Consider the following 137,387-nt stretch of genomic DNA (forward strand, 5'->3'; position numbering starts at 1 on the left):
CGGAGGCACATGCAGGCCCAGGCCAGGGTGGGGCAGGCTCTGCCCTGCCGTCTCCGAGGCGCCAAGGGCGACTCTCCACCTCTCTCTGAGCCCTCAACAGGCTGGTCTGGAGGGAGGGGTCTGGTGGGGCCTTTGCTCAGTGCTGTCAGGTGGATGCAGGTCCAGGGGAGGCAGGGATTCCGGCCTCAGCCTCCCACCTGCCCAGAGACCTCACCCCCAGCTTAGGGCAGAGCCTGGTTGATGCCCAGGACAGAACCCAGGGGGCTCTCAATGACCCTCATGGGGGAATGGGATGGGGGAGGCCCTCTGGTTCAGAGAAAGCTTCCTGGAGGGGGTGACTTTTCAGCTGGGCCTAGAAGACAGGTGGCACGGCCAGCAGGCAGCTTCTGGCATTCTCCAGGGGTCTTGAGAGTCCCTTCAGAGGGTTGCTGCGCAGGTGTGTGCACTGTCTCTGACCCGTCTGTCTGTCCATTTAACCTTAGCTCGGCGTGCAGAAGGCCGGCTGAGGTCTTGGCAGGTCGCAGGGGTCAGCACCTGCACGGCCTCCTTGCCCCGGCTGTGAGGAGCCAGGTGACCAGGGCTTTGGGGGTTATGTTGACTCTCCACCAGATCTGACTTTGGGAAGGGTTGGATTTTAGCGAACTGGAGGCCTGTGAGGCCAGTTTGCAAGAGGCTATCTAAGAGCTTATGAAGCTGGAGTTGGGCCTGTACACCAGGAATGTAGATTTAGAGGATGGTGAACACGTGAAGGTCTGTCTCCTCAGTTTCTCCTTCCATGCATCCATTCATACATGCATTCATCATCCATGCATCCACTATCCATCCATCATCTATCCTTCTATCCATTCATTATCCATCATCCTTCCATCCATCCATCCATGCATCCACTATCCATCATCCATCATCCATCCATCCATCAACTCATTCATCCAGTCATCTATTCATTCACCCATCCATCTATTCATTCACCCATCCATCCACTCACCCACTCATCTGTCCATCTCTCCATCCATCATCCACCTCTCCCTTCTCTCCCTCCTTCTTTACATCCATGGATCTATCTATGCATTGATCTATTTTCCATCTATCTATCCATTAAATATCACCCGTTTTACTGAGCCAATGGACATGAGTTAAAACACAACTTACTTCTCATTAGATTGTGAACTCTGGGGGCAGAGTCCACACGTCTGTAGAAGCCCTAAGAGGCACAGGACAGAGCAGAGTCCCAGGAAACCTTTGCTGGATGAATGAGAGCATTCAAAAGCAATTGCACTCTTGTATTAATCCAGCTGCTTTCAAAAGAGCTGTTTTTCACCTTCCCAGAGGACTGGCTAGTTCGGGGTTGTAGGTCAGCTGCGACGCCACGTTTGTTTTGCACACGGGTGGTCCCTGTCCACTGTGTGGGTCCTTCTCGTGCGTGACCAAGGCCAGGGGACAGGCAGGCTCTGGGCACTCGAGGGACGGGTGGTCAGATGTGTGGGGAGGATGGAAGAAGGGGGGCGTGCAGGAGGCCATCAGGAGTGGGGGAGGGATGCAGGGGACAGACCCCCAGGTCAGACACTCCCCAGCCAGGCACCAGGGCAGGTGATAGGCGGGGTGGGGGCTGCCTCGGGGGTGAGGGATGTGGGCGTCTCAGAGGAGCCCCTCCCACCAGACCTGGAGGGTCAAAGGACTGGGGGCTCTGGGCCTTGGGGTGGCTGGGACTGGAGTCACCCCCAGCTTGCCGGCCGGCGCGGGAGTGGTTGGAGGAGTGGAGAGCTGGACCCAGCTGGCCGCACAGCCCAGGGAGCAGCCCAGGGTGCAGAAATGGCCCAGTGGCCTGTCGGCCCCCGGCCAGGACGTGCTGCCCGATGGCCCACCTCAGCCCAGGCAACAGCCTCCCCTGTGGGAGTTCCTGCTGCTGCCCAGGGGCCCGGGGGCCAGTCTCCTCACTGGAGGTGGTGATGGCCACCAGGGCACCCCGCTGGCCGGGGGCTCTACCCGGAGGCTCCAGTCTTAGGAGGGCCCGGGCTGAGGAGGGAAGGGGGCCCTGACTTGGCGATCCTGAGTGTGGGGTGCAGAGACCCCCCCCGCCCCAGGCATCCACCCGTGCCTTCCTCGGCCCATCCTCGACAATCCCCATGGCCTCCCCTCGCACGAAAACTGGGTGGACGTTGGGAAGGGAGCGTGGTCAGCGAGGGCCCATGGGGACAAGGGCCACCTGCAGGAAGGGCCAGATGTTCCAGGCAGGGGGTGTGCAAGGCCCTCGGGGTCTGCCTGGGCCTCGTTACTCTGGGCTCTGCCAACTGCCCCGGCCCTCCCGCCATCTCACCCCGGCTCCTGCAGGCCTGCGAGTGAGGTGGAAGATCTGAGCTCCTGCAAGGTCTCCCCTCACTCCCAGGTGGGAGCCCCCGGGGTGGGGCTGTGTCCCATCCCTCCAGGCCTGAGTGGCAACTGCCTGCAGGCGCTGGCTGTGCAGGCCCTGAGGGTCAGGCTGCCCCGGGCCGACAGGCTGGGCTGAGGCGGCCAGGTCCTGCCTCCCAGTGTGGCCAGGGTTCTGGGCTGGATGTGTCTGTGGGGACAGTTCTGGGTCAGCCCTGGATATCCAGGAGGGGGCCCTGCAGGCGCGGGTGACTCTGGGACTGGCAGGGCCCAGCACTGGATGCAGGGGGGATGCTGGTCCCCTGGGACGGCGTGGGGCTGGGGAGGCGAGAGGTTCAGGACCAGGACGGCTTTGCCCTCTGCCCACCCAGGGCTGGATGGCGTGGGGCTGGGGAGGCGACAGGCTCAGGACCAGGCTGGCTTTGCCCTCTGCCCACCCAGGGCTGGATGGCGCGGGGCTGGGGAGGCGAGAGGCTCAGGACCAGGCTGGCTTTGCCCTCTGCCCACCCAGGGCTGGATGGCGTGGGGCTGGGGAGGCGACAGGCTCAGGACCAGGATGGCTTTGCCCTCTGCCCACCCAGGGCTGGATGGCGTGGGGCTGGGCTGAGAACAGACACACGACAGGCCCAGTCCCCAGGTCCGTGAAGCAGGGGTCACCTTCCCCCCGGGGCTGTTGTAAAGAGGGGTGCACCTTCTATCGGGGAGGTATCTCTGGGGAGGGCCTCTCCTTGTTCCCAGATTTAGATGGCTTGAGCCCACGCCCCTGGCCCTGGGCGCCCCCAGGAAGTACCACCTGCCAGTCCTCTGGGCCCCCACGGAAGCACCTTGGGCTCAAAGCTGCCTCGAAGGACAGCACGGGCTGTTTCCCCCAGATATGCACACCGTGAGCAATTATGGGGCCCCACTGTCCCCGGAACTTGGCTTTGCCCTGGGAGAAAGGAGAGCTGAGGAGGGGTTGTGCGTATCCCTGAGAGTGTGGGGTGCAGTGATGGGGACACCGTGCTGGGGGGTGGGAACAGGTGGGGGGCATGAGGGTGGCCCGGCCACATTGGTCCTCTGAAACGGGCACTGTCGCCTGAGGCGGGCGGGAAACCTGCTGAGTGGCCCCAGGGGAGCTGGCGCCCCGGCCTGTGTCACCCCAGTGTTGGTGCCTGGTGAGCAGGGGACCTTGGACACTAGCCCACTCCCCGACACTGTACCTGCCCCTCCCTTGCAGGCTGAGCCCTCCATGCTCCCCTCCACGTGAATGAAGGGCCAGTGCGTGTGTGTGCATGGGCACGTGTGTGTGTGTGCACGCAGGTGTGTGTGTTGGTTGGGGGCCCCGTGTCCTCAGGCTTGGCCCCCGTCATCCTCGTGGTGACAGTGAGATGCAGAGCTTTGAGGTGGGACTGGGGAGGGGTTTGGGGGACCCCCACATGTGGGAGTCCCGGGAGGGCTCTCAGGCCCCGGGTGCCCTGCCTGCCCCTGGGGACATGAGCGACCCTGCTCTGCCTGGCGCGGGAGGGGGCTCTGGGCAGGCGGCCTTGCCTGGGCCCCATGCCTCCCCGACCAGGCCCTGCTCTCCCCTCCCCAGCGCCTGTTGACCTCTGACCGCCCCCGTCCTTCTCCCAGTCACCCAGGAAGCCAAAGCCTCCTTCCTCGGATCTCTGGGCCACACCAGCTCCAAAAATGGGGCCAGGTCTCCACCGTGTGGCCACCTGACCACACTGCAGGGCGGTCCCCGTGGTCCTGTCTGCAGCCCTGGTCACTCCCTCCCTGATTGTGTGTGTGTGTGTGTGTGTGACAGACAGAGACAGGGAGATTGAGGTGGCCACGCAGCCACATTCCTGCTCCCTCCTACAGACAGAAAGCCTCCTATCCAGAGTGAGTGGCCCACTGCCATCCCCAGGCTTCCAGGTGGGGACAGTGGTGGTGAATGGACCCCAAGCTGGCTGGGCTGTAGCAGCAGGGCACAGACGGCCCACCCTCTGCCGGCCCCGCCCAGCCCCCAGACCAGCACCCAGCCCGGCCCAGCCCCTGCCCCATGTGGGCAGGGTGGGCACACGCCCCCTGTGGCCTTACCCACCTGGATGTGAGGATGGACGCCACTGCCCAACAGAAGCAGGACACCCCCTCCCCAAGGTGGCAGAGGAAGCCTGGTCCAGTGGGGTCCGAAAGCCTGCACCCCACGCTCACTCACTGCCCCTCTGGAACCCCGTTTTCTCACCTGTCAAGTGGGGGTGATGACAGCAGAGCCCCCAGCTGGTGGAGACCCACAGATGACCGTGGAGTTGCCCGGAGGGCCTGCCTTTGGTCGGGTCAGGAACAGTCGCTGCTTGCCTGGTGAGGCTGTGGGCAGGTCCCTGGGCGGGAGCCAGGGCGGGGGCTCCCCAGGCCACTGTTCATGCCAGGTCAGAGGTCTGTGCCTGGTTCCTCACACCTTCCCGGGCATCTGGGGCTGGTATGGACGCCTCTGACATTCTGACCTGTGCTGCTGACCCCGTCCTGGAAAACACCACCCACGGACCACCAATGTCGGGGGGTCGGGGGCCCCGGAAGGACTGCAAACCCTGCCTCCAGGCCTGGGATCTGGGAACTGGGGACCGTGGGCTCCGCCCACAGTTCAGCCCAAAGCCTGCAGCCCTGAGTCCCCGAGTGTCCCAGGCGTCCCCCATAGACGGCCCTGCAGGGTTCACCTGACCCCCAGCCACCTGCCGGACCCCTGCCCGGGGCGGGGCTGCCTCCTCTTTCCTGCGCAGATACCGCTCCCCACGACGGGGGAGCCAAGAGGGCGGCAAAACCGCAGACGGCCACGTGTGGGCGCCAGCCCACAGGGAACCCCCGGAAAGAGCTGGACGTTCAGGGCGGCTGTTGACCCACGAGGCCCGGGGACTCTCCACGGCCTGGCAGAGGTGGCCGGACGTGCGCTGCCCCCGGGGAGCTTGCACACGGGTGGTACTTGTGGCCGGAGCCTGGACCCCAGAGCGCTCCATTGTCGGGTGGGCAGTGGGGCCTGAGTGTAAGGTTCTGGGGTCCACGGACAAGCTCTGGGCGTGGACCGGGGGGCACTGGGAGGGCTCGAGGACCCCCATCCACTCCCTCACCCGGTGTGCGCATGCGCATGCCCACATGCTCCCACAGAAACACGTCCTCTCCAGCCCACCCCCGCAGACGCAAACGCACGTACGTCATCCCCGCAGGACCACCCACGTGCACCCACACGGACACGCGCCACTGCACACCCCCCGCCCCACTGGAGGGAGAACCTTGTGCCCAGAGAGGGCCCCGGGCCCCCGGAGATCACGGATCGGTCCCCTGACCCCGCCCCCATCTGCGGCCGGCGGGGTCTTGGTGATGACGGCTGTGGATGGGCCCCGTATCCAGCTGGGTCACAGACCCGCATGCCCTCACAGCTGCTGTCCCTTCCCCTCCCCAGGGCAGGCTGTACCCCTCTTGCAGCCACTGTCACCACTCTCAACCGGCACGAGCACACACACACGCACACGCACACGCACACACACACACGCACACGCACACGCGCACGCATAAGCAGTCCCCAAAGAGCATGGCAGGGCCCTGGGCACGGGGTTCAGGCTCCTGACATACCGTCTGGCCAGGGCCAGGAACACTGGGCTGAGGTCGAGAGGGTCACTGGCCATGTGGCCCGGGGCACGTCCGCTTGTCTTGGACAGGCCCAGGCGGGGGCAGCGCTGGAGGGAGAGGCCTCCAGGGTGAGCTCTTGCCCTCCTTCCCTGGGACTCAAGGAATCAGAGCCTCTCTGTGGCCTGGAGCTGGGCGCCTGCCAGCAGGGGTGGGCTTGGTGCCCCCTGAGTGCCCCCCTCCCTGCCAGCGCCCCTGTTCCTGCCCCTCACCGCGTCTGCTTGGTGCCTGGGCCTCTCCCGCTCCCCCGCCGCCCCCACGGGCCCTCCCCGCTCCCCCGCTCCCGCCTGCCACCCCGACCCCCCCCTCCGCCCGTCCTCCGTCCCAGCTGTACTTCCTCCCGTCTCCCCCGCTCTCCTCGCCTGTGGCTCCTGGTGGAGGGGTGGGTGTCACCTGTCAGGATGACACAAACCAGGGCCAGCGGGGTGGAGGGGCCGGAGGAGCAGAGCGGCTGCAAGGTGCCCGCAGGCAAGGTCAGGACTTGAATCAGGAGAGAGCGCCACGTGCCCTTAGCAGCAGGACAACCGAGGGCGGGTGGGGTCGCCAGGCCCTGTGAGCCGGCTCAGGGTGCCACCCTGTCACCCCAGCAACTCCCACTTGCAGCCCTCAGGGTTGGCGTCAGGACCCCTGTACAGGTGGGGGCACACGGAGTCTCCTTTCCTGAGTGGCATCGGGGCCGACCCCATCCATGCCCCCCTGCATCTCCCTCTCCTGCAAGCAGCATTGGACTCGGACCCCAGACCCCGTGCCGGAAGCAGGAGAGCTCAGGACAGCCTTGCCGATGCCCCGGCTCACCCTTGGTGGGCAGGGGCTGTAGCTGGCTCTGCCGGAAGTGGAGAGGGAGGGGGGAGGGGAGTGCCTGCCTGCGTGCAAACCCCCGTGCCCCCGGCTTGCCCAGGGGCTTGGCAGGATGCCCCTCCCCTCGTCAAGCAGGGGTGCATTTGCAGGTGCCTGACCCTTCTTGCTCCTGTGGGCAGTGGCCAGTGTGGCGGGGCTGGGGACAGGCCTCCTGGGCAGGGACCCTCACTCAGCAGGGGCTTTAACCAGGAGCAGGCTGGGCGGTTCCCTGCGTGCCCACAGCTGGCCGGGGCTCCCGGGCTCCGGCCACCGCTCCTTCCTCCCTGCGGTGGAAGCCGCCTCCTTGGGTGTGGGATATGGCAGCCCGGGTGACCGGAGCCCTGGCCTTGCGCTGGGGCTTCTTGCTGCTCCAGCTGTGGAGAGTGAGGCCGGGTCCCAGCCTGGAGGTAGCGGCCCACGGGGTGCAGGTGGCATTTGCTCTGAGATCGCGCTGCCCCCAACAAGGATCCTCCATGCGGGGGGTTTATTATCAACCCCTGGCTCACAGACACAGTCAGCACCAGTATCCGCTGAGCCCTGTGCCTGGAACGCAGCACAACCTGTCGCCTCCTGCCTTAAGGAATAAGGAACACGGGAAGCTCTGAGGCCCAGCGTCCCCCCTTCACCGGGATACAGTGACATCCTCAACTGCGGTCCCCCGCACCGTGAAGGTCCCTACCCACTGCACACGGGGCGTCCCTACAGAGCGCCCTGGTCTACCTGGGCCCCTGGGGGGCGCCACGCATTTTGTTTGTCTGTATTAGAGGCTTCTGTTATTTTCTCCTTCATGCGTTTCTGTACCTTGTCAGTGTTTCTAATGAGCACAGATTACATTTATCATCAGGAGAAACTATACATATATATTGGGTTGGCCAGAAAGTTTGTTCGAGTTTTTCCATAAGATCTTTTTTTAAATTATGTTTTTTATTTTATTTTATTTTATTTATTTATTTTATTTTTTTATTTTCGGCTGTGTCGGGTCTTCCTTGCTGCGCGCGGGCTTTCTCTAGTTGCGGCGAGCGGGGGCTGCTCTTCGTTGCGGTGTGCGGGCTTCTCACTGCGGTGGCTTCTCTTGTTGTGGAGCACGGGCTCTAGGCGCGCCGGCTTCAGCAGCTGTGGCTTGCGGGCTCTAGAGTGCAGACTCAGTAGTTGTGGCACACGGGCTTAGTCGCTCCGCAGCATGTGGGATCTTCCCGGACCAGGGCTCGAACTCGTGTCCCCTGCACTGGCAGGCGGATTCCTAACCACTGCGCCACCAGGGAAGTCCTTCCATAAGATCTTATGGAAAAACGCAAATGAGCTTTTTGGCCAACCCAATCTATATATTCAGTTAAAACAGTTTTCTGAGAAACAAACATAAAGCCCAAAGCATTCCCATCCCTCTGACTTCTAAGGGATATCATCGTGTGTCTGGTGAAAATTTCAGCAGGACAAAGGGATGCAAGGTGGGGGGTAATCAGGTCCCTCTTCTGCCGCGGCCTCCAGGCCCTGGGTGCCCCTCCAGAGCAGCCTGGGGCCCCGCTCTGAGAGTTCTGGAGACCACAGCGCAGACAGAGGCAGGCCTCTCCTCTCCCCCGGCCCCTGTGCACACAGCTCCACCCCACCCAGGCCATCCAGGGGAGGCGCTCTGGGCTTTCTCAGCAACCAGGGGGCACCGCCAGCAGGTGGAAGGCGGGGGCTGGATTTCTATGTTTCTGCAACGATTCCCCGGAGTGCGTGCGAGAACTCAGCAGGCTGGGCTCCACGTGGCCGCAGCGCTGATGCTGGACAGATAAAGGGAAGACAGCCGCCTGGCCTAACTTAACGCGGCTGTTTCCGTAGATACCGGATTACCGTGCATCACGAGACAAAAGTGAACGATTTCCAAACCTCCTTAAACGGCAGCTCTGGTGAAATCATGCCGTCACCTTCCAGGCTGCGGCCGCCAGGGCTGTGCTCTTCCTTTGTCCTCTGGGTCGTTTGTGGAGACGCCGGACCGATAAGAACGTTCAGCCGGACGGTGGCAGGTGTGATGCCCGGTGCGTCCTGCGCCCAGATTACCCCGAAGACTCTGCGGAGGAGATGATCTGAGCCCGGCGCAGGGCCCAGGTCGGAGGGGCGGCTACACTGATCTGAGCCGGGTGCAGGGCCCAGGTCGGAGGGGCGGCTACACTGATCTGAGCCGGGCGCAGGGCCCAGGTCGGAGGGGCGGCTACACTGATCTGAGCCCGGCGCAGGGCCCAGGTCAGAGGGGCGGCTACACTGATCTGAGCCGGGCGCAGGGCCCAGGTCGGAGGGGCGGCTACATGGGGGCTCAGCCCCGGCGGCCGCTATTTGCTCTCATTTTGTTCACTTTGTTGTGTAACAGGAGACAGCACGTCAGGAGTTAGAAAATCAATAAATGGTCCCGACGCTTTTAATGGAGAGGAAATAAATAGAAACCAAGCCTGACTGGCTGAAGCGACAGCTGCTGAGCCCCGGGCTGTGCCCGCCCTGGCGGGGGTTTGAAGCCCTAATCAGATCAGACGGCACCTGGCTCCCGGAGGCTGGGCAGTCAACGTCCCTGAACTGGGGGAAGGGTCCATCCTTCCCTCCCTACCTCCAGCCGTGTCCCCAGACTGTGTCCCCTGAGAGGAGGTAGGGAGGGGCTCTGTCACCTTGGCCCTGGGGAGCCGGCCTGGGGCTCTGTAACCGGTCCACCATCCGGGAGGGTGGGTCCGGGGGGCCTGCGCTCTGGGCCCTGCACACCCAGGTGGGGCATTTCCCTGGCAGAGGGAGGCAGACTGTTGGGGTCCTGCATCCCTGGCTCTGTACCCCCCCCAGTTTCCATGGTGACCTGGGCCTCGCGGGGCCGGGAGTGGGGGGGAGGGGAGGAGGGGCCTCCGGGCTCGTGTCTCTGTGGCCCCGAGGCTGTCTGGCCTCCTGGGAGAGTGGCTGAGAGGGACCCTGACTCAGCCCTCCTGCTGCCCTCCGGCCACTGCTCTGGACTTGCTGACCCAGATGTGAACGCTCCAAATGGGCCAAGGAAACTGAAACGGAAGTCAGCTCCTGACTGCAAAAGGGCTCGCTCTGGGGCCTCCTTTTAAGCCCTCTTTCCCCTCCTTATGTTGGAATAGGGTACCCATGCCCCCCGGGACAGTCCCTGCCAGGTCCTCCCCCCATAGTCTGTGCGGAAGGACGCTCAGGCGCCTGTGTGCACACACGCATGCACCGCACCAGTGTTAATCTTCTTAGGAGCTTATCATGAGGAGCAGGCCGTCCGCAGCCTTGCCCTCGGCGTCCCCTCCAGCACTGATCTGCAGGCCGATTGCTGGGTCAGCCCACACCGCCTCTTACTCAGCAGCCTCTGAGGCCACCCCCTGTTTAAGCAGCCCCCTCCAGGGGACTTGAGTGGGCTGGAATCTTTTGCTTTTCTAGCTGGAGTTGCGGTGACTTTTCCCGGAGGACCAGTCCAGTTGGAATTGCTGGGTCATTGATAATTTGGAGAAATGTTGCCCAAGTGGTCCCAGTCTAGGCATCACCCCCCCCCCCCCCCGCAGAGTCCCAGCAGCGGTGGCTGAGAAGGCCTTTGTGTGGGGTTGCCTGTAAAACAAGCCCCCCTGTTGCATCAGAAGCAGGTCAGAGTCCATTCTTACTGATGTCCAAAAACGTCTGGACATTTTGTTTATGGAGTCCAGGGAGGCCCCTCCTCTGGGCTCTGAGGATGGGTGGGGGGTGATGCAGGCAGAGGGGAGGGGAAGCTCTGGAAAGGCATGGCTGGGCCAGGCTGGGGGCTCTGGGTTGGCATGGTAACGCGGTCATGCTGTCACGGACAGGCACCGGGAGCCACAGAGGGTGCTTGAGGGAGAGAGTGACTGAGGAAACATATTTTGGTGAAATCACGGAAGCGCCAGTGTCAGAAGACAGATGGGGGTGACTGAGAGGAGCTGAGAGGCCTCCAGACACATTTCAGGGATCCTGACCCACTAAGGGGGTCTCCCGGATCTGAAACATGTCCTGAGCAGACCATGGCATCTGCTTGTAATCCCAAATGCCGTGGGCATGTGGAGAAAGAGAGAGAGCCCGAGGCCAAGTGTGCTGAACCAGGGGAAGGGGGCCGACTGGGTGGGAGGCATGAACCCCAACCATCGGGACCCCCATCTGGGCGCAAGGTGGGACCAGGGCACTGTCCTTGAAAGGTCCCCATCAGGGCACAGAGGAGGAGCGGACCCAGGTTGTGGGGACGAGGACCCCCCGTGGCCTGGTGGGCAGTGGGGCAGGCGTGTGGGCTCCAGCCCTCCTGGGACCAGGAGGCTGGACGCCCAAGGGGCTGAAGCTGGAAGGAAGGTGCTCCTTCCAGAGGGAGTCAGCCATCATCCCTGCCCCCCCCCCCCCCGTCAGAACCCCGAAATCCGATCCTGCACACCCCAGGCCACCTTGCCTGCGCCTTCCATACCCCCCGGCTCCATCCCTAATCCCCTGCATCCGAGGGTGATTGGAGGGTGGATTGAGTTTCTGTGGCCTGTTCTCCTGGATCGGCTCTGAAGTCATCAGGGAAGCAGTAATTACTCAGCCTGAGTCCAGGCCCTGGCCCAGGCCCCTCACACGAGCCCCCAGACAATTTGAGGCCTTCTCACATTACCGAGGGGGAAGAATGGCTCCCCCCCAATAGAAAGTGGGGCACAGGCCCTGCCGCTCCATCTTCAGGGGTGCCTGGTGTATCTCAACACTTGTCACTCCGCCTTCTGTGACCCCTGACCCTTCTGACGAACATCAAAACCTCAGCATCCGCCCGGGAGGTCATACCCCCCTCCCCCCCGTGCCGCCCCCCCCGCCGTCCCCCCCACCCCACCGTGCCATGCGCCCACCACACCCCAGACCAGCAGATCCCACCTGCGGATTGTAAAAGAAAAGCAACAGCATGCCTTGGGTTGTTCTCATCCAAATGCAAGATGGTATCATTCTAACTGTGAATTCGATGAATTTGGAGGCCCCTGGGGTTGCTGCCTGAGGGGCTGTGTCTCCCTCTTCAGGGGTCCCTGCTCCAGTTGGGGTGGGGTTCCCAGATAAGACCCAGACTGCAAAGACTGTGAAGGGAAAGGTTGACCTTCTTGACCCTACCGGGGTCACATCAAAGCCAAACCCTTCTGGTGCCAAGAGGCTCCATCAACCAAGTAACAAGAAGACCCCAGGGGCTGGGAAGAGAGTTCCTGCAAAAAAGGATTCGTGTCCAGAGCATATGACTCCTCCTCTATCTCATTACAAAAAGCACAAGGACCAAAGGGCAGATGAGGGGAAAACTGGAGAAGGGACCACTCTGGGAGGGAGTGGGTGTGGCCAGAAAGCACGAGAAACATGGTGCCCTGGGGCCCGGGGTGAAACGCCAGAGGGATCCATCTCACACCCATCCCTTCGGCAACATACAAAAGAAACACAAAACGTTTGGTTCTGTCAAGTGTTGGTGCAGACTTGGGAAGCAGGGGATGGGTGACGATGGCAGAGTTTCCTGTGGCAGTCACTCTGGAAGGCACCAGGTGCTCCTAATAAAGCCCTAAAGCTCAGGGGCCTGGGGCCCAAATGTCACTTCTCCCGAGAGGCTCACTCTCCCAGCTTGGAGAGTGGGAGGGCCAGGTCCACAGGAGGGAGGCCTTTTATTTCTGCGTGTGTGTCTGTGTGCATGTGCACACGTGTGCGTGTGTGTGTTTGAAGGAGAGTCTGTTGCTTGTATAACTGAAATTAAAAACGATGACACAGACGTGGGGAAGCTGGAGCCTTGTGCACTGTCGGTGGGAATGTACAATGGTGCGGCCACCGTAGACAACAGGATGTGAAGGTCCTCAAGAAGTTAAAGATAGAATCACCATGTGACCCTGCAATCGCACTTCTGGGTATATTCTCAAAAGAAGTGAAAGCAGGGCCTCAAGTAGATACTTGCACACCTGTATTCATAGCAGCGTCATTCACAACAGCCAAAGGTGGATGCAGCCCACGTCTCCATCAACAGATGAGTGGATACTCGAAGTGTGGTCCATCCACACGATGGAATATTCTTCAGCCTTAAAAAGGAGTGAAATCCTGATACAGTTACAACATGGATGAACCTTGGGGACATTACACTCAGTGAAATAATGCAGACACAAAAGGACAAATCCTGTCTGATCCCACTTCTATGAGGTCCCTGGAGGAGTCCCATTCACAGAGACAGGAAGTAGACGGTGGGGCCCGGGGCTGGGGGAGGGGAGGGGAGTTAGAGTTTAATGGGGACAGAGTTTCAGTCTGGGAAAGGGAACAATTTCTGGAGGTGGATGGAGGTGAAGGTTGCACAGCAGTGTGAATGTGCTTCATGCCCCTGAGCTGTGCACTAAAGATGGCTGAGATGGTACGTTTTATTTTATGTGTATTTTACAATTTTAATAAATAAATAATTACTTAAAAAACACAATAATATAAAGGGCAGCTGGGATGGAGGCTGGGGGGAGGGGGGAGGGGGGCACTGGCGCCACTGCAGACATCCTGAGGGCCCTAAGGGGCACCCCTGCCCCAGGGGAGGAGTGGGTGGGTTTGGGGTGTTGAGAAGGGGCAGGGCCAGGTAGGGGGCCTGCAGGGCAGCCAAGGAAGGAAGGGTGGGTTTCATGGGCCAACTGTGCCCCCCAGCCCCCACCTTGCCACCTGCAGCCTGATTGCCCCCCGAAATTCTCTCTTTGTTTCTTCGTTTAACAGAAGCATAGGGCCCGCCGTGTAGGCACTGGGGAAGCCCAAGACGACCCTCCAGGCGGGAAGACACAGACTTTCACTATTAGTCACATGAAGAAACAACAAAGTCACAGCCGCAGTAAGTGCTGCGGTGGGCCTGGGCGTCCAGGAGCTGCGGGGTCCAGGGGCATCCCCGTGTCTGGGGAACGGGGAGGTCTGGAGAAGATGAGGGCGGAAGGGTCCCAGACCCTGTGCTAGGAGGGAGGTCCCTGCACCTCCCTCGGCACCTGGCCACTCTCTCCAGGTCCCCCTTCAAGGTCAGCAGCTGGGCCACCGCTGTCAGTCCCCTGCCCGGTGTGGTCATCCCCGGTACAGGTCTGGTCTCCCCGGGGACAGCTGAGAGGACGGCTTTGTCAGGATGGGGCTATGCCGGGCCCCAGAGCTGCAGAGGGAACCAGGAAGGCAGGAGCCACTTGGTGCAGAGAGCGGGGACTCCCCGGCCCACAGAGGCTGCCAGGGACCAGGGTCTGCACACCCTGCTCCCCGCTCCCAGCCTGGCTTCTCGGGGCTCTTGGAGTGTTGGCGTGGCCTCTCCCAGCCTTGGTTTTCTGAGGCTCCTCTAGGCTTTCCTGCCCCAGGGAAGCAGCCAGACAGACAGAAGGGCCCAGAGGAACCCCCATTCCACACAAGGGCTTTCCGAGGCTCCGAAATCTGGGGAACTTTCAAGAATTTGGAAATCTCTCCCAGAAACCTTGGAGTGAGGGGAGGTGCCCCCAAGGTCCCACCTCTGGCTTCCCATGACCCTACACCCTGATGTCCAGCGGTGCAACCCCTGGCCACTGTCTCCCTGGGGAGTGGTGGGGTCTCCCTCCCTCCCCCAACCCCCGGCCGTGCTGGGTGGGGGCCGGGGTCTGCGAGTGATCCATTCAGGACTCAGCCTGGGGGGCTGGAGGCCCTAGAAGGTTCGCACCTGCATTGTGATGACCCTTGGTCCCCCCACCGACTATGAGCCCCTGAAGGGAAGGGGCCCTGGTTCAAAGGCTTGTTGGACAAGTGAATGGAGGGAGGGAATAGATGAATGAAAGCAGCAGCCCTTCCGCCCCTACAGGACCCTGCCCCCCGGGGGGCTGGGTGGGGACGCAGCGGCAGCCTCGGCTTCCGGGGGCTCCGCGGGCCCCGCCCCTGGTGTGGAGACCCAGCCCTCGTGTGATATTCCCGGAAAACGTGGGCTTCGCCCTCTGTCCTCCCACAGAGGAGGGAGCCGGCGCAGCCTGGACGCGTTTATATTATAAAACACAAGCTTGAGATCAAGGTGGGCCGGCTCGAGCTCATCCTGGGCCCCAAAGTCATCAGAAATAAGTAATCGCAAATAAGCCCTGTCTAAATATCACGACTGGCTGGGTCAGCGGCGCGCGGCCTGGAAATGTCAGCCGGGGGCGGGGGCCCCTCCAAGCCTGGGATTAGCCAATGGCACCTGGAAGGACTGCGCCAGCAGCCCCTCCCGCCCGAGACCCCGGCCGGCACCTGGGCAGAGGCGCAGAGGATTACGCTGCCGGGGCCCTTCTTTCAGCCCCGCTGTTTCCCGGGAGAGGATGCCAGCTGCAGCGGAGGTGGGGCCTGGACGGAGTGGGGGACACGCATCTGGGTCCAGACCAGGAGCGGGGGGTGAGGGTGGCAGGCAGCCCCAGGGAGAACACTGCCCACTGTGGACCCGGTGGGGGGGCGAGGCGTAGGGGAACCAGCGAGGCCCCCATCCAAGCCCCTCTCAGTGGGCAGTTGCGTGCGTGGCTTTCTCTCCGAGCCTCAGGCTCTCCACAAAGGCCCTGCCCTGCACGGGGTGTGGTGCTGTCAGCTTGGAGACCCAGCAGACCACACCCCCTCTGCCTCAGTTTCTCCAGCTCTGGGCTCCCAGAGCTAGAGGGGGCAAAACGTGTCTCGGGAGCTCAGACAGAGGGAAAATACAGACGTTTGCTGCCACGCTGGGTCTGGGTCGGGGTCTGGCAGCGTTACTGGGTCTCCTGCAGGGTCACAGCACCTCCTGGGACCACCTGTTCTGGCAGGAGGTGGACATCGCCGCTGCCGTCGGGTCCTGAAAATGTCAGTGCTGGCGGGCAAGGTGGGACCTCAGAGCGCTTCCCGGGCCTCACTGAAGCAGGAGTATGGGGAGGGGCTGCACTGCCCTCCCCATCCCGGAAGGAGAGGTCGTGAGGCTGTGCGGGAGGGGAGGATGGGATGGGGTCGGACACAGAGGAGACCTCAGTCCCAGCCAGCTCCCGAATCCCAGCCCGGAGGCAGGAAGCACTGCGGAGGCCGCCTGTGGGCCCAGGTGGACACAGGTGGACGGGCCTTGCTTGGTACTCCCGGGGCGCAGGGCCGAGGAGGGCCCGAAGACGCTGGACCCCTGGAACAGCCAGGTGAAGCAGAGCCTGGGGCACTGGCCGCCCAGATGTTCCGCTGAGAGTTTCAGCTGGTGTGGTCTGGCCACACTGAGCAGGGCAAGGCTGTCCCCTCCCGTGTTTCGGCCACTGTACTTCTGTTAATGCAGCCCAGGGCCACAATGTGGGGAGAGTCAGATGCCGGAAGCCAGGCTCCCCCTAGGGTGTGAGGGAGGCTGGGTGGGTGGAGACGGGGGATGAGGCAGCCCCTCACCATCAAGGGCCCTGGGTGCCCCAAGCAGCCACAGGGGCAGGCGACTGGGACCCGGGCCCGTGGCACCAGGACTGGAGGGACACTGGGCTTGCAATTAGACCTGATTGCTGTCAAAGCACAGCTGCCACAGGCCGCCCGGGAGTGACTAATGAGAACTGAATGTGGCTCTTATTGCTTTTCTCCGGCTAATTTGTCAGAAGACTGAAAGGGCCAGGTGGGTGGGGGCCCGCAGGCAGGCTGAGTCACTGGCATGGGGGCAAGGCAGGGAGGTCTGCAGAGGGACCCCCAGGAGCCAAGAGCACCTGTCAGGAAACCGGGGCCTTGGCTGTGACTTGATGTGAGGGTCTGGAGGGACGCAGAGCCAGGGGTCACCCTGTGTACCACCGACCGTGGCGGGTCAGGCCTTCTAAGCCCCTGCTGCACACCACATGCACACACTCACCCACACACACTTGCACAAGCATCTGCGTGCATACGTGTTCACAGGCACACGCACACAAACGGACCAGTAAAGCTGCAGCTCCCAGTTGCGGGTCCCAAACCTGGCAGCAGCAGCTCGGCTGCTGGCCCTACCCCATCTTCCGTCTCTGCACCGCGGTGCCCGGCCCAGGCCTCCCCGTGCCCAGCGCTGGACAGATCTCTGCTGCAAGGATCCTGGGATGGGGACCCTTGGGAAGGTGTGCAGTGCTTCTCCAGAAGCCTGAGAGCACCAATGCCAGGTGCCCAAGGGACCCGTGCTCCCACTGCTTGGATGGGAAAACAGAGTCTGGAGCACAAGGAGTTAAGCCAGGACCCCCTGCCTGCCCCCCAAAAGGTGTCTCCAGCACCGAGCCAAGGGCCCAGCCTCCTACCAAGGGCAGGTCCCACCCACAAGGACACAGTGCTGACAGGAAGGGAGCTCAGAAAGGGGGCAAGAGGGAGGTCTGCCCGGAGGAGGAAGGGGCAGCCACTGGGCCTGAGGGCCTGGCAGGGGAAGGGAGCCAGGAGGACCCAGGTGGGGGTGGGAGTGGGGTGGGCACTCTCTGAGGGGGCAGGGGACACGTGGCCCGCTCAGCCGGCTCTCCCCTGACTTCCAAATGCCCAATTATCCCTGAGCGCATCGGATCGACCAGTGGGGTGGCCGGCTCCTGGCCTGGCTCTTCCACCTCCTCCGCCCGCCTTCTCGCCTCTGCTCCCTCGATGTCCTCGTTAGGGCTAATTGCTCTGACATTTCAGCTCTGACAGGCCTGTGTGTCAGGATATCATGGATCTGCTTCTCCGAGGCTGAAGGGAGGTGGGCAGCTTTTTCCCTGCCTGTCCCCAAGCACGGGGTCCGGCAGGAAGGGGCCTGGGGCCCAGGCTGGGCGAGGCTGGAGGTGGGCGGCTCAGGCAGGACCTCTGTCCCTGATCCCCTGGGTGTGTGCTCTGCGGGGCCCGTGTAGCTGCCCCCGGCAGAAGGGGTGGGATGCAGACCTCCCTGTCCCCAGCAGCCCCTGGGACCACAGGGGCCCGGAGACAGCCCAGGCAGCGTGACACCCTGAGCGCCCCGAGTCCTCGGAGGTGTGTGTCGTGTCTGTGTGTGTCACAAAGATGTGTGGCTTTCCCAGGACACACACGATGCCCGTGCACAAAGACCACCCTCGGACATGACCTTTGACCCCTGGCTTGCCCGGAGCGCTTTCCCTGACTGTTTGCTCACAGTTTTTGATGGCGGGGCCCTGCAGAGCCCCAGGCTGGGGCAGTGCACTGCTCAGCAGCCCTCCTGAGGGGGTTTGGGGAGGAGAGCAGGGGCTGGGGTTCCCATGGCGGGAGAGGCCGGCACCTGGGGGAGCAGCCTGAGGCCTCGGCACGGCCCTGTGGTCATGGAGCCGGGGGTTGAATGCTGCTCACCCTGCCCCTGCCCCATGCCAGGCGCCGGCTTGATGCCAGGAGCGGGCACACTGTCATTATGGGCTATTACGTCCTCTGGGGGCCTCGCTTGTTGAGAGAGAAAACACGCCAGCTCAGCACCTCCTAATTGCCTGGCAAGGCGGCTGTAATTACTCAGCGTGAGTGTGGCAGAGGGGACTGCCCAGGGGAGGGGTGCGGGCAGCGAGGGCTGAGGCCCAGAGCAGGTGGAAGGACGGCAGGGGCTGTCGGAGCCCTGGCCTCACGCCACATCCCTTGTCCTCTCACCTCCGTGCCCGGACCCTCCTCCCAATTCGCCCCCGAACCCAGCCCTCGGTGCTCGGCCCCTTCCTCCCCTGTGGACTGTGTCCAGGCCACAGGGCTCTCTCATGCCTGACCTTCCCCCGTGGGCCCCCTTCCAGCCCTGCTCTCCTCGGGGGTGTCTGCCTGCCTGGCGTGGGTCTGTTAGATTTCTCCCCTTGGGGTCTGGGGCCCTGAGCCCCCTCAGCCCCTGGGATGGACACCAGTGGGTCCTTGAAAGAGCCATGTCTCGGGAGATGGGAAACCTGGGCTCAAGACTTGCTGCGTGACCCAGAGAAACCACTCACCTCAGTCTTCCTATCTGCGGAATGGGTCTATGAAGCCCGTCTGAAGGCAGATACTGCGATCACCTGGGAGGCCCAGGCCAGAGTGGACTGTCGGCAGGAAGGAGACCAGGATGCAGAACCAGGGGAGAGGATGTTAGTGGGCTGGGGGCGCCCTGGGTCCCCTCACCATCTGGGGTGGAAGAGGGTGCAACGCACAGTGGGGGAGGGCGCGCCTAAAGGAAAAGGGAGCAATTCTGTGCTCTGGGGGCCCCAGAGTTGGGCCCAGCCCAGCCAGCCCTGGAGGGGCAGGGGTGTGGGAAAGTCTTCCCAGGATGGATGGGCAGATGGACGCGTGGTCAGGAGGGGGCCGCGCTGGTCAATGAAGCGTGTCCACCAGCTTCCCGCCTTCAGCTCTTGCCTGGGGTCTCACTTGGGGGTCGCCTGGCCCCAGGGCAGACTCAGAAAACTGGCTCCACACAGCTTCGACGCAGGCACCGGCTCAGGGAAGCAAAGGGATTAGAAACAATATTTGTTATCAGCGGAGATATTTGCAGAAAGGTTAAATCCACAGCCGGTGGTGGAGCCTCGCGTTCCTCCTGTGCAGTATTTAGTGGATATGTCACCCCCCTGCACGGGGCCCCCTCTGAGCACATAAGCCGGCCACCGAAGGGCTGGACCCATGTCACCAAGGGGTCCCTAGCAGCCCTCCCAGAAGGAGACACATGAGAGCCCCAGGGGGCTTCCAGGGGGAGCAGGGAAGCTGTCCAGGGCTGCAGCAGGCCTGATGCTGGGCATGGAGGCTGGCCACCCCTGGGGACCATTGGGCACTCAGGCAGGGCAGATGCGGCCTGGGGCAGCGGAAGCCCACTGCCCTCCACGTAGGCCCACGAGGGCAGAGCCACCCCCGCCTTCCCCGCTGGGGTCTTGGGCAGATCCTTTTAGCGCCATTTAGGGCTCACAGCCCTGTGGAACCTCCTCTGGACTGGGCCCTGGGGGCAGGGGCCACTGAGACATGTTCTCCAGAAGCCCAGAGTCTAGGAAATGAGACAGGCCAGGCATGGGGACACAGCCGTGGGCCAAGCCAGCAGGGTTCCTGCTTTCAGAGAGCAGAGGAGGGGGAGGTTAATATCAGGGGCAAGAAGGGGTAGGCATTGCAGAGTGAATGGTAGCTGAGCTGGTTTTGTGGGATGCATAGGAGTTTGCCAGGAGAAGAAAAGGGTGAGGAGCATTATTTCAAGCTGGGTGTCATGAAGTCCAAACCCTCCTTTAGCAGGAAATGGGGATGGTTGGGTGTGAGATCAATAGGGGTGGGTGAGGGGAGGGGGTCACTCAGGCTGCTTCCGGAGAGCAATGGGGAGCCACAGAGGATTGTGGAGTGAGGGAGTGGCATGGTCAGACCACATTTGGGGAAGGTCCGGGAGGACAGGGGTGCGGATGGCCGCTGTGATGAAGAGTGGGTGCTTCTTCGGGGCATGAGGGGTGCCGGGGGGGTCGACTGAGACAACATGGTGACCAGCTGGAGCTGCCGGGGGCCTCACACCTTTCCCAAAGCTGTGCCTGAACGTGGGGATGGGCCAGGGGCCGGGATAGACAGGGCAGGACTCGCGTCTGCCTGGTGCCAAGGGGGGGGGGGTCCCCTCCGGTCCCCTGGTCTCTGGGGTGGGGGCACCACCAGAGGAACATCGTGCATGGAACTCAGGAGAAACTCTGGGCTGGGGTTGTCCCGGGACCCGCATGATGCCCGGGACCACGTGAAGAAGGGTTGGGCCACAGGGGCTGGGCCTCAGTGCTCAGGGATGGGCACATCCCCGAGGTGGTGACACCCCAGGGATAAGTGGTAAGAGGGCCTTGGGGGACGCTGGGGGGTAGGGGCGGGCCAGGAGAGAGGGAGAGACGGCCATGCAGGAGTGAGTGGGACAATTGTTAGAGACTTCCCTGACTCCCGCATCCCTCATTCTCCTGCACACTGGAGGATGTGCCCTTCTGGAACATTCTGGGCCCTGCTGGATGTGCCTGGTGCAGGGGGCAGATAACATTCCCGCTGAGGACATCTAACAGGAACATGCCTCTGGACCCTGTTGGGAAATTTGGTGAAGTGAAGAATCTTCTGGAAAAGCAAATTGCCTCCTGACATCTGAGGTCTGAGCCTGGCTTTCTGGACCAATGGCCACCAAAAGTCAGGGTTTTGTGTAACGAACACCGTGGGGCGTCCAGAACTCCTCCTCCCCGTGTACCCGCCCATCACCCGGCTTGGGTGTGGGCCGAGGGGCCCGGCTGCACCCAGCCCTGCAGAGCACGCCTGCCGGAGCCCGGATGATTCAGAGGAAGGGCCGGCCACCCGCCTGGGTGCCTGTGACGGTGGATGCAATTAGATTTAATGGGACAGAGCCCTTTCTCCTGCGTCTCCGTGCTCCTCGCCCACCCCACCTCCCTCAGGCGGCAGCAGGAGGGGGACGCGGAGGAGGTGGGAGGTGGGAGGTGGAGGACCCAGAGGGGCTTTGACGTCAGCTCAGCCTATAAGAGGCCGCCTGGCAGAGGGCTGTGGAGACGGAGCCCGGACCTCGCCGGCACCATGCCCACCCCCAACGCCGCCTCGCCGCAGGCCAAGGGCTTCCGCAGGGCCGTCTCCGAGCTGGACGCCAAGCAGGCCGAGGCCATCATGGTAAGAGGCAGGATGGTGCCCGTGGGCCGGAACGAACCAGAAGCCCAGGGCTGTCCCCTGAAGGCTGGCGGGAGACTCCGGGCTCAGGGTCCACATGGACGCCCTGGACCCAGGCCTGGCGTCCAGTCCTGGCCGCAAGCACCTCCCCTGCCCGGACTCCGTGGGCAACCCCTGTGCCCGGGTGTTTGAATCTCTGTGGGTGGGTCCTGCTGGACCCAGTGTGTGTGCAACAGTGTCCCAGGCCCTGCAGCAGCTCGAGGTGGTGGGGGGCACTGGGCAAACAGGGGTGCAGGCCCCAGTTCTGCTGAGCTGAAGGGAGGTCTGAGCTCCAGGGTGATTCCCATCCATCACCCGTCCATCCATCCACCCGTCCGTCCATCCATCCGTCCATCCGTCCGTCCATCCATCCATCCGTCCATCCATCCATCCGTCCAGCTGTCCATTCGTCATTCACCCATCCACCTGCCACGCATTCCATGTCCCACGTGGGATCTCCTGTCTTGAAACCCACCTCCCCTGTTCCCCTGCCCAGCAACCCTGGGCCTCCCTGACCACCAGGGATGGCCCCCAAGGCCTGGCCCACCACTTGGGAGCCCCCGAATTCAAGGGAGGCTGTGCTGGGAAGACCCGCTGGGCCACCCCCTCTCTGAGACTGGAAAACTGGGGGCTTCTTGGCCTGGAAGAGAGGTCTCCAGTTCGTCCTCAGGGATGGCCTGGAATAATCAGCTCCCTGCAGGTTTAAAACGGCTCTTGTTTATAGAGCTTTAATGAAAACATGGGCTGGGTTCTAGAAATTTAATTTACAGGCACCATCTCAGGGGACTGGCTGTGGGGTAGAGAGTGTTCACCCCAGGCCCCTGGCTCTGTCCACACCTCGCCCACCGCAGAGTGGGAGATCTGGGGAGGGCTCCCCCGTGGCCCCCTGCCATGTTCCAAGACCCAAGAGCACCAGAAGCTTCTTGGAAGTTCAGCTCCAAATGATGAGCCCCAGACAGGGGGCTTCTTCTCTACTCAGGCTGGGGGGCGGGGCAGACACACAGACCCCGGGGGCTCACGGTCTCGGGACCGACTGTGGACAAGGTGTGGCCAGGGGCCCTGGGCTGTGAGGCAGGGCTGGGCATGGGGCCGTGAGGAGAGGTCATTCCATGGGGCCAGACACCATGTCCCCGGGCCCTGCCCAGCCCGGGGGCAGCAGGGCAGCTCCCGACTCACCCCTCCGGTCCCCTAACCTGGTTAGATGTGGCCTGGGGGCACAGGCCACGCAGCATTTCCCCCAGGCCACCCTCAGCTGTGGCTCCCAGCCGCCTCCCCGCCCCCGCCCCTGCGGCCCCCCGCAGGCACGATGCTGGAGCTGGGTCCCAGGTTCTGTGGGTCCGGCTGAAGGCGGGGGGAGCTGGCGCGTCTGTCCCCACAGTCCCCACGCTTCGTCGGGAGACGGCAGAGCCTCATCCAGGACGCCCGCAAGGAGCGAGAGAAGGCGGAGGCCGCAGCCGCAGCCGCGGAGCCTGGGGAGGCCCTGGAGGAGAGGGACGGGAAGGCCGTGGTGAACCTCCTCTTCACCCTGCGGGCCACCAAGCCCCCCGCGCTGTCGCGGGCCGTGAAGGTGTTTGAGGTGAGGGCGCACCGGGGGCCACGCGGGGAGGGGGCTCACAGCCCCTCGCCACACCCTTCTGTGCTCAGCAGCTCCCTGAGCCCGGCCCCCAGCCCTCCCCCGTGCCCACCACCTCACCCTGGGGGCAGGTGGGTGCGGGTCCCCCAGGGCAGCCGGGGACGCAGGGCCCCCCATGCCCGCCTGGCCCTGGCGGGGCCGGGCTCATGTGACAGCTGATGGCTCTCGCTGCTGGATCCGGGCACACGCACCCCAGTGACATTACAGCCAACTCCTCTCAAGCTCCCGCGATGGCCGTGTGGCCCGAGGGCCGTGAGGACTGAGGCGCGCCCGTTGCTGGGTGATGGGAGCGGGCAGGGGAGCGCACCCACCCCGCCCCCCCGCACTCAGTGGTGCTTGGTGGGGGCCTGAGCCTCCCGACCTGCCCACAGTGGGGTCAGGGCCCACCCCCAGCCCCGGGTATCCAGAGGTCTCGGACGAGGCCACCAGGGATGGAAGTCAGGCTGCCTGGGAGAAGGCCCCACCCGGAACGCTGGGTCTGGGGGACCCTGTGACAACAACCCCAGTTAGACCAACTAGACAAGAGCCATTTTCCCAGCTGAAACCTGCCCAGGCAGCCAGCGGCGGCCCTGAGTCTGGAAAGCGGTCTTGTGGGCTGCTGGCTGCCGGCATCCAGGGCAGGGCAGGGCGGGCCGACCCCAGTGCCTGCTGCCCAGCTCCCTCGCCTCCCCCCCTGTCTGCCTCTGTCTCTCCATCTCTCCCTCCCTCTTTCTCCCTGCTTTTGCTCCTAAGACATTTGAAGCCCAAATCCACCACCTGGAGACCCGGCCCGCCCAGAAGCCGCGGGCAGGGGGCCCGCACCTGGAGTATTTCCTGCGCTGTGAGGTACCCAGCGCCGCCCTGCCCACCCTGCTCAGTTCCCTTCGCCGTGTGGCCGAAGATGTGCGGGGCGCCGGGGAGAACAAGGGTGAGGCTGCCCCTACGCCCTGGAGTGCGACCACGTGACCTCGAGACATCGGGGTGCAAGGGGTCCCACGGGGAACCCCAGTGACCGCGTGCACGGCCTGGGGGCTCCCTCCCTGCTGGCTCCGGCCCTCCCCCTTCCTCCTCGTCTGTGTCCGGGCCTGGGTCACCTCCAGCCCCCCAGTTGCAAGCGGGAGGCTGCTTCCAGGGGGGCCCTCCCACCACAGCCCAACACCCAATCCGGTCCTTCTACCCTCCTTCCTGCGTGAAGTCCTCTGGTTCCCAAGGAAAGTTTCTGAGCTGGACAAGTGTCACCACCTGGTCACCAAGTTTGACCCTGACCTGGACTTGGACCATCCGGTGAGCCGGGGGCCCCGACCTGTCCCCGTACTTATGGCTGGGGCGGTGGGCGTGGACCCCGGCTTGGGACGGGGTGTCTGTTTGCCGCCGGCTCCTGGTGGAACCCTGAGGTCTGGCTGGGTGCAGCTGCCAGGCGCCCGCCGGTATCTCAGGCCGCGTCTGGGCTGGGGGCGTGGGGAGGGCTGGTGGGCCGCGGCGGCTGATGGCGTCCACTCTGCCGTCAGGGCTTCTCGGACCAGGTGTACCGCCAGCGCAGGAAGCTGATTGCTGAGATTGCCTTCCAGTACAAGCAGTAAGGACCCCCCCTCGGGGCCTCATTCTCTGAGACCCAGACCCCGTCCTGCGGCCTCACACTAGACCTGGGCGGGGGGAAGGGAGGGATGTCTTTGTCACCAATGCCATCACCTTCACTGTCACCATGGTCACCGATTTGGGGTCCCCAAGTCACAGCCGAAGAAACGGAGGCACAGAGCAGTTAAGCAACTTGCTGCGGCCACACAGCCGGGCTCGCTCAGCCCAGGCCCTTCCTGTCCCCCCCCAACACACCCTCCCCAAGGGGGCCTGGACTAACCGCTGACCCCCTCCCCAGAGGCGACCCTATTCCCCACGTGGAGTACACGGCCGAGGAGACTGCCACCTGGTGAGACCCCGTGATGGCAGCTGGGGAGGGGCGGGGTGGGGAATGAGGAGGGCCCGGAAAGACCGCCAGAATCCCTGCGTGGAGAGTGGTGGCCTCCAGAGGACAGACTAAGTCCGGGTGGAGGAGGGACTTCCCGAGGCCTCCCACGGTCCCCTGAAACCCCCCAAAGCTGCAGGTGGGAGACGTCCACTCCCAGTGGCCAGTGTCTTTGGGGCCAGTGAGAGGCCTGCAGTGTGAGGCTGCCTGGGGTCTGCAGGGGGCAGAGCAGAGCGCCCACAGGAGGGGCTGCTGGATGCGGGGAGGGGTCTGGAGCAGGCGGCGGGGGTCCAGGTTGGGAGTGGGGGGCACCCGGCCAGCCTGAGCTCCCCCCGCCGCCCGCAGGAAGGAGGTCTACACCACGCTGCGGGGCCTCTACGCCACCCACGCGTGCCGGGAACACCTGGAGGCTTTCGAGCTGCTGGAGCACTTCTGCGGGTACCGGGAGGACAGCATCCCCCAGCTGGAGGACGTCTCCCGCTTCCTGAAGGGTGCGACGCTGTGGAGGCCCCGGCGGGAGGGCCTGGGGTGGCCAGCCGGCGGCCCCACCCGCGCTGACCGCCCGCCCGCCCGCCGCCCTTGCAGAGCGGACCGGCTTCCAGCTGCGGCCCGTGGCCGGCCTGCTGTCCGCCCGGGACTTCCTGGCCAGCCTGGCCTTCCGCGTGTTCCAGTGCACGCAGTACATCCGCCACGCCTCCTCACCCATGCACTCCCCCGAGCCGTGAGTGCCCAGCCCAGCCCGCCACCGGGGCCTGCGGAGGACGGGGGCCGGCGGTGCTGCTGGGGGAGGGGGCAGGCTGCGGCCCCGGCCCCCGGCCCCACCCGCTGTCCGCCCCCAACACAGGGACTGCTGCCACGAGCTGCTGGGGCACGTGCCCATGCTGGCCGACCGGACCTTCGCCCAGTTCTCCCAGGTGCGTCCTCGAGGCCTCAGGAGCTGGGCGCCAGCCGAGGGGCTGGGGGGCGGTACCTGCAGGGACGGGTGCTGCCTGCCCCTCCCCACCCCCAGGGCTGGACGCCGCCCACACCTGGGTCATGAGACTTCAGAGAGACTGCATCGTCCTGGAAGAGAGGGGTGGGCGGGCCGTTCTGAGAAGACCACCTTAGAACAAAGGCGGGGAAGAATCCTTTCCCGAGGGTCAGCGGATCACGGTGCCCAGAGGACAAGCTGGGGGCAGAGTGCCGCGGCTTGTGCTGCCACCTGCTGGCTCTCCCAGGAACGGCAGAGAGCGGTCCTGGGCCCTTGATGGATCCCGGGAGCGTCCCTGCATCCCAGGAGGGTCCCTGCACCCTGGGAGGGTCTCTGTACCCCGGCAGTGTCCAGGAGGCCCCTGGAGGGGCTGCAGACAGCCCCAGCACCCTCCCCTCACACAGGCGCCCAAGCCATGGTGGGCTGAGCCTCTCCCCCCTCAGCTCTCCCTCCCCCACAGGACATCGGCCTCGCATCCCTGGGGGCATCGGACGAAGAAATTGAGAAGCTGTCCACGGTGGGTCCTTCCGCCTGCAGGACGCTGGGGCCGGGCTGAGGTCTCCGCTTCTCACGCCGTGACCGCCCGGAGCCTGGCTCGCCTCTGCCTGGGTGGCGGGTGCCTGGGGCCATGGTCGGTGGGGAATGCTGTGCTGTGGTCTCTCGGCTGACCCTGCCAACTGCCCCCACCAGCTGTACTGGTTCACCGTGGAGTTTGGGCTGTGCAAGCAGAACGGCGAGGTGAAGGCCTACGGAGCGGGGCTGCTGTCTTCCTATGGGGAGCTCCTGGTGAGACGCCCCCCCCGCCCCCCCCAGGAAGGGGCTGGAGCCCGGGTCCCCACGCGGAGGGTGACCTTGGCTGTGCCTTCTGGATTCGGGCCTCCCAGGAGGCTGGGGCTGCCCTTTTAGGGGGGCCAAGAAACCTTGTCCCTGCCCCGTCCCACTCGCACTGTCCCCAGGCCTCGGGAGGACCCCCAGTGGAGAGGGGCGGGTGTGAATCCACACCCAGAGCCCACCGTGGAGTCAGGCCAAGGGGCTCCAATTCCCTCGGGGCCCTGAGATCCCCTCCCCCCCAACTCCCGGCCTCCCGCCAGCACTCCCTGTCTGAGGGCCCCGAGATCCGGGCCTTCGACCCCGACGCAGCGGCTGTGCAGCCCTACCAGGACCAGACTTATCAGCCTGTCTACTTCGTGTCTGAGAGTTTCAGCGATGCCAAGGACAAGCTCAGGTAGGCCGAGACTCCCACCGTGCCCCCCAAACTGGGAGAGCCAGCCAGCAGGCCGGGCCTGCGAACCCATTTCACAGTGGAGAAAACTGTGCACACCTCGGTTACAGCATCCCTCCCGCAGCAGGACCCCCGAAAAGTCTGGGGAGGGGAGACCTGCGGGGCTGGTGGCCACGTCAAGGCCAGGCCAAGGCCAGGCTCTGAGGAGGTGAAGTTTGACTTTGTAAGACAGATGTGTGGGGTCCTTCCCAGTCCCCTGCCCTCTGAGCAGCTGGGGCCATGGTGGGGACAGAGGACAAGGGCCGGGGTGACTGAGGGCCGGGTGGGGAGCCTGGGGGTAGCGGGGAGTTTCCAGGGCTGCAGGTGCAGTGACCAGCATTCCCCAGGGGAGGAGGGCAGAGCCCGACACGGCCCACCCGTTCGCCCTCGGAAGGGGCCTCTTTTCCAGCCAGGCTCCTGTTGTCACCGGGGAGACTGAAGCCCAGGATCTATGTGCCTGCAGTGGGGGGGCGGGGGTTGGGTCCCACACCCAAGCTTAGGGACAGGGATGTCATGGACCCTGCTGGGCGCACGGTCTGGAAACCTTCCTGAGGGAGGAGGCCTGGCTGAGCGGGGCCTCGGGAAGGAGCAGGGAGGGATGGAGTGTCTCGCAGAGGCTCGCTTGGAAAAGGCCCGTCCCTCCCTGCCGTAAACAGCCCCCAGCCCTTGGAGGAGGCCTCAGTCCCCCATCTTGTCTGGCTGGTTGGACGGAATGAGCTCTGGGGGCCCAGGCGGCTCAGAAAAGTCCTGGGAGCTCTGAGCCTGCTGTGACGGAGACCCGGGCCCCAGCCCTCCGGCTCCTCCCCACTGGGTGACTGAGGGTCCCTGCCGGCTCCCCTACCAGGAGCTATGCCTCCCGCATCCAGCGCCCCTTCTCCGTGAAGTTCGACCCATACACGCTGGCCATCGATGTGCTGGACAGTCCCCACGCCATCCGACGCGCCCTGGATGGTGTCCGGGACGAGCTGCACACCCTCACCCACGCCCTGAGTGCCATCAGCTAGACGCGGGCGCCACCCCGCAGGCCCCCGTAGGCCGGGCCCAGGTCTCCTGGCCTTCCCCCCGCCGGCCCCGGCCCCACCCACGTGAAGGGCTGGCTCACAGGGCACCCTGAGAACCCGCCAGAGATCCCCCTGCTGGAGGGCACCCTGCTGCCCCGCCAACCGCTTGCCAGCTCTGCCTGCAGGTGACTTTGTGCTGTGTGCTGCCCGTGTGCCGTGTGCCACCTGCTCCCAGTCTCAATAAAAGAAAGAATCCCTCTGCGTGCCCACCCGGCTGGCTTCTGTGTCTGTGTCTGGGCACCGGGCTCAGCCCCCAGCCCTGCGCCCCTCACACTCTGCCCCATCCCTGCTCAGAGGCTCCTCCACTGCCTGCCCCCTCCTTCAGGCAGCCCCAGGGTCACCTGCTCGCCCAGGGGACCCCCAGCCTGTGCTGAGCCACCAGCAGCTCCAGAGGGCTGAGGGGGTCCTGGTTGAGCTGTCCCATCTCTGTGGGGTGGCAGCATGGAGGTGGGGGCCTGGCCTGGGTTTGCGGGGTCAGGGCTCACAGCCATGGTCTCCTAGGCAGGGCTGCAGGCTGGGCCTTCCCCGCAAGCCCGAGGTCCCCACTAGGAGGAGGACGGGCTCCAGGGGCCAGCCTGTGAGAGTAAGCAGAGGAACGGGGGGCCCAGGGCACAGCTGCCTCTGATCCCTGTGCCCCACCCCACCCAGAGCAGGACCTGGGAACGCACCCCCTCCCCCACCCCCGCAATGTGTGCTGATGGAGCGTTCAGCTGGCCCCTAGGTAACCTCTCTGGGCCTCAGTCTCCCCAGCAAGGTGGGCGGGGGGCTGGATTCTGGGATTTCTTTACTCGACAGGTCTGGACCTGGCCCTCCAGCTAGAGCCCCCAGAATCCTCCAGGTTTGGCCCAGCCCAGGGTGCCCCCTTTCCCATCCTGGCCCTGGCCCTTGGAGCAAGCAGCCTGGGGCTTCCTGGGAGGTGGCTGGTTCCTTACTTCCTGCAGGAGGTAGACACCAGCCCATCTTCCAGGCCCTGCTCTTTCCCTCTGGTTCCCCCTACCTCCCCCTCCCACCACCAGGACCCTGGCTCTAAGCTCTTAGGATGTTAATCCTGGTAAACTCCTACTCATCCGTCAAGACCCTCCTGGGCAAAGCCTTCCGTCCCAGCCCTCCCTGGTGGTCTGTCCTTCCATCAGTTGCACCTCAAGCACCTTGTCTGTGACTATCCCTCCTGTACCTGTGTCCCTTTAGCCTGTGAGGCGTCAAATGGAGCCACTTCTGGTGGTTGTGAGCCCCACTGGGGCCCTGGGGAAGGGCTAACGGCCGGCCTCATTTCCCTCCTGCCCTCCTGGGCCCTGGGCTCTGCCCTCCCACCTGGGACTTCCGTCATCCAGCCTTCCGCCTTGCACACCCCTCTCTAAGAGGTCCCCAGATCTCCCCTGGCTGCAGAGGGGCCTCCGGACATCATGGCGCCCTGGGAAGGCAGGGTCCAGCCCCTTCCTCGGCGTGGGGGGCTGCTAGGGTCCGGGCCTCCCTCCAGGGGCCTGTCCAGGGGGTTGGGGGCACCACAGGGGCTCGGCCCAAATAACAGCCAAAGGATGCAATGGGGCTGAGGGGCTGGTCTGAAAGGGGTCAACACGGCGGGGACGGGCAGGGCTCTAGGAAGAGGGCTGGGGGCCAAGAGGCCACCTGCGCTGGGTGTGGCGGGGCCCCACCCACGTGTCCTGTGGCCCCTACATTGAAGATGAGGAACAAGGGCCAGCCTCAGGGGCCTCACGGCTGCAGGTCCCTGAGTTCAGCCCGCTCGGCAGTGCCCCAGGGAGCTGGGGGTCTCAGCGGGCCGCAGTGCTGGAGTGGGTGAGGATGGGGCCTTGAGCCAAGGAGACGCTCCCTCACTGCCCACCCATGGCCTTGGACCACCTCTGGGGCCCCGAGGGCAGCCCCAGGGACAGCGGGCAGGGGTCCTCTCTCTTGCCCACACTCCCTGGACCAACATGGAAGATGGGACCCAAGCAAGGCTGGGTGGGGCTCGGCTCCCGTGGAGGCGTTTGCCCCCAGCTGTGAGCGGGGACAGCTTGGCATTAGGTCCCTCGTTAAGACTCTAATGACCCCGTGGCCCCAAGAGGTGCTGACGACCAAGGAGAGGTTCCTGCAGACCCAGCAGCGGGGAAATGATCCAGAAATTGCAGCCTCAGCCCCCGGCCATCTGCCACCCACTTGAGGCCCTAATGGGCCGGGTGGAGGGGTCGGGGCTATAAAGTTGGCGGGGCCCAGCAGCCCCCAGCCCTCGGGACCAGCTGCACTCGAGGCCGTCAGCAAGCAGGTCTGTCCCTGCGGGCTCTGCGTCAGCCTGGGTCCGGGCCGGCCCCGCCGGGGCCCGGTGCGTCGGAGCCCCCGGCACGAGCTCTGCTGAGCGGCAGGAGGGCGTGGGCTCCTCTCTTGGAGCGTTCGGGGGTGAGCACGGGTTGGGGGTCCCGGGCGCCCCCTCGCTGGCCTCACCCCGCCTGTCCCCCAGGTCCTCGTGCCCCCACCATGGCCCTGTGGATGCGCCTCGTGCCCCTGCTGGCCCTGCTGGCCCTCTGGGCGCCCACCCCTGCCCGGGCCTTCGTCAACCAGCACCTGTGCGGCTCCCACCTGGTGGAGGCACTGTACCTGGTGTGCGGGGAGCGCGGCTTCTTCTACACGCCCAAGGCCCGCCGGGAGGTGGAGGGCCCGCAGGGTGAGCTCCGCCGCCCGCCGCCCCATTGCTTCCAGCCGGCACCCGGTGGGAGGTCAGGAGGGATTATTTTAAAAAGGAAGATGATGTTCTCGTGGTCACATCCTAAAGGTGACCAGCTCCCTGGGGGTGAGCCAGGAGGACGCCTGAGGGTGGGCTTGCCCCTCCCCCCCTCCCTTCTCGCCCCGGCCTCGCCCAGCGCCCCGGGCCCCGTTCTCTCCCCTCCCCACCGAGGGCAGCTCCAGGGAGGAATCTTCTGAAGTGAGTCAAGTCCTGGGTGCCGATGGTCTCGGGGTGATGTGTCGGCGATGGGGGTGCTTGTGGGAGACGCCCCGTCACCCTGGGAGAGGGCCCCGTCCTGGGCGGGCCGTGGGGGGGGGGAGGGGGCGGGGCAGGCCCGTGATGGGCGCCAGGGCACCTGTTCGGGGTCCCGCTCCAGGGCCGGGCAGGGTGGGCAGGGGAGCGCCGTCTGCCTGACCGCCTCTCCCCGCAGTGGGGGCCGTGGAGCTGGGTGGAGGCCCCGGTGCCGGCGGCCTGCAGCCCCGGGCCCCGGAGGGGCCCCCGCAGAAGCGCGGCATCGTGGAGCAGTGCTGCACCAGCATCTGCTCCCTCTACCAGCTGGAGAACTACTGCAACTAGCGCCCGGCCGGACGCCCCCTCCAGGCAGGCGGCCCAGCGCCGGGCTCCCCACACCCCGGATGCTCAATAAACCCCCTGAATGAGCCCTGCTGCTGTCGTCTGTGTGGCCTGGGGGGCTGAGGCGCTGCTGGGGGCGGGGGCGAGGAAGGCCGGCCCACCTGCCCAGGCCCTGGTGACGGGGGTCCTGCCCCAGACCCCTCTCTGTTCTCTCTGCGTCACGCACTGGGAGCCCACAGGCATGCGGGCAGACGGGCACCAGGGCCCATGGCAGTACCCCCCAAGGCGGTGAGCTCCTGTCTTCGGGGGCCCTGACACCCCCCTCCTCAGCGCCCCACTGCTGCATGCGGTGGCTCCACGGGGCACCCGCCCAGGCCGCTGCCAGTCACGCCAAAGAGCCCAGGGGTGCCTTGGCTGGTCACAGCCCGGGAGGTCAGAGGGTGACCTGGCCGTACCAAGGCCTGGCCAGCCTGCCGGCCGCCCAGGCCAAATCAATCTGCAGCTTTCCTGAAGGCTCTACCCGGGCCAGGGCTCGGGGTGGCCGGGCTGGGGCTGGGTGCCTGGGCCCCGGTCGCTGCAGACCACTCAGAGGCCGGCCTGGTACCCAGCCGGCTGGGCGGCCCTCCCTGCGACCCCGAGGCTCTCACCCCGGTTCCCCCACCCCAGGGCCACATCGACACCCCCCAGGGGAGACGCTGCAGGCCCCCAGTAGGCCCCGCCCCTGGAGTGGAGGCCAGGGCTGGGCAGGCAGGTGGACGGCCGGACACTGGACCCGGAAGAGGAGGGGGAGGGGGTGGCCAGGGTGAGCAGCGAGCTGCCCATGGGATCACCCAGGCGGCCCCGTTAGCACGGGTAGAGGCAGGGGCACCCCGCAGGAGTTGAGGTATGTGGGTGCCCGAGGCCGGGCCGCACGCAGCTGGGGCTGGGAAGTGGGCTGGTCGGAGTCAGGCTGCCCTCAAGGCCCTGCCAGCCAGTGAGACCCTGGGGACGACTCGGACGCTTCCCCTCCCCCTCAAGTGCCAACAGACTCTGTGGAGAGGGAGGAAGCCTTTGGGGTCCCGGGGCAGGGGGGCCATCCCGGCCAGCAGGATTTGCAGCATGGCTGGTCCTGGGTGGTGCAGGGGGCGCTCGGGAGAGGAGTCCACCAGGCGGGGAACGTGGTGGGTCGGGGTGTGACGTGGCCCTCGGCCCCCTGCCTGGGCTGGGGCCTATCTTCCTTTCCCCTCCTGAGACCCGCTGCCGCTCTGAGACCCAGGATCCACCCCTGCCCCAGCCGCTCCCACCAGCCCCTGGGTACCAGCGGCTGTGTTTTCGAACAGGTTGGGTGGGGGGCCTCCATACACCCAGCAGGGACAGGGTCATGGAGGGAAGGAGAAGTGGCTGCCCAGGGCTGCCAGGGCCCCGGGGGCAAGGGCGGCATCAGACCCAGTCTCCTGCTCGGCACCGCCCTGGGCACTGAACCCCAGGTGCCCCTGCTTCTGGACCCCCCACATCGCCCCACGGAAGCCAGGCCCTCAGACCTCGGCTCTGCCACCCCACCCAGGCCCAGGCTCCACCCCTTCTGGGAACTGGAGGGCAGACCTGGCCTGCCCTTGGGACCAAGGCTTCACTGGCCCATGCGGCTGGCGGTGGCCGTCAGCGGTGTGCAGACCCGTGTGTAACCCTCGCGTGGGCGGTGGGGTCCAAGTGCCGAGTGCAGCCCCTCCACACGTTCCACTCCCTCACTGTTGCGTCTTCCGTGTTGCACCGTCACGCGTGCCGTGGGGGGCACGTGTGTGCTGTTGCCCTGTGTTCCTAATGGGGAGACTGAGGCTGGGGTCAGGCCCTCTGGTGCCCACCCACTAAGGACACTCTGCCTGTGTGGCTGCCTCCAGGCTGGCTCCCCGGATTGCACCTGCTCCTGGCACGGACGAACTGGCAGCTCCACCTGGCCGTTGGGGCTGTATTTGCCTTCTCCTGTTGGCAGTAAATATTTACTGTCCTCGCTGTTCTCCGGGCCTGAGCAGATCCTGAGGGCCATGGGAGGTGGACGCAGGGATGCTGGGGTGGGCTCTCTGCCCTTGAGGGCCTGGTGCTTGGTGGGGGCCAGGCTGGGAAGAGGGAGCAAGACCGGGAACCAGTGGCCTGAGCTCCTGGAAAAGGCCCCCTGGCAGCGCCCAGGCAGAGCCCCGGCCGGTGTCTGTGTCCAGTTAGGCTGTGAGTCCCCACCTTGGGGAACCTGCCCCGGGACCCAGGCAGGGTTGGGCCCCCTGCGTGGGCGGTTTTACCAGGTGGGCACCCGTCCATGCCAGGCAAGGCGGTCAGGGCGGTCATTCACAGACAGAACCAGCAGAGGGCGCCAAAGCCTCACTTTTGCCACACTCCACTTGGCGCTGGGCTTACTGTCCTGGACAGTGGTCCTCTCCGCAGGGGTCTGCTGCCCACGCCACCCGCATTCTCCCCTGCCGGCAGGCACAGGGGCTCCGGGGGATGCCCAACGAGCTGGCCAGCCCGGGCCCTGGAGGCCATGAGGCTAAGGAAGGAGAGAGGGTGCCGAGGTCTCAGCCCCCCGTTCAAGCCCACACCCCCCTCACGGGCCCAGGCTTCCTGGGGGAGCAGCTGGACAAATGTGCCGGGCCCCCAACATTCTGGAAACGTCTCCAGTGAGAGTTTGACCCTCTAGAATCAGAGACCTGGGGCCGGAAGTCCTTGGGGCTGACCTCCTCCAGGGCCCCCATCCTGGCTGAGCAAGCCAGGCACCCGTGCCAAGCTGGAGCCTTGGCTGAGGGTCTCCAGGGCCTGGGGGAGTTGAGGCTGGGGGCTGGGGGGTGGCTGTCACCGTCAGGCCAGGCGGCTCCTCGCTCTGCTTGTAGCCACCTTGGCCACTCGAGCCAGAAAGCTCACGTGAGGCAGGGGCTTCGGGGCCAGGAACCCTGGACCCAGGAGGCCTCTGGCGGGGGTCCAGCTGGGTCAGGGTTAGTTCTTTCCCATGTCCATCCCCATCTCCCCCTCCTGGTGCTGGGAGGAGAGAGAGGTCAGTTCCAGAAAGAATGTTTGGGGGTAGGGGGTGGTCATGGGCCTGGGAGCCGTGGAGATAACAAACAGACAAGCAGGGTGGTGGGGCACCGGCCCACCCCCCCACCTCCGGCACTGTTGTTTCTGGCCTTGGTGCAGGAACAGCGAGGCAGAGTCCTTCGAAAGTGGAGACCAGCGGAGGTGGCTCCCTGCCACACCCCAGCCAAGCACCGGCCCCCCCATCCCCGGGTCCTCAGCTCAGCCCCCTCCCCAGGCAGCCCGCCAGCCCCACCCCACCTCGGCTCAAACCTCCCACTGCCTGCCACCTGCTGCTGTCGGGGGTCTGACCCGGAGACCCCAGGGGGAGTCTCCAGGAGCCCACAGATGGGTCCCTGAGGCTGTCCCCAGAAGCTGGGCCTGGGTCCGTCACTCCACAATCCCCACCCTCCAAGGCACTGGGCTGAGATATGAGATCTTGGGGGCACCCCTGGAGCCTCAGGAGGGGGGTGCAAGTGGGTGCTGCCTCCCAGGCTCCCTTCACCCAGAGATGCTCAGAGACGTAGACCCAGGGTCAAGGTCACAGGGTCGTTCCCAGCCGAGCCTGGCTCTGTGCTTTGCCAGGGATGAAGGTGGGCCTCCAAGTCCCCAGCCTGGGGGTCCAGAGCCTGTGAGCTCCGGGTGGCCCACCTTCTGCAGCCCCATGTGGACCAGGCGGCTGGCCCATCAGAACCTCGCGGGGCGGGTGTGGGAGGTGGGGGGGCGGAGGGGGGCAAGGAGCGCATTCCGCCAGCCTCACTCTGACCCCCTGCCCAGTCCATCTGTGTTTTTGGAAAACAGAGCCGGCGCCCCGGCAGCCCTGCAGCCTGCGGCCGTTCACACTGCGTCTCAAAGCACACGATTTTCTTCTTCAAAGTCCATCCTCACTTCAGAACTTGGCCCTGTTCCAGCCTGGCCTCCCTGGGGGCACCCTGCCTGCCCCGCCCACACCCATGGCCCACTTGCTGGGGGACCTTGGAAATCCCCTTCCCTCTCTGGGCCTCAGGTTCTGGGCTGTGGGTCAGGTCTGCGTGGTAGCTCAGCGGGCAGCCGAACAGGACTGGGAGGAGGTGAACATGGGGGCCCCGGCTCTGAACCCGAGGCTCTGTCCCTTCCTAACCCTTCCTGGCTCTCACTGGCCCTCTCTGGCCCTTCATGGTCCTTCCTGGCCCTCTCTGGCCCTCCATGACCTTTTTTGGCTTTCTCTGATCCTCCATAGCCCTCCATGTTCTCCCTGGCCTTCCCTGGCACCCACCTGTGGTCCAACAAGCTCAGCCTGCCCAAGAAACCCTCCAAGGGTCAGGGAGAGGGAGAGGATGGAAGATGGGTTTCCTCCCTTGAGGCCTACATGATGGTTCTGCTCTTGGTCACCTGCTGGGGTTGCTTCCTGGACCCGGGTCCAGCTGTGGGAATGGAGAGGGCAAAGAGGCCAGACTCTGGGTGGGAGGAAGAGCTAGAGGAAAAACAGGAGAGGGGAGGGCTGAGGGGGGCCCCCCAAACTCCAGCTGCACAGATCAGAGGAGGTCAGAACAGGCAGGCTGGGAGGCTTCCTGGAGGAAGAGTCCTGTGTCCTCATTCAGGTGCCTAGACCTTAAGATTGTGTCCGCATCTGGCTGTCACCGCCGAGGGTGCAGACTGAGCCCAGGGATTGCCGTGGGGCAAATACAGCCCGTGCCACCCTCCCTGGAGCCACACTGGGAGCCGCGTTCACACAGAGATGTCATCCTCCAGGCCCTGGCCAAAAAGAAGGTGCAGGTTGAGGTCTGGAGGACACAATGGGTCAAGTCCTGTGGACGCCTCACCTCCCGAACGCCCTCAGCATGTTGGGGTCAGCAGGAGGGTCCACTCGGGCCAGTGTAGGGCTGAAGGGTGAGAGCTGGTGGACCAGGCACCTGGGGATTAAATCCTTGCTCTGCTGCCCATGGCTGTGTGGCCTTGGGAAAGTTACATAACATCTCTGAGCCTCGGTTTCCTCATCCATCAAAAGGGAACCCAAGGAGACTCTCCCCGCCTTGGTGGTGAGGGTCCAGTGGGGCGATGTGTGTGAGTGGGGAGCCCCCCAGGCCCGTTGCCATGGTGTCAGCAGGTCCTCTGAATTGTATTCTCAGCTCCTTCCCCAGTAGGACAGGCCGCGGTCTCAGGCTTCCTCCACGCGCCTGGCATGCACTGCGCTGTCCTCTGTGGGCCAGGCGTGTAGGTGAGGAAGGCTGAGGGAGGACTACGAGCCCAGGGCACTTCTTGCGGCTTCTCGCTCTGCATCTCCAGCAAGTTACTTCCCCTCTCTGGGCCTTAGTGCTCCACAAGCCTGCTGCCCCTCCAGGCAGCAAAGGCAAAAGGCAGCTGATGCGTCTTCCACGGGAAAGGGAGAAGGCTCCTCACTACCAGGCGTGGCCCGTGGGCATGTCGGGGTGCTGGGTGGGGCTTGCCAGGAAGACCAGCTCCCCGAGGGAGGAGGCCCAGGGCTGGGGTCGTGGAGGGCTCCCACGTCTTGAATGAGGCCAAAAGCAGGATGAGGGAAGGGGTGTGCATGGCCCAGGGGATCTGGGGCTCCCTTGTGCCCGGGGACAGGGCAAGACTCCCTGCCTGGCCAGTCCCCCTCCCCCCCAAACTCCAGAGTCCTCTCAGGTGGCCACTTTTACCCAGGACCAGCCGGGGCCATGACTCAGCTACCAACACCCAGGAAAGAAGGTCCTAGTGCCGTCGGTCAGGGGAGTCAGGGGCAAACATACCTTTGCATTGAGAGAGTATAATGATGAACAATAACAAACACGTATTAGTATGTGGTCTGTGCTGGACGCTGACCTAAGGGCTTTCAAGCACCAGCATGTCAAGCCTGTGAGGTCAGAGGGACGTGGCAGCCCAGGGGTGACCGGGCTCGCCCGGGTCCTTCAGCAGAGCAGGGATTTGAGCCGGGTCAGCCTCCAGGCCTCCTCCTGCCCATTCCTCTCCCCTTCTGGATACACCGCGGTGTGAGCTGTACAGCATGAGCCCTCGGCCCTCCCACTGTGGCCTTGCTGCCCTGGGGTGACCTCACCCTGGCCTCTCCGGCTGCCCGCACAGAGGTGGCTGGGTCAGACGGGTCCCAGTGGTGCGGGGCTCTCGGGACAACTGGTGAGTTCAGCATGGGGGTTCCGTTTCCTCCCCCTCTTCTCTCGGCTCTCAGGTTTGGTAAAGTGGCTCTTCTGTCTTCTCTCGGCTCTCAGGTTTGGTAAAGTGGCTCTTCTGTGATCCTCATGGCAATACTGATTTCTAGGACAGCCAGGTGCTTTCTGAGGCTGCGGTTGCATTTCTCGATGTGGCCACAAGGTGCCAGGCTCGGGTCAGATTTGGAAAGCCCTGCGGGGATTGGGGGTCGCGGGCGCAAGATTCAGCCCCTGAATCTGGTCTCGGGGACCCTGCCTCAGGATGGGGGTCCTAAACATTCTGCTGCAGAGCCTCTCAGTAATGAATCTGATTTTATTCTGATATAAACATAATACAGTTTTCTCTAATTCTCAGAACACAGCGGATGTTTTGGGAAGGCATCCCGGGTTTAACCTGTGCTCTAGGCACTACCTCGCCGCACCCCTGGGATCGGAACCGCCAGAGAGGAATTCCCCTGGGCCTCCTTCCACCGTCAGTTCTGTAATGCCAGGGCGGGGGCAGAGGAGAGCCTCAGATCCAAGTGCAAAGGTGCAGAGCCCACCAGTACCCTGACACTGCAGGGGGTCTCCCCCTTGCAGGAAGAATGTTGTCACTTTGCCCCCAGCCTTCTCCCCAGGGTGCCCCAGATTGCCGCTCCGAAGAACTTTTGAGCTGTGCACTGTAACTCTGGAAGAGGCCACCAGGTGTCAGCATGAGGCCACTTAAGCAACCAAGTGGAGGAAACTTGGGAATTTCTAAGGGTCCTTCAAGTCTCTCCTGCATAAATAGGATCTGACCAGAAGCCCAGGATGGGATAGCCCTCTCTCAGGCCTAAGAGGAAGTGGGGCAGTGAGGTTTATGTTGTGAGGTGCACCCCAAATTTGTCCCTTCTCTCCCACTACCCTGTATCCCCTATAGGCCATGTGTTCCCACCATGGACAGTAAATGGAATAAGATGTTGAGGGTCACAGCCCTCACACCCACAATACTTCTAGTCCTGACTCAGTGGCACCATGGCTTAGCTAGTCCCCCATGGGCCCTCCCCACCCTGAACCCCCTTCTCCGCTCCCCTTCCTTTGCTTAAACGCTCTGGGCTTCAAGGCTCTGATGGAATAAAATAGCCCTGCATTGGTGTGATCCCCTTTGGGGCTGTGCCAGAAATGGGGATTCACACTAGGGCAGAGCTCAGATTCAATACCCTGTTTTAGAGGTGGGAGGTTCCACATTTCCAAGAGTTTGATCTGTGGGTTTGAAATGCTGCTCCCCTTTCAACCCCTTAGCTGCCCACCTTCTCAATTTGAAGACACCCCCTTTGGTGGGCCTTCCATGGAACCCCATTATCTGACGTGGGGTCAGCGCTTCACCCTCCCTAGCCCCACCTGAGGCTTGGGATGTCCCAGCTAAGTTTCTCTGTAGGGACCTGCAAGTAGTTCCTTGTGACATCTGGGCATCTGGCAGCAGACACCAGGGTCGGGGGCGGGGGGCGGGCATAGGTGTGTGGCACAGGCTGTGAAGACTCCAAGCCACAGAACCCAAAGCAGAGCCAGCGTGAGCAAGTGACTGCTGCACCCCCAAATTGTGGGCTGCTTAACACTGGGTCCCCTCTCTGTGCCCTGGACCTGATTCAGCACCTTTAGCATCCCTGCATCCCTCCCCACCCAAGAGACCAGTGAGGAGGCCCACCTGCCCTCCTCCCAGAGGATGGTATGGCTCTGGGGCATCTGCATTTTGTTTAGGACACCCCCACCAGATTTGAGTCCCCCCAAGTCTGACTCTCTTCCCCACTGAAAGCCCTGTCCTCCCACCAGATGACCTATACCTCCAGCTAAGGAAGGAAGTCCAGGTGAGGGCTTGAAAGACAAAGGGAGAGGGGAGAATTAAACCCCAACACAGGCTGGTAAGCTGGGGTGCAGGGGCACAGGGAGGGTGTGGACTGGTGGTCTTCTGGGAACGGCACATGTCTTTGCCTCTTAGTGAGTCTTTGATCTGCCTCCTGCTCTACCTGCAGGCTCAGGAAAGTTTAAGTTCCCAGTGAGACTTAGTCTAATCGGGCAGCACTTCTATCTGGGTCCCCCCCTTCCCACCACCACCACCAGCTTCTGACGCCTCTGAGTCTATGCCTCAACTGGAGTTTCAGCCAAGCTCAAAAGGCTGTGAACCCCAGTCATCCCACCCAGGGGTACCTGTGAGCAGGACACTGCTGTTTGCTACCTGCTGCCTGCCATTTGCTTCAGCATCCTTGGTGCCCAGCACCACACGTAGGGTGTAGGGGGTAGTATCAGATGCCACTAGGGAAGGGAGAAAACTCCCAGGTGAGTCCTCTGCCTCTGGAAGAAGGACGGACATGGCCGCATTGTGTTGCAGCTGTGTTGGGAGCCCATGAAGAAAGATTTTTCTGACCATTCTCGAACCCTGGCTTTTTCCCCATTAGGCCCCGCCCCCATTTTACCCGTGCCACGCCCACCGGCGTGCCAGGGTGTCAAGTGACTGCCAAGTGTCAATCTAGTGAGGCCCTACCCACTCTCCACCCCCTCCGAAGAGTCCCACCTTCCAGCTGGCAGGGAGTGCTTCCGGCTAATGCCCACGCCCACAAACGCCTTTCTGCCAGGCTAGGGGTGGGCCAGATCTCCACCCCCTAATGCGCTGTGCCCTCGCGTGGGAAGGTGCCAGAGCCAGCTGCCCCAGCACCACCAAGTTGGCGCAAAGCTACCCAAATTTGGAGGGGCTTGAGGAAAGGCGTGGAGGGGACGAGGAGGTGAGGGGCAAAACTATAGTTTCAGTTGGCATTTGAGCAGGTACCGTGTTCAGTGGCGGCGAGGCTCCCCTGCTTCTCAGGGCCTGTTATAATGCACACTTTGAAAGTGCCCTTCATCGTCTCTCCAGCCTCAGCCTCGTCCCCCTCCTCCTCCACCTCTGCGTCAAGCCGGCTGGAGGGTCTGGGCAGCACAGCCAGAGCACACCCTGCTTTGGCGGCGACTGCTAATATTGGCCCGGCCAGCAGATCATCAGCCGGGCAGTTTCGGCAGAGAGCCTGGGGCACCAGCGACTCCCCAGTCCTCTTTATTCACCGCCCGGGAGCTTCGGGGACTACGCAGCGACTAGAGTACAGGTGACTGGCCTTCCCTCCCTCCCCTTTGTGTGAGAAAAGCTGCATTCTGAGCATTCAGGTGTGGGTGGGCTGGGGGCTTGGGGCTGGGGCAGTTAACAGGAGTAGAGAGACCTCTGCGCCAGAGGACCCAGGCAAGCTTCGACTTCGGAGGGGAGAGGAAGGACAGCTGGAGGGGGGATTCTTCCGTAGAGCTGCCCAGAGCCATCGAGTCTTTTGCAAGGAAAGTAAGTTTTCCTTCACTCATCTGCAAAATGGGAGGGGCAGAGGCGGAGGGTAGGGCTGCTCTTTTCAGCAGGAAGGCACAGCTGTTTTTGCAAATGTAAAAGGCAGGGTTTTTCTGTGTGAGAAATTCTCTCTTGCTGCACCCCACCCTCCCCGACGGCAACCAGAGACAAATGGCACACCGTGCAGAGGGGCCAGGGCCCTGAGATTTTGGAGCTGTCTTTTGGTTTTTTGATGCCACTTAAAAAGTAAAGCTTCCCTCTCTACCCACTCCCTACAACACCCCCCCCCAAGAATCCCACTATGTCATTGGAGAGTGAGAAGGACAATGAAGGGGCAATGCTCCTTGGGACCCCACAACAGGATTTAAAAAGTAAAGCTTCTCCCCTCCAGACAGTGTTCCCCTGGGCCCCCTCCCAGCCTCCCCTGCCCTGGGTAGTTTCTCCAGGAGTGCATTATTTTGTGCATGACATGTTTCTCCCCACCACCCAGGGTCCCAGACGCCTCCGTCCACCCAGGGTGGTGTTTGTGGGGAAGGGGTTCATTTCCCCAGAGAAGCCCAGTTTCCCCCCACTCTCAGCTGCCTTCCCGAGGCAGAGCTGTGTCCTTTGGTTTGTGCCCGGCTCCCTCCTTGCTTCCATTCAAGGTGGGAATGTTGGGGAGTAGAGGGGAGAATTTTGATATCGTGTGCTGTGATCCCCCAAGGTGGGTTGTTTGTGTGTAGCCCCCAGCCCCCATGCCCAGGCAGAAGTCCACCCCAGGAAGGGGCAGCTTGTCCAACAAGAGGGTGTCCTCCATGGGCACCGCTGCAGGCTTGGCTGCTGGGAAGTCCAGCTCTGGGTGAACTGTGGGTACTTTCCTCCTTCCCTAGTGCTTTAAGAAAGGGAGAGCTGGGCAGCCAGAGGGACTGGAAGGGGAGCCACCGCCCAAACCCTGACAAGGTGACCTGCAGGCCTCTCCACCCAACAGCCAGGGGAGGGGCAGGGGACCAGGGCCCTGGCTTGGGGGGGGATGGATTTGTTTTAAAAGCGGTCATCTTAGGAACACCCTTTTGCTTCTCCCCAGGGGCCGAAGAGTCACCACTGAGCTTGAGGAAGAGGAGGTGGACTCCGGCTCCCAGCCCCAAGGCCCCACATCTCCTCCGGGTCAGCTCCCTGCCCAGGCTGCCCCCCAGCCTCAGCCGCAGCCCGAGCCCCGGCCTGAGCTGCAGCAGGCCAGAGCCACCCGAGGCCCCAGCCCGGAGGTCAGCTGCTGCGGCCTGTGGCCCAGGCGATCCCCACCCGCTCAGAACTGAAGTCGGCCGTCAGCTCCAGCCCCGCAGAGGTGAGTGATTCCAGACTCCCAGGGCAGGACCCAGCGTCCCCTGGTACAGATCTCTGTGCAGCAGGCTCTGTACAGGGGCCTGATTTCCTCTGGTGCTCAGAGCCCCCCAGGCAGTTTCAGTTCCCATCCCCCCCTTTGACAAGGAGTGGAGGCTCAGAGGGCCTGGGGGTGTGTTCAGAGTCACACAGCTGCCATCTGGGATTCAGGTGGTCGGCTCCAGGTGCCTCTCTCCCTGGGGGGCTCAGGTGTGGGCAGAGCAGGCCCCCTGCAGTCTGGGCATCGGCATGGTCCTCAGAGGGGAGCTCCTGGTAGAAGAAGGACAGAGGAAGGGGGAGGGGGGCAGCCTAGGGGAGAAGCCAGGGAGGGGGTCAAGGTGAGGACAGAATTGGAGGAGGGGGGAAGGAGGAGGGCACAGGGGAAAAACTCATACGCTGGGGAGGAATAGGGGACGCCAGGAAAGCTGGGCTCAGCTGGGGCATGTGAGACCCAGTCCTCCCTGCCCTGGGCTGCTGGCTGTGTGTCCTCACACCAGTGGTTTGACCTCTCTGTGTCCCCGTTTGTCAAAGTGGGCAACAGGCGCAGCCCTCCTGGCTGTTGAGAATTGTGAGGCACAAGTGAGGTATGACCAGAGGCCGGGAGAGGCACTCTGAGCGCTGCTGTCATGATTCCATTGTGTTCAGTCCGGCGGGGCTTCCTGTGTGTGAGTGGGGGCCGGGGGGGGGTGACTAGAAAGGCCCAGGGGCCAGAGCCTCCTTGGACACTTCTGGAGCCAGCTCCGTGGTGGTGGCCGCAGGGTTCACGCAGCAGGTACCGGGGTGGGGGCCCGGGCTAAGCTGCCCCAGAGGGGTGCTTGCTCCAGGCTCTTGGAGAGCTTCGGAGGGGGAGGTGGGTGGGTCTATGTGCTTGCTCCTGACCCCAAAGCGACAGAGGCCACTCTTCAGGGCCTGCAGTGGGGGGCCCAGCAGGTGCCCCCTTGCAGGCTGGCCTGCCCATCCGAGAGAGAAACCAAGAATGTTTTTTAAAGGTGTCTTTAGTTCAGACACTACATAAAATAGTACAGTAGTGGCAACGCCTCGGTCCTTCCCGAGAGGGCCTGCTTGGCCCCCTCCCCTGGTGCCCACACACCGACCCATACGTACTTCTGACTTTCGGTTTATTGATCAGTGGCTTGTGGTGCCTTGTGCCTCGGGTGGCTTGTGCCGTCGGGTCCTGGCGTTCCAGCTGGGGCCTGGGTCCCCTGCTTCCAGCTGGGCTGACCGGAGCGGGTGTCCCTCCTAGATCGGAGGGCAGGGTCCTTGCCCCCAGTGGCGGGTGCCCTGTTGGGGGGTGAAGGAGGGGCGCTCAGGGGACTCCCGGAGAACGAGCCGGGTTTGTAAAATGCTGGGCTTGGTCCCAGGGAGGTGGGGGGGGCGGCCAGCTCGGAGCCAGAGCCGGGGGAGGAAACCGGGGAGTGGGAAAGGCCGGCTGCAGGGCGGGCGGGAGCGAGGGAACCGGCAAAGCAGGAGCATCGGAGCCGCGGGCCTGGGTGCAGGGGCTGGGCTTGCTGGGGTGAGTCCGAATCTTTGGGGGGATGATTATTCTCTTTGGAATATGGTTTGCAGATCTAGAGGGGCGGCCAGGGCTGCTGCAGGGCTGGAGCACTACGGTGGGAGGCGGGGAGGTCGTTAGGGGTGGGGGGGGGAATGGCGCTTGGGGCTGAAGTTCCTGCCAGCCAAGCCCTGTGCTGGGGGAGACCCCAGCCCCACGACATGCCAGGCTTGCTGGCAGGTCCCTTCCTACCGTGGGGGGCCGGAAGTCGGGGCGACCTGGGCGGCTGGTCCTGGCTGGGGGCGGCCAGTGCCCTTTTGAGCCCCGCGGTGACCCGGCTCTGCCCCCGACAACCCTGCCCCTTTAGCCGAACTCGTGACTAAATAAGGCGAGGGTTCAGCAGGCAGCCCCTCACGGGGAGGAAGTGCATCTCTGCCCCCCTCCCCCTCGCCCTGATGGCCCAGCCTGGCACCCCAAGGTGGCCTCAGCCGTCTTACCTCCAAGGTCCAGGTCTGCAAGCACCAGCGGCAGCTTCTCCAGGGCTGGCGCCTGCTCAGGGCACAAAGCAGGGGAGGGGCTCACCAAAGGGCCACTGGCAGGGATGCACCCAGGCGGCCCCACTGACACACGTCCCAGCCTTCTGCCACCCCCAGCCTGGGAGGCAGGCCTGGAGGAGAGGTGGGGAGCCCAGAGCAGGGCCAAGGGCAGCAGAGGCCCTCATCCAGGACTTGAAATCTGCTCTGGGATCCCAGGCAGCCGGGTCCGCAGACAGGCACTTAAAAATACTCCTCGCCCCCAAATTTACAAGTTGCCACAGAATAGGGAGCTACGAAGCCAGGCTACCCTTCTGGAGGCTCCCTCCTCGCCCTCCCTCCTATAGGCATAGGCCTGAAAGCCAGGGACGCTGGGGACTGCAGAAGGCTGGTGGAGGGGGGAAGGGGGGCAGTGATGGGCGGGGGGGGGGGGCCGAGACAGGCCAGATGTTCTTGGAATGGACACGGGGGTGATTGATACGGACTGGAATTTGAAGGGGGAACATTCCCCACGTGCCTTGGGCTCTGGGTGGAAAATGGGCTGTTTTTTTTCATAGGTGGGGGGGTGTCCTCCCTGTCCTGCCAAGCTCCTGTGAAAGGGCTGCCTCAGCCCTGCCCAGTCCCCACACCTGTCCAATGGCATTAACCCCTGCCTTTCCAGAGTGTCAGGCTTTGAGGTGCCCCCCTTCTAGCTGGGGTCCCTCTGTGGGGTGACAGCGGGGACAAGCGACGGCCGGCGTACCGGTCCCGGGGCCCCGTCATTCTGCTGCCCCCAGCAGCACCCCCTCTCTGGCAGCGCCCCCAACCCACAGATGCCCCTGGGGTGGCTGTCCCCCACCTCCCACATTGCCCAGTTCCGAGGGGGTGACCCAGTTCCCGCCAGGGCCTTGGGGCTGGGTAGGGTTCAGGGTTTGTCTTCAAGGAACTAGGCTTTCACAGCCCGGAGAGGGAGGCTTTTCATGAAAATTCTCTTAGAGAAAAACGAAAGGAGACCCCTGACCCCCAGCCACCGTGCAGACCTGCCCCCCATCTCTTCCCCCCACTTTCTCCTCCTCTTCCCCAGCCCTTCTACTCTCCCGCATTACCAAAACAAAATCGGGGTCGCTCTCGTTTGGGGGCTGGGGAAGGCCCGGACGGCGCTCGCGGAGCGCCGGGGCGAGCAGGGGGTGGCCGCCGGGGGTGCTCCCGGGCCCCCAAACCGAGCCGGGGACGAGCCTGCCCGCGGCGGCAGCCCGGCCGCGGCTTCGCCTAGGCTCGCAGCGCGGGAGCGCGTGGGGCGCGGCGGCGGCGGGGAGCCCGCGGGCCTCCTCGCAGGCGGCTGAGCGGGGAGCCCGGAGCCCCGGGAGCGCCGGGGGAGCAGCGCCCCATCGCTCCCCCGCGGCTCTCGGGTTTCTCCCTTCCACCCCGACGCCCGCCCGGCCGGGCTTCTGCAAGGAAGCGCTCTCAGGGGCGAGGAGGCAAAAGCGGGAGAAGCGATGTGCCAGCCGGGGTGGAGGGCGCCCCTGGCAATCCCGCGCACCAGCCCCGGAGCTGCTGCCGCCGCCGCCGCCGCCGCCGCCGCCGCGCAACCCGCGCTCGCGTCCCCCGGGGAGGGCGCCACTGCTCCGCGCGAGTCCCGGGGGCGGCGGATCCCCAGCGGCGGGTGCTTCCCCGGGCCCCGGAGCTCAACCTCTCAAACGCAGCCCTCCATTCCCAGGGTCCCAACCCACCCAGCACCTTCCCCGCTCCTCCGGATCGCAGACATTATATTTTCTGGTCTCTTCCAAATTTAAGCCTTGCTCAGGTCCCCCCAATACATTAAACATTTCTCCAGGTCACAAGGGGTTTTGTTTTGTTTTGTTTTGGGGTTTTTTGGACATTAATTTCTGGGGATCTGAAAACGCATAACCCCCACTGGCTTTCCCAGGTTTACACTACTGGCCTGGGTCCCCAAACTCACTGGGTGCTTTCTCCCAGGCTCTTCACAATTTTATATACCCCCAGCCCCACCCCCAGGTTCTGCAGAGTTACACAGTGGCAAACCCTATTCAGGAAGATTTAAACATTAACCCTGGGTCCTGTGGTCAGGCTGACCAATTCGCCTGGCTCCCCAGAATGTGCACAGTGTTTTTCTGGCATTTAGGCATCATTCCCAAACAAGTGGAGCTCTCTTCCTGTGTCCCCGTAATTTTGGACGACAGGGGCTCCCAAGCTTACCACCCCTGTTCTGGGCCCCCCACACTGAAGCCCTGTTCCCCTGGTTCACCAGAGTTCGGGGCATTATCTGCTGAGTTCCACAAATGTATTGGCCTCACCCTGGGTTCCCCAAATTTTCCACAAAGAATCCTAGGCACCCCCCCCCCCACCTCCGCAACACACTAAGCCATTTCCCCGGGACCCTCAGAGTCTGAACGCTGCTTCCCATACCTCCACCAAAATTTAGGCATTACATCCAAAGCACGCCGATCCCCTTTCTGAATCATAAACAGTCTGCGCTCTGATCTCCTGAGTTCCACAAAATTGAGAGGATGATTTCTGGTCCCCAAAACGCATTGATTTCTGGTTCCCCCCCAGTTTTTTTTTTTTTTTTTTTTTTTGGTGGGCCATGAAGGTATGGGGCGTTCATTTCCGGGGATCTCCAAGCTTCCTTGCCACTAATCAGGTTCCTTAAAATTTAGACACTGTTACCCAGGCCCCGAAAGCACACGGAGCAATTATCCAAGGTGTGCTCAAGTGTGATCGTGGAACAGGCAGATTCCCCCAAATCACAAATCTCCCAGGTCCCCCTGGGTCAAACCACGCACAAAACAAACTCTTTCACAGAGCCTATATCTTGTTATACCAAGCTCTTTTGAGTGTCCCAGTAACCAAATATTCTGAATATTTTCTCCGCCTCATAACATTCTGAATATTAAAAAATTCCCTGGGCCCCATGAGCTTACTGACAAGAATCCAGGTTTTCTAAAACTCAGAACTGATCCCAAATCCCAGGCCAACCAACACTGGACCCTTTCCTCTATTTGGACACGCTGGGCTCTCAACATTAGGCACTGCCCTCCAGGCCCCCCAAACACATTCAATGTTACACTTCTGTCACAGAAAGGCACTGATTTCTTGGGCTCCAAAGCATCCCAGGCACCCACTGAGTCACCCTAAATTTAGTCGACATTTTCTGGGTCTCCCAGACACTGCAAACCCCCTGTAGATAACCAACTTCAGGCACTGATTCTTCAGGCCCCACCACTTAGGAACTCTTAATCCTTTCCCCCTAAAACTTAGATACTGACCCTCAATTCTCCTGAGGACTTTGAAGAACTTCTTTGGATTCCCAGATTCAAAAATGATTTTTCTGGGGCCTCCAGATTGAGATACTGTCTGCCAGCCCTCCAAAATAAACTGAGATTTTTTTCCCCCCTCCACAAAAGAATTGAACTTTTTTTGAAATTGATTTACGGGTCCCCTGACTTTATGATCCTTGCCCCGAGTCCCCCTAAATTTAGGCAATTTTCCACAGGCCTCCCAAAGTGAAATTGCCCAGATACCGAAAAATATCCCCCGGGTCCTGGAAATCCCAGGTATTACAGGCCGCGTCCTACAAGCTTCCTTGCTACTAACCAGGTTCCCTGAAATTTAGGTACCAATCTCTACTGAACAATTTTCATGGATCCCCCAAACTTGGGCCACGTCTTACTAGGGTTCCCCAGATGCAGCCAGTGCCCAGGAAAATATATTTTTTTCCTGTTCACCAAAAATAAACTAATTGAAACCAATGTAAAAATTAACATATAAAAGGACATTGATTTTCTGCATTCTTCAAATGTCCTGATCACACCCCAGGTTGCCCCGAATTTAGATCGTGTTTCTTGATTCTCTAAAGGACATTGAGAATTTTCTCAAAAGCCACAGCAATTATGCAAGTTACTTTCCTTGGGTGCTGCAAGCGTCCAGGCCACTAACTTGAATTTCTAAGTTGTGGAAATTAATCTCCACTCTTCTCCACCGCACGGACGATTTGCCTAGATCCCCAAAATGTGTCCATTGTTTTTCTTCCCCCAGTTTTAGACAGTATGCCTCTGGGGTTCTCCCAAGTTTCACGCTGAGCATTTTCCTCGGGTCATTCCCAAACCTACTTCCCCACAAAGTGGGACCCCCACAAGCGTGCTGACCCAGATGCTGGGGTCCCCACATTTTAGACGCGGCTCCCTTGTCCCCCAGTTGCAGGGAGAAATCTCCCCGGTCCTCAGATTCGGACTCTTTTTCTGGAGTCTCGAATTTAGTCATGAATCGAAGTTCCCCACACCAACGCAACCTCCCTTGGGTCCCCACTTCAGGACACTCGTTCTCTCGCCCGCAAATCAGGCGGCTCTGACTTGCGTTCCCGGCCTTTGGGCATTGTTCCCGGCCCCGCCGCAGTCTGTGCAGCTTCCCCAATCCCGCGTACCACGGGCACTGGTTCTGGGCCTCTCTGCGTCTCCTACGAAGTCCCCGGAGCTCCTCGGAGTTGGAAAATTTCTCTTGTGTTCCCCAAACACACTTGGCCCGGCAGCGTGTCCTCCAGGACGTAGGCAGTGCTTCTCCCGCGTCCAGGAAAACGACTGGGCATTGCCCCCAGTTTCCCCCAAATTTGGGCATTGTCCCCGGGTCTTCCAACGGACTGGGCGTTGCCCCCGGACACTGGGGACTGCCCCCGGGGTCTCGCTCACCTTCAGCGCGTCCACCGCCCGTTGCAGAGCGCTCGCTCTCTGCCTCGGCTCCTAGCGCGCCCGCGGACGCAGCCTCCGGCCTCCAGCCTCGCGGTGAGCTCTCCGCCGCCTCGCGTCCCGGCCCGGCTCCCAAACCCACCCGCCGCCGTCCCGCCGTCCCGAGCGGCTGCCGGGGACACCGGCGCGGGGCGCGGGAGCCTGCGGCGGGCTAGCCCCTCGGCGGCCGCGCTCGCTGGGCCGGGCGCCCTGAAACCCGCGCCGCTTTCGTTTGCTCTCTGCAAAGATCACGGTCGTGGGGAAAGCGCCTCGGCGGCCCCCCAGCGGGGCAGGCAGGGCGCAGGGTAGGAGGGACGCGGAGGAGAGGCGCACCCGGCTCGGGCGGCGCGGCGCCTCCAGCCGCCGGGCGGAGGACTCCGGGAGGCGCGCGCCGAGCGCGGGCGACGTGATTGATGGCGGAGCGAGGGGGCGAGCCGGGCGCGGGCTTCCGCCGCCGGCGGCCCCTTCCCCTCGGAGGGGCGCTGGCGGCCGGGGCTCCTGGGGGCGGGCGGGGCGCGGGGGCTTGTGCGTGGTTTTTGACTTGGTAAAAATCACAACGACTTCTTACATCGTCCAAACTCTCCAGGAGATGGTTTCCCCAGACCCCCAAATTATCGTGGTGGCCCCTGGGGCTGAACCCGAGTCTACGCAAGTCCAACGCACTGAGGACGGGGGAACTATTATCCGGATATTTTGGGTGGGCCCCAAAGGCGAGCTGCTTAGATGCACCCCGGTGAGCCCGGTCTTGCAGGTAGGATTTGAGCGATGTTTCCCGCCCTGCTCGTTTCTCTCCCGGCAGGCGCAGCCCGGGCCGGCCCCATGCCTGGCCCAGATTCGGTCCTGGCCCGGCCGGCCCTCCCCACGTACCGCACCTGGCGGCCGCCGAGGCTACTCCCCGGTTCCCGCGCGGCACCGGGGGGCGCTCGGGCTCCGGCTGCGGCTCGAGGTGCTGCGCCTGCTCGGGCAGGTGGCGGCGGCGCGCCCCGCCCGCGCCCAGGGACTCCCCACTTCCCCTGCACATCCCAGCGGCACTCGGGGACCCCCGACCCAGTGTCGAGCCACCTGCGCCCGCCTTCTGACAGGGCACCCTCGCCGCGTAGCCCCCTGGCCGGGCGCGGGGACCCGGCCGTCGCTAGGGCATGTGACGCCGCCCACCCTGGTCGCCCCGCGTCCCCCGTGCACTAGTGCGGGGACCTTGGCACCCCGGAACCTAAGACGGGGCCCCCAAACACTTTAGAATGGCGATTCGGGATTTCTTTCGAACTCTGCCGATCCCTGCCCCCAATCCAATCTCGCCCCCGCGCACCCCACAGCCCCCCCCCCCGACCGCCGCCCCCCGGGACCCCAAGCCCGCCCCCCGCCCTTGGCTCGAGTTGCGAGGGCGGTCCGGGGGCGGGGCGAGGGCCCCGCGGGCGCCCATTGGCGCGGGCGCACGGCCAGCGGGGCCCGAGCGGGCGCCGAGCCGCGGGGTGGCGCGGCTATAAGAGCCGGGCGTTGGCGCCCGGAGTTCGCCTGCTCTCCGGCGGAGCTGCGTGAGGCCAGGCCGGCCCCCGGCCCCCCCCTTCCGGCCGCCCCCGCCTCCTGGCCCACGCCCGCCCGCGCTCGGCCCGCCAGCGCCTCCACCCGGCTGGCGGCCCCGCGTCGACGCCGTCCGCCGCCACGCTGCTGACTCCCATCTCGGGCGCCGTCGGCGGGGTCGCGCTCCGCCGGCCTGCGGATCCCCCGCCGCCTCCTCCTCATCTACCTCAACGCCCGTCCCGCTTCGCCCGAGGAGGCGGTCCCCCCCGCAGGCAGTCCGGCTCGCAGGCCGCCGGCGTTGTCATCCCCCGCGCTCCCTCCCGGCCCTCCCCGGCGCGCAGCCCGGCCGCTCCCCCTCCTCGCTGCGTCCCGAGCGGCCCCGGCGCCGCCACCGCCGCCCCCCCGAGGCCCGGGCTCGCGACGGCCGAGGGCTCCGTCGGCCCAAACCGAGCTGGGCGCCCGCGGCCCGGGTGACGCCTCCGCTCCGCCCCCCTCAGCACCTTCCCCGGCCCCCGACGTTGCGCCCTTTCCTCGCTTCTCTGCGCTCCCCGTCCCCTCTCCGGCCTCTGGTCCCGGCCCCCTCTCTTCTTCCGCAGCCTTCCCTTTGCTCCCTCCCGCCCCCCCCAGCTCCTTGCCTCCAACTCCCTCCCCTTCCACGCCCGCCCTCTCGCCTTCGCCGTCCCAAAGTGGATTAATTATACGCTTTCTGTTTCTCTCTCCGCTGTTCTCTCCCGCTGTGCGCCTGCCCGTCTCTCGCTGTCCTCTCTCTCTCTCTCGCCCTCTCTTCGGCCCCCCCCTTTTCACGTTCACTCTGTCTCTCTCACTATCTCTGCCCCTCTCTATCCTTGATACAACAGCTGACCTCATTTCCCGATACCCTTTCCCCCCCTAAAAGTACAACATCTGGCCCGCCCCAGCCCGCAGACGGCCCGTCCTCCCCAAACAATCAGACGAGTTTCCCACCCCCCCAAAAAAGCCATCCCCCCGTTCTGCCCCGTCGCACATTCGGCCCCCGCGACTCGGCCAGAGCGGCGCTGGCAGAGGAGTGCCCGGCAGGAGGGCCAACGCCCGCTGTTCGGTTTGCAATACGCAGCAGGGAGGTGGGCGGCCCCTGCGCCGGCTTCCAGGTAAGCTGCGTGCGGGCCGGGCCGGGCCGGGCGGGGCGGCTGGGCCCGGGGCAGACGGGGTGGGGGGCTGTCGGTCACGTTCCGCGTCGCAAACCCCCGCGCTCTGCCCTGTGCCGCGGAGGAGGGGGCGAGGGGTGGGGGGGGACGAGGGTGGGGACTTGGGAAGTGCCAAGGGAGGTGTGAGCTGTCTGCAAGGCGACTTCCTGGTCGTTTTGCGGGTGCAGGGGGTGTTGCTGAAAGTTTGTGATTTGTGCCGCGGGGGCGGGGGGCAGTGCAACGAGGACGGGCACAAATCTCAGAAACCCACCCTGGTATGTTGACTCAGTGCCAGCAAGACCGAGAGAGGAAAACTGGGTGGGCGGGGCCAGGATGGAGCGAGGGGGGCCGAGTTGGCAAAAGAGTCCTGCCAGACACCGCATTCGCAGCGCACCCCCCTATAGCCTCCCTTTCTCTGTCCCCAACATTGCCCGCCAGGAATCTGGAGAGAGGGCCTGGTGCAGGGCTCAAAAGGGCAGGAGTGGACAACCCAGAGAGGGTAACTGCCCCTGCCCCAGTGGGCAGATGGAAGTTTCCATACAAGGAGGTGGAAAGCAGCCCCCCTCCCCGCACCCCCCCCCCATTTCCCGGTGCCAAGATGGGCTGGGGGTGCAGGATGAGCCCCCCCAGCCCCCGTTCTTTGCTAAGAGATGGTGGGGAAGGCGGCTGGGGGTGCCGCAGAGAAGGGAAGGGCTGGAAGGAGGGAGGGGGCGGGAGCAAAGGGGGCGGGGGGAGTGGTCAGCAGGGAGAGGGGTGGGGGTAGGGTGGAGCCGGGGCTGGGAGGAGCTGTCTCAGACATAAAAGCTGAGGCACTGACCGGCCTGCAAACTGGACATTAGCTTCTCCTCCGAGGCAGCCTTCCAGCCTCCTCCTCCTCCTCCTCCTCCTCCTCCTCCTCCTCATCCTCCTCCTCCTCCAGCCCCAGCGAGCCTCCTGTCCAGCTGCAGGTAACCAGGGCTGTTGAGCGAGGACCCCGCCGCCCTCCCGCTCCGGCCTGCCGGCTGCTGAGCGCCTCCGGCCTCAGTCCCTTGGCCCCTGCCCGCTGCCTCTCACTCAGGCCCTTCGTCCCTCCTCTCTGCCTCTGCCCTCTCACCCCTGCCCTCCCTCCTCTGCCCGCTTGCTCACCTGGCCCGCACAGCTGCATGCCTCTCGTTTGGTCTTCTGCTGTCTGCTGGTGCCCTGCACTGGACCCCACACTAAGTGGCTGGGCTTGCAGAAGGATGGAGCTGCCGCTCGGACGGCACCGACTCCCTAGCTGGCCAAATTTGTTCTTAGAATTCGGAGGGGGGGGGGCGGCCCTGGGGTGGCGGGAGACAGGCTGGGGTCTGGTGCAGGGAGGAGGAGGTGGGCTGAGCGAGGCGGCGCTTTCGACCTTCCGTGGAGCTGGCCCTGCTCGTCAGGAGCTTGAGCGAGACTGCTTCCTCCTCAGTCCCTCATTTCCTACACGATTTATTGCATCAAAATTCCCCTGGGCCCAGCGTGCAGCAGCCTTGCTCCAGGCTGGCGAGGGGCGCGCTGCTCGGCGCCTCTGTGCTCACTGGGTGCACAGCCTAAGAGGGACACACGTGGGCAGCTCCACCCAGGCCCTTACTAGGGTAGCCTGCGGGTGCCACGGGGCTCAGGAGCACCGGCCGTGACTGTCCCCCCAGAGGGGGCTCATACCTGGGCCTGCAGAGGGCAGGCTGGGGCTGCCTGCCTGGGGGGCTTCCACCTTTTGGAGGGGCGGGGGTGGCTTGCTGTGTCTAAAGAGGAGTCAAGGTCCCTTTCAAGCCCCCCGACTCCTTAGGGGACCTGGTCAACCCTTGCCCCAGGTCTGCAGCCACACAGCCTTGCGAAGGGGTGTGTCTTGAGACGTGCCTCTCCTTCTAGATGGTACCCTGAGGGAGCTAGGGTCTGGCCTCCAGGTGGCCCGGCCTATTCTCTCCAGCTCCTGGGATAGGGTTTGGTACCCCAAATGGGGAGAGGGTCTGGTGGTCCTGGAGGGACTTTGAGGTCCCTGGCCCTGGGTAGTGTGATGCGAGGCCTGGAAAGGAGGCTTTTGGCTTTTATGTGTGTTTGGGGTGCCCGGGGCAGACTGGAGTCGAGGGACTAAGTGATGTAGGAGAAGGAGGCTCCTGGGAGCGTGGCTGGCACCGCCGTGCTGACCGTCGGACCCTTGACCCAGGCTTTGCTCAGCCGCAGACTGAGAGGGCGGGAAAGGCAGTGCGGGAAGGAGAAGGGTGGTGCTGGCCCAGCAGAAGCCCCCTGTTGCTTTGGGAGGGAGGCTGGTCCTCCTGGCACCCTTGCTTAGCTGGTCCTCTGGGATGCACATGTTCTGTGCTGGGGTGGGGCCGTCTGCCATCTTGGCTGGCGCTGGGAGGCCCGAGGAGTGGCCGCTGCCCTGTGCCGGCCCCGCCCCCATGACATCATAGGATGGAGGCCAGGTCCAGTGTCCAGCACTGGCCCCTGCAGCTCTGGGTGTGGCTGGGCCCCTGCAGTAGTAACGATGGGGTCAGCGATCCCCACGTGAAATTACCGACTAGCACTTGGTGCCCCTCAAAGATGTGCTCCACACACAGCCCTTCGCGCGGGGCAGTTCTGCATCCTGCCTGCCTCAGCAGTGAAAGCGCCTGTTCTTCTGTAGTTAAAACAATTAAGATTAGGGAGAAAGCCATGCTTTAAAACTGTAACTGGACTTTAAATTAGGAGATGGCTGGGCTTAGTGTCCCCAAAGGGAGCAGGCCCTCATCCCCCGGCGGGGCCAGCACTTCGGGACACCCTGGCTGGCGGGCAGTGGCAGAGGCCTGGACCTGGCCGTGGCGGGGCGGCGGGCTCACGCCTCTCGTCTCCACCCGCAGACACCAATGGGGATCCGAGTGGGAAAGTCGATGCTGGTGCTGCTCGCCTTCTTGGCCTTCGCCTCGTGCTGCTATGCTGCTTACCGCCCCAGTGAGACTCTGTGCGGCGGGGAGCTGGTGGACACCCTCCAGTTTGTCTGCGGGGACCGCGGCTTCTACTTCAGTAAGTAGCTCAGCGGGGCAAGGGCGGAGGGGTGTACACAGCTGGTGCTCGATAGATGCTGGCGTCCTCCTTACCGCATGCCAGACACCTCTGCAGGTCCTTCGGGATACCTGGCCTGGGGGTCGGGCCCAGGGAGGCCCCTCGGAGGTGAATGAGCCCGGGGCCCTTGCTCTGAGACTTTGAGAGCGCGGTCACGCCCTTGCAGTCCACATTTATTAGGCACTTACAGTGTGCCTGGGCGGTGCCCGCACTCCCTGATTTCTTGCAACATGACTCAAGGTGGGAGGGAGAGTGGACGGTGGTATCTACAGGGGGACCAGACCTTAAGTGGCAGGTGCGGGTGGGGTGCAGAGTGGGCTGGAGGCCGGGCTTCCCCGCAGGGAGGCAGCCCTTTCCCTCCTGCTTCTCCCTGACCTGCCCACAGGCAGGGCTGCGGGCACTGGTTTCCCCGCACGTTTTGCCCACATCTTGGCAACGGGCAGATACCCATGGATGGTTAGATTTCAAATGGAATCAAATGGGTTGAAAACCAGTAAGAATAAAAGCACATGTTGCTGGTGGCGTGAGTGTGCATGCCCCACGTGCTGGGGGACGCTGGGCTCCATCCACAGGAGGGGACCGCCGGGGCCCCCAGGGCTGGGTGGGATCCGCGCCCGAGGGGCAGGGCACAATGCAGGGTGCCCGCCTGCTGGCCCGAGTGCTTTGGCTGTTCTTCGCCCTCCTCTCTGATTCCCGACCTGCGGGAGCTGGCTGGGCACATGGAGACCTCCGCTTTCCCTTGCCCCTGTGCCCGGTGTGGCAGGGCGGGTCCCCCGTTGGAGGTGACCTCTCCTTCGGGGTGTGGGCTCTTGCCCTCGCTTCCCAGCAATCTGGGCCTCAGTTTCTTTAACTGTAGGACGGGTCAGGGGAGTTCCGGAGAGTGTCCATCTGGATGACAGGAGAAACTGGGGGGCAGTTTCTTGACCCTCAAGCGGGGAGGGAGTGTGTGCTCCCCCTGGGCTCAGCCAGACACCGCTCAGGGCTGGGTGTGGGTGGGGACATGGCCGGGGCAAGCAGGCAATGGCCGTAAGGCTCGTCGTAACCAGCCCGTCACCCACCACGAGGCATCTTCTTCTGCAGCCTTTACTTACCCACCCTCTGAAATGGGCCGTAAATGCCCGTCTTGGCATGTCAAAGCTTCTCTTTAAAAAGCATTCCTGCTTCTTGACGCTTCTGAGGCCCCTGCCTGCCCTGGCTTCTCCTGTGGCCTCTCTCTCCTGCCACGTTTGGGGGCAGGAGATGGCACTGTACGGTCTGGTGCTGGCTGGCCCTTGCCCGGGGAGTGGCCCCCTGGCACCAGGTTTCCCTGGAAGGAGGGCTGGGCTGAGCCCCCAGCCCTTTTGACCCTGCACCTGGACCCCTTACTAGGGGCTCCCCTCCCTCCCCCCAGCGATGGCGGATTCCTTGCAGCTGAGTGTGGAGCCTGTGCGCGGAGGGGAGGGGGAGGACGGGAAGAAAGGAGGGCGTGGTTTTTGCAGGTCCTCACTCCTCTCCTCCCGTCTTCTCCTTCTTCCTCCCATTCCTACCTGTCGTGGCGGCGTCTCTAGGGCCGCAGGCACCCAGGCTCCTGGTTGGTTCGGGGACGGCACTTGGGTCCCAGTCGGCCTTTGGGTCAGGACCCTGGGATCCCAGGATGTGGGGCCGGGCCCCGTGCATTTTCCAAACAGCCCCTGGTGGTGGACCAGGAGGCCGTGCCCACTTTACATACGACGAGGGAGGCACTGAGAGGCCAGGGGGCTGGTCCTGGAGCGCGCTCACCCGCTGTCCCTTTTCTCCTTTCTGGGGCCCCTGCGCGCCCCCCTCTCGCTTTCTTCCTCCCCTCCAGGCCGAGGCTGGCTGTCCCTGCAAGGTGACCGGCATCCTGTCCCAAGGGCAGGGGTGGGGGGCTGGCTGGAGGAACCCTGGGGAGCCCCCTGGGGCACTGGTGCTGACGTGCCCTTTCCTTCCTCCTGTGGGACTTCCAGGCAGGCCGGCAAGCCGCGTGAACCGCCGCAGCCGTGGCATCGTGGAAGAGTGCTGCTTCCGCAGCTGCGACCTGGCCCTGCTGGAGACCTACTGCGCCACCCCCGCCAAGTCCGAGAGGGACGTGTCGACCCCTCCGACCGTGCTTCCGGTAAGGCGGCCCCCTCAGCTCGGGCCCGTGGACGGCCCCCCAGCTCTGGGCCCGTGGACGGCCCCCAGCTCTGGGCCCGTGGACGGCACCCCAGCTCTGGGCCCGTGGGCGGCCCCCAGCTCTGAGCCCATGGACGGCCCGGCCTCTGTGAGGGAAACCGGGGTCTCCGGGACCCTCCCCTCTCTGTGGAGCCCGTCGAGGCTGTTACCTCTAAGCCAGGGGACCAGGGCGTGGCAGCTCCTTAGCTGGAAGCGCGGCTAGGGAGTCCTTTACATGTTTGCCACGTGCCCCCCTCCCCCGGGGTGGCGTTGGCCAGAAGCTGGGGGAGTTACTGACCTGTCACACGTCAGGCACGATGGAAGGTTTATGGACGGCCCCCAGCAGGTTGCCCAGATGTCCCCCCGGGGCCTGGGTGGCTTGGGGCCAGGGGCTGGGGGCCAGGCACCCCTTGACCGGCCCTTCCCCTCTCAGGACAACTTCCCCAGATACCCCGTGGGCAAATTCTTCCAATATGACACCTGGAAGCAGTCCGCCCAACGCCTGCGCAGGGGCCTGCCTGCCCTCCTGCGAGCCCGCCGGGGTCGCGCGCTCGCCAAGGAGCTGGAGGTGTTCAGAGAGGCCAAGCGTCACCGTCCCCTGATCGCCCTGCCCACCCAGGACCCCGCCGCCCACGGGGGCGCCTCTCTTGAGGCGTCCGGCCATCGGAAGTGAGCCAAATTGTCGTAATTCTGCAAAGTGGCACCATCCACTCGTGACCTCCTCTTGACCGGGACCTTTCCATCAGGTCCCACCTCTGAAACCTCTGTACCGTCCTGTCTGCGGGCTCCCCCGACCTGGCCCCCGTGCCCCAACCTCCCCACGTCAGGCTGGTCTCTCCTCGGCCCCCTCCATCGGGCTAAGGGAATCACAACAAAATCTTTAAAAATGTACAAAACCAATTGGCTTTAGCTCTCTCTTCCAAATTGTCACCCCCAAATCACCCCCAAATTACACAACCAAAATTGCAATCACAAACGTGTCGGCCCCCTTGAAATGAATTGGCTTCTTAGCAACACCGGAAAAGCTAACTAGCTTTCCAGAAAACCCTAAAAAAAAAAAATCAATTAGCTGAAAAAAAATACTAAAAATAAATTGGCTTCAAAACAATTGGCAAAATAAAAGAATTTGGCCCCCCCCCTTCCTTCTCGTTCCTTTCGGACCTGGACTTCAATTGGCTGTGAGCTGACCATCCAAGAGAAAGGAAGGCACCAAATTTGCAGGTAGGCTTGTCACTGCTCGCCAGCCATCTCCCTCCTTCACCAAACCCTCGCTGGGCTCTGGCAGTGTGACACCAAAGACCCAAACCTGTTCCTCCCCCTCGTTTCCATCACTGAGACCGCTATGGAGCTGTGGGGGGGCCCAGCAAGACCCGAGGAGCAGTGCACGGAACAGAAAACCCGAATTCGCGCAGATAAAACTTAATTGGCATAAACGCCCACATACTCCAAAATCTTACGTCTGAATCCTCACCTTTGAAAGCACACGCACCCACACGCAACCCTGCATGGGCACACACACACACACACACACACACACACACTCCCTCGCACACACGCACCCTCACACACACGCATCCACACAAGCTCACACGCATCCACAACCCTCACGTGCATCCATCCACACACACGCACAGAGACCCAGATACGCGGGATACCCAAACCCAGCATCGTGCAGATGAGACCGCATTCCATCCCAAATTCTTCTCTAAGCTGCCCTGCGATGAGGTTTTCACGTCCTGTGCTCCCCTCCGGTCCCCTGGGATGCGCCCTAGGGTGGGAGGGTGTGTGTCCCAGGCTCAGGCGCGGGTGGTTCCATCTTTCCGAGATGAGGAAGATCCCCCCTCCTTCTCGGCACCCGTCCTGACCCCACGGCACCTGCAGTGAGAGTCCCGATGTCCCCAGACCCCACTGGCATCCACGCACCTACGATCGTGCCGAGCGAGGAACGGGTTTGGCCGGACTGGAGATGGCTGTGGCCGAGCAAGACATGCCCTGCCACATCGCCTGACCCCCTAGGTGTGCTTCTGCGAGATCTGGGGACCCCCCCAGCACACCTAGGGGTCATCTTTGCCAGCCTCCTGGGGGAGCCTGTCAGAAACGAGGGCCCCCTGGAGGCTGGCAAGGGTGATGGGGAGTGTGGGAAGTCTGGAGGTTGGTGGGGTGGGTGGGGGGGCAGTGGGGGCTGGGGGAGGGGATGCTCTGGGGTAGGAAGTGGTCCAGCAAAGGTTTGGACAACACGGTCAGGAGGAAGGATTGACGAGGAGACGTGCAGAATTACAGATCGAATCAGGAACCCAAATTGACGCCAATTGATCTATTTCCCCCCTTTAATTGGCTTCTCCTGGGGCTTTTTTTCCTTTTTTTTTTTTTTTTTTGATTCCCTCCTTAGCTTTTTATGCGCTCATGTACCAAATTAAACTTACTCCCCTCCCCGTGTAACAGGGGGGCAGTGACCAAGGACAAGGAACGCATGAAGCCAACCACCTGTCACCTGCGCGGCGCCCGCCGCCGTCCTGCCCTCCGCCATTTATCACCCTTGGTTTGATTTTTGCCTGTCCCTGTCGCTTGGGTTGAGTGGAGAGTGGAGCCTCCGCGGGGGTGCTGGCCACTGTGCCCCCCGAGAAGTCAGAGGGGAATGGAGACGGCCGCTGCCTGGCCTGGCCCCTGGGGACGGTGGCTGGTCCCCGGGGGTCCTGAGGGGCGGAGGAGGGGTCAGGGAGGCGACTCTTCAGGTGTCAGGAAGGTGCTCGGAGGCCACCAAGGTGGGGCCCCCGGCTGGCCCAGCCGGCCGGGGGGGGAAGGGGCTACAGATGCGTGAGCCAGGGGCTCCATCGGGCGGGAGCAGGTGGCCGCCTTCCGCGCACCTGGGGAGCCCTCCCCGCACCCCTCGGTGACAGCTTGCCCGCCTCCTCAGTGCCCCGTCTTGGCCCCAGGAAGCTTGGAGCTCCGCGGGGCTTCCTGGTGACCAGGTGGGGTGATGCCGGGCAGTAGGAGAGGTCCGGAGGGCACGAGCCCCGCAGAGCAGGAGAGCTGCGAGTGTGTCGGACAGCTGGGGTCGCTTGGGCCCCGAGGCCCTTGGGTCTGGCGGTACCGACCCAGCCACCATCTCAGCGCCTAGGGCTGCGGCAGGGACCCGGGCGGCTGGGAGGTTTACCTCACCCCCGCCTCTGCCCCCAGTGCGGCCCCCCTGCACGGCAGCCCGACTAGCAATCTAGAGGCCCGAAGCTTCTGGGCCCCGGTGACGGGGCTGGCACGACCGAGGGGGCGGTCCGTGCCAGCCCACCCAAGGCACAGAGGGTCCCCCGGCAAGCGCCCAGGGAGTGGGCCATTTGGACCATTGGACAGAAGCCCAAAGAGCCAAATTGTCTTAATCGGAGAAGCCAGACAGATTGGCCTGAGATCCAAATTGTCTTCGAGGCACCCCAAATTACCTGCCCACTCAGCCAGACGCCACCCACCCAGGGTTCCGTTTGCCTCGATCGGGTGGGGGCTCCGGGGGCGTCTGCCGAGGCTCCTCTGTGTCCCCCAGTGAGCAGCTCTCTGTGGGTCAGCGCCATCCCGACCCGGTCCCCTCCTGACCTCCACGCCCTGGTTGTGGCCCTCCATCGTGTCTCTTCCCCGAGTCCCCCCAGCTGTCTTCAGCAGGACCCCCTCTTGGGTCCCTACGCCACCATCTGAGGACCCCCACGCGCAGAACACCGAGTGTCACCTGCCGCCCGGTCTATCCCGCGGCCGCGTTCGCCTCCACTTGCCCCTAACATGCTATTTCTGGCAGAATCCACAGCTTGGGTTTTGTCTTTAACTTTTAACGCTCGCAATCCCAATAAAGCATTTAAATTTATTTTCTTCTGAGTCCTTTGCTTTTTCACTTGGGTACCTGGTGGAGGGAGGGAGGGGAGGTCTGAGCCCTGGGGAGGGGGCAGGGTAGGTGGGAAGGGGGGGCAGGAAGACCCTGGAGGTGGGGACACCTCCTCTGGGCCCCTGTGGGATTCAATATAGAGGTTCAACAGCAGACTAGATAAAGCAGAAGAAAAAAATCTGTGAACTCAAAGACAGGGCAGCAGAATTCATTCGATCAGAGAAACAAGAGGAAAACAAAATAGAGAAAAAGTGAAGGCAGTGTACAGGGCTCATGGAACAGTGATGGGGTGCAGGGAGAACAGCCCGAAGGCCCGCAGCTCTCACCAGTGGTGCCACCACTCTCGTGGAGCTCGGGAGGCTCTGGGACCATCTCAGGGACCAAATCCTCAAAGACAGGGCTCCAGGCTATGGGGGGGGGGTCCCGGGGGGCTTGTCCAAGAGCCCACGGATGAGGACTAAAATGCCTTCGCTGTTTGTCAACCCCAGGGAATTTTCCCAGCCTCGGGGGACAGGGGGAAGGGCGTGGGCCAGGTTGTGAAAGGTTCCGGCAACTGTAGCTGTTGCTACAGATGGGGACTCGGGGCTACCCACACCTGGGGACTCATGTCACCTGTGTGCCCACCTGCACACGCAGACGGGCTCCCCGTGCCCCCAAGGTTGAGGCCGCATCAGAGGGCACTGGAAACCCCCTCCCCTGCTCAGCCCTGTTCCGCCGCCCAGACCACCCTGACCACTGACCTTTAGGACCCTCGTGCTCCTCAGAAGGCAGTGAGGCTGGCATCCAAGATGCTCGAGGCCTACCCGGGCCCTCCCCTCACCCCACCTATCCCCAAGCCCTCGGTCAGCAGGTGTGCCCAGTGGGGAGAGGGCGGTGGGCTGTGCCCGGGGGCCGGGCAGCCTTCAGTGGGCGCCCAGGGCTCTCAGCCTCTGTCTGGGCTGGGGGAGGCCTTGCACCTGAATCCGCTCACTGCATCTCTGGTACTTATTGCCGGCCTGGTGCTGGGCTGTGGCCTCTGGGGTCTGGATGGCGTCCCCAGGGGCAGGCATGCTGCCCACGCTCCCTGAGGACTCAGCCAGGGGGTGGGGGGGGCTGCCTGGAGGAGGCGGGATCAAGAATGAGGAGGGCTGGGAGAGTGGGAAAGAGCGAGCTGGGTGGGGGGGCACCGTGCCCTCTGGGCAGCCAGGGCCCTTCAGGGGAGGCTGGGGGCCGGGGCGGGGCAGAGGGCCCCCCCACCAGGGAGGTGCTGAGACACTCCCGGGGGGTTGGGGTGTGGACCCAGCTCGGGACCCTCTGCCCAGCCCTGCCCACCCCCAGACCAGGTTGGAGTCTGTCTCCTGCCAACCCCAGGTAGGACCCAGCCCCGAAAAGTCCACTGCAGCCCTGCCCGGGGCCCCTCCCGGGACCCTTGGGATGCTGGGCCAGGGTCTCCCTTCCTCCAGCTCTGGGCAGCCCCTGCCCTTCCCAGCTGGCCCATCACCCAGCCTGCTCACCCTCACTGCAGCCCATTCCCCCGTGCCTCTGCCCCCACCCTGCTTTCCCCAAGACCGCCACGACCAGGGCACAGCCAGCCCTCCCGCGGCGCTCCTGAGTTAGCCCCAAGCCTCCCCCACTGCCATCACTGGCCCCACTCCGCTCTGCTTGGCCCAGCCGTGTCCCAGGTGCCCTGGATCTGCCCAGTCTCTCCACCCGCTCTGCAAGCTCTCAGCTTACCCCGGGGCTCCATTCATCCATTCACTCACCCACTCGTTCACACGTGTGGATGGGCACCCACGTGCGGGGCACCCCAGGCTCGGTGCCACGGAGGGAATTATTGGGGTGCTTTTTCCAGCGGCTAGACCTCGTGGAGAAAGTGACTCAGGAGGTGAGGGTGGGGGTGGGGTCTCCTGGGAGGAGGGGTGAAGCAGGACCTGGGGGGTCCGGGGCTGGGGCTGGGGCTGCTGCGGGGGGCGCGGGGAAAGTGTGGGAGATGAGGTCAGAGGCTATGGTCATTCATTCAAGGAATATTTATGGGCACCCACGGGGGTGGGCTGAAAGGTGTCCTCCCCAAAAAGACGTGTCCACGTTCTAAACCCCTGCGAGTGGGCCCTGATTTGGAAAAAGGGTCTTTGCAGATGTGACGAAGTGAAAGATCTGGAGGTGAGACCATCCTGGATTTAGGGAGGGCCCAGATCCAGGGACAGGGGTTCCTACCATGGCAGAGAGGAGAAAGGACACAGAGGAGGGGCCGTGTGAAGACAGAGCAGAGATTGGGGGGATGCGGCCACAAGCCAGGAGCCCCCAGAAGCTGGATGAGGCAGGAAGGACCCTCCGCTAGAGCCTCTGGAAGGACCCTGGCCCTGGACGCCTCGAGTTGAGTCCAGTGAAACTGATTTCAGACCTCTGGCCTCCAGGACTGAGAAAGAATGAATCTCTATAGTTTTAAGCCACCCAGCTTGTGGTCGCTGAGGAAACGAGTTACACGAGGGCACACCTCCTCTGCCTGGCCCTGTTCCAGAGGCCGAGGGCACTGCAGTGAACCCAGCAGGTGGCCACGCCCGCACCTCCCCTCAGCATGGTCCCTTCCCGTCTCCACTTCTGACCTCCAAGCGGAGCCCAGGTGGTCTTTTAAAACATCAGACCAGGGACTTCCCTGGTGGTGCAGTGGTTAAACTGCGAGCTCCCAATGCAGGGGGCCTGGGTTCGATCCCTGGTCAGGGAACTAGATCCCACATGCATGCCGCAACTAAGAGTTTGCATGCCACAACTAAGGAGCCCACCTGCCACAAATAAGACCCGGTGCAACCAAATTAAATAAATAAATAAAATTTAAAAAAACATCAGACCAGGTCCCACCTCTGCTCTTGGCTTCCCTGGAGACAAACCGAGTCCTCGCGATGACTTGCAAGGCCACCCTGGCCCACCCACCGCTGGGCTGGTTGAACACACGTGCATGTTCCTGCCTCAGGGCCTTTGCACGGGCTGCCTCTGCCTGGACCCCTTTCCCTGCCGGCATCCACCTGGGCCCTGCCCTCATCACCCGGTGCTGAACTGCAACCCCCTCGGGGAGGCCTGCCCTGCGCACCCTCTCAGGAGCAATCCGTGTGTTCCGGTCCCCCGACCACTTGCTGAGTGAAGAGGACAGGGGGAGGGCGGGAGGACACCAAGGCTTGACCGTGAGCCGCGGGAGGAGACTGAGTTTGCTAAGCTGGAGGCACTGGACTTGCTTCCCCGCTGCTGACCCCATGGGTGTCTCCACCTGGTGTTTTCACCTGAGATGCAGCATGGCACCTGCTGGGGCCTGTTCGGCTGCCTCAATGTGCTGCACACCCTTGACCAGAGCACGCTCATGGCCACCACCCCACACCTGCTCCAGGGTCCTCTGCCCCCTCCCGCCACATTCAGTCGGTCGCCAAGGCCCACTGGAAGCTGGACGCTGCTTCCAGTCTCTGCTCCAGACACTCTCCATGTGCGACTAAGCAAGCTTGCTCTGCAGGCCCATAGCTTGCTGCTCTCCCCTTAGGACCCTCCATGGCTCCCGTGGGCCACTAGGTAGAGTGCAAACCCCAGGCCAGCTTTCCTGGGATCTTAAGCACCTGGCACCCTCCGGTTTCTCGGTGGGTCGTGTCTCGGTCCCCACCCTCTCACCCCTCAGGCTTCACACAGGCTGGCTGCTCTCTTCTGGGCCCCCTAACCCCCCCACCCCATGCCCTCTCCATCATTCTGTGCTGTCCTGGCTCACCCCGCTCCTGGGTCTCTGGGGTCCAGAGCTGCCCCTCCCGTGTAGACAGCGGCCTGGCATGCAGCCCCTGCCTGTGACCCCCAGACATGCCGTAACCACAGGTGCATCATCTCGCCTGCTGTCAGGTCCTCCCAAGCTGTCCGGAGCTCTCGGCGAAGCCCCCAGCGCAGAGCCAGCCGGGGAGAAGGCCCCGGAGGGTGTGGGGAGGGACCCCATCATACCAACCCCTGAGGACCCCTCGCCACGCAGCCCCGCCTGCGCTCGGCCGTCAGGGGAGAGCCCCGCCTTCCCGGAGGCAGGCCTCCTTGCCTCGGCAAGCGCGCGTGTGGCCCTGGGCCCCAGGCCTCACCCCCAGCAACCTGTGTCCACCTGCCTGGCTGGTCCTGGCTCCCGGGGTCCCCGCTCTTCCCGGCTGCCTGGGCCTGGCACCCAGCTGGCCCTCCTGCACAGGTGTGGCCGCCCCGGGGGGCCGCAGGCCAACAGGCCACCCCGGGAGGCCTGGCCCCTACCTGCCCAGCCCCCTCTGGCCTCATTAGCGCAGCCTCCAGCCTCTCCCGCCCCAGCCCCAGACAGCCCAGGCCTCAGCGGCCAGAAACCACAGAGAAAATGCCTGTTTGTGCCAGTTATGCCGAAAGCAAAACAGTTTGTGGTTTGTGACCCACATTTTTTGCCTTTTTTTTCAGAACATAACAAAGCTCAAGACAGCTCCCCCACCCCCACCCCCCAGGCAGACAGAAACGATCTGTTTACACTGGCCCTCGCCCTAGGCCGGGCCCTCCGCGATGGGCGGCCGCGCAGAAGGGGCACGGGGCCTGGCCGAGGTGGGGGGCTCCTCAGGCTGGGGTGAGGGGACGCTGCCTCTTCCGGGGTGTCGGTGACAGGGAGCGTGCTGGGGGCTGGAGGTGCCCCTCCGTCTAGCTGGACTGGGGATGCCGCACAGCCCTGCCCAGAGGGGGAGGTGGGCAGATGCTGCCCCCAGCGGCTCCCCTCCAAGGAAGCCCCCACCGGAGTCTGCTGTCAGCCCGCCAGCTCCCACCCCTTCGCACAGAGCCGCGGGGTGACCGGACTTGGTCCATCACCCGCCTGCCCTGCGCGGCACCCCCTTCTCCCCGCTCCTCCCTGCCCTAACGCCCAGGGCCCATGTCCCCTCACCCGGCTCAGCGTGGAGCCCGCGGTGGGGGGCACATTCTCTGCCCTGGGGGCGGGCACCCAGGAAGGCTAGTGTCCGTGAAGTGGCAGGTGTAGAGCTTGGCGGTCCCAGCCCAGACTGGGGGACAGCAAGGCAGGGCTCCTCCCAAGCCCTGGCGGGGCCAGGCCCACGCTGGAGCCCAGAGGTGGGTGCCAGGCAGGCCTCGAGGTGCTCTGGCCAGGAGGAGGGACTGGCCCGTCCCACTCTGACGGCTGTGTGCAGTTCCCCCTCACAGCCTCCCTCTTCACCCCTTCCTCTGTTCCGGCCGCAGCCTGTCTCCTCCTCCTCTGCCTTCTCCCTGCGAGGCCTCTCTCATCCTTCCGTTATCTCGTGCTCTGCGCTGGGGGCCGGGGAGCCAGAGCCTACGAAGAAGGAATTCCTGGGCTGAGGGCTCGGGTGTCATGGGGCAGACCCACAGTCTCACCAGCGGGGGCGAGGCAGAGGCGCCCTGGAAACCCCTGTACCCGAGGAGGACCACCTGGATGGGGAGACCCTGCTACCGAAGGCACAGAGGAGTTGGCCGGGCGCTGAGGCTGGAAGGGCATTCTGGGCAGAGGGAAGAGCATGGGCGGCTTCGGAACGACCTGGGGTCTTCACGAGCAAAGCCGCTCAGGTGCCGTTCTAGGGATGGTCTAAGCGTGGGACCAGCTGGAGCCTGAGGGTTGGGGGTGCGTTAGGGGGTGGAGGGGGCAGAGCCCCGAGGGGAGGCACGCCCACTGGGAAGAGCTTGGTGTGGCCCAGCATCCCTGAGCCAGTGCACAGGGGGGGTGCTTCCCATCCCTCTCCCTCCCACCCTGGTGGGCAGGTCCCAGCTCCCCACTGTTGGCGGGTGGTGCAGGCAGGGGGCTTGTCCTGCCCCCAGCCCTGCAGACAATCCGGTCTGCTTCTGCCAGGCTGGCACCCCACTCCCCGTGGTCTGGCCCGAGCATCATTTGGGGAAGGCCTGGCCTTGTACCTCTGCTCCCCCCTCCCCTCCTTGTCATCCCTGGCCTCCCCTCGATCAGGAACAGATGTGCCTCTGAGCAGGAATTCTAGCTATTTGGTTAACCAGTCACTCGAGGGAGTTTCTGATAAGGCGATTTGGTTCTCAGCGGAGCCGGTGAGGGGGAGGAGTGAGAACAAGCGCTCCCACCCCCACCTTCCTGGAGCCCAGGGGCCTGGGATGCTCCCCAGCCAGGGTCTCGCCCCTGCTGGGCAGCTGTGGGGAAGAAAGGTTCTCCAGGCCTCTCGTGTGCTGAGGTGTTCCAGCAGGTGGGAGCTGAGGCTGTGGGGGCATCTCCCACCGCCGGGGACCTGGGTGCGGAGCTTCAGTGGGAGGGGAAGATACCCAGACCCGTGCTGAGGCAGTGCCCTAACCAGCTCTCTACAGCATCCGTGTGAGCGCGCACTGCCTCCCAGCCATTGGTCCTCCTTTCCCTCATCTTCTATCCAGTAAACGTTGGTGCCGGTCTCTGAGCAAGGCCCCGGAGCCACGGAGATGGACAAGGTTCCATTCCTGCCCTCAAGACAATCACAGTGAAGGAGGAACCTGGTGTGTCAACTCAAGGGTAACAGGGACAGCAGAGCTGAGGGCATGCCCAGGTTGGGGCAGTTACCCCCCCAGGGGGCTTCTCACCTGGGACCCTGGACCTCTCCTTCTCCAGGCTGCCTCCTCCAAGCAGGAGCTGAAAACTACCCACCCTGCTCAGGTGGGGTGACCCACCTCGAAATCAGTCACTCAAGTCTGCCACTCTGGACCCCTGGTCCCCTGGATCCTAGCACAGCATCTTATCTTGTTCAGTTCTATTCATATTGTAGCCTCCTGGGGCCATTTTGATCCTTTATTTGGTCTTCCAGCACTTAAGAACTTAGCTTATATCTCCATGGACCCCAATACCTAGACCAGTATCTGTTGCAGAGTAGAGACTCAGTGTGGTTGCCCTGAATGGACAGATGGGTGAGTGGGTGGACGGGTAGATGTATGTATGTGTATATGTATGTACATATGGATGTATGTATGTATGTGTGGGTAGATGGGTGGGTGGATAGATGGATGGATGAATAGGTAGATACAGGGATAGATATATGTATGAATTGACATGTGGGTGTGTATAAGGCAAGTGCAGGTCAACGGATATCTACTGTGTTGTCATTTGTGACATCCCTAGTCGGGGAGGAGGGAGGAAAGCAAAGAGACTGAAATTTACTGAATGTCTATCCTCATAGACATTCTATATGCTGATTCAGTTTGAAATATATCTGCCTTTATAGAGTCTGGAACATAATAGGAATTGAAACATATTTGTTGATTAAATGGAATTTAAAGGTCTTGTTTAACTGAATATGTATCTGGAAATTGTCTTAAGGACCTAGAATATCTAAACCTGTCAATAAACAGGTTGCCAACTGAAAGGTATAAAATCCTACTCTAGAAAAAGGCACAGGGCCCAGAGAGTTTTATGGGTAAGTTCTTTTCTTCAATGTTCAAGATCATTCCTATACTATACAATATGTTTCAAGCACAGAAGATGAACAAAATTCTGATTCATTTTCTGTGTTCACATAACCCTGATACCAAAGCCCAATCAGGAGAGTACAAAAAAAGGAAAAACCACAGGCCAAGTTCACATGTGAAGATAGACACAAAAATTATAAATAAAAGAATGAGCAAATTAAATCCAGCAGTGTATTGAATTAGAGTAATAATACACCATGACCAAGTAGAGTTTACTTCCAGGAATTCAAAAATGACTCAACATTAAGAAATCCATTAATATCATCACGTTAATAGGCCGTATGATAGAAAAGAGAAGAAAAGCCATATAGTAATATAGATAAGTGCCCAAACATGTTCCATAAAATTTAAAGTGCACTCCCAGTTATATGTGTAGCTTTTCTTTTTTTACAGTGTATAGTGTCTTTTTAAAATTAATTAATTAATTAATTTATTTATTTATTTTTGGCTGCGTTGGATATTCGTTGCTGTTCGCAGGCTTTCTCTAGTTGCAGCGAGTAGGGGCTACTCTTCGATGCGGTGCATGGGCTTCTCATTGTGGTGGCCTCTCTTGTTATGGAGCATGGGCTCTAGATGCATGGGCTCCAGTAGTTGTGGCCCACGGGCCCAGTAGTTGTGGCTCACGGGCTCAGTAGTTGTGGCTTGCGGGCTCAGTAGTTGTGGCTCATGGGCTCTAGAGCACAGGCTCAGTAGTTGTGGCGCATGGGCTTAGTTGCTCCGCGGCATGTGGGACCTTCCCGGACCAGGGCTCGAACCCGTGTCCCCTGCATTGGCAGATGGATCCTTAACCACTGCGCCACCAGGGAAGCCCCGAAATATTTTATTTTATTATTTATTTATTTATCTTGGCTGCGTTGGGTCTTCGCTGCAGCATGTGGGATCTAGTTCCCCGACCAGGGATCGAACCCAGGCCCCCTGCATTGGGAGAGTGGAGTCTTACCCACTGGACCACCAGGGAAGTCCCCTACACTACCAGTTATAAAACATGTTTACTAGGCTAGGAATAAAAAGACATTTCCTTAACACAAGAGAGGATATTTATGACTCACCCTGCCATATCTATCCCACGCTGCTATCCCACCACCCTTGGCATGACTCTCTTCATCAGCACCACCAACATCCCTGCAGCCAGATTCAATGGACACTTTTTTCTTTATAAGACGTGGCCTCTCAGGAGCATTTGCTGCTGCTGACGCCTACCCCCACCCCCATCCTGAAAGTTCTCTTGGTTACCCTTCCTGTATGGACTAGTAAGTTTCTAACAAACAAGCCCTCCTGAACATAACAATCATAAACCTGGACAACAATCAAACAAACAAAAAACTACCCAAGGGCTCTAGCGAGTTAGTTAGCAGAAGCAGGTCATTTTGGAAGGGCAGTCACAGTACGGTTCAGGCATCTAAAATCCCAATCTTTCTGGCTGGAGGAACCAGGAGAAGGTGCCTGGGGCAATCAAGGTTGTCGGTGAGTGAGATGGGAGTCCCAAAAAGAGCCAGAGGAGGGGACATTACAAATTTTATGTATAAACTCTGCTCACGTTCCTGGCTTGGGGAGCCTCTGCAACATAACAGTCGCAAAGTCTATGATACAATCCAAAATTACATGACATGCCTGAGGGCTAGGAACATGTGTTTTCCTCTCAAGGGGAAAGACAATTAACCGAGACCAACTCTGAGGTCACTCAGATACTGGAATGATCAGATAAGGACTTTCAAAGAGCTATGATAACTATGCCAGTGAAGATAAAGGAAAACACATTCACATGAACGAAAAGATAGAAAATTTCAGCAAATAGAAAATATTAAAAATATCTAAGTGGATGCTTAAGACAGAAAAATACAACCTCTGAAATTAAAAAAAAAATACTGGATGATATTAGTGGCAGAATGGAGATGACAAAAGAAAGAGTCTGTGGACTTGAAGATAGGTCAATAGAAGTTATCCAATGCAAAGAAGAAGAGAAAAAAATTTTTTTTTTAAAAAAGAACAGAGACTGAGGGTCACATGAATAGTATTAAAATGTCTAACACATGGGTAATTAAGGTCCCAGAAGGGGAGAAGCAAGAGAATGGGGGAGAAAAAATATTGAAGAAATAATGGCTAAAACCTGTCCAAATTGACTAAAAATATAAACTTACAGATTCATGAAGTTCAGCAAACCCCAAATAGGATCAATTTGAAGAAAATCATGCCTGGGCTCATTGAAGTCCAACTGATGAAAATGAAAATTCAAAAAGACAGATTTGAAAGGAGGACATATTACATAACCGAGAACAATGTGTTGAAGGTGACAGACTTCTCAACAGAAACCATGGAGGCCAGCAGACAATGGAACCATATTTTCAAGGCTTCAGACATGGTTTCTTCTTGGCTGCTGTGGCTGCGGGGTCATTTCCCTGTCCATCTTTTGGGGGTTTTTCGGTCCCCCTTTCCTTAAGTGTTGGTTGCCTTGCCCTGACCTTAGCACATTCTCTCCTCTCCTTCCTTGGACCTCTCCCCTTGGGGGAGGGCATCCTCCCACAGCCTCAGTGATCACATACATCCTGAAGACCCTCAACCACGGATCCTGGTTCCACTTGCCCAAGGTCAGGACCATGGATCCAGTGTCTGCTCATTTACCCAGTAGCACCGGAAATTCTTCACGTTCCACATGTGGCCTTCCTTCTGGGTTCCCCATCTCAGGGAATGGCTGTCCCAGCCACTCAGCTGCCCAAGCCAGCATTCTGGGTGCTGGAAACTCCCATCTCTCTCACCTTGCACACCTGCGGTAACTTTTTTCTGGCCGGAATTACTACTTACAAGTCAGCCTTCACCTGGAAGTTTCCACCAACTGGGGAAACTTCCTGCACCCGTGTACATCTGTGCTATCATTTAATCCTCAAAGTGGAGCGCATTCCCCCCATTTTGCAGATGGACTCCTGAGAAACGTCAAGACTCGTCAATGGTCATCGATAGCTCCTGAGTGCCCGATGTCAGGCCCTAGGCTGGCCATTGCCATGTAGACTGGTGGGCTGGCTGCCCTGGGAGCTCACCATCTGGAGGGAGAGCTGGACAACTAACAAGGTGTTTAATGAGCTGATTACATGATGACGGGCTTCGGAGAATAAGGGGGCTCATGGTCTTGGCAATCCCACTGTCCCCAGGCTCCCTCCCGAGGCCGAGGGGCAGGCCCAGGTCCTCTCGCTTCCTTAGGCTGAGGCAAGACACGCTTGTGGGCCAGTCTCTCCTGGACAGTCCCAGACTCAGCTTGCTCCAGCGCTCTGGACCCCGCTGCTGTCTCCCCGCCGCCCCAGGGCAAGCTGGGGGCCAGTGTGGCTGGGGTGTGGGGTCGGAACTCCAGCCCCTGCTGGGTGCAGCCTCACTTCCAGCTCTGAGTAACTGTCCCCGCCACAGGTGCAGAGGTGAAGAGAACCTGCTGCGGATCCCCCCAGACTCTCCTGGACCCCTCACGTTAAGAGTGAGAATTATCGGCATGTTTCCAAAGCTCACGGGGCCAGGGCTGCTCTTGGGCTGTCTGTACACACCCTCCTGCATCCTCTCAACACCCCCGGAAGGCAGGCTCTGTGGTCACCCGCCCTGTCGTCCAGGTGAGAAGATGGAGATGGTGAGGAAGGTCAAGGTCACTCAAGGTTGCCTGGGGAAGCCACTCTGTGCCCTGGAGTCCCTCCAGACATCTCCCAGATCCAGGGCCCAAGAAACATTTCCAGGAGCTTGGAGGAGGGGCCCAGAGGGAAGGAGGCACGTGTCCCTGTGTCCAGGGTCCCTTCCCTGGGTCACGGGACAGGCAGGTCTCCTCCACTGGGCCTGGAAGAAGGAGTGGGCCAGGTCAGCGCCAAGTCTGTTCTCTCAGCTGGACCAGGGCCCTCCCACCAGGGCCAGTACCCCGACCCGGAGGCATCGTACAGGCGGGGTCCTGCAGGCCGGGGGTGTCTGGGAGATGCCCTGAGCTCAGTGTCGAGGGCTAAGAACCCTGTCCTGTGGGCGACGGGGCCCTGCTGGCAAGAGATGTTTCCAGGCACAGCCGAAGAGGAGGGGCCGCTTTCGGGCAGGGCCCCTGGAGCACTCAACACCCATCCCGCCCGACCTTGGGGGTTCCCGGGAGAGGAAGCCTGAGGGGGCTCAGGCCCCTTAATCCTGGTCACTCCTGCCCACCATGAGTTCCACGGAAACCCCTCCCAGCGCGCGGGGATTTCAGGCCTAATTCCCTGTGACATTCTAGGAAGTTGCGCGGGCCGAGGGACGCGGGACAGGGCCGTTCAGCAAGGGTCGCTCGCTCCCTCCACGCTCTGCTTGTAATTAGCACAGAGGCCAGTGTTTGCTCTCAGCGGTTCACCGGGGGGTCAAAAGAATTCCCAGAACCAAAGGAGTCCGGCCGCTGCCAGGCCTGCAGTCAGGGCTCACGGGGCAGCGACGGGCGTGCGGGGCGGGGAACCTCAGGGTGGACAAGGGGGAGATAGATACGTCGGGGAGTGGGGGATTCTGCCCCCGAGAAGTCCACACCCGACGTGGGGGGAGCCAGGAACACACTGGGGAGAAGGATGGGCCGTGGGAGCTCCAGGAAGTGTGTTCCTCTAGGTGGGGCCGGTCAGGGAGGGCTCCTTGGAAGAGGAGAGGCTCAGAGAAAGCCTTGAAGGCCGAGGAGAATCGAATCGGGAGGAAGAAGAGTCGGGGAAGGCGGGTGGAGGGGGGGTTCGGGGCTGCTCTTCCACCAGGAATCTTTACAAGAGGGACGTTTGCCTGGATTGGGGGCCGGGGTGGGGCTGGAGCGAGGGGCTCCCAGCACGGGGAGCTCCACTCCGAGAGGCAGCGTCAGAGGAGGCACCTAGGCTGGCAGCACTTGGTGAAGCAGTCAACTTGATGAATCCCACTAAGCTGGACCCTGGAGTGTGTCTTAATATTCTGCTGTGCCGTGGTGCCGTTCAAGGAAGGACCTGGCTTGTCCAGGAGCGGCCCTTGTGTGGCGGTCTGGGTTACAAACTCAGCTGGCCACCGGCACTCCTGTGCTGGCTGCTTTGTCGGAGAAGAAGGACCATCCTGTCGCCTCAAGGAAAACAGCCCATGGCGTTTGTTGTTGGTGATCGCATTTGAACTTTCAAGCAGAAAGCAGAACTTTGGGAAGCGTGCACCTGCCACGTTGAACTGGACAGCCTTGCAATCCTGAAAGGCCCCTGAGGAGCCAGGCGGTGATGGTCATGAACGTGAGTTTTTGTTCACGACAGTGGAGAGCGTGGACCTTGGAAGATCTGCCTAATCCGGAGACTGGCATTTCCCAGTGACCACGCACAGGAAAACGTCCTCTGAGTGTGCAGGACAGACCAGTGGGTTTTTACCTCCAAGAAACTTTATTTTGGAACAATTTTAGATTAACAGACAAATTGCAAATGTGGTAGAGTTCCCGAATCGCCCTACACATGTGTCAAGTAAGAGACGGCGAAGGTCCCTGATCCAGCTCCAGGCTTCACCTGGATTTCACCCATGTTTCCGACCCCCATCCTCCTTTGGTTCCCAATCCAGGTGCCAAGATACGTTTGTTTATCCATCTCCTTCGCCTCCTAGATGGATGGGTTTTCACATAACAGCGTCTGGAGAGATCATTGACGGGGTTTCAGACCCCACAGTGCATCTCACTTTTAAGAACCCACCTCTTGTCAAGTTTGGGTGTAGTATCATAAAGGAAACCCAGGCACATCTGAGAAGTCCATCAAATGACTCTCCTTCTTCCCAAACACCACACTGTGTTGCGATGGACCGCATGAAGATGCCCGCGTGACAGCCCTCCTCTCCCCATAGCCGCAGAGATTTTCGAAGCCTGAAACAATGCCACTCTTCCCACTAAATGTGTTTTGATTAGAAAAGCTTAGTTACTTTTTTTTAAAAATATACTTTATGTTAATATGGAGAATCTTGTTGTGACTTTTTTTTTTTTTTGGCCACACCTTGCAGCATGCGGGATCTTAGTTCCCCAACCAAACATCGAACCCGTGTCCCCTGCAGTGGGAGTGTGGAGTCTTAACCACTGGACCGCCAGGGAAGTCCCTCTTGTTGTGACTTTTAATTCACTTAGAATTTTTTAAAAATTTCTAAAAATTTAAATATTTCAGAACATTTTCATGCATTAGTTTGAACTTCTAATACAGCAAATCTCAGCAGGTGCAACCCTACATCAACTAAATCTCTTTGCCATCCTCCAGAATGTTTAGGAATATAAAGGGGTCCCGAGGAGAGAGTAAAGGGGAACAGAGTTCACAGGGCCTGGGCTGGGGAGCAGCTCTGGGTTCAAACCTGCCATGTCTCAGTTTCCCTGTGCACAAGACAGAGACCATAGGAGCAAAGGGCTCACACAGGTGGGCCGTGTGAACAGTCTGTGCTCCATGAAGCCAGTGGTATCAAAGATCGGTGACAGAAAGCCCTCGGACGAGGACAGAACCAGTTGAGGGTTATGGGAAAATTTTGCAGAACGTACAGGGAGTTACCCTTACCACTTCACCCCCACCACACACAAAGTGGCCCCATCATTCACACCTTGCTCTAGGGTGGGACATTGGTCAAAATTAATGAAGCAATTTTGAGACATTATTGGTGATGACGTCCACACTTCACATTAGGGTTCACTCTTGGGGTCATGCACTCTATGGATTTAGACAGATGTATAGGGGCATGTACCCACCTTGACAGTATCACGGTAACACACAGAATAGCTTCACTGCCCTGAAAACCCTCTGTGCTCTGCCTGTTCATCCCTCACCTCCTCCTAAACCTTGGCAACCACTGACCCTTTTAATGTCCTCCATAGTCCTGCTTTTTCCGGAATGTCATGTGGTTGGAATCATACAGTATGTGGCCTTTTCAGACTGGCTTCTTTCCCTCAGTCGTATATATTTACGTTTCTTCCGTGTCTCTTCATGGCCTGATAGCTCCTTTCTATCACTGAATAATATTCCGTCGTCTGGATGGTCCACACTTTATTCATCTAATTCACCTACAGAAGGGGATCTTGGTTGCTTCCAAGTTTTGGCGGTTCTGCAAAAAGATGCCGTAAACATCCGTCTGCAGGTTTTCCTATAAACATAGGTTTTCTCTTTAATCTAATCTCACTTCAAATTACTAGGGAGTTACCTCAAGACAATTTTGAAGGTAATTCCTCTTTGGCCCCTTGTCGGAAGGGCTTGGTGGGTCGTATGCCGTTGTAACTTTGCGGTGTTCTTTTTCTCTGTGCTTTTAATGCTCCCTGTATAAACAGTTGGGTCTATCACCAGATCCGTTCTGTCCCCACCGGGTGACAGTTCCATCCTGGTGTCAGTGGCGCACTGTCCCAACTATGGTTTCCCTGGGACGTGTTCTCACGTCTTGCCGGGCTAAAGCCCACTCTGCCCTGTTATCTGAGAACATTCCTGAAAAACTGGCCTCTTCTTTAACCCTGTTTTAAAGACACTTGTCTCCCAAACCTGGCTCAGAGGGACCTCCTTTACCCCGCAGTATCACCACGGTGGGGTCAGGGTCTCCGGCCCAGGGAGGGTGTGGAGGACCCGCCCCGTGCTGACCCTGAGATGCAGAGTCAGGCTGGGGTGCAGCCATGGGCAGGGGGGGCCGTCGTGCCCCTTGGCCCGCTAGGAAAAGTGGGGAGCCCACTCCCCAGCTCAGGGCCTCCTGGCCGCCCCAGGAGCTCGCTCTGTCTGGGGAAGAGCCCACTGGATGAGACACTGGCTCTCGGGTCCCGGCAGGACTGGCCAGAGCCTTCAGGCCGAATCCCTCGACCGAGCAGTCTTTTTTGTTGTAAGTTTCGGGTGAAGTGTAACAGACACATGGACGTGTGCCTGACCGTCCACAGTCCCATGCAACCGGCCCCTGATCCACACTCAGAACCTCTCCCCACGAGGGGCCGGATCAGAACCACCTCGGCCTCCGCCCCTGAGTGCCCTCTGAGCGCTGCACGGTGAGCAAGGTGTCCCAGCGATGTTGTCCCCGCCATGGGCGCCCCCAGCCTGTGTCTCCATGGAGCTTCTCGGGGGGGTCCATGCAGACCCTGGCCTGCTTTGTCCGCTCTGCCTGGGGCCTCTCTGTGTGAGCTTCTCTTTACATACTCCCGTGACAGGAAACTCACTACTGCCCAAGGCTGACAGTCGCCTGCCCGCCCCTGACCCTGGCTTTCCTCCTGGGACACCCCGGTGTCCCCCTCAAATCAGGTGGGGGCCTCCCTCGGGGTGGCGCCCTTCGGGGCTGGGCCGAGCCCACGTGCTCCCAGCTGCACACATTTCTGCTCGGGCCGCTCCCAGCTTTTCATCTCAGCAGAACTCCACAGAGAGGCCCCGGGAGGACCCCAGGGCTGGGAGGGGGAGATCCCCCTCTTCCTGGCCCAGGATCGAATCCAGCCTTGGAGCAGCAGGCAGGACGGGGGTGTCGGGGTGGACCCCTGCCGGCTCGCAGGAGGCCTTCCCGGGGTATGTCCAGCATCTGCCCAGCCTCCCTGCCCCTGGCCCCCACGGAGCCCCCGCTTAAACTCACGTGCCCTCGGGCGGCTCACGCGGGGTGACTGAGCCCCACGGTGGTGGCGGGACGCGTGCGGGAGCCCCCTCCTCCCCCTCCTGTCTCCCTGGCCCAGGACCGAGCCCAGGGGGTCCCTCCTGACGGTTCCCTTGAGGACGTGGGCAGCCCACCCAGCTCAGCTCCTGGCTCCGGCCCCCCGTCTCCACAGCGTGCGCCCTGGGGACCCAGCCCAGGCCTCACGTTTGGGGAAAACCAGCTGCTTCCTGTTTGTGTGCAGAATCCGGTCGTTTCCCGCGGTGGTGGCGGAGGGTCGAGCGCCAGGGAGCTGGGCGGCCCCGTCCTCGCGAGGCCCGTCGCTCCGAGGAGAAACTTAATCACTTTGTTTTCTTGGTTTAGGTTTTGCTTTTGAATAAAAAAAGTGACCCCGCTCGGCTCTGGCCCCAGGGCCCTATGACGTTCCCTGCATAACGGGCGTCACTTGTAAGTGCTCTGCCCAGCAGGCAGCGCCGGGCCAGGGGCTCCGGGGAGGGCGGTGGAGCCCGGGACTGGCTCAGTGCTGGGAAAGCTGGGCAGCGAGGCCAGGGGAGCAGCCCACTCCGTCCGGCTGCCTGGTCAGCAGGGCCCAGCAGCGCTCTGACCCTTCCCACGCCACGGTCAGCGCGGGGAGAAGGGCCCTCGAATGGCAGGTGGGCCCCGAAGGGGAAGGCCTCGACAGCCCTCAGCAGGGGCGGCACCAGGGGGGGGACCTCTCGGCCAAGACAGCAGGGAGGGGCGCAGGGGGCAGGGGCACCCCAGAACCCTCACAGCCTCCCTAACAGAGCTCCTGGCATACTCTGCTCCTGGCACTGGGCTGGGACTCCTCCCAAGTAGGGGAGATCTGAGCCTGTCTCTGGACAGAGGCAGAGGGGGAAGGGGCGTCAGTGGAGGTGGAGAGGCAATGGAGGACAGAGGGGATGCAGTGGGCTTGGGCTGGGGAGTGAGGGCTACCCTGGGGGCGGGAAGGGCCAGGGAGGGAGACAGGAGGCCAGGACCTGGAGGGGGATGGGGCCGCGGGGGCAGGAGGATGGGGAGAGTGGAGGGGTTGAGATGCTCCTTGGGAAGGAAGGGAGGAAGGAAGGAAGGGAGGGAGGGAGGAAGGAAGGAAGGAAGGAAAGGGCTGCGGAGTCAAGGAGCCGTGGCCTCGTGGGGAGGCGAGATCCCCACGTGTCAGGAGACCCCGCTGCATCGCCCTCCGCCATCTCATCCACACCGTCTCCTCCGGTGTGGACCCCACACAGGCCTGGTTCTCTCCGAAGCTGGACACAGTCTGGGGTGAGACCAGCAGGACTCCATGCTCACGCAGCTTGCAGTATAACCAGGGGTGGGGGTCGGCGGGTGATAACGAGAGACTGGAGAGCAGGGGACCGGGACCTGGCCCTGTGGCAGGCCAGGATCCCGCTGGCCATTTACCTGAGCTGGTAAGGAGATGCAGCGTTGCCCGGGGCAACTAGGACCTGTTGGGACAGAGGGAAGAGCATGTGCTAAGCCCTGCAGTGGGACTTGGAGGGTGAAGGGGTTCCAGGAGCATGGAGCTGGGCAGGCCCCGTCTCCGTGAGGGTCTGGGTCTTTACCGCAGGGGCAGAGCGCGGGGTGCAGGTGGGGGAGGATTGGAGGGTTTGGGAAACGGCAGGACAGAGTGGGTCTGCGTCTTTTGAAGGGTTGGGTCTATGCATGTGGGTGGGGGTGAAGGGGTTAAAGAGAACATTCTAAGTACCCAACCTGTGGGTAACTTCTGGAGGTTAAGAAGCCGGGGCGGGGTGAGGGAGGGTTGTGCGCAGCCGAAAAGCAGGGAGCTGGAGATGACAGACGTGGGAGGTCAGGGCCAAGAGGCTGGGACAGGAGGCATCTGTGCATCTGCCCATGCATCCGCCCCCTCCACCGCTCCTTCCATCCCTCCATCTCTCCCTCCATGCCTCCATCCATCTGTCCGTCCACAACTAGATACCCAGGTGGGCTTCTGGGGAGAGACTGAGCATTGGCAGGAGCGCAGGTACAAGGTCCTGCGTGACAGCGACCCGTTGTCTCTGGGGGGTGGGGACGGGGGAGAGTGGTGAGGCCACATGGGCAGGGACGGTGGCTCCGAGACTGTCAGAGGCCCCGGGGAACTGGTGAGGGCCTGGAAAGCTCTGAGATGATGTGTCTTTTTCTCTGAGGCAGGGGCTAGTGGAGGGTCTGATTTCAGCGTCAAAGGGCCCTCTGGATGTTGAGTCAACCGACCAAAGGGGCCGGGGCACTGGGGGTGTTGAGGAGCAGGTGATTGCGGCTGGGGTCAAATGGGCGCTGGAGGTGGAGCTGAGGGCATTTGCTGAGGGGCTGGAGGTGCCCAGGACGGATGAGCCCCAGGCCTGTCCCGAGCCCCTGGAGGAATGCGGTTGCCCTCACGGAGCAGAGGGCCGCGCTGCAGCGCAGCACGCTCTGAAAGGCTCAGGTGGGGCTTGGGGCTGGAGCCGGCCCCTCTGAGATGCTGGGACGTCAGTGAAAGGGGGCTGTAGGTATATGGTGCCGCTGTGTGGGCCCCGGACAGGTGGCCTGGGGAAGGGGTCGGGCCCTGGCTGCTGTTTCTGCCCACGCCGCCCTGGTGTGGGCACCCCCTTCGGGCCAGCCTCGCCGTGTTTGCAGGAACTCTCAGGGCCTCCCCCCTTGATGGCCCCGCGTCCTGGCCGCCTCACCAGCAAGGGCTGGCCCCAGGCCCCAGACTCCTGGCCGGCCGGGCTGGCCCACGCACTGCCCAGAGCAGAGGCGGGCGGGGAGGGGGGCTGCGGGTAGAGGGGATCTGAGGAGGGGCCCCTGGGCTGGGCCTGGGAAGTGAGGTTCCAAGGTACACTTTGGCCCACAGGGTAAATCGGCTCAGATATTTTCTGCATTAAGGAGTGGGGGTCGGGGTGGGGGTGCTGGAGGAAAGTGCTCTGCGTTTCCACTGCAGGCACAGAACGATTCGGTCATTAGTTTTCATTCCAGTATCTGGAAAACAGCTGATTCTGGAAACCTAAAACTTCCCTGGGCAAGGAGCGCTGAGGAGGAGGGCGCCCAGCAGGGCTGGGGGTGGGAACTCAGGCCCAGGGAGCCCTGGTCCCTGCCCCGGGGCCCTTCCTTTCCTGGAGGGGGGCCGCGGCTGGGCCTGGAGGGGAGGCCCCCCGGGAGCCAGTCCCGCCCACCGAGCCCAGCCAGGTTTCTATAGCACTGGTGAATCTGACACCCGGGGTTCTGGAAACTTGGTGGGCTAATCTGAGCGCTAATCCTAGCAACAGGCTGGGCCTGCAGCCGCATGTCGGCTGGGGTTGCTGCTGAGCAGACCCCGAGACCCTCCTGCTTGGGGTCGGTCGCCGCAGAGCTCAGGCTCTCCGGGTCCCGGCGTTGGATGGAGTCGCCCCGGGAGCGAGGCCTGCCTGGGGCTCCCTTCCCCTCTGGGCTGCCTGGGGTCCCCGCGGACGCCCTCACCTCGACGTTGCCAGGATCAGAGGGGATTAGCAGGTGCGGGAGGCCATGTGCGTGGGCCGTGTGGCTCCCTACCGGGGGCAGGAGGCACCCGGAGGCCACTGGGCGGGGCTCAGGGTCCCTGGCCCTGGGTCTGCCCGATCACTAAAGCCCTGAGGAAGGACCACTCTGGAGGGTGGCGGGCTCAGGGACCCTGGCCCTGGGTCTGCCCGATCACTAAAGCCCTGAGGAAGGACCACTCTGGAGGCCTTGACCAGGGAGGCCCACTGCACACGCATGCGTGTGTGTGTGTGTGAGAGCGCAAGTGTAGGAGGCAAAGATGGGGTGCTGCTCCTCTGTGCCTCTGTCTGTCTGCCCTGCTGTCCAATCATACACGTCCATCCATCATCCATCCTCCATCCATCATCCGTCATCCATCCATCCTCCATCCTCCATCCATCCTCCATCCATCATCCATCCATCCTCCATCCATCATCCACCCATCATCCATCCTCCATCCATCATCCATCCATCCTCCATCCTCCATCCTCCATCCATCCATCCATCCATCCTCCATCCTCCATCCTCCATCCATCCATCATCCATCCTCAATCCATCATCCATCCTCCATCCATCCATCCATCCATCCTCCATCCTCCATCCATCCATCATCCATCCTCAATCCATCATCCATCCTCCATCCATCATCCACCCATCATCCATCCTCCATCCATCATCCATCCATCCTCCATCCTCCATCCATCCATCCATCCATCCATCCTCCATCCTCCATCTTCCATCCATCCATCATCCATCCTCAATCCATCATCCATCCTCCATCCTCCATCCATCCATCCATCATCCATCCTCCAACCATCCATCCATCTGTCCTCCATCCTCCATCCATCCTCCATCCTCCATCCATCCATCATCCATCCATCCATCATCCATCCATCCATCCTCCATCCATCCTCCATCCATCATCCATCCATCCATCCATCCATCCATCCTCCATCCATCATCCGTCCTCCATCCATCATCCATCCATCCATCCATCCATCCTCCATCCTCCATCCATCCATCCATCCATCCTCCATCCTCCATCCATCCATCCTCCATCCATCCATCCATCCTCCATCCATCCTCCATCCTCCATCCATCCATCCATCCATCCTCCATCCTCCATCCTCCATCCATCCATCCATCCATCATCCATCCTCCAACCATCCGTCCATCCGTCCTCCATCCATCCATCCACTCATTCGCTCACTCACTGATTTGACAACCGTCCAGAAGCATTGTCTGTGCCTGTGGGTCGGCAGTGTTGGCAGAGCAGCAGTGGATTGAAAAGATACCTCCACTGTGGCCTCCACCCACTCCGGGCTGGGCAGGTAGCGAGGGGGCTGGAGCCCTTGGGCTCCTCACTCTGCCTGTCCTGGACCCTCCCAGACCAGCTGACCTAGTCAACACCGGGACCCCCCCCGACCGGAGGCTTGGCCTCTGCCTGGATTGGGATGGGGGTCAGGGACAGTGGGGGGTCAGGGGTCAGGGGGCCCTGGGGTAGGGCCCTCTCTCCTGGGGGTCATGGGAGCAGTGGCCTGGGCAGCGAGGTGGGGCAGCCCTGCCAGCCCCGGCTCAGGTCCAGGCGATTCCCAGCTGAGTAATAAAACCCTAGGAGACACTGTCAGACGCCGTGGACAGTGGGCTGACTCAGTTTCCCCCTCCCTGCCCTCTGCCCTCTTCTGGCATCTGGGTGGGGCCTGAACTCTACTCAACTGGCCAGTCTCCTCTTCTGCCAACTGGTGGTCTGTGGGAGGGGCACAGCCCAGACTGGCCGTGGTGGGGGAGGGGCAGGGGGCGGGAGCTGGGGCGGCCACAGAAAGAGGACGAGAGAGAGAAATGAGTGACTTGAGGGAAAAAGACACAGAGAAGAAAACGAGTGGTGTTCTGGACACTGCGGGTGAGGCAGCCCCGCACCCCCTCTCCAACACCTGCAGAAAGCCTGGGGGCAGCCAGGGCAGCAGGAGCCAGGCCAGGGCCCTCGGCCCGGAGGGACGGCACCTTTTCCACAGCCGGACGCTTCTCTGCTCTCTGCCCCACGCCCAGCCCCCCGGCATCCAGTTCCGAGGGCCCCAGCACCCCATCGAGGTGGAGGCGGCCTGGGTGGGGCAGGGCGGCGGAGGGCAAGGATCAGGCCAGGCCCATTGTTTAGAGAAGAAGGAACTGACTTCAGCCCCGGCAGCAGGGCCTCCCACCCCACCCGGGCTTCCTGCTCCCTGGGCGGCCAGAGTGGACTTTGTCCACCTTATTTGGGGATTGAGAAGCCGCATGGCATGTACGGCCCTGGGAGTCGCGGCGCGGAGCCACAGCCTCACAGGGTGGAGGGTACCTTTCCAGCCGCTCTCCATGACTCAGACTTACAGCCCTTTAGGCAAAGAAAGTGCTAATCAAGGATCCGTTCAATCCTCCATTCAACTGCCCACCCACCCTTCCAGGTGCCCACAAACCCCTCATCCACCCACCTAGTCATTCATATGTCGACACCTGTCCTCACACCTATACTGACCTATGCACCCATCTATCCCTCTCTCCATCCACCCATCCATCCCCCCACCATCCGCCATCCATCATCCATCCACTCACCATCTATCCATCCAACCATCCATCCATCCTTCCATCCACTCATCTCTCTACTATACCTTTATCCATCCTCCCATCCATCCCTCTATCCATCCATCCGTCCCTCTATCCATACACCCAACCACCCATCCATCCCTCTACCACTCAACCACCATCCATTAACCATCCATTCACCATCCATCCATCAATCCATCCACCCATCCAATTTGTAGCGTCACAATTTTGTAGCATCTTGGTTTGAAAATTGGAAGCTCATTCCCAAGAAAACATCTTGAATAAATTCCCTGGCCAAGAAGTAAAATGCTGCCTCACTTTGTCCCTTGGGTCTGTGGCTTGTAGATTTGAACTATGGTGAGTCATGTCTGGGACCAGGGCTGGGACATGGCGCTGTACCGTCAAGACCTTCCATTTGCCATGATGCAGATGACAGAAACATACATGGGGCACCAAGGGGGCCAGGATCCCAGTGGGGAAGGGTCTCTCCTGGATCTGCATGACCTTGAAAAAGCATCTCATTCCTCCGGTCTTAGCCAGCTCTTTGTTACAATGAGTTGCTGAGACTTCTGTGAGGGTCAGTGGGGAGCAGGAATCTTCCTGATTCAGCAGTTTCAAAGTGTCCCGGGCAGAAGCTGGGATGGCAACACCAAGGCTGTCCGTGGAGATGGTTGTGCCGGGGGCCCTGTTTCCTGGGAGTCCATTCCAGGAAAGGAATCTTGTAGCCCCAGGCTCCAGCAGCCAGTGCCCCAGTCCCTGGAACTATCTGCACAGATTAGAGGTAGAAACAGAGCTTTGGATGGTAGGTAGGTGGCCACAAGTCCAATTTATGTCTATTGTCCCAGCATAAGCACTCATGGGCCCCCTCTTAACTCTCAAGAATAGTGGTTGGGACAGTTAATTATACGGTTGTTGTACTGAGCGCTCATCCCATTTGAATAGGGTTTTGAAGGATGAATAGGAGTCTGCCACATGAAGGCAGGAAGGACATTCCAGGCAGAAGGAACAGAGGTGAGAGGGAGGCCCTGTCTGACATTTCGGGTTTGCAGGGAGTCTGACGTGGCTGGAGCTGGCATGCAGTTTATGTCCAGGCCTGCACCGGTAGTGATGGTGGCTGGAGAGGGAGGGGGTGGTGAGTGGAGCCTGAGGGTCTTCCGGTCCAGGCCAAAAGACTGAACATGACTGGGAGCCCACAGGGGCTAGGGGTTCCTCACCACTCCTGGAAGAGTGGGTGTGAGGGCCAGCTGGCCAGAAGCAGCTCTGCGAGGGGGGGAGGGGGGGAGGGGAGTGCTGTCAGAGGGGAAGGTTCCCAGAGGGAAGATGGTGAACCCAGGAGCCCTGCTCCAAGCCCCAAGCACCCTCTGCTGCGACGTTTTGCCGGAGAAGGCTCTCCTCTGGTGTGCGGCGTCTGGAAGCCTCTGATTCCACTCCCCGAGTCTGCAGGGTGGGGTGTCCTCTGCTCTGAGTCTGGCCTGAGCCCGTCTCTGAGACCCCAGGCACCCCCGCCAGCCTCTCGGGTCCTCCTGGTCCTCCTGGTCCTCCTGCCGGGCCCCTGTATCTGCACAGCCTGCTCTTCTAGCCCTGTCCTCCCCATCCTGTGACCCTGCCCCTTGGACGGGGAATGCTGGAAGCCCCTTGTCACCGGCCCCCGACTCCTGACCTCCAGTCCCCATTCAGCAGCCACAAGCCGTCCAAGGGGACCCCTGACCTGTGGCCCAAGACCCCCTGCCCCTCAAATCCTGGACCCTGGGGCCTCAACAGAGCATGTGGGTCTGGCAGCTGTCCTCAGGGCCATGACTTGGGGACCGGCTGCCTGAGGCTGGCCCGCAGACCAGGAGGGAGCAGGTGGGGACTGACCACGGTTCCGGGGATGGAGCCGGCGGGGAGATGGGCCTGGCGGCGCCTCCCTCCCTGCGCTGGGCAGACTTCCTGTCTGGCCCTGGGAAGTGACCCCTGCCGCCCCCAGCAGGCAGTGACGTCAGTGTCTGAGGTGACAAGGCCCGGGGTTGGCACCTGCCCCACACATTTGCACCGTAAGGTGTCTGAGCAGTGCGGGGACAAGGCCACCGGGGCTCAGGGAAGGCGACCCTCAGCTCGGGCTTCTGGCTGGCTTGAGGAAAACACGTCTGCGTGTGCCTGGGTGGGCTGGGCTCTGCCCTCGAGAGCCTTTGCTCCGCGCCAGGACGGAGCCTCTTCAGTCACGGGCTCGCAGACCTGGAGCCCCGCACACAGTAGGTGCCCACTCAATGTATATGCGAGTAGATGGAGACTGGCCAGACTTAGTGAGTCCTGAATTATGGAAAAGCAGGACATTTTAGAGGCAGGGAGTGGTAAGAGGGGAACCTGGGGCCTGGGTCTTTCTGCAGAGGCAGGCTGGTGACAGCCCAGGGCCCTGGGAATTAATGCCCGGATGGCAGAGGGCACGGCTCTGCCCCCCAGCCCCCACCCAGGCCAGCCTCCGGCAGGGCTTCGGGTGTGGCCAACGCAGTGGATGGCCTTGTGACCTGGACGCACCTGACCTGGGGCCCCAGTCAGCCTTCCCATGCCCCCCCACCTCGTGCTCCTGCACTGGTTAGGGAAGCAGAGTAGCCAAGCAGGCTGCCTGGTACTGGCCTCGGGCAAGATCGGCGTGTGGCTGCCAGGCCCGGCGTTCTCCACAGGTGCGGCGGTGAGGGGCGTGGCCAGCAGGTGAGTGGGCAGAGGAGTGTGCAGGGGGTGCGCCCAGCCCAGCAGCCTGGCACCAGAGGGCCCTTTGGCACCCAGAGGCTACTCCCCATGAGAGTGCCCTTGCCAGCTGGCAGGGCAGCCTGGGGTTGTTTAATTTCACTTTGCAGTGAAAGCCACAGGTACCAGAGCCACTCCTGAAGGACTGAGGCTCCGGGTCGGCCACAGGCCCCACCCGGCGGGGGCCAGGAGTACCAGAGGAGCTCAACACTTCCAGGAGGGAGCGTGCACGGTGTGGTCCCAGGTAACGGCCTGCTGGCCGGTCAAGGGTGGATTCAGCCCTTGAGAGGGTGTGCCGGGCTCAGCCGAGCCGCTTCCCAGGGTCCAGGGCGCTCATCAAGAGCGGGGCTGGTCTGGCTCCCTGGGCACTGACCCAGCAAGGACAGGGTGACGGCAGGTGGTGGGCACAGCAAATTGCTGCCCAGGCTTTGGGGATGGGAACCCTGAGTGCAGGTGAAGCTCGGAGAGCGAGGAAGGAGGCCCTGCTGTCAGCCGGACCTGGATGCCTGACCGCGAGCGTCCACGTGCCCTGTGGTCTACCCTCACTCCAGTGCCGTCCGGGCAGGAGGCTCTGATGCCCCGTCATTGGCACCGGCTGTCCTGAAATGAGGTTCACTTGGTCCCTGCCCAAAAGATGCTCAGTCCGGAAAGAAGATGCAGAAGTGGACAAGGGCACAGGGCAAACGGAGCAGACTGAAGAGAGTGCAGCTGGGGGCACAGAGGCTACACCCCCAGCTGGGAGGATGGGGGGCTTCCTGGTGTACCCCACTGGCTTGTGGGGCCCGCCCAATGTGGATGTTCACGTGTCATGGGGGGGGGCGGTGGGCAGGAGGCCTGAAGGAGGTAGCCATGAGGATGGGCCAGACTCTCCCCAGCTCTGCTGCTTGGCCTGGCAGCTGCCCCCTGGGGGGCCGGGTGCCCACTGGGGAGGGGTCCCAGGCCCTCTGCCTCCTGTCTTTGGTGCCATGACCAGATCCCCAGGCTTCCCTGCCCCTCCCTGCCCTCCCACCGCACCCCCCCATGGCAGAGGGTTTCTTAACCCCACCTGGTAGTCAGCACAAAGTTGAGTTTTCCATTTCAAGTCTGTCAGGAGCCTCGAAGCCCACTGTGGTGCCCTCTCCGTGCTCCGGTCCTGCCGAGGGCCTGGGGTCCTGCTGGAGTCAGGTGGACCCCCGCATCGAGGAGAGACCCCTTGGGGCTCTGGTGGCACATCTGGGGCTCTGTGCCCTTGGCTTTGGGGGGTGTGCATGGGAGGGGCCTTCACCAGCCCTTCCTCGGGCGATGTCTCTCTCGGCCCCTTGGACCTGCCTGCCCTGGACGCCCCTTGGATTTCAGAGACACGGGCTGGTCCCCAACCTTGAGAACCTGCTCCCTTGGCTGCCTTTTGCCCCATGTCCACGGGGAGGTGTTCAAGTCTCGCCCTGATGCCTCCACCCAGGGACGGGCCCTGGCACCTGATATCTGACAGACACACGAATAACTGACCCCCGACACCCCATTGCGCCTCTGCTGAGCCGATCGCTGCTCTAAGCATCTTGTTTATTAACTCATTTGCCGCTCAACCCAACCCTTCCGAGGGGTGTTAGGGACGTCCGCACTTCACAGGCAGGGAAACTGAGGCTGAGTGGACTGCCCAGGGCAGCACCGGTGGTGGTGCTGGGGGCCTGCTTCCTGACCCTCCCCGCCGTGCCTGTGCAGGAAGAACGGCCTGTGCGTGGGTCCCCCTGCGTGAAGGCGATTTAAGCTGAGACCTGGGTGGGGGGGAGGTGCTGTCCCTGGGAGGAATGGGAAAGGGGCTTCCGAGGCGGGGGGGAGCTCCATGCGGTGGAGGACCAGCGGGGGGGATGTGGCCAGGGCCCCGAGCGAGTGGGCGCCGGGTGGGACGCCCTGGGAAGGGGTCCGATTTGACTCTGGAGGAGTTGGGGGCACGGGAGGGCTCTTGGCAGGGGAGGCCCGAGCGCACGCTTGGGGACCGCCGTGGCTGCCGTGGGGGGAGCTGAGTGGGGGCGGGGCCGTCACGTGAGGCTCACAGCAGCTCCAGGATGGAGAGGAGCATCCTGAGGTCTGGGGACCCTGGTGAGGGCGGAGGGACCGTCACAAGCCCTGACACGGAGCCTGGCAAGGCTGGAGGAAGGCAGCGGGCAGGGTGGGGAGGGCCCTGTGTGTTGGGGGGGCCCGCTGCGACGCCCCACGAGGGCCCGAGTGAGCCTGCGGGTGGTCCTGCCGGGGCCTCGAGGGCGGTGCTCGCCGCGCAGACGTTCCCGTGCACACGCCTCCTCTTTCACTTATGAACGGCTCTCCGTGGGTCCAGATGTTTCCTGGGTCTCCCCAGACCAGCCTGCTCTGTATCTGGGCCCCTAGCTCAGGGAGGCAGCAGACAGGGGTCGAGGGTTTGGAAGGTCCCCAGACATTGTGGTTTCTGAGCTGCCGGGGCAGAGTGGGAGCCTCGGGCTGCCCGGAGGGCTGCGCGGACCTGGCTGCAGGGCCAGGAGGAGCAGGAAGCCATGGGGTCGAGGAGAAGAAAGGCGTGTCTGGCACGGGTGCGTGCCAAGGGTCCACTGGGTGCCGCTGGGCTGTGGCCCGGGGCCAGCCTGGAGTGGAGGCTCTGGGCCCTCCACCCACGCCTGGCTGCTTGCGCTGGCTCACTGGGCTGGGCCCCGCTTGGCTGGGTTACAGCTGGGAGCAGCCGCACGCCCTGGTGGGTGCTGCCCGGTCCACCAGCCCAGCCTGGCCCAGCAAGTCCCGTCGGTCTGGCCCGGGCCGCGCTCCTACAGTCAAGTCGACCCAGCCGGCTGATTCGTCCACAGCATCAAATGCAAACCAGCCCCGCTTTCCTGGAGCCGCCCGGCCGGCCCCAGCACAGAGCGTCCCGGTGGATGCCAGAGAGAGGCAGGACCTGTCACCGGCGCAGGGGGCATGCAGGAGGGTGAAGCGAGGCTCCAGAGCGGGGGCCCCGGCTCTCGCTGGGCCGGCCTCGGATGCTGGGGCCCGAGACGGACAGGCGTCCGCCATTCGCCTGAAGGGTGTTGAACCCCAAGCACCGCCCCGTACCTGGCTGGCAAGATGGAGAACATGGGGGTCGTGTCTCTTGGGAAAGCTGATGCCTCTGCTCTGTTCCAGGCCCACAGGGAGCCCCGAGGTTCCCAAGCGTCCCTGGCCTCACAGGGCCTGGAGCAGATGCCCACCTTTCCCTGCCCGGCCTTGAGGCCTTTGCCACGTGGCTCTTCCCTCTCCAGCTGGCTGGGCGTGACGGCAGTGGGCAGGTAGGCGGACCCATGCCAGCTGGACAGCCTTCCCATCCACCTGCAGCCCCTCCCAGCATGCACCCTGGGTTCCTGCAGCCACAGGGCAAAGCCACGGCATCCACAGAGTGTGGGGGGGTCCCCAGCAGTCCTCAGGCTCCTCGGCGGCCTCTCACCTCTCAGGCATCCACGGCGCTGGCCGGCCACGTAGGGCGTGGGAGCCGTCTTTGCCCCGGGGGCTCCCAGCTTAGAGGAGGAGAGGCTGCGACCAGGTGTGGTGATGCATCGCTGTGCGGGGGATGGGCCGACGTCTGGGACCCCAAGATGGTGAGAGTGGGGGCGGGCATGGCGGCACCAGGGGATGGGACAGAAGTAGAAGCTGGGGTCCGGGGTGCAGCCCTGGCTGCCTGCACAGTCACCCCAGAACCCTGGGGAGTTGGTGGAGGAGGCTGGGGCAGGGAAAGGGCGTGTTCAGCTCAGTTCTTCAGAAAGATGGTGCCTCGGACCTGGAGGGGTGGTGGTGAGCATGATGGGGGCCGATGGGGTGGATGGCCAGGCCCAGGCTGGCAGGAGGCTGAGGGACTCCAGCCATGGGAACTTGGCCGGTCAGCTGTCCCTCTGAGCCTCAGTTTCCCCATCTGCACAGCGGGCATCTCCCCATCTGTCTTCTCAGGGCTACTGTGAGCGTGTGGAGAGTGGACCCCCAGGTCCTGAGAACGCTGGCTGCCTGCGGGGGCAGCCGGGAGGCAGGGGTGGGAGCTGTCACCAGGGAAGGGCGTTTTTGAAGGCTGGAACGGCACGCACGCAGGCACCAGGCGCCGGGCAGGCGCACAGAGGGGCCGATGCATCAGGGTGGCAGAGAGAGTAGGCGAGGGCCGAGGGCTTGCCCTGAGTCCTCCAAGCAGCCCTGCCAGGTGGAGTGGGGTCACCCCATTTTACAGATGAGCGGCTGACGCTGGGCCCATCTGCCCTTGGTCTGCAATGCCCTCTGGCTCAGGTGCCCCTTGGGCATACCTCTTTCCCCATCGGCACCCATGCCCCCGCTCCTGGCCCAGAGCCTGGCCAGGCCACTGCATGAGCGCAGCCGGCCTCCCCCTGCCCTGGACCGGACCGGCCAGTGTGGAGGTGCTGTGGACCCCTGATGCGGCTCGCTTGCCCAGCAGGCTGGAAAGCCTCCAGCGGGCCGGCCCACCAGGGCAGTGGCCACACCGAGTCCCCTCCCCCGGGCTCTGTAAAGGCACATTCCTGAGGCTGCGGGTCAGCGGCCCCCCTCGGTGGGGCCTTAATGAAGAAGCAGAGTCTGGAGTTGTGTAATGGTGACAGCTCGGAACAGCCCTGCTGGCCCGGGGCTGGGGGCGGGGGCGGCCCTGGGCGTGGTGGGGTGGGGTGGGATGTGGCCCTGCCCTGGCCCTCCCCCCGACCCCCTAGCTCGTGGTCTGTGGCCACGGAAGCCCCGAGGCTCCCCACCTCCCCCGGCCGGGCAGAGGCTGACCGGGCCTGGACTCAATTTATCCCAAGTGCGCGTGTGTGTGTTTTTATACTTCGTCACTGAATCCCGTGCGTAGTGAATTAATTTCCTGATGTAGTAAACATTTCGGAAGGCCAAGATCCTCTCCCTCCTGTGCCCGTGCCAGCAAAATTCCCCGAGCCCAGTCCTGCCTTGCCAAGTGGGGTTGGTCCTCATCCTGGAGGTGTGAGCTCTGGCTCCAAGACCCTCTGGTCGGCCCCCCCAAGCCCCCCCCCCACCCCCCAAACCTCCTCACCAGTCCTGTTCCCTTTGCAGAGAGTGTTGTCATCCTGGGGGCAGCGGAGCTCCCGGGCCACCCTCGGGGCAGGAACAGTCAGAGCTGGTTCCCAGGCCCACAGGGCAGTGTTCGAGGGGTTTTTGGTGCAGGAAGGCCTGAGTGTGAATCCCAACGCAGTTTCTTAAAGCTGTGTCTCCGTGGCCAGGGAGCAGGGCCTCTGTGGGAGAGACCCTGGGGGGGGAAGTCGGTGGGCCCAGCCGGCTCCCAGAGGCCATCTGATCAGGGCAGCTTCTCAAGGTCGCGGTGGTTCACGGCAGGATAGGGAAGGCTCCTAGTGGGAGCTGGGCCCTCCTCGGGGGGTGCAGCCTGGGGGGCTCTAAAGGCAGAAGCTGTGGCTGGGCCTTGGGGTCCCAGTGGCCTCTGAGAAGGGGGTCCTCCGTGGTCTGATGGTCGAGTCTTTGTCCAGGGCAGGATTGCTAAGGCCCAAGGGTGCCCACCTTGCCCTGGAGTAGCCCCGGGGCCCCCGGCTCTGAGGGCCCACATCACGTGGCTATACGTGCCGACCTGCAGCACCTGCCACCCCGGTCCCACTGGGTTCTCCACAGGACCTCGGGAGGGATGGGGGACGGATGGGGAAACTGAGGCAGAGAGAGGGCAAATGACTGTGGGCAGGGACCACGGTGGGGCTGGACCCAGCAAACTGACGCCCACCGGGACCTATTTCTACTTTGCAGCCTGGACTGAGGAAAGGGTTACCCCACAGCAGTGTGCGTGTGTGCGTGTGCGTGCGTGCGTGTGCTCAAGTTCGTGTGTATGTGTGTGTGTGCCTGTATGTTTGTGTGCTTATGTGTGTGTTTTTATGTGCATGTCAGTGTGTGCTGTGTGTATTGTATATGTTTGTGTGTGCACATGCGTGTTTGTACGTGTGTATGTGAATGCATGTGCGTACGTATGTTTGCACGTGCATGCACGGGAGTGTGTGCGTGGGTATGTGTGTGCATGCCTGCATGTTTGTATGTGGGTTTTCATGGACACAGATGGGTGCACATGTGCTTTTTAATGTGTGCACGTGTGTACGTGCGTGTGCATTTCTGCGCCCCTGGCCCAGCTCTGTTTGCACTGCTGTTTTCTTATACATGTTTGGCATATTTTGCTGCTGAGTTGGGGGGCAGCGGTTTGGGGGGAGGTTGAGCAGTGGGGGAGGGGTTGTTTATGCCAGTCGTCCACCCAGGCTACACATTCTTGTGGTTGTGTCTTTAACTTGGTAAAAATTTGGGAAATTTCTAAATAAAACAAAACAAAGGAAAAACATTTTCAAAAGGATTTCAAAATCTATGCTGCCGCTTCCCTCAGTAACCAGACCCGTGGGGCCTGGGAGACACCCCTGAGTGGGGAGCGAGGGCAGGAAGAACTTTCTAACAATCGAAGAGTCACGCTATGAGAGGATGAGCTCCCCGTCAGGAGAAGTAAACAAGCCGCTCTGAGACCCTCCCCGTCTCTGTGGCAGTATCCAAGTTGTAAGGATTAGGGGGAGAGGTTTGAAGTCTTCCGGTATGGTCGCGAGGCAGGGGCTCCTGGACCTCAGTCCCTCTGAGCCCGGTGGGTGCAGCAGGGTGGCCAGATGGGGGGCCCTGCCGGGAGCTTGGCCCTTGGTCAGGGCAGCTGAGAGGGAACACTGGGAGACAGGAGAGAGGGCGGCTGTTGGTGGGGTGAGGACCTCAGGGGCGGCCGTGCACTCAGGGAGGGCAGTGGCTGGGTTTGGCCACTGACGGACTGGGGTGATGCAGGGGGTGCGCTGGGCCCGGCCATAGGCTGCGGGCAAGGGGCCCCGCTGACGACGGCCACTGCCTCCCTGGCGGGTGGGCAACTGCTGGGGGCTGAGGCCGCTGGAGCGGGTGGTGTGGGCCGCCGCTGCCCCTCCCCCGGCAGGGGCTCCAGAAGCCTGTGAGCGGAGTGCAAGCTCCCAGCAGGTGGGGGGTGGCTGGAGGGCCGGGCCCTCTCCACTGGAGGCAGGACAGCCTGGGAGCTGACACCGGTGGGGACCAGGCTGGCTGGGGAGCAGAGGCAGGGTCTGGGGCCTGCAGAGGGGGCCTGGGGGCAGCGGGAAGGCAGGACCTCGCAGGAAGGTGGGTGAGGCCATCGAAGTCCAGGGCGGTCTGGAGGGCAGGGCCAGGGCTCCCATAGGACCGGGAAGTTGGGCTGCTGGGGGAACAGGGAGGTTGAGGGGGGCTGGGCGCCCCATGGTGACGTGGCACCCACACTGGGGCACAGTGGGGTCCAAGCCCCGCAGAGCTCTCTGCTCAGTGATGTGCTCTGGTCGGGCCCCGCCCTTCCAGGGTGGGCTGACCTGTCAGGGCTTGGGAACACGCCCCTCTGGGGACCCCCAGGGAGGGGGTGGGCCTCGAGTGACCTCCACACAGTGCCTTCTGGTCCCGTGGCCCACCTGTTTGCAGGTTGGCGTCCGTGATCGGGGCTGGCGTGTGCGCAGGAGGGTCTGATCCCTGCCTTCTGCATCCAGGGCCTTGCCCTTGGTCAACCCCACCGCCCCGAGCCAGTCCTGCTGTTCCCAGAGACTCGGGGAAACCCACTGAGGCGATTTGGGGGCCCTCTGGGATTTCAGCTTTCCGTTTCCCAATCAGACCTCCTATTTTGTTTACCAGCGAGTTTTTAGCTTGTGACGGCTCCCAGCTTCCCTCTGGGATGGATGGGCAGTGCTTGGCAAGGAGATGGTAGCCCCAAGGCCCCTGGACAGGGCTGATCTGTCCCCTCTGTGCCACCCAGCTCAGGTCCAGGCTGGCAGCTCAGAGGCCAGGCGCCAAGGGAACGCAGGACGCCCCCCAGGGCCGCGTGTCTGGGAGCTGTCTGGGCTGGGAGCCACGAGGACTCCACGGGCCTGTGGCCAGCGGCGGCGGGCTGCTCCCACTGTTCCGGACGTCCAGGGCCCGGCCAAGTCTGGCGGCTCCTCCCTGGGCACACGCCCTGCACATTCCTGTCTCTGCCCTTTGCCCAGGCAGTGCCCCCTCCCCTCACCGTTGCCCGCCTGCCCTCCGGCCCACTCCCACCTCCTGTGTCCGGCCACGGGCCAGCCCGCAGGGCTCTGTCACTTTAAGAGGGCGATACCCATTGCTGTGGTCGGTTGGGCGCTCCTAAGATGAGGTGCCACGTCTCACCCCGTGGGTGGGACCACAGTGAGCGCTTGCCGATCGCTGATTCGTGGCCAGGCAGGCTTTGCCCTCCGGCTGAGAGGGCCACTGCTTGGTCTCCTGAGCCCTCTGTGGCTCCCCAGCGCCCTTGGCTCTGGTCCAAGGCCCCTGGCCTGGTGCTCTGGGCACTCACCACCCTTCCTTCCTGGCTTCCATGTGTCCCAGTCTCCTGCCACCCTGGGCCTTTGCCCCTCTGCCGGGAGCGCTGGCTTCCTTCCTTCCTTCCCGCTGCCTGTCCCGCACGCCTTCCATACCCAGCTCAAATGTCAGCCTCGGTGCCACCTTCCCACCTTCCCAGGGGCTTGTTTTTCCCTCCTCCGTGTCACCGTCTGTCTTGCCGACGTCCCACCTCTGGAACCTGACTCAGCTGCCTCTCCACGAGGCCCCTCCCCCGAGAGACCCCTTGTTGACCAGCGCTGGAGGTGGGGCTGTCACAGGTAAGGGGTCCCAGGCAGGAGCTGGGAATGGGGCCCACTCTGGAGGGGGCCGGGGTACCAGCTGTGATCAGACGCCCCTCACCGCCCGCTCGGGAGGGCGCCAGACTAGAAGCTGGGAAAGTCCAAACCACCGGCGGGAAGTGGCTCACGTGGGGAGGCTGGCAGCCCCCAGCCCGCGGGGCCCCAAGCAGCCCCTCGGCGGGGCAGGGGGCTGCTCCCAGCTCACCCCGGTCCAGCCTCCCCTGGCAGCCTTCCGCCTGGGTCCCCCAGGGCAGACTCCCTGGGGAGACTCAGCTAGCCCAAAAGGGCCGGTTCTGGGGGGAGGGGTCCTGCCCCGCCCCAGCAGCTCCCTCCATACTCACCGGGATAGTCCGTCTTTTTGCGTTTGTGATTGTTCTCTGCGTTTTCTTGGTGCTGGGTGTTGGCACGGAGGATGTCCAAGGGCAGGGCAGGCTGGGCCCCGCCCCTGGGAGCTCGGTGTGGGTGGTGAGGGCCGGTCTGCTGGGGAGGACACGGGGGAGGGGGCGCAGGGAGAGGACATGTGGCTCAGTCCAGGAGCACATGAGGGCCTGAGAAGGCCGAGGTGGGCAGGGAGGAAGGAGGAGCCGGCCCCCAGGTGGGTGGGTGCCCTGGGCAGGGCTGGGGCTTCTAGCAGCGGGAGACAGCGGGCGGGGCGGGGGACATCCAAGCCGGCCTGGGCGGCTCCCTTCCCACCTCCGGGAGCTCGCCCCTGCCAGCTGCTCTTCGGGACCCGTGTGTGGCCCAGGCCCCGGGCTCTGCTCTTCCTGCAGACTTGGGAGCGGAGGGGCTCTGGCCCCGTTTTACCAAGGACCCTCTGGCTGCTGCCCAAGGATGCGCTTGAAGGGCGGGCGGCGGCGTGCCGTGGCAGGTGGCAGGTGTCTGATGCTGGACATGTCTTGAAGGCAGAGTGACAGGTCTTGCTGGTGTGCAGGACGCAGACTGGCTCTGGGGATCTGGCATGAGCAAGGGGCCGGCTAGAAACTGGCCCGGGGGCCGCAGCAGGAGAAGGGTGAAGGGAGAGGAAGCCGGGCGTTTGGCTTTGGGTGTGCTGGGCTGATGCCCTGCAGTGGGGCTGAGTGGGGAAGTGGGTGTCGGAGTCTGGAGGTCGGGAGAGATCCAGGGTGCGGCTCCACATTGGGGGTCGTGAGCTTGGGATGGTGCCGAGAACCCCAGGTAGATATGGCTGCAGAGAAATCAGGGGGGCCAGGCCCCAGCTCCCTTGTTGGGAGGTCTGGGGGTCAGAAGAGACCGGCAGAGCCCCCCGCCTGCCCTGGAGTCTGCTTGACCGATGGCCTAGCCATGTAGCAGGACGCTGGTGTCACGGCAGGAGAGGGGTGGGGCCAGCTCATTGTGGGACTTGCCTGAGGCCTTGGGTGGGGTCCCTGAGCAGATCTACAGGGCACCAGGTGGGAGGTCTCTGCCCAGGGACCCTGGGGTCCCAGATCCCACTTCTGTACTGGGGTGGGGATTACACACTTTGGCACCTTCACCCCGCCTTTGCCCCCCCCAAGCCCTGACCTCTGCCCACTCTGGCCGCAGAGGCTCATCCACGTGGGGGTCTGGTGGGCGTCGGCTGCCTTGGAGTCAGGTCTCTTCCTTGCTGTTTGGGCACCCCCCAGAGGGTGTCCCTGAAGGCAGGACCACTGACCCCCAGACCTCTGCCTCAATGTCCCCACAGGACCCTGGGGGGTGGGGCTGAGCTAGGGCCATGGCAGCCTCGAGTCCCTATCTGGCTCCAGGGTGGCCAGGCCCCCATGGGGGGGCTGGGGCTGGGGGGCCCGGCCGGAGCTGACAACAGGCAGGCCCTCTTCTCCTGATGGGGCCACACCCCGATGCCACTTCAGGTGGGTGCGAGCCTGGCGACTGCAGCCTGGCCCTCGGCTCCCCAATGCCCCAGCCCTGGAGGGAGGGCTCCCACCAGGCTGTACCGCCAAGACCTGGCCTCCGGGGCCCAAAGAAGGTCATGGGCACCAGCTTCCAATTTTTTAAAAATTGAGATAGGGAACTCCCTGGCGGTCCAGTGGTTAGGACTCCATGCTTTCACTGCCAAGGGTGCAGGTTCAGTCCCTGGTTGGGAACTAAGATGCCACAAGCCACGCAGTGCGGCCCAATAAAATAAAATAAAAATTGAGATAAACTGACATATAACAATGTATTCGTTTTAGGCATACACCATAATGATTTGACGTACGTATATACTGCAAAGTGGTCACAGTAAGTTTAGTTAACTTCCGTCACCCCACAAAGTTACGATTTTTTTCTTCAGAGGAGGAGCCCTGATTTTGATTTCCATCTGCACGCAAGGCCTGTAGGAGTCTGAGGCCGGGGCAGCATGTGCCCCTGCCAACGGGAGGGAGCAGAGACTGGAGGGGCCGAGCATCCTTGGGACAGGGTCCCCCGGCCTGGCGGGGACCTCAGGGCTCTTCAGCAAAGCTAGGAGGTGGGCAGGCAGAGACGTGGGTAGAGTGTGGCTTCTTCCTATTTATAACTTAACAGCCCTGCGCTCTCGCCCGTGAACTGAATTATGTTTTGGCTGGCTTGGTGGCCCCAGGGCCTTCTCACCGACCCTATGAGCCGGATGGGGCTCCATTTCCAGGTGGCCCTGAGCAGCAGCATCTGGGGAAGCCGGGGCGTGTGGTGGGGCAGCAGGCTGGCCGGTCTGCTGCTGGAGGGGCTCGGGGGCGGGGGGCACTGCCCAGTTTCCAGGACCCAGTCCACCCCTGTCCTGGTGAGCCCCAGAGGCCTGGGGCCCCGCATGCACACGCTCACTTGCTCACCCAGGTGGCCGCATCCTGTGGGACACTGTAGCCAGGATGTCCGCTAGGCTGTGAGTCCCAGATCCGGGGCACCCATCCTGTCCGCTGAGAAAAGGACATCACCTGGCTCCGCAGGTGCAGAGAAGCCAGTAAAGGAAACAGGGGCGGGAGGGGTTGGCCAGAGCCGGCGCCGGGGGTATCCGTGGTTCTGCTCCGTCTCTTGCTTGCACCCCATCACCCCCTTCGGCCTGAGGGTCATGCAGCCCTGGCTCCCCCGCCAGCCTGGGCCCCCAGGGTCTGCGGTCAACTTGGACCCTGGTTTGTCCACTTCATTGGCAACCGTAGCTGCCCTCTGTCCCCTCGGCCCATTGTCCTCCAGCCATCCACTCCTTGGGTTCCTGGCCTGGGGCTGTGGCTGGTCGATGTCCAGGTTTGCCTGGGCTGTTGGTTCTGGGGGTGCTGGGGGGCAGGCGACAGAGGTTGGGAGGTGGCTTCCCTGCATGGGCGGGAGGCGGGGAGCCCAGCCCACACCCCGCAGTCCTCTGGCCCTGGTGCGTCCAGCCCTCCCCTGAGAAGCCCAGGATGGTATCTGCTGGTGCTCGCCGGGCAGGCAAGGCTGCCCCAGGGACTGTGGCCCGGACCCTCCGTCTCTCTCCAGACGGCCTGCTGGGAGGGTTCTGGGGATGCCGCTCCAGGGGGGCTGTCCCTGTCCCCAAGCAACAGGGCTGCAGGTTGGTGAGCTCCCCCGAAGGCTCTAAGGGAGGGGCCTTCCTGCCTCTTCCAGCTTCTGGGGTTGACTGGCATCCCTGGACTTGTGGCCGCATCACCCCAATCTCTGCCTCATCATCACGTGGTCCCGCCTGTAGGCAAAGCTTGGCCACTTGTGATGGCATTTAGGGCCACCAGACAACCCTTTCTGGCCCCCCACCCCGGGCTCCTGCCCTCCATCTCTGGGCAATCCCTCCCATGGTGCGGGAGACTCCCAGACTTACCTTCTTGCCCAGCGCCCCTCTGATCGCCGAGCTTGGCTCCCTGGCCCCCCACTTGTCTTCTCAGCCCTCTTAGGGATCTAGAAGCATCTCAGACCCGAGCCACCGTGAGCCGGGCTGCCGCTTCCCCACCGTGAATGCCATCCTCTGACAGTATCCCTCTGGAAGACCACCAGGATTTCTGTTGCTCAGGCCCAAATCCTGGGCCCCCTGTTTATAGATGAAGCATTTGGATTTCTTATTAATTTTGTCTTGCTTTATTACAGTTAGTTTTAGTTGTCACCCAGAGGAAGAATGATAAAACGCCAAGGGGATATTTGGCAATAGAGTATTCTATGTATTTGATCAGCGTAAATCAGGCATTGGTGAGCTTTTTCTGTAAAAGGTCAGAGGGCAAATATTTTAGGCTTTGTGGGCCCCATGGTCTCTGGGTCTGTGTTGCAAAGCCTCAGTTCTCCCACTGAGAGCAGCCAGAGGTAACTCGTACAGAATGAGAGGTCATGTGCCAGTAAAAGGGCATTTACAGAAACACATGATGGTCACTCAGCCCACTGGCTGCCGTTCGCTGGCCCTGGTCTGGTGCAGGCCATCAAAGCAGCTAAACCAGACATTTACAACCAAACTAAATCTCAAAGAGGCACTTGGTCCGGGCAGTTATGGTGGCCTAATCACCACTTTTAAACACAATACCACAGAGTTTCAAGAGGCTAAAGGATTTCCCCACAGTTTACACAGAATGAAGGGCTTTCCTATTTGCTTGAACGATGATGAGCTTTTCTAACTGCACCAAAGTTAGCTCCCGGCCAAATCTCCACATAAAAATCTAAAAATAGATTAAGACAAAGTGGATTTCATCTTCTTTCCATTGTGGTAGAATATACACAATAAGTAGTTTACCATTTTAACCGTTTCGAAGTGGCATTAATTACACTCATAAAGTTGAGGAACCAAGGCCACTGTCCACTTCCAGAAATTCATTCGTCCTCCCAAACGGGACTCTCTCCCCATTAAACACTCACTCCCACCCCCTCCCCCAGCTCCGGGCCCCCACCATCCTCCTTTCTGTCCCTGAATTTGATGACCACGGTCCCTGGATGTCATCCCCAGAAGATCACCGCTCACCTCCCGGCGGTCACATCCTACGGCCCCGTGTGTCGCACCCATCCCGCCGGGCTCTCCTTGGCGTGGGGATGGCAGCCACTCCTCTTCCCGTCCTAACGCTCCAACTCTCAGAGCCAGCACCCTCTGGACCATTCTACCCACGCCCCAGACCAAACACACCTGCCAGACTCACGGCTGCGGTCGGCAGCTCCAGGCCAGCGCCCCCAGATCGGCACCCCATCGGCTCTGCGGAGACTCCACCACTGACGCCCTTGGTTTTCCCTCAGGCCCTCTGGCCATTCCTGCCCACGTGGCCCTGAGCACCGGCTCAGCCCACAGGGCCTCCTGCTGCCCCTTCTGGCCCCCACCGTCGCCGGATCTGACCTTCCCTGGCCCCTCCACCCCCCCTGCCATCCACAGTCCACTCTGGGTGGTCCTTTTGCTGCTCCAGACCCTTCACAAGATTTTTAGAGGCCCCGGGTTCACACATAAGTTTCCCACCGTTTTTGGACCTGAGCTACAGAGGGCCGACACAGCCAAGTGCTCCATCCACAGAGCTTGGCCACCTCGGGTGGACCCCTCTCCATCCCGTTTCTGATGGCCCTGCATCTGTTCGCTGGTCCCCACTCCCCACGTGCACCCCTCCCAGGAGGCTTCCTCTCCTTTGATTTGTTTCAAAATAATGCAGGGGTTGGGGGAGGAAAGCTGTGGTCCCCTCCACACCTGGCGAAGCTGGGGTGAAGCCAGCGTCCAGTGTCAACCATCGGGTGACGGGTTCAGGGGAGTTCGTTATTCTAGTCTCTGTTGAGTGTTTGAAATTTTCCACCAGAAACTGGGGGGAAAGCCCCGTATTCAAATACCTTTCTAGGGACTGAAAAATGCAAGTTTGGGTATCAACAAATTTGGGGGAGTGAGGAGGCTGGCAGGACCCTGAAGCTGTGACAACATCTGCCTGGTGACAGGGACAAGGGCGCCTCTGACATGAGCAAGGGGTGGCCGTGAACACTGCTCTGTGGCCCCGCTCGACCCACTTTGGGGCCACGTGATGCTTGAATCTGGGGGTGCCCACTGGTGGTCTTACCTTGGAGGAAGGCACCAAGGTAGCTGGCCCTGACCACCTGATGTACCCCAGCCTGGGGGCATCTCCCCAGCGGGCCGGGCGTCTGATTAGATCTTGCCTGGACTGAAATTAGTCCTAATTCATGTTTTCCCCCAAATCAACGAGCTGTTTGTCCCCGGAGAGCATCCGGAAGGGGAGGTGGCCAGCCCGGGGCGCAGGCTCTGAGGGTATCAGTGTTTTGCTCTCGGAACAGACCCGCACACACTTTTCTGAATTCAATGCCCGTTTCCAGCAACAAACCCTCCTATCGCCATGTGAGACCCATCCAGCCTGCCGCAGGTCCCAAGGCCAAGGGTTCTGAGGGGCCGGGGCTGAGCCGGGAGCAGGTGGACCTCAGGGGAGGGAAGGAGATACCCAACATGCGGGAGACCTGTCCTACCCCCTGCCCCGCCTCACACTGCCCGCCGATGCCCAGGCGTGCCTGTAGGCGTGGCCTCTGAACTCTGCCGCAGTCCCAGTTCTTGGGGTGAGGAGCTGGGGCACAACTGCGGGGGTGCTGAGGGTCTGACCCTCCTTCCCAAGCCTGGTGGGAGCCTGGGGCACCGCCCCACCCCTGCTGAGGCTCCCAGTGCAAGAAGGACCCTGCCCGGAGGAGGTGAGTTTGAGAAGTTTTTCCTGCCTCTGCTGGGGACAATGCCTGAGCTGCCAGGGGAGGGGGCATCTCTAATCCTGGGCCTTCAGGCTGCAGCATAAAGGGCGTTGGGGCCCCAAAGAGCCACCTGTTTCGGGGGGAGGGGAGTCTGGAACCTCCAGCACCGGGCCTCAGGCGGGGGGCTGCCAGGGAGACCAGTTGCAGGCGGTGGGCGTGGGCATCTCGGTGGGTGGGTCCCTGCAGGGGAGGCTGTGCAGAGGGGCCGGGGGAGAGCTGGAGGGTCTCACAGCCACAGGGCCAATGGCTCCCAGCCCCTTCCACCTGCAGCCCACCAGAGGAGGTCCCCACGACGCTGGGCCTGGGTTGGAGTCTCGGGGAGGGACAGTCCCTCCAGACGACCAGCTGTGGCTTGGGATGCAGGCAGTGCAGGGGTCCCAGCCTGCTGTGAATCCCCCTCCCTGGGACAGGCAGGGCCTCCAGTGCCTTCCCCGCTCCCCAGAGCCTTCTGTGGAAGGGAATGGACACAGCCCTGGACACCCCCGAGCGGGTCCCATGAAGCCAGTGGCAGCCTGGGCTGTCCCCAGTCCTCACCATGTCCAGGTGCGGGCACGTGTGTCACTGCCGGGCACTGCCCTTGGCCGTGGGAGGGGGCTTCAGCTGGGGCTGCCAGCCCAGCCTTCCTTCTAGCTGCCCGGGGCCGCTTAGGGGCTGGGTCCTGAGGCCCCCTCCCGGAGCAAGTGCAGCCCTTCCCTACCCTCCCCGAACCTCCCCCTCCCCCTCCCCCAACACTCTCCTCCAACACTGATGGAGCCCACACAGATGGGGGTCTGGCCTGGGAGGAGGAGGGGCAGCTGCAGGGCCAGGGCGCCTGGAGGAGACTCCTGCCCCTCGTCCCTGTGATGTTCTGAGCATCAGGCCCTTCCCTGGTTTCTGCCCTCCCACCTCCAGCTCCTGGACCCTGGGGCCAGAGATCAAGGCCCAAGTGTGGTGGCCTGATGGCAGCAGGAGTGGGGGGGGCGGTGAGGCAGGGACACTGGAGGACGTGCAGCTCCTGGGCCCAGGACTCGGGGCACCTGCAGCTGGGGGGCCCGGGGTTGCAGGGGGAGAGGGTAAAAAGAGGGGTACAGATGGGAGTGGGGGAAGAGAAGGGGGATGAGCTCCCAGGTCCAGGGCTGTCACAAGCTCTCACAGGAGCCCAGTACTCCGGCCCCAGCTGCTGCACCCCCTGGCCGCCCACCCACCTGCCCGGCAGCCAGTGAGGACATGAGAGAGGGGATTACCTATAGGGACACTGACACCTTATGGAGAGATATTTAGGAAGAAAAACTGAACCTTCTGAGGGCTTCTGCTGGGACAGCCATGGAGCCAAGTAACAACTGATAGTCAATCAACAAACACTGTCTGAGCTATGTCGGTGCCCCGGGCAACACTTTTGGGGGCTGAGGGTGGGGTGGAGCTGAGCAAAGGCACACAGGGCAGCTCGTCCACATGTGGCTGGATTTCAGGATCCCCAGCTATCTGAGAGCAGCCACACATGTGCCAGGCTCTCAGGGCTGAGACACTCTTGGCCACAGCACTATAGATGGGGTTTGTTCTGCTCCCCAGCACCCCCTGAGGGTGCCCCTACAGCACTTCTGGCTGGTCTCTGCTTGATTACTCCCAGCCACGGGGAGCTCACTACTTTTGCTTTCAGCACATTACTGCATTGAGGGGCCATGGCTCTTGGCTGGTCCTTTTGTCTATGGAGCTGAAATCTGCTGCCCATGGTGCCCGCCCTGCCCCTCCTATCATGGGTCCTACATCCAGGTGGGTCTGCTGCCTCACCTTTATCTGGGCCACCCCCTAATGGCTGGGTGTGCTGTCCTTGCCTCAGACTCCAGCTGTAGGACAGACCAGTGGAGATGGAGTCCTGCCCCCCCCCACTCACCCCCTTCTCCCTGTACTTCGCGGAATGGCCAGGGTCCATCACATGGTGCCAGTGTTGACCACCACCACCCCTGGAGTGTCCCAGCCTCTCTCCCACCCCTGCCCTCAGGGGCTGCTCTTGCCTCCGGCCTGGACTTGGTGGTGGGGACCGGCTTGACCCTGTCAGTGGGACCTGGGAGGCCTGATGGAAGGGGCTGGCCCCTCTGCTCCACCCCCGCCCAGGTCATCCCTTTCCCAGGGCCTTCCCTCGGGGAGATGGGCAGGTGGCTGCCCCACGCGATGGCCAAGGACATGGAAGACACCAAGCCACAGAGCGAGGCCCCAAGGTGGACCAGCGGCCTGGCTGTGGCCACCTGGGACCCAGCTCCCCGCCAAGCCCCCAGACGGCACTGGGGGTTACAGCAGTGGCCAGTCCCGGGGTTCTCAGGACCAGGGTCTCCATCTGGACCTGCTAAGACAGGGCTCCTGGTCACAGGGCGGCCCGCGCTGAGGGGCCTCGCGGACAAAACCCTGAGCCGGATGCGAGGTGTGGGCGTCGGGGCCCGAGATGCCGCCGGCCGCCCTGCGTCCCTCCATGGGGCTGGCCGGTGGCCACAGTCAATGCAGCGCCTCCCAAGGAAAACATACAAACACACAAACACGTGCGGACAACACACAACAGCACTCCCGAGCGTCTCAGAACTGGTTCAGGACAATATTTGCTCTGAACCCAAACCCGACACCCCAGCTGGCTGCATCCCCTGGGGCCACACGTGGGGCGGGTGGGACAGTCTCCAGATAGACCCCTCCCTTCCCCACCACGCACACAGGCAAGCATGTAGCCTCACTCTGGGCCCTCCGCGTGCACGGGGGCGGACAGGACCCTGGACCCGAAATCCTGTGGATGTGAGATGGGAGAGGCCCATCTGGGGCCCAGGACGGGACCCCCCAGATCCGGGCAGTCGGATGCATAAAGAGGAGGTGGTGACTCCCTTCTGGAAGGTTCCGTCCCCTGCTTCAGTTGTCCCCTGTTGGGTTTGGCGGCTGGCAGCCCCCAGCCTCATGGGGAGTCTGAGAGCGGGGTGGGCTGTCCTGCTTTCATCCCTCTCCAACCCCACTGGCCCAGACATGCAGGGTCTGGCCTCAGAGCGCCTCACCAGGCCCAAAAAAGGAAGGTTCTGGATCTTTTCGGGGGTCAGAGAGCCCTGGGGGAGTCTGGCTGACTCCAGCCCGCTCAGCCACTAATGACCCCGGCCCCTCCCTCAGGGGCACCCTCTGCACCCCACTCCCAGAGCCCTTTTCCCCAGCAGCACCTTCCAGAACAGGCAGTGATGGCCCAGGTCTGCTGAGCCCCAAAGCCACTTTTAGAAAGGAATGTCCAGCAGGATGGTGAGCGCTTCAAGGCTGAGCCGTGAAGCGCCCTCGGGTGGGTCCCCTGCTCCGTGTCCTCAGGGTCCCGAGGAACGTCCTGTTCGCGAGCCTTGAGGGTCCCCGCTGGTGCCACCCCCAGCCCCCATCCTGTCCCTTCCCCCGGACGGGGGTCCACACTGCGGGACACGTTCTCCTGGTGGGGCAGTGGCCCAGAGCTGTCCCGGGCGTCTTCCAGATGATGAGCCCAGGCTGCTCCATCGTCTCTCCAGATGCACTCCCCCACCCCCGGACCACGAAGCGAGGGGGAAGGCCCCCTGAGCCTCGGGGGGGGCCCTCCTTCTCCCAGACGGAGTCTCTAAGGCCTGTAGGCCAGGAGGGCTCAGCACGGACCAGGGAGGGTGCACAAAAAAAATCCAGCTGAGAAAACCAGCAGCAACAGGGGAGGGAGGGTCCCGGAACCCCCAGATGGGCGCCCACAGGGACATGCAGGCCCAGCACCCCAGGAGGGATGGGCCCCCGGGTGGGGGGTTGGGGCACTGGGCTGTGGGAGACTATCCCCTGCTCTTTCCAATCTGGTCACCAGTGGGAACAGTAAGAAAGGGGGAAGCCGAGCCCAGGCAGACAAACTCACTCCCTCAGTCATTCATTCGCTGATTCACTCACGCACTCACCGTGTACTTGGCCTCAGTGGACACCAGACACTGTTCTAGGTGCTGAGATAGAGCCGTGATCAAAACAAAGCCCACCTGTGGGGAGCTAGCGTTCCAAGAGCAGAACCTTGGGACGCCCACCCACACTCACAGCAGCCGGCTTGCGCTGGGCCTGGCTTTGGGGATGGGGCTTCCCTGCCATCCTGTGACTCCAGCCCTGCCCCCGGCTGCACCCTAGGAACAGAGGGAGGCGGTCCTCACCAGCTCCATGCTCTGCTCAGGGCCTCGCCGACCTGCCCTATGGCCCCCAGTGGCTGTGAGGGACGAAGCGCCGAGCTGCCCCCAGCCTCCGTCTCCCCCTCCAACCTCCTGTCCTCCACCAAGGGGCCCAGGCCCACCTGGGCAAAGGGGGCGAGGGGGCGGGACAGACAGGCAGCAAAGACAGGCCCCTGGCCCCAGCCCTGTAGCTCTGCCCTGTCTGTGGGCAGCGGAGGGATGGGGTGACCTCTGGGGGCCTGGCCGCAGGCTCTGGCCCCCCCAGGGCAGGCGTGCAGAGGAAGGGGAGACAGGCTCAGGATGAATGAGGTGGATCAAAGGGACAGATAAGGCCGTGCAGAGCAGCGTCTAGAAGCATTTAGGACCTGGGGCGGAGGCGCTGTGGCTCTGGGCGCTGCATCACCAGGCCGGCCCTCCGCTGACTACTCCAGGCTCCCACCACTGGCACACGGAAGCCACAGTGGGGTCTGGGCAGCTGTCGGCAGGGTGAGGGGTCTGAAGCCTGACATCTAGCTGGTAGCCAAATCAGATTCCCCCAGCCCTGAGAGAGCCCCTTCCCCCCAGACTCAGTTTCCCCACCTGTCAATGGGTGCAGTGCCCCGCCTGGCCCCCACTGGGTTACAGCTAGGGTAAGGGTTAGGGTTAGGGTTAGGGTTAGGTCTAGGATAAGGGTTAGGGCTAGGGTTAGGTTTAGAGTTAGGGCTAGGGTTAGGGTTAGGGTAAGGGCTAGGGTTAGGTTTAGAGTTAGGGCTAGGGTTAGGGTTAGGGTTAGGTTTAGAGTTAGGGCTAGGGTTAGGGTTAGGGTTAGGGTTTGGGTTAGTGTTTGGGTTAGGGTAAGGGTTAGGCCTAGATTCAGGGTTAGGGTTAGTTTTAGGGCTAGGTTTAGGGTTAGGGCTAGTGTTTGGGTTAGGGCTAGGGCTAGGGCTAGGGCTAGGGTTAAGTTTAGCGTTAGGGTTAGTGTTAAGGACAGGGGTAGGATTAGGTTTAGGTTTATGTTTAGGGGCTCCGCACGAGTGAGGAGCGTAAGAGCCCCAGTGGGCCTTCCTGGGAGAGGGTTTAGGTGAGTTTGTGGTGTCTGAGGGTGTCAGCGGCTCTGGGGCACAGGCTTAACCCCCCTGGCTCAGTCCCTTGGGCACCTCTGTCTCATGTGTCCTCTGAGCACCGCTAGGGTCCCCACCTCCGACAGGCATCCACCCCTCCGCCTCCTCTCCTCAGGCCTCCCATGAGCTACACACTCACTTGTTCTTTTGGTCTGTGTTTCCTGGAGCCGGAACTACTGTCGCCCCTATTCTCTCCTGGGGCAGTTCCTTCGGGCCACCCTGGCTGGAATATGGGGTTGCCCTTCGGGCCCTCTCTCCCTGGGGCTGACATCAAGTGGGTCTCGGATCTTACCAAGCCCCCTCCTGATGAATTCTCACCTGCAGCTCCTCTTTGTTAGAAGCTCCTGCCCCATTGACCAGCTCGCCACTCTCTCATCTTCCCCCCCACCCCGAGAGGGTCCACTCTCACAGCATCTCTTGGCCATGTCCTCTAGCTCCCTCTAGGCTCTGTCCAGCCCTGTCTCTCACACCTGGACCACTGTACAGGCTCCTGGCAGGTCCAGCACCATCCCTGTCGCCGCCCACTACCCACACTCTCCCAGGTCTGCCACCAGGATGCTTCCAGAACACGAGAGGGTCCCTTCCAACCCATGACCCAGGCCCGCGGCAGCATCCACAGGGCCCCTGGGATTCCACCTGGGTACCCCTCACAGCTCGTGGCTCACACAGACCATCTTCTGCTCCAGAACCCCTGCTCCCTGTGCCCTTCGCACCTGGCGAACTGCTGGTCATTCAGCCACACCTGAAGCCATGGTCCCTTTGGGGGCTCCCTCTGGCTCCCCCTCCCCAGCCCCCTCTTTCAAATACTGGGGGTAACACGGGGCTTTGCCCCAGGCCGTCTTCCCTCCTCTCAGACTCTTCCCTGAAATATCACATCCAAGAACCCCATGTCAATCGTGATGTAAACAGTAGGGTCCCCAGATGAAGGTGTGCAGATTCGCCCTGAGCCCAGGGCCTTCGGGCCCAGCACCTCCTGACAGCTCTCCTTGGACATCTCAAAGGCACCCATTAAGAGGCAAAGTTCTGCTCATGGCCCAGCCTGGCTGCCGGCTCTGGGAATTCACACCATCCGCGCCCAGCACAGCCCAGGGGCTGGGTGTTGCCCTCCAGGCCCCGTGTGTGGCCAGCTGGCTGGTCTCGCCCCGTGGCTGGCACCTACTTCAGGACACCATCATCTTTTTCTTCAGTGACTCCGGCCCCCTCCAGGCCAGTGTCCACTCGGCCCCTTCTGGTCTGGTCTTCCTATACCCACACGCTCAATGTGGCCCCCACGTTCCTGCCCAGATGGGGCCCTGCCGGCACCTCCAGGGTGAAAACACTCACATCTAGGGCAACAGAAGCCAAGGAGAAGTTTCAGACCATGGTTGAAATGCCATCATATCTTCCCTGAGGCAGGGGCTGGGAGTGTGTGCTTTGGGGGGGGGGTGGCAGGCTGGTGGCAGGACCCTCCCTCCGCTGCCCTCGACGTCCTGATCCCCCAGGTCTCGGCCAATCCCTCCATGTAGCTTTGAGCCATAAATCGCTGCTTCCTCTCCACCCCTGCCCACACCTGACCCCCTACCCAGCTGCCTCATCCTCTTCCTCTTCTTTCTGGAACCTTCTTCTAAGTGCCCTTCCTGGGTCTCCACGGACCTGGTGGCCAAAGCCGGTGGTGGCATTTTCCTACACTACCCCTCACTGCCTTCTTCTCAATGGCCCCCAAACATGTTGTGTCTTCCGCACTTGGACCTGGTTCTCTTCTTGTCCTTGCTGGTGGACATCGCCCACTCTCGGAGCTCCAGGTCTCCCCAGTGGGTCAGCTCTCCCATCCAGTCTCCAGCCCTGAATGTGACCCAGTCCACGGGCAAAGGACATCCTGGGAGCAGCCCATGAGCACCTTGGTTTCCACCCATCGGAATGAGATGCTCCGTCTCGTCCACAGGCCGATGGAAGGGGACGGAGTGACCCACCGGAACGAGCCTGGGTCCCGGAATCACCACCTGGAGGCCCTGCTGAACACCCACCTGAGCCGTTACGTGAGGTGGAAGGAAAACGTGGCTTGTGTGATACGGCAGCAGCCTCTCCTAACGGATTCCCGCCTCCAGGGCCGCCCCAAGGGCTTGGTGGGGGGGTGGTGTCAGAGCTCCGAGGGCCCCCGCAGGCCGGGGTGGGGTGACCCACAGGCACTGCGACTTGTGGGGACACTTCTGCAACACTGTCACTTGCACACATTATTAATATTTTTTCTCGCTAAGGCTACTTCCTCTTGTGTTTTATAAAGAGACCGAGTTTTGTTTTTTGGTTTTTTTTTTTTAGATTATGAAAATAATGCACCTTTGCAGAATGAAACCTGCGCAGTTGAGAAGGGAATTAGAGGAAAAGAAATATCGCTCAGAGCACAGAACTGGGAGAGGCCCTGGGACCAGTGTTGCCTCTCTTTCTCATCTTTCCTCCGTCGCCCGAGTGGTGATTCCAACATCTGAATGCCAGGGTGACGAAGTGGGGGTGATGACCTGAGGACAACGGAATATGTGGTTGTGACTAAGTTACGCGCTGGAAGGACCACGGAAACGTGAGGGCAACTCGCACACGACTGAGAACCGAGCGTGAAAGCGGGTCCCTTGCGGCTCACAGACAAGCCTCTACAGCGGGAGATAAGCCCCAATGTGACAATCAGGTGTCTGAGCCTTCAGCTGTTAGGCCAAAGTCACGGCCCTGCTTGGGAAAACCTGGGAGCCTGATGGGTGGAGTCAGGGCAGCTGGATGGACGCCCCCAGGACGCTGAATTCCAGGCTGCACTGAACTTTGTGGGCTTGCAGGAGCAGCCATTCTCTCTGTTAGGAGCTGTGCCCTTTCCTGGCTTCCGAGCCTATAACAAGCATTAACTCACAGCATCACCTAGCCTGGAACATGCAGGACCTTATAAAGGAAGAGGGAGAGACAGAGACAGAGACAGACAGATGGAGAGAACATGAGTTCCAAATATCAGAAATGAGAGAGGCGACAACCACAGATTCTACAGATATTAAAAGAATAAGGAGGGAATTTTAGAAACAACTTTATGCCAACAGATTTAATGACCTAGATGAAATGGGTAAATACTGGTGACAAACAAGCGGAAGCTGAACCGGAAAATGTTTACAATGGCATCAAAAAGTATGAAAGCCTTAGGGATAAATCTGATGAAAGATGGAAAAGCCCTATTCATGGAAAACGGCAAAATATTGCTGAGAGGAATGAAAGAAGAGTTAAATAAATGGAGAGATATCACGTTTTCACAGGTCCAAAGATTCGGTAATGTTACGATGTCATTTCTCCTCAAACTGACCTCTAGCTTGAGTGCAACCCCAATCCCAAATGCAGCCGTCCTCACAGCAGAAATGGACAAGGGGACTCTAAGGTTCATACGAAAATACAAAGGTTCTAGAAAAGTCAGATGTCTCTGAAGAAAGAGACAGCAGCTGGAGAACTAACACTCTCCAACAGCAGAGTTCTTAGTGTGTTGTTGGCAGAAAGTTGGACAAGGAGACCAGTGGAACAGAGTGAGCCTGGAAATAAGTCCACACAGGTATGTACCATTTGTTTATTTTTTAATTTTAATTTTTTGAAGGTGCAGAACTCTTGATTTTTTAAATTGAGGTATAGATTAGATTATGTACCATTTATTTCTGACCTTGGTGCACAGTGAAAAAAGGATAGACTTTTCAACAAACAGATGCTGGAATAATTGTGTACCTTCTAGAAACGAACCCACTGCAAGCCCTACCTCACACCATACACAAAATTTAACTCAAAATGGATCATAGACATGAACGTAAAACCTAAAACTATAAGATTTCCAGAAGGAAACATAAGAGAAAATCTTTGTGATGTTAGGCAAAGATTTCTTAGATATGAGAGCAGAATTACAATCCATAAGAGAACTAATGGATAAACTGGCCTTCATCAAAATGAAAAACTTCTGTTCTATGAAAGATACTGTTGGGACTTCCCTGGCAGTCCTGTGGTTAAGACTTCGCCTTCCAATGCAGGGGGTGCAGGTTCGATCCCTGGTCGGGGAACTAAGATCCCACGTGTCTCGGGGCCAAAAAACCAAAGCATAAAATAAAAGCAGTATTGTAACAGATTCAATAAAGACTCTAAAAATGGTCCACATCAAACAAAAAAATCTAAAAAAAAGAAAGAAAGAAAAAGATACTGCTGAGAGACTGAACAGACAGCCTCATGCAAAAAAAATGAATCGGACCACTGTCTTACATCCTTCACAAAAGCGCACTCAAAGTGGATTAAAGACTTGAATGTACAACCCGAAACCATAATGTCTAGAAGAAAACATAGGCTCCTTGACATTAGTCTTGGCAATGATTTTTTGGATCTGATACCAAAAGCAAAAACAGCAGAGGCAAAAATAAACAAGTGGGACCACATCAAACTGAAACCTTCTTCACAGCCAAGGAAATGAGCAGTGAATGAAAAGACAACCTAGGGAATGGGGGAAAATATTTGCAAATCATATATCTGATAAGGGGTTCATATCCAAAATACATAAAGAACTCATATGACTCAATAGCAAAGCAAAAAACAAACAAACAAAAAAACCCCAAACAATCTGATTAAAAAATGGGCAGAGGACCTGAATAGACATTTTTCCAAAGAAGATACACAGATGGCCAAAAGGTACATGAAAAGATGCTCAACATCACTAATCATCAGAGAAATGCAAATCAAAACCACAATGAGATACCACCTCACATCTGTCAGAACGGCTATCGTCAAAAAGACAACAAATAACAAGTGTTGGTGAGGATGTGGAGAAAAGGACACAAGAAGAGAAGAGATTGGTAACTGCCCCAAGAAGGGGATGAGGGGTGGGAGAAATGGGTGAAGGGGGTCAAAAAGTACAGACTTCCAGTCATAAAATAATTAAGTCCTGGGGATGTAATATACGGCATGGGGACTACAGTTAATAACACTGTAGTGCATATTTGCAAGTTGCTAAGAGAGTGGATCTTAAGAGTTCCCATCGTAAGAAAAAAAATTGTAACTGTGTGTGGTGATGAATGTTAACTCGACTTATTGTGTGGTCATTTTGCAATAAATATAAGCATCAAATCATTCTGTTGTACACCTGATACTAATATTGTGTTATATGTCAACCATACCTCAATTTAAAAAAAGAGACTGAAAAATCAGGTCATGAACGGGAAGAAAATGTTTGCAAACCATATGTCTGATAGAGGACTTGTATCCAGAAGATATAAAGAACTCATAAAACTCAACAATAAGAAAATGAACAATTCAACCTAAAAACAGATCTAAGATTTCAATAGCCACTTTACCAAAAAGATATACAGTTGGCAAATAAGTACATGCAAAGGTGTGTCCCATGATTAGTCATCGGGAAACTGGGATAGCTAAGATGAGGTAGATCCTCCGTAACCACAGGTAAGGATGTGGAGAAGCAGAAGCGCTCACATAGCCAGGGGTGCAAATGGGACAAGCACTTCCCAACACAGGGTAGTGGTGTCTTTTTTTTTTTTTAATTGGAGTATAGTTGGTTCAAAATGTTGTGTTAGCTACAATAAAGTGATTCAGTTATATATACATATATGCATATACATACATATATATATTCTTTTCAGATTCTTTTCTATTATAGGTTATTACAAGATACTGAGTATAGTTCCCTGTGCTATGCAGTAGCTCCTTGTTGATGATCTACTTTATATATAGTAGTGTATATCTGTTAATCCCAAACTCCTAATTTATCCTTTCCGCCTTTGGTAACCATAAATTTGTTTCTATGTCCGTGATTCTGTTTCTGTTTCGTAGATAAGTTCATTTGTATCATTTTTTTAGATTCCACATAGAAGTGATATCATATGATATTTGTCTTTCTCTTTCTGACTTACTTCGCTTAGTATGATCATCTCTAGGTCCGTCCATGTTGCCTCAAATGGCATTATTTCATTCTTTTTTATAGTTGAATAATATTCCATTGTATATATATGTACCACATCTTCTTTATCCATTCATCTGTCGATGGACACTTAAGTTGCTTCCATGTCTTGGCTATTGTAACTAGTGCTGCTGTGAACATTGGATGCATGTGTCTTTTTGAATTCGAGTTTTCTCTGGATATATGCCCAGGAGTGGGGTTGCTGGATCACGTGGTAGCTCTGCTTTTAGTTTTTTAAGGAACCTCCATGCTGTTCTCCATAGTGACTGCACCAATTTACATTCCAATGTGGCAGTTTCTTAAAAAGTCAAACGTACACCTACTATATGACGCAACCATTCCACATCTCAGTATTTACCCAAGAGGAAAACAAGTGTGTCCCCGTAAAGACTTGTACGTGGATGTTCATAATACCTTTATTTGTAAAAACCCCAAACTGGAAACAACCTAACTGTCCATCAGCAGACAAACAGATAAAACCAAACAGGGGTAAACCCATGTAACAGAATCCACTCACCAATGAAAAGGAATGAATTACTGGTACACACAATGGCAGGGACGGATCTCAGAGTGATGGCGCTGAATGAAAGAAGCCAAAGGAAAAAGGAGTGCCCATTGCATGATTGCATGGATAGAAAACTCTGGAAAATGCGACAGTGAGCAGGTCCACAGTGGGGGCAGGTGAGAGGGGCACCAGGACACCTTGGGAGCGATGGGTGTATTCACCACCCAGCTGTGGCCGCGGTTTACACAACATATGTACGGGTTAGTTTGACATTTGTCAAAACCTACCAGGCTGTGAACTTTAAACATATGAAGGTTGCCTGTATCTCAAGAGAGCCGCTCTTGAAAGGGACTGGGGATGGAGGTGAAAGAGGCCTCAGGTGGCGATTGCCCCACCGAAAAGTTCAGCCCTGGACCTGCGGCTGGATTTGGGTTTGTTTTCAGACCCAGAACCTGCTGCTTGGAGAGGGGAAGGGCCCTGCACATCACAGCAAGTACTACGGTCCTGGTCCCTAGGTTGTTCCCCAAAAGTAACCATGGCCATTCAGTCGAGTGGCTTTGTGCTCGGGAAAGGGGACCCCTTACTTTGTAGGGCTGTAGGACACAGGGTACCCATACCCTAACCCTGAAGAGTTGCTGTGGTTCCCTGCTAGGCTGGAGGCCTATGGGGTCAAGAAATAAATGGGGTCCAGGTCAATGTCCAGTTACACTGGGTCCACTGGGTTCACGGACCCACCCAGTGGTCGTTTTTATGGTCTCTGAATTTATAATCGACATTGAGATATTTGACAGTTAGTAATCCCAACAGCTGGTCACTCTCAAAGGTCCAGTGAGGAAGGTCAAATGTAAGACCCCAAAACTCTTCTTGGTCACGATAGCGAATCAGAAGCATTCTGTGTCCTGGTGGGAGCAGCAGAGATTTGTGCCACTGACCAAGATGTATGGTGATACTGACCATGTTTCCATGTTATTCACTGGTCTGGTCCTGTAGAAATGATGGGTCTTGCAGAATGGCTGTCACCTACTGCAGGCTCCGCCCCCCAGCGTCCCTGGTCATGTGCCAGGCATGTGTCTTTGCCAAAGCCTTGGCTGTGTGATGCATGACTATTGATTTAGTGGGTATGAGACAGGCGGGGACCTGGGACCCTTTGCTGCAGTGCTTGCACCTGGACAAACATCTTCTGAGCTACAAGATACAAAGAAACTATAAGGGACTAAAAATATATGCGTGCTTGTGCAGTTGGGGCAAATCATCAGTGAAAAGATACAAAAAGACCAAAAAACCCAACTGCCACTTCTGAAGAGCCGGGAGAAAAACAGGGTACTGCGCATGCCCCCTGCACAGAACACCACCAAGGGGGAGAGCAGACCACCTAAGCCACCCCTCCAGCCCGACCCCTGGACACACCCCTACCCTCACCCCGTATAAGGAACCAGCTCGCCCCCCTCCCGCCCCGGGGGGAGTGATCAATAGAAGCTGTTACTTCTTTTTGCTCCCCCTACAGCCGCAGGAGCCCCGATAAAGCCTTGCCTGAACTTCTTGTCTGGCATCTTATCAATTTCTAATGATTGGGGAAGGCCAGGAACCCTGGTCAGAGTCAGGTACATTCATGTCAAATCTGGTTAGAGAAGAGGGTCAGCGGCAGTTCTCAGCCCCATGGGATGGATGACGATATGCAGTTAAGACTTTGCCCAGGTGCTTCTGGGCCATCTCCCAAGATAGTCGGAAGTGAGGAAGCAGCCTATGGAGTGGGAGAAAGTATTTGCCACCCATCTATCTGATAAGGGGCTAATATTCAAAATATATAAAGAATACATACAACTCAATAGCAAAGAACCAAATACCTCAATTTAAAAATGGGCAAAGGACCTGAATAGACTCTTCTCCAAAAAACACATACAATGGCCAACAGATACATGAAAAGATGCTCAACATCATAATCATGAGGGAAATGCAAATCAAAACCACGATGAGATATCACCTCATACCCATTAGGATGGCTCCTATTAAAAAAAAAAATAACAAAGAAGAAGAGGAAAAAGGAAAAGGAAGCAAGTGATGGCAAAGGTGTGGAGAAATTGGAACCTTGTGCCCTGTAGATGTGAATGGAATACGGTTCAGTCACCATGGGGAAGAGTATGACGGTTCCTCAGGAAATGAAACACAGAATTACCCTAAGATGGAGCAATTCCGCCTCTGCAATATACCCAAGTGAAGTAAAAGCAGGGCCTCAAGCGGGTATTTGCACACCTGTGCTCACAGCAGCATTATTCACAATTGCCAAAAGGTAGAAGTAACCCAATGTCTATTGATGGGTGAACAGATTCACAAAATGTGTGCACTCACACAATGGAACATTACTCAGCCTTAAAATGGAAGGAAAGCCTGTCACAGGCTACAACACGGATGAACCCTGGGGACATTATGCTCAGTGAGATAAGCCAGACACAGAAAGACAAATACTATTTGATGCCACTTGCATGAAGACCTACGGTTGTCAGATCCATAGAGACAGAAAGTAGATAGTGGGGGCCAGGGGCTGGGGGAGGGGAGGGGAGTGAGTGTTTAATGGGGACAGATTGTCAGTTTGGGAAGATGAAGAAGTTCTGGAGGTGGATGATGGTTGCACAACAATGTGAATGTACCTAATGCCAGTGTATTGTGCACTTAAAAATGGATAAATGGTGAATTTTACGTTATGTGTATATTACCGGAATTAAGAACGAAAAGGTAGTCAGAAGAGATCTGGGTGCCCAGACAGCTCCATACAGCATGGGGAGACAGTTGGTCACTAGTTGAACACTAATGATCTTAGTCATTGATCATTCATCGTCTATTAACAATCATAATGAGTGATTACTAACGGCTGATGGGGAAAGATGAGCGGGAGGCAGCCCGAGTGCTCAGGTGGGTGTGAGACAAGCCCTGCGGATACTCAAGGTCTGACCCTGGAGCAGTTTTTAGGGTCCCCGTGGTCAGGGCCATGTTTGGACACCTTCAGAAGAAACATTGCTGTGTCTCGCTTCCCCTGTGAAGAAATCACTCAGTGCCTGGCAGGCCTCTTCGTTCTCCAGAGACAGCACAGCCCACACCAGGGGTTTCCCTGGCCACGTCCAAGGCGGCATGGAAGGCCCAGCTGGAAGCAGGGCCTGGAGCCGGAGAGGGCTCTGCACACCCCTGATGCCACGCCTGAGAGGGGTTGAAGGGCCTGCTGAGGGCCCAGCTGGAGCAGCCTCTTAGAGGGGATCCTTGGGTATATCAGAGACCTTCATGTGGCACAATGTTCCCAATGGGAAAATGCGTAGTTCCCAGAACTGAGGGGTGGCAGCAGCGGGGGTGCCCACGGCCCTCTCACCATCCCTCCCAAAGCCCGTCCAGGGCTGGCGCTCCATCCCCCCGCTCTGGCCTGGGGCGTGCTGGGTCCCTGAACTACAGGGCATGGCTGCCACCTGGGCCCCTCGGGCTCCTTGCACGCAGGGGCCAGCAGGACAGCAGAGGAGCTGACATCTTGCGTCAGCAGGTCTGCTCAGCGGTAGGAAGCTGCTGCCCGCCAGCGCGGCCCTGGGGGGACAAGTGCAGGACTCAGGTGAGCGTGTGTGTGCCCGCTGGTCCTCCCCGCCAAGGTCACCGTGACTGGACAGGGTCGGCAACCCCATGCTCAGAAGGGCACGTTCCGGGGCTCAGACCGTCTAGGTGAGGGGTGGAGGGAGGGTTAGGAGGGTGATGGTCTCAGTCCGGGGCCGCTGCAACAGAATACCACAGAGAGGGCAGCTTAAACAAGGGAGATTTATATCTCACAAAACTGGAGGCTGGAAGTCCAAGGTCAAGGTGCCAGTATATGGTGACTTGGCAGGCCCCTCTTTCAGGGTCCTGGTCAGGACGGCACCTTCTTGCTGCGTCCTCATGTGGGAGGAGGGGCGAAGGAGCTCTCTGGGGTCCCTTTCACAAGGGCACTAATCCCTTTATGGGGGCTCCGGGTGCAGGTGAGAGGCTGCGAACTGCTCTCTCTTGGACAGTGGCTTTGGAGGAGCACAGAGAGTTTAATGCTCAGCAGTGGAGGGAAGGCGGGGGTGAGTGGGGCTGGGCAACAGGGAAAGCGGAGGTCCAGACCCCGGTCGGGCGGGAGGCTGGGGAGGCATCGGAGCCAGAGAGAAAGGGGAGGAATGGAAGAGCCTTCCAGCAGAGAGGGGCACAAGTGGACCCAGAGGAGTATAAGAATGGAGAACGGGGTGTAGAGTATTAATAATGGAGAATGGGGTGTGGAGAGTGGAGAATAAGGGAAGGAGAATGGAGTGTGGAGTATTAAAATGGAGTGTGAAGTATAGATTATTAATAATAATGGAGAATGGAGTATGAATTATGGAAAATAAAGGATGGAGCATGGAGTATTAATAATGGAGTATGGAGAAGGGAGATGCATAGTGGAGACTAGAGTACAGAGTATTAATGATAGAGAATGGAGTGTAGAGTATTACTAATGGAGTATGAAGTATTGAGAATGGATAATGGAGTATTGAATGGAGTAGGAGTATGGAGAATAAGAAATGGAGCATGGAGTATGAATAATGGAGTGTGGAGTATGTAGTATGGAGTATTAATATTGTAGCATGGAGTATTGAGAATGGAGAATGGAGTGTAGAGTACGAGGGCATTGTGCTCAGTGAACTAAGTCAGACAGAGGAGGACAAATGCCGTCTGATCTCACTCACCTGCGGAATCTAAAACACAACTCAGATACAGAGAACAGACTGGGGTGCCCCAGCTGGGGGGTGGGGTGTGGTCCACATGGACAAAGGGGTTCCCAGGTCCAGGGGCGGCTGAGGATGTGTGCCAGACGACCACACTGCTGCACTGGAGTTGATGCCACGTGAGGACAGATGTGGGGAAGCAGGTGGTAGCAGAATGCTGGGTCCTGGACGAGGGGAAGGAGGGGTGGAACCAGGGCCAGAGGCACAGGGGTCAGCTCTTGCCCCAGGGAGCTGGGGCAAGGCTAGAGGACACTCCCCGGCACGCGGGGCTCAGGTTCTGGAATGATCGTGGGTGCGCAGTGAGAATCACCCAGCATCATGGCAGGAGGAGGGTTGGAGGGCAGAGGTGAGCGGGAGGCAACTCCTCAGGGAACGTGGGGGGACCTGAGGTTGGGTGGGACATGGGCAAGGAAGGCGGGGTCTGTAGCCTGGTAATGACACGAGACTCAAGGCTGGGAGGTCTTAGGGGACGAGAAAAACGGTCTGGAAGTGGCAGCGGAGAGTGAGGAGGAGGCCCAGCGCCTCCAGGCCCGGGGCCCTGGCGCCCAGCCTCGCTCCCCGCTCTCTCATCTAAATATCTACCACCTCAAAGCCACGGCAAACCCAGGAGTCCATACGCCTGGGGACAGGAGCCAGGGTCCAGGCGAGATGGGGCGACCGGGACCCCATATCCGCCAGCACACATCAGGAGTTCCCCGCCTGTGCCTTAACAGATCCTGCTGCTGACAGACAACCCCACCTTCAGCCTCCCGGACCTGGGCCTCTACTCTCCCTGGGCCTCTCCCCCAATCTGAGCCTCTCTCCCCACCGCACCCTCTCCCCCCAACCCCGCCCTCTCCATATCTGGCTCCCAAAGCCTCTGGGCGGTCTTCACAAGCCAGATCCTGTCTAGGAGGATGAAGGTTTGAGAAGACTCAGGACCCTTACCAGCCCCTCCTAAAACCGCCCCCAACACACCCAGACTTGCACGCCTCCACCTGGCTCTGACCTCGGGGCGCCTCCCCACCCAGCCCGCAAACACGCACCCGCCTGCCCAGCCCCGGCCCGGCCCACGGCTAAGCCTGCAAAGAAATCCCGCAGAGGCCCTGCCGCCAGCCTGGGGCTGGGAAGCGGCTGATTGACAGGGCAGGTGGCCCGCAGCCTCCCTCCCCCGCAGCCCCCGGGGGCTCAGAGCGCCCCTCGAGCTGCCAGAGGCAGGCAGGTGCCGGGGGCACCTGCGAGCTGTCACCCCAGGCAGAGGTGAAGGCCGCGGGGAGGGGGTTGCACAAGCCAGGAAGCAAAGGTTGGAGAAAAACAAATGTGATAACGTAGCTTTTGATCCCTTTCCACGAAAAGGCCCCTCGTTTCTGGCCTCGTGGCCAGCAGGGCGACCTGCCAAGGCTACTCGCCCACACCCATGAGGTCCCCTCCCGGCCCCCAACCCGCCCCAGCCCCTGGGTCTCGGCCCAGCCCCAGGACCGCCGGGCAGCCCTCTCCTATGGGGAAGGGGCTGGGACCCCACGAGCGTCTCCGCCCTCTGTGCGGCACGGGACTGGGCCTGGGCCACCTGTTCTCAAGTAGAGTGACAGTGACAGAACCTTGTCCTGTGCTCTCCCACCGCAGGGATGCTCCCCAGGGGCTTCCCAGCTCCACCCAGACCGTAGCCAGTGCCAAGCCCTGGCCGGGAGCTGAGAGCAGATGGGGAAACTGAGGCGGGGGGAGGAGGGGCATGAAGAGGACAGGGAGCACCACGTGGCCCCAGGGACCGGCCAGTGATCCCAGGATCTGAGTCAAGGCCTGGCCTGGGAACGCCCGCTGGAGCCCTCCAGGCCCGTTTCCCTCTGCCGTGCCCTCATCCCACGGGGCCGTGGGGAAAGCCAGTGTGAGGCATAGCTCACGAGGCAGATCCCACTCAGCCAGAGTCGGGCTGAAACAGCCTCTGGTTCAGGACCACCCTGTGACATGTTGAATAGGGCTGAGGTGGGCTGGTGGGCTGGGGTCCTGCCCCCTCACCCAGGCCTCAGGCCCTCAGGCCCTCAGGCTGACTGTGTCTGGCCCAGGGCCTTGAAGTTCCTCCAGCTGGCCTCCCTGCCCCTGGCCTTGCCCTTGCCCTTGCTCAGCAACCTGCTATGGCTCCCCAGCACCTGTCCCTCACCCTCCTCAAATGGGGAGGGGCTTCAGCAGCTGAGCCCGTCACCACTCCTTCTCCCCCGGCTGGACTCTTTCTGCCTCAAATCCTAGCATCCAGGCAGGAAGGCGGAAGGGGCTGGCTGCCCACCCCATGCCTCCCCACCCAAGGTGTGTTTGGCGCTCTCTGGGGAGACCCCCGTAAGAATGTGGCCCCAGGTCAGAGCCTAGCCAGGCCTGGGAGGAAGGGACGTTTGCTTAGGAACACAGGAGGCACCCTTCGGGGGGGGATCCGCAGAGGTCAGCTGAGTCTGACAAGCCCGGGAGTGGTGGGTGAGCCGCCCCCCATGCACCCAACAGGCTAGGAGGCTCTGGGAGCGCAGCAGAATCTGGGGAGCATGCCTCGAGACCTGTCCCGACAGCTGAGCTCGGGGGCAGAGGCCCCAGGACCGCCCCTCGGCCTCCCCATCCTGCTTCTGGCCACACTGCCCTTGCTCAGCAACCTTCCATGGCCCCCCACCCAGGGCCTCCAACCAGCTTCAGGGCCTCCCCACCAAGCCTCACCCATGCTGCCTCTCCCAGGCTCCCGGCAATGGCCACACCCCTTCCCTCCCTCCCTCCCAGGCCTTTCCCAGAACTGCCCAGTCCCCTCCTTCCTGCCCCCCAATCTCCACCCCAGGGTGCCCCTGGAGCCCCCTCCCAAACGCACAGAATGGGTGGAGCTGCGTGCCTTGGGGTCTCATTCCCCAGCTCAGTCTAGGGCGGGGCCGCAGCTCTCCTCTCCGGAGGCCTGGCCCTGTGGAGGGGGAGGGCGGGGAGGGGACGTGGTCAGAGGCCAGCGGCTGCAGGGGCGGGGGCAGAGGAGGGAGATGCTTGTCAGGAAGCTCTGGGTTTGGGGAGCAGCTGTGAGGGGCGGGCAGGGGTCTGCATATTGGGGAGAGAGCTGGGGGTCCCCCATAAACTGGCTCAGCCCAAAAGGCTCAGGCCACAAATGTCCTTCCCCCAGAACAGCTGAAATTTTGTTGTCTCCTGCGCCCCCGTGAGGTCAGTGGGCATCATGACACCCACTTTGGCCACTGAGGTGGGGCTTTTGTGGGGGGGCGGCGGGAGGGACCCCCGGCCCCCTCCCCACCATCCCCCAAGTCAGGCCTTCCCTTCTGGTTTCTCTGCCTGGCTGTCCAGAGGCCTGAAAAGAGGGCAGATCTTTCCAGGTGAGACCCTGCATTCTTCCCCTTCCCTGAGACCAGGACCCTCCTGCTGGCCACAGAGACCCCTCAGCTCCTTGGCCCAGCAGACCGGCCGCTCAGTCCCAAAGGGAGCCCCAAATCTGGCCCCGGCAGGACCCTCACTCCAGCTGCAGGCTGGGCCCCAGCAGCCCCCGAGCCACGTCCTTTGCTCTCACATTGGCTAAAGGTTTCGGGGAACACGGCACTGCTCCTGGCCTCCCTGGAAGCAGAGGCTGAGGCCCACGGTGCATGCACCCCTGAGCCTGGGCCTGCGGGACGAGCCTCCCAGGCGGCTGGGCCCTAAGCCCCCCAGGCCTGAGTCTAAACACTGGACACTGATAAGAAAGGGCGAGGCCAGGAGGCTCAGGCCACCCACCGCCCCACAGCCTCCCCAGCACGCCAGGCCTCCGTGGCAGGGACGTCCCGGGAAGGACTGCCCCGCCTGCCGGCCACTCCACCCCAGCTGGGGAGCAGGACACTGCCTGGATGGCCTGGGGCCCCCAGGAGCCCATTCCAGGGGCCTTGGATCATGGGGTGTGGCCCAGAGGTGTGCAGACCAGGTCCCTGTGATGAGGATTCACTGGGGAGAAAGATGGGAGCACGTGCACCCCAGGTTCCATGAGCTGCTGGAAGCACCCTGAGCGCTTAGACCCAACGGGCAGGGGCTTCTGAGGAGCCAGAGGCCGGAGACGGTCTCAGGGGACAGCTGGTGGCTCGCTGTGGGGCAGGAGGAGGGGTGCTGGTCACACACATCTACCCTTCCCCGGGGCAGGGGACAGAAGGACACGCAGTCTCCCCACAGCGTGAGGGGTGGGAGGCCAGGGCGGGGGGAAGTGGAGTTCACCAGCCCATCCCCTCGGGGGGTCTCCCATCGCCCTCCCACTGAGCCCCCTTCTAGCTCAGACTGTGCTTTGAGAGAAGGTGAAGAGGGTTCCAGTGGTGGCGGGCCCCCAGGCAGGCGAGAGCCCGGAACTCTGGGGACGGAGTATCAGGCTCCCTTGAGGAGGGGGGAGATGGGATCCCGGAGCTCCCCCCACCTCCCTGACCCAGCTGACCCTGAAAAGCTGGGGGCAATGGAAGCCACATGCCTTCCCGGAAGAGAGGCTCTCTGTCCTGCTGCCCCCCAGGGCCTGGCTGCAGAGAGAGACTCAGGTCTGGCTGAGATCTGCAGGGTCCAGGGCAGCCTGAGGAAGGGGCACACGGGCAGCCCAGCTGGGACAGCAAACAGGCCTCAGGGGTGGGTTCCCTTTGCCCTCGCTTGCCCACTGCGGGGGGCTGGTTCGGGTCGGGCGGAGGGGCCCTCCTCCATCTATCTCTGCAGCCGACACACAGCCCTGAGCCCAGGGTGCGGGGGTCAGGCTGCAGTGTGCCGGTCTCTGCGAGCGGCTCCAGCAGGACACAGGCCCGGGCTGGGCGGGGCGGGCAGCGCCCCCAAGGGGACGGAGAGGAAGCTGGGGCGTCCTCTGAGCTGGTGGGGACCCTTGCTTCGCTGCCGTGCCTCCTGAGTAACCCCGACAGGTGCCCCTGCAAAGTGTGTTCCCCGAGGCCCCCCGCTCCAGATTCCCCATGGGCCAGTGGGTGGGAATCCCCGCCCCCCCTGACCTCGGGCAAGTGGTCGCTCCCACCCTCAGGGTGCCGCACCTCCCCACACAGGTGGGAGAGCCGGGCCCTGTCCCGGCCACGATGCCAGGGTCACCTTCACCACAAGGCCAAGCAGTTCACCCGGTCCCCGGCAAAGGCCGGGAGGTATAACTTCAGGGGCTCCAGAATCTCCCTTCTTAGGAGTCTCCCCAAAGTCTGGGGGAGGCGGGAGGTGGGACGAGGCCCTCGGCTGCTCTGAGGTGGCCCTAACCCAGGGAGGGACCGGCTTGGGACGGGCAGGGGCAGAATGGGATGGAGGGGAACTACTGGAGGCGGGGTCTTCCCTCCTGTCCCCCAAACCCACCTCTCCGCTGCCCGCCTCCTATGCCCGCCACCAGCTCACGCTGGTCACCCAGCTGGTGGCCTCTGGGTGAGGCCGGTGCAGGCTGTGGGCACTTGTGGCTACTCTTGGCCTCTCGCAGGCTGCCCCAGAGTCCCTTGTGGGCTGGCGGGTGAGGTCCGCTCTGCGTGGTCCTGCCACGCCTCCCTCCCTCTCTTGGCTCCAGCTTCATGGAAAGGCCTTCCCCGGGGGGCATGAGGCACGGGAAGGGGGAGGATGGCTGCAGCCGGTCCGCTCGGGCACATCTGCCCACAGTGGCACCCTGGAGGGTCACTCGAAGCCCCCCTTGCCGGCAGGGTGGTGGCCCAGCCCCATGCTCTAGAAGCACTCAGTGGCCTTCCCGAGGGCTCTGACTTTCCCTGACAGCCCCGGCCGGATGTGGGAGGTGAGGTCGCCTCCTGGTCACATCCACCCGGGCTGCCAGGCCATCTAGCCAGCAGCCCATGTCCGAGTCAGCAGAGCCGGGCTTCCCACCAGCAGAGGCTGTAGACCCCCAAGGGGTCCCCGGGGCCGGGGATCAGGTATCTGCCTCCCCACCTCCAGGGCCTTGTCACGGCCTGTCCTCCCAAACACTCAGGATCCACTCCTGGGTCTGATGGTGGCTCCATCTGGCCCTGTGTCTGGCCAACCTCAGGCGCAAGGCTGTCCCTCCTGAGACACCCACTCCCATGCAGAGCCTTCCATGGCTGGGCACGCCCCCCACCCCATGCCCAGCTTCCAGGCATGGCCCAGGGAGCCAGCTCGGTATCACCCAACATGGCTGCAGCTCACCCCTCGGGAAGGGCCCCGCTCGGGCCATGGCACCCTCAACCCTCCTGTCACCCTTGGGGCAGCCTCCCTTCCTCCCGTCCATGGGTCTCGGGCATGCCCAAGTGTCCTCTCCTTGCCAGCACGGGGGAGTCCCCAGGGCCTCCCTGGGGGCCACGGGATCCACGCCCTGCTCTGGATGCTAGGACCGGGGGGGTGGGCAGGGTCTCCACCCACCTGCATCCCTCTCCAGGGCCATATCTGGTAACTCACTCAGTCACAGAACTGGACCAGCCTCGAGTGGCCACAGTCTCAGGCCTTATCTGGCCTCCAGGCCGGGATGCACCCTCCTGGAGCTCAACCCTCCCCCCGGAACCCCATCGCCCTGGCCCCTTCCCTGCCAGACCTGTTTTTCCAGGCCAAGTTCGAAGATAATCAGGGCTTAAACTGGACAATTAGGCATTATCTGACCAAGGGCCCCAGCCTGCCGCAGGATCCTGGCCCTCTGGCCTCTGGCTGAGGAGGGGGCATCCCCAGGGGCTGTGGGCTGGCACTGACCCTCCAGCCCTGAGCCTGAACCCTGGTGAGGAGGGACCCCACTTGGGCTGGAGCCAGATAGCCCCTGGGCATCTGCCCCGCCCTCCTTCCCCAGCGCTGCAGGGTCCTCAGGCCCTGACCCTCCCTTTGGCGACCCTGGAGCCCGGAGCAGGTAAAGGGTCCAGATGCCCTCTGACTAGAGATGCCTTCCCTGTCAGACACGATTGCATACTCCACCTTGGACAAGACCCTCCCCTGCCCTGAGTGGCCTGGAGCACTGACCCCCCGGGGATCTCTGAAGCTGCCCTAATGGGGAACAGTAGGGCTCTGGGGTGGCATTTGGAGGGAGGGCCTCCCCCAGAGCTGCCCCGAGGTGGGCCTGGGACTGGGTCCCTGGCTGGAGGCCATGAGAGCCCCCAGGCTCCAACCCCATGTCAGTCCTGCAGGGATTCTGCAGCTCTGGGGCCACAAGGATTGAGCGAACCCTGGGGACTCAAGTGTGGCTCAGGCCAGAGGCCCTCATGTGTAAGCACCCGCGACCCCGCGGCTCCCATCTAAGCCGGAGCCCCCGCGCCCAGCTGGCCACCCGCCGCTCAGGCCGGGCACCCTCAGCCGCTGTCCTGGGCCAGCCACTCTCCTCGATCGCCTCAGGTCCCTCCTGCCCCCCAGCCCCTCCCTGAGACACCCGATGGCTCCGGGGATGTGGGCCCGCGCCGGCCGCTCCATGCTGCCCCCGACCCTGCGGGACCCTCCCTCCCATGGCCTCCGAGGCAGCTTCCTTCTTGGCCCAGCGGGATAAACACAGGAAACAGGATTAGTGAGGAAGGGGAAGCCGGGCCCCCTGGGAAGGCCTCTCCCGGGCCGGGCCAGGGTCGGAAATACCTCTCCTTGAGAAAGCAGCTGCCCATCGTGGACCCGGGACACCTGGGCTGGCCACATTGATGCGAGGTGGGGGGCTGGTCAGGAGGGAATGGGGTGCAGGGAGATGGGGCCCTGGCTGTGCGGGTGGAGCCCTGGGTGGGGTATGCTGAGGGGGAGGTCGGGGGGAAGCCCCCAGAAGGACAAATGGCAGCTGTGGGGCGTGGTGGGCACGGTGCCGGCCGCCACCTGATAGCCACACCCCCAGGGACTGGGGCCCGCGGTCCAGCTGGGCGCTCGGCCACCCTCCGTCCGCCGGGGGGAGGGGACCCTCCACCGGCCTGAGCATCATTTCTTCCTGGGCCCGGCCTCCACTCCTCTCCCCTCCTGCTTCCCTTCCTGCAGTTTTGTGGGTCAGGGTCTTGGCCATGGGTGTCCTCCAGGTGTGGGCTCGGCCTCACCTGCCACCTTCGAGTGGGCACCTCTGGCCTGAGTCTGAGAGACCTAGGAGCCCCACCCAGGTACCTGGTCCCCTAAATCTCTCCCTGGCAGCCCTCTGGTTCTGCCCACAGGGGTCCTGGATGGGCCCTAGGCTCCCCACTGGCCTGACAAGAGTCCCCCACATGCCGAGAAAGCAGTGGGACCCACCTGCCAGCTGGTCCCCAACAGTGGGGACCTGGGAGTCCTTTAGCAGGAAGCAATGGGGCACTGGGGGTTTGGGCTGGGGAGGTGGAGGCCAAGGTGCCTACTGCCAACGTGGAGAGAGGCGTCTGGAAGGTACAGGCTGGTGATAGAAGATGGGGGAGGCAGGTGGTTGGGGGGGAGGAGGGAGGGGAGGGGGGAGGAGGGGGGGAGGGGGGAGGGGGAGGGGGGAGGAGGGGGGGAGGGGGGAGGGGGAGGGGGAGACAGGAGGGGAGGCGGGAGACAGGAGGGGAGGGGTTGCTCAGGGTGGCCAGCAGGAGGGAGAGTCTTGGCCCTCCAGGCCGCGTGGTCCGAGATGGGATGGGGTGGGTTTCTGCTCAGACCCACTCATGGTTCCCGTGGGCCCCGCACGCGGCCCGAACCTCGGGCGGGTAAGCACCCGTGTGCAGGCGTCTGCAGCCATGGGCGGCGGACAGGCTCGGCCTCACCCGGTGCTCACTTTTTCCTCTCGCCCTAACCCCATGGCTGGTCTTGGGGAGCCAGAGGGCGGCCTCCCCGGAAAGCCGTTTCTGGGTCTGGCTCAGAGCTGATGACATTGCTGCCATCCCCAAAGCCACTGGCTCCCACCGCTGGCCACCTGGAAGAGGCCAAGGCCACTCCTCTGGCCTTTTCTCTCTGCAAAAGATTTTGAGGGATTTCTTAGAAAGAGCAATTAGAGAGAGCCACAGGCCCAGGCGCTCCAGGAGACTCTGAGGCCGGCCCAGCCCGCTTCCTCCCCGCCAGGAACTCAGGGTCCCAGGGAGCCAAGGACGCAGGCGGCCAGCCTACCCAAACTCCGGCCGTCGCCCAGGAGAGAGGAGCCTCTTTGCTCTCCAGCTTGCAAGGGCCCTGCACGGGGGGACCAGAGGCAGTCTCGGAGCTCAGACTGTGAACCCTTGGTAGACCAGCAAGCCCAGACCAAAGGGGGCTTCACAGCCGCCCCACCATTGGCAGCCCTGCCCCCAGCTTCAGGTCCCCAGGGGCTCGTAGGTCCCCCTTGGGACTGGCCACTGCGGGCTGTTCACTCCGGCAGTGGGAACCAGGGCATCCGGGGCTTTGGCTTCTGCTGGGTGGCAGAAGCCAGCATGGCGGGGTATCCCAGGGCCAGTGGGACCAGGAGAGCTTCCTGGAGGACAGACAAGCAGGAACCTCCATCCCAGAATGTGCTGGGAGATGTGAAGCCTGCCCCAGGGAGCTCGGGCTGGCGTGTGAGGGTTTCCAGACACAGCCGATGGGCCTGGCACGGCAGGGCCCACCCCCTGAAGCTTCCCGGGTGTGCGGTTGACTTGGGAGGGGCTGGGTGTGGGCAGGAGCTGCCGGGGACAGAGCAGCCACAGGTTCCCTGCCCTTCCCCACACTCATGTCCTCTGGGCTTCGAGGACCGAGCTGGGACAGGGGATGTAGCCCATGTGCCACATGGCAGGGTCCGCAGCCTGACGGGGCCTGGCCTCCTCCTTGTGCCTCATTCAACAGGCATCCAGGAGCCCTCACCTGCTGCGGGGTCCCTGGGGTCGGGACGCTGAGTCCCTAAGGACCCCGCACCTCTGAGCTCAGACCCAGGCATGGTTTCCAGGGCTCCCAGGGTGCTGCCGTCCTGCTGGACACTGAGCTGCCCACCCCGGGCTGGCAGGGCCTCTGGGACACCCCTCGTCCCCCCGATGCCAGCCCCGCACGTACGATCCCCACCTGGAGCAGCGCCTCGTAAATCACCGCCTCCACAAAGCTGCCCTGTGCGAGGGCCCTGGTGGGCCTCAGGGTCAACAAGACGGAATTCAGAGGCTGAGGAGATCCTGGCAGAGCTACCCGGCGGCTGGGGAAGCCATTTATCACGGCAGGGCTGCGGCGCTGTGGTCGGCGGCCCCTGGGCCGGACTCCTGCCACCACCCGCCCTCAGCACTTTCTGGCCGCCCCGGCTCCTTGGCTCCAGAAGGCTCCCGACCCCTCTGCTCAAACCAAGGCCCCTGAAACCCGCCCCGCACTCCCCCCGGCTGCACGCCGATTGAGGGGGAAACCAAGAGCCCAGGCGGCCACGTTAAGAAGTCCTGGCAGATGACCCCCACCCTGTGCCCGCAGCACGCAGGCACCCTGAGATGAGTTATTTCACAGAAGGACCCCCTGGCCCCCCGTGACCCCGCTCGGGGGCATTTCAATGAAGCCTTATTGATGCAGACTTTCAGGAGCACCTCGGGGATACGGGCCAGTACGCCCCGTCTGGGGGCACAGTTGCTGACACAGTGGGCCGTTTCAGCCGCCGTGGGGAGCCGCTCCGGCCGGGCACCCTTGGCAAGGCGGCCACTTCCTGGTGAGGACGTGTCTGGGCACCACACGTTCCTGGGCTCTGGGGCCGCCAGGTGACTGCGGGCTCTGGGCGGGTGCTGGGGACGGATCCCCACACTAGCGCCCCCCTGCTCTCCTGGCCCCATGCCGGGCTGGCCCAGGGCTGACTGTCCCCACAGCCTGAGGAGCGGAGACCTGGATGGAGGCTGGAGGTGCCCTGTTCCCCGGGACCCCCGGGGCAGGACTCCTACGGAGGGGTGTGTCCCTGCCGAAAGCCATCCGCTGAGGCCCAACCACCCTGCCTCCTGCCTGCCCGCTACCCAGCCTGGGTCTCACCTGCTTGGGGCAGGCGGCTGGTGGGGGGACACTGGGGCCTCGGCTGCATGCCTGTCCCCTGCTGAAGGTCCCCGGGGACCCTCCATCAGCTCTCGCAATAGTCAGGGCTCCACGAAACTCCTTCCCCACAGCCCTGCACCACGGGCCCCTCGATGGGGCTGGTATCTACCCCCACTGGGCCTGGCGTAATGGAAGGGTGAAGGGAGCCGTCAGGGGTGAGGGAGCCCCTGGCAGGATTTGGAAAAGTGAGGAGGGTAAAACCCAAACCTCCATCTTACCCTGAAGAGGAAATGGGGCTCGGGAGCGCCCCTGCATAACCACCAGCTCTGCGGCCCCAGCCGGACTTTGTGCTGGGCCAGGACCAAAAACCTCTGGGCCAGCGGTCACTAGCCTCAGCCTTTCCTGCCCAAGAACCCTGACCCGCTCTCCTGGCTTTGTCGAGAGAAATGGAGATTGCGCAGCCAAAGCCCCCCTTCTGGACGGAGCACTGGCCCCCAAACCAGGCCTGGTGCCCTAGGAAGGGCGCACCTCCCATTTACCAGTTCAGTGCTATCCCTGGACATCCGCGTCCAGTGGGCCTGGCGTCCACCCAGGGAGACCGCAAGCTCCCTGCGGGCAGAGCTACTGCTGGTCCCGAACCGAAGGGTCCCAAAGCCAGCCGGCACTCCTGCCTGCACCGGCTCTGAGCGCACAGGGCCCTCGAAGCCCTCCGGTTCAATCCCCCGCGCCCCCCACTCCGGCTGCAGCTCCCCCAAGAGCCTCTGGTTGGTGGGAAGCCTCCGGTCCCTGCTCCAAGGAGTGTAGTTCCAGAGAAAGTGCTGGACCCCGCAGGCTGAGCCGAACTTGGGCTCTGCCTCGTGCCTCCCGCACAGCCGCAGCTCCGCACCCCTCGCAACAGGCTGAGCTGGCGGCCCACTAGCTCAGGGAGGGCTGCTGGCCCCGGGTGCCCATCGCCCAAAGTGGGCATGGCCAGGGGTGGCATGGGGGCCGGGGGCTGGGGCAGCTCCGGGGCTCGGCGGGAGCTCCACCCAGGGTGTGGCAGGGCGGCCCCGGCTCTGTTTTCGGGGGTCTCAGGCCAGGGCCTGGGTAAGCTGCCTCTGGAGGCCCCCGTGCTCCCGCTGCCTGGCGGCGCCTGTTGCCAACCCCCCGGCCCGGGGGCAGGAGCGGTTTGGCCACTTCTGCAAACTCTGTGCCCATTTTGCACACTTCCCTGGAAGGAAAACAGGCCGCCTGCAAGAGTGTTCTCAGGTGTGTCCGGCCCCAGAAGCGCCATCCAGGGAGTCTCCCCGGAGGACGTGACCCTCGGAGCGAGCCCCAGATACTCTGGATGCTCACAGGACACTGGCCGAGTTGGCACCGTCTGCCCCATCCTTCCACCCATTGCTCTGCCCACTGTCCTCTGGGCGATGCGTTCACTCCTGCCCTCCCCAGCTGCACCTGCTCTGGCCACACGGGCAGGCCTGCTCGGGCTCACTCTGGCTTTCTGGGAGCACAGGGCAGATGAGGAGAGGAGACGCCTGGGGAGGGCAAAGAGGGTCACGTTCACCGTCCTGCAGGCTTGCTGCACGCTCCGCCCGGGAGGGAGCTGTGGGCCGGTTGCCTGCCCCGCCTTCAGGAGGGAGACGGCCCCTCCCCAGGATCCCAGGCAGAGTGCGGGGGGGGGGGGGGGGGCCAGCCCCTCCCTTCGAGGCTCCTAGCTCGGCCTGAGCCTGCGCCAGCCCTGCACCCCGGCCCCGCTACTTTGCAGATGAGAGCGGATCAGACTGTCCCCGAGACCTGGCGAGCCCAGCCCCACATTCGGGCCTTCCTGATGGGCACGGAGAGCCGGGTGGGCTGCCCCAAAGGCCCGGGGCCACGAGGGGGCTGTGGGGACTGAGGTCTGCTGGGGCAGGGAGAAGGCGCAAGCACAGAGCTGCACGCGCACTCTGCCTGCCACCTCAGCCTGCGTGCCCTTGAGAGGGGCCAACGCTCCAAGCCCTCCCAGAACACGGCAGGTTTGGGGAGGTGGTGGCCACGGGGCCTTGAAACCGCCAGGAATGAAGTCTGGGAGCCCGTGAGCGGAAAGGAGACGGCCCGAGGTGACCTCTCCGCCTGGCCCTGGCTGCCCTTTTTGGGGTCTCAGGGCGCCCGGCTGGCGCCTGTCGGGCAGGTGTCCACATTCTCTTCCTCTTTGGGCAGAGGACAGAAACCCACACCAGCCTGAAATAGCCACTGTCCGTAGCCTGCGTGCCTGTGCTGATTGGCCTCCCCTCGGTGGGCTTGGGTGCCCTGCGGTGGACAGGCCCAAAAAAGGCCCCGCACCCAGCCTGAGCGGGAGGGGGGCTGGCGGCAGGGCCCGGCGGTGGGCCGAGGCCAGGCGGGCTGCAGCAGCTGGGGCTGCCACTCGGAGGTGGAGACGGGAGGGGACAGCTGGCAGGAAGGGACTGTGAGGCTGTCCCCTGCTGAGGACAGGACTTGGCGTGGGGAAGGGGGTGCAAGGCTGCAAGGGACAGGCTGGCCGGAGCCCACACCTCTCCTGCCCCCGCTCTGGCCCCAGCCATCAGATAAGAGCTGGGTGGTCCCGGCTCAGTGGGGGTGTGTGTGTGGGGGAAGCCTGGGCTCCTTGGTTTCGCAGAGAGAGGGGCCCCATGTCCTCAGCACAGAGCCGGCTGGGCCTTGTGGGCAAGGGGGTGCCCCACGGGGACCCTCATCATTCCACGCACTGCCCTGCTGTGACAACCCCTGTTTGCGACCACCGGCCCCTTCCCCTCTTGGGCCTGAAAGCTGGGGGCAAGGGGGAAGGGTACAGGGTGGAGGGGACACGTGGGTGGGTGTGGAGAAAACCCGAGGGGGAGCTGCCCTTCCACGTGTACTGCTGTCACCTCCACAGCTCATAACCTTTCTGGGGTCTCGGCCGTCCCCAGTGCCCACATTCCTGCCTCTTTGGGACGAGAACCGAGCTGTAAGGCTGGAAATCGCTGTGCCCTGAAGTGGCTCTCGTGGACACCTGGGCACCAGGGGCTGGCTGCCTCCAGCACGGGGCTCAGGCACTTGGACTCACTCTCCCGCCCTCTGGCCTGGCCTGTCCCTCGGCCCTTCTCCCCCTGCCGGGGGTCTGTGGGCAGGCTGGGTGCCCCCCAGACCAGCAGCCGGGGTGGAGGGGGTCCTGCCCCCTTTTCCCAGTGCAGATGGTGGGGGCCTCACAGGGCAGGCTGGGCGGGCTGGGCGGGGGGCTGGGGGTGGGAGCGAGGCGGGTGGGCCGGGGGAGAGAGGCCAGGCAGGGGGGGCCGCGAGGAGCAGCTGCCGACCATGGAAAGAACGCGCGGCGGCCCTGGGCCATGCTTTGCGCGTGATGTCTCTCTCCTGGAGGCCCTTGGCCTCGCAAGCTCTCACTTGCTAAAGTTTCTCACTTTCAACTGCTTCCCGCTTCCCGTGTTTGCTTTCCTTGGTCGGGGACGAGAGACCCGGGAGCTTGGCTCCTTGGAGAGGTTCTTCCTGGAACGCCTGGCGGGTCGGCGCCCAACCGTCCTGCCGCTGAGGTCATGGCGGCCCCGGAGGCAGCAACCACTGCATCTGCCCATTGCCCGGAGGCCCCCATCAGGCAGGCCCCTCTCCGGGAGAGTGCGGAGGATGTGGGGGGCTTCCCCGCGGGCTTTGCCACGTGCTCCTCAGGGCTCTGTGGCCTCGGGCAAACCCCCTCCCTCTCAGGCCTTGGTTTCCCCATCTGTCAAGTAGGGGGCGGGACTGGCCCCACCCGGTTCGGGGACGGGAGCCTCTGGGCCTCCAGGGTGCAGATGCCAGGACCTCCTCTCCTCTCTGGGCCCTGCTCACGGCCCCCTCCCCCGGAGCCCACTGCCCACGAGGACCCAGCTCCACGCCTGTCCACGGGTCCCCCCTACTGGGCAGCCCTCCCGGCCTGTGCGCTCCCACAGCCAGGGCCCAAGTCTCATCTGTCCTGTCCTCTCCTCGCCGGCACCCCAGGCCGTCCCCTGGGGCGGGTACACAGTGGGCATTCTGCCGGGACCGACCTCTCCCTGCAAACGTGCCCCTGGCCCTCGGCTGCTCAGCCCACTGGGCTGGCTGCCCTTCCTGCCAGTCAGGGGACCTTCCCGAGGCCGACTGCCCGCCGGCTCCCGGGCCAGGGTGCAGGCTTTGCTGCGGGAGTCCCACCCCGCACCCTGTGCTCTCCAGGACAGCCCCGTCAGCAGAGGGCAGGGCCCCCAGCAGCCAGCTGCCACCTGGGGACAGGAAGGTAGTCCCTGAGAAGCCAGGGGTCAAGACACTGGAGCGAGGCTGGAAGAGGGACTGACGTCTCCCTGAGGTCTCTTGTGGGTTGCCCTGGGGTCTTCCCATGGGTGACGTGGTTATTTGTGCCCATCGGGTGGCAGGAGCTGGAGGGTAAGGTAGAGGGCAGAAGACAGGGTCGTGCCCCCGGAGATGACAGTGCCCTACCAGCAGTCCTCTACCAGCCTGCTCTCGTACCCGACTCCGGGCAGCAGGCAGGTGCAGGAGTGGCCGTTCTGGCCCAGGAGGCCCGGCGGGGGGGGGTGGAGTTTGGAAAACTCTGAAGGCGCACTGCACAGACACACAGGCAGGGTGTGGGCGACTGGCGGTGGGGTGGAGGGCGGTGCACCAGGACGATCTGAGCAGTCGTCCACGGGGAGGCGAGCCTTTCTGCCCAGGTGGCCCTCCCGACGTCCTCTTAAGCAACGAGCTTTCCCACCCCTCCCTCAGGGGAAGGTGGTCCACAGGGGCAGGGCGGGCAGGGCCTTGGAGTCCCTGGGACCCACCGCCCACTTGGCTGGCCCTCAGAAATGTGCCTGTTGGCTAAAGAGGGGTGTCTGGGGTGACGGAGCCCTTTGGGGCAAAGGGAGACACCAGTGGCTCCACCCTCACAGGTCCCCGTGCACACCTGGGGGGAGGGGGAGGAGGAGGGGGAGGGTGCCCAGGAGGAACCCGTGCTGGACGGCGGGCCTGGGTCGCGACTGGGACCCCACACACGTGTCCTCGTCCTCAGTGCTCTGGTTGCTCTGGCCCTGTTGCCAGTTGGGAGAAGGCTTTTATTTCTTTCCTCCTGCAGCGGGGACCTATGTGACCTTGACCATCCTTTATGCTGTCCAACGGGAGGCTCAAGCTTCCGAGGCGCCAGGAAACTCGAGCACCCCGGGGAGTGGGGGCCGGATATCAGAGGGAGGACGCAGGAACGAGAAAGGCCTGGATGCGTGCGGGGAGGCCGTGGGGGATGGGAGAGGCAGAGGAGGACAGACACCGGCCTTGAGCGGGGCTGGAGGCCGCTGGAGGTGAGCTGGGGAAGAGCGGAGCCCTTATGGGAGCCCCCTCCCCCTCCAAGGGGTCTCTGCGCAGCCTGGGCACTGCCCGGTCAGCCAGCAAGCCCACCTCCCCAGCCTCTCCTGGGGAGGCTTGTCCACACGCCCCCGCCTGCGGGCTCCTGCACCCAGCCCCCTGGACCCCCTGCCCCTCGGGAGCAGGTGCTGGGGTGCAGCCTCAGCTCAGGGCCCCAGGCTGCCCTGGAGGGAAGGAACAGTGGCAGCCCCAGCGGGGTGGAGGGAGGCCCCGTCTGCCCCGTGGTGCTGGCAGCCCAGCCTGGGGTCCGCAGCCCTGGGAGGGGTCCCTGTCTGGAAGGCACATAAGGAAAAGTGGAGTCTGGAATTATTTTCCTTGAAAAAAATAAAAGAAGAAAACTTGCTTTAAAAGGGGAAAGATTGATGTCCTTGCTTTCCTGCGCTTGGTCTGGGGCCAACGAGGTGGTTTCAGAAGAAACGCTCCTCTCCTTCCTCTATTAAATGTAACCAAACACGATCTACATTTGCAAGTCACACGGGGACCCCCAGGCAGCAGAGCTCACGACAGGGCTCTCACCACCCCTCCACCAGGGCAGTGGGTCCTCCAGGGCCCACACGCAGGAGGTGTCCCAGACAAGGACAGAGGCCACAGCCAGCAGCAGGACCCCAGGGAGAGACGGCCAGGAGGCAGCCTCTCGGGGGGGCCAGCATCCCAAAAACTCGAGCTGCTCACCGGCGTGGGAGAGCCGAGAAGCCAGGATGAGGAGGCGGGGTGCTGGGGACCCTCACACAGTCCCCCTTGTCTCCAGGCCAGGTTGGGAAGCCCCAGTTGCATCTTGGCTGGAGCCCACCCCCCCCAAAGTGCAACCCACCATCCTCCACTGTCCTGGTCCTGCAACGTCCCTCCTCCTGGGAGAGGAGGGGAGAAGGGCCACATCTCAGCCAGGGGACCAAGGCCAGGCCCTGGACCCAGGTCCCTGTGCCCTTACCACGGCTCAGGATGGTGGCACACAGGGACAGGAAGGGGTGGCCCTGGTCCAGACCCGTCCACTGCGATGGTGGCTCTCCAGCCCCGTGCCGTGCCTCCCCCAGGGAACATGTGAGTGCACACGGCACAGCCACACTGCACACACATCCACACACACCGTGTACACGCACTTGCACACATTTGCACACAGCCGTGCACATGCACAGGGGCCCCCCTCTCCTTCCTAGACGTGAGGCCCTGCAAGCAGAGTCAGGAAGGAATTGTCTTCAGAGCTTGTAGCCCCACCAACCCCCCTCCCAGCGCTGCTCCGTACACCCTTGGGGGAGGGGGCGGGAGAGCCTCAGGCGGAGTGCAGAGAGGGGCCCAGTCCTCCCAGAGCGGGAGACGGGACAGAATCAGAGTCTGGCCGCAGCTGGGGGCTCTCCAGAGCTGCACCCCAGGGCCGGGAGGCCTGCCCCCGGCGCCTTGGGAGGCCTTGGAGGAGTGGACCCTCTGCCCGCCAGACCGCCCAGGAAGGAGCCCGGACCCCTGAACAGGCTGCATGGGATGGAGGCCAGGGGTGCCTCCCCACATCTCGAACCAACTGTCTGGACGTGGACCAGCAGAACCAGTGTCCAAGGGTAGAGACGGGGCTTGTGTGGAAGGCAGGACCCCGGGAAGCCTTGGGGAGCACGGTCAATAGAGGCAGCCTGGGTTGCAGGTCCCCTGCCTTCCATGTGCTCGGCCATGACTCCGTCTGTCCTCAGGGACCACAGCAGACCCAATGCCGGCCTCCCCACCCCCTGCTCAGACCGCCCACTGAGTGATTAGTCTGGACCCAGGCTGTCCTGCTGCTGAAGGACCAACTTGTAACTTGTAGGGTGGCCAGACTAGCCAATAAAAATACAGGGCATGGGACTTCCCTGGTGGTCCAGTGATAAAGAATCCGCCTTTCAATGCAGGGACGGAGGTTCGATCCCTGGTCGGGGAACTAAGATCCCACATGCCGCGGGGCAACTAAGCCCACGCGCCATAACTTCTGAGCCCGCACGCCTCAACTAGAGAGCCCACGTGCCACACACTACAGAGCCCACGCACCCTGGAGCCCACATGCCACAGCTAGAGAGAAGCCCACACACCGCAACGGAAGATCCCGCGTGCCGCAACCAAGACCCGACAGAGCCAAGAACTAAATAAATAAATAAATAAAATATTAAAAAAAAATACAGGGCACCTGGTAAACTCTGAATTTCAGACAAAGACAAATAATTGCTTAGCATATATGTACGTCCCCAGCAGTGTCCCAGATATTGCACGGCACATATTCGTATTGAGAAACATTCTTTGTTTGCCTGAAATTCAGATCTACCTGGGCATCCTGCACTTTCCCCAGCGACTCTACACTACGGGGCAGAACGATGCGTGTGGCCGCCTCTCGGATTGCACGTCTGGTGCTGAGAGCGCGGTTCAAACCTGCACCAGCCAACAGGAGCCACTCAGCTGCGCGAGGCTGCTTACGTCATGATGAATTTAAAGGAGGCACATTCTGGGGGCTCCCAGGCTGGACAGCGCAGGTCCAGAACATCCCACCGCGGGAAAGTTCTGCAGAATGGTGGGGTTTGAGCAGAAGTTTCCCCATCCCCCAGGGCAGGCCTGGTTGGAGCAACAGCCCCGGATTCTCACAAGTCTGGGCCGTCCACCCAGAGCCAGCAAGGCTGGGCTCAGAAACGGGACGACTGCTGCCGAGAAAGTGGTCAGCAGAGCGGCCTCCGCCCTCTGGTCCCCACCGCGCTGCCCCCTCAAATTCTCTCTCAACACGGAGGGCAGAGGGAGGCAACCATCTCGTCATCCGGGGTGGCAGCTGGTGCCCCTAACCTGTGATGGCTGGCAGAGGAAGGACGGCAGGGGTCGGGGGCAGCCCTGGGGCCGCCTCGAGGCTGGCCGTGCAGAGGGCGCCTACTGTGTGCAGGACCCAGAGTGGGGCAGCGGGGGGCGGGGCTGCTGCCCCAGCCCCGGTGTGAGGTGACGGGAGCCGGGCGCCGGGGTGGTGGCAGAAAGGGCTCACGCCCTGTTCCTTGCTCTCCACGGCAGAGGTAGGAGTCTTTGTCACCTGCAGTGGAGGTGAAGGCCCTGCTGACCCTGGACACCCCCAATCCCGGGTGCAGCAAAGTGGACGGAGTGCTGTTAGGGGCACGGACAGCATCTCTGCCCAGGGCGCCCGGCTGCCCTGGCTCCTGGTGGGACGTGAAGGCTCCCGAGACGGCAGCGGGTGCAGAGCCCACCCCGAGCACCGTTCTCAGGAGCCCCAGCCCCACCAGCTGCCCGGCGGACTCCGTAACAACCCTGCATCCCCAGCCCTGGGCGTCTGCCCTGTGGATACTCGGGGCAGCCGAGGGTGCTGAGCAGGCGAGAGCCCCAGTCCCTGCAGGGACGTCCCTTCCCTGTGGGGACTCGTTTACTCAAGCCGATTTCCTCTCTGTCTCCAAGGGATGCTGGCTGCTTGGAGAAGGCCCAGTCAGGACAGGTGGCCTGGAGGGGAGAGAGGAGGCTGGGAATGAACTAGAGAGCCTCCCAAGGTCACGGGCATAGGGGTGTGGGGTGGATCAAGGCCCATGATGGCCGGTTCTCTTCCCTTGTCTGTGCCCGGTGATGTCTGTCGTGTCTTGAGAACCAGCCTGAGGGGACTATTTACACCAGGGCGATGGGCAAGCACTTGAGAACCAGCGTGAGGGGACTATTTACACCAGGGTGATGGGCAAGCACTGCAGTTCGGGCATCGGTGTTCCCAGCCCACCCCGTCTGCGGCCACAACGCCCACTTTTACCAAGTGGCTCAGGACCACGTGTTCTGTGGGAGACGATGCCCCTGCAAACCAGAAGCTGGCAATTCTTCCCCAGAATTTTATTAAAGGGAAAATATTCGCTCTGGGTCAAACAAGGACAGGAGAGTTGACACACGGGAGGGAGGCCATCTGCCCTAGGTTGACAGCTGGGGGCCAGAACACTCCATAAATGTGGCCCCGGGGGGGTCCCTTCCACCTGTCACTCGCTGTGGCCGCCCCTGGGCCCCACCTCGGATTTGGATTCCATTTGCACACTCTCTACTGAGGAATCCTAATGGGAGAGTCACCTTAAAAGGGAACCATTGTCCTCCCAGGGCACCATCAGAGATGGAGCAAGTCGGAGCCGGGGTGGGGTGGTAGGTGGGGGGGGGGACAAGACTTAATTCCCAG

General features: G+C 61.8%; 3 protein-coding genes and 2 long non-coding RNA genes across 12 annotated transcripts; 4 read left to right on the plus strand and 1 right to left on the minus strand.

Annotated features, from left to right (window-relative positions):
• The first annotated feature begins 20,104 nt into the window (after positions 1-20,104).
• On the plus strand, positions 20,105-28,356 carry TH (tyrosine hydroxylase). Its single transcript, XM_082477377.1, has 13 exons — positions 20,105-21,255; positions 22,670-22,867; positions 23,657-23,831; positions 24,099-24,187; positions 24,412-24,479; positions 24,777-24,827; positions 25,209-25,354; positions 25,449-25,584; positions 25,708-25,777; positions 26,294-26,350; positions 26,524-26,619; positions 26,925-27,058; positions 27,939-28,356. The coding sequence occupies exons 1-13, from the start codon at positions 20,956-20,958 to the stop codon at positions 28,096-28,098; spliced, it is 1,680 nt and encodes a 559-aa protein (XP_082333503.1). The 5' UTR covers positions 20,105-20,955; the 3' UTR covers positions 28,099-28,356.
• A 2,268-nt stretch (positions 28,357-30,624) lies between these two features.
• Positions 30,625-31,447, plus strand: INS (insulin; the record flags this gene model as incomplete). Its single annotated transcript, XM_082478383.1, has 2 exons — positions 30,625-30,811; positions 31,302-31,447. 2 exons carry the CDS (start codon positions 30,625-30,627, stop codon positions 31,445-31,447), a joined length of 333 nt encoding a protein of 110 aa, XP_082334509.1.
• Positions 31,448-40,619: 9,172 nt separating this feature from the next.
• LOC309668504 lies at positions 40,620-42,078 on the plus strand. The gene is made up of 3 exons (XR_014268272.1): positions 40,620-40,706; positions 41,800-41,869; positions 41,994-42,078. It is a non-coding gene; the product is annotated as an uncharacterized lncRNA (long non-coding RNA).
• An 87-nt stretch (positions 42,079-42,165) lies between these two features.
• IGF2 (insulin like growth factor 2) lies at positions 42,166-60,741 on the plus strand. Of its 7 annotated transcripts, none has more exons than XM_082478376.1 (5): positions 49,005-49,086; positions 49,616-49,780; positions 54,548-54,710; positions 56,705-56,862; positions 57,334-60,741. In XM_082478376.1, the coding sequence occupies exons 2-5, from the start codon at positions 49,619-49,621 to the stop codon at positions 57,571-57,573; spliced, it is 723 nt and encodes a 240-aa protein (XP_082334502.1). In that variant the 5' UTR covers positions 49,005-49,086; positions 49,616-49,618; the 3' UTR covers positions 57,574-60,741. The 7 variants fall into 7 exon arrangements, with proteins under 7 accessions (XP_082334507.1, XP_082334506.1, XP_082334505.1 ...); XM_082478377.1 differs by having other exon boundaries at positions 56,714-56,862; XM_082478381.1 differs by lacking the exons at positions 49,005-49,086; positions 49,616-49,780 and adding an exon at positions 42,166-42,251.
• Positions 42,265-49,078, minus strand: LOC309668503. 2 transcript variants are annotated; one of them, XR_014268270.1, is made up of 4 exons: positions 48,994-49,078; positions 44,276-44,327; positions 43,391-43,567; positions 42,265-42,556 (listed from the first exon to the last, which is right to left on the minus strand). It is a non-coding gene; the product is annotated as an uncharacterized lncRNA (long non-coding RNA). The 2 variants fall into 2 exon arrangements; XR_014268271.1 differs by lacking the exon at positions 42,265-42,556 and having other exon boundaries at positions 43,264-43,567.
• Positions 60,742-137,387: the final 76,646 nt, after the last annotated feature.

The sequence above is a fragment of the Balaenoptera physalus genome, assembly GCF_965194825.1.
Source record: "Balaenoptera physalus genome assembly, chromosome: 10".
Lineage (NCBI taxonomy): Eukaryota > Metazoa > Chordata > Mammalia > Artiodactyla > Balaenopteridae > Balaenoptera > Balaenoptera physalus.

What these genes read in the sequence shown, in the direction of transcription:
- TH (XM_082477377.1), top strand. Translation starts at nt 20,956, where the DNA reads ATGCAATTAGATTTAATGGGACAGAGCCCTTTCTCCTGCGTCTCCGTG. An exon ending in GCCGAGGAGACTGCCACCTG is followed by an intron (nt 24,828 to 25,208) that starts GTGAGACCCCGT and finishes CGCCGCCCGCAG; the next exon opens with GAAGGAGGTCTACACCACGC. An exon ending in CCTTCGCCCAGTTCTCCCAG is followed by an intron (nt 25,778 to 26,293) that starts GTGCGTCCTCGA and finishes CCTCCCCCACAG; the next exon opens with GACATCGGCCTCGCATCCCT.
- IGF2 (XM_082478376.1), top strand. Translation starts at nt 49,619, where the DNA reads ATGGTTTCCCCAGACCCCCAAATTATCGTGGTGGCCCCTGGGGCTGAA. An exon ending in CGGTGAGCCCGGTCTTGCAG is followed by an intron (nt 49,781 to 54,547) that starts GTAGGATTTGAG and finishes CTCCACCCGCAG; the next exon opens with ACACCAATGGGGATCCGAGT. An exon ending in CCCCTCCGACCGTGCTTCCG is followed by an intron (nt 56,863 to 57,333) that starts GTAAGGCGGCCC and finishes TTCCCCTCTCAG; the next exon opens with GACAACTTCCCCAGATACCC.